The sequence below is a fragment of the Chiloscyllium plagiosum genome, unplaced genomic scaffold, assembly GCF_037043375.1.
Source record: "Chiloscyllium plagiosum isolate Xiang-an unplaced genomic scaffold, Cpla_swu_hap1 HiC_scaffold_29, whole genome shotgun sequence".
NCBI classification, from domain to species: Eukaryota; Metazoa; Chordata; class Chondrichthyes; order Orectolobiformes; family Hemiscylliidae; genus Chiloscyllium; species Chiloscyllium plagiosum.
This window is the reverse complement of record NW_028270167.1, coordinates 18,377,491-18,507,540: the sequence shown is the minus strand read 5'-3', so window position 1 is coordinate 18,507,540 and position 130,050 is coordinate 18,377,491. Positions and strand designations below refer to the sequence as shown.

Sequence of the window (130,050 nt, the reverse complement as noted above, 5' to 3'; positions counted from 1 at the left end):
ACCTCTCCTGTCTAATGCATTCCGTCTTCAGACACAGTGTTCAAAATATTGCAGTTAGTGTTCATGTGGTAGATTAGGTAGTGCTTTCAATTTTAAGTAGGAAGCAGTGTGTTCAAGTCTGACACAACAGATGTGAATGTATCAATGAGGCTAACTCTCAGTGCATTATGGGAGGGAGTGCTGTCTGACCTGAGATGCCATCTTTCAGATCAAACATTACAACAAGGCCCTGTCTGCTCTCTCAGATAGATGTAAAAAAATGGTCATTTATGTTTGTGGGAGATTTTTATTCTTCATACTTCTGTGGGATGTGAATATCGCAGGTAAGTTCAGCATTTCTTTCCCATCTCAGTGCCTTTCTAAACTGTTTCAGAGAGAGAGATTAAAGAAGCTCTTTCAGGGAGTACTTAAATGTCAAGCACATTGCTGTGTGTCCAGAGTCATATCTTCACAGGTTGGGTTGATAGCAGATTTCCTTTCCCAATAGACTAGTGAACCTGAGCGCTTTATTAACAATAATCAATGGTAGTTGATATGATCACCATCATTGAGTATGACATCATTTTGCAGATTTATTAATTGAATGTAAATTCCATGAGCTGCAGTAGCAGGATTTGAACCTGGGTCCAAGCCCACGTCTCTGGACTTCCTACGCTGAGCTGTCATTTCTCAGCTGTTACGTATGAATGAACTCTTCTGTTTCCTACATTGCAGCAATGACTATAATTCAACAGTCTTTCATTTGTTGTAAAGTTGTATGTTCATAAAATATACTTAGAGATCATGGTTTTAGAGCTCATTAAAGTCACAGTGAGTTGGTAAGTTGGATACAAAATTGGTTTGGCCATAGAAGACAGAGGGTAGTTGTGGGGGGGAGGGGTGGTTACTGACTGGAGATATGTGACCAGTGGTGTTCTGCAAGGAGCCAAGCTGGGAGATCTGTTGTTTGTAATATGTATAAATGCTTTGGATGAAAATATAGGTGATCTGATTAATAAGTTTGCAAATGACATGAAAATTGGTGGAGTTATGGATAGTGAGGAAGGTTGTCAAAAGATACAGCAGGATTAGAACAGTTGGAAAGTTGAGCAGAGAAATGACAGATGGATAAGTGTGAGGTGATATATTTTGAGAGGTCAAGTGCAAAAGGAAAGTTTACAGTAAATGGCAGGACCCCTCAGAGCACTGATGTACAGAGGGACCTTGGAGTGCAAGTACATAGCTCCCTGAAAGTGGCAACACAAGTGGATCAGGTGGTACAGAAGGTGAATGGCACACTTGCCTTCATTGGCCAGGATATTGAGTATAAAAGTTGGAAAGTCATGCTGCAGCTGTATAAGACTTCAGTCCGGCCACATTTGGAGTATAATGTCTCTTGTTGCCACACTATTGGAAGGATATGGAGGCATTGGAGAGCATACAAAATGGGTTTGTCATGATGTTACACAGATTTGAGTGGAGAAACCAAAAGGAAAGGTTGGACAAACTCTAGAGTTTTCTCTAGAGCATTGGAGGTTGAGGGGGGAACCTAATAGAAGTATATGACATTCTGAGAGACATGGATCGAATGGATAGTCAGAGTCTTTTCCCAGGGTGGGAATGTCAAATACTAGGGGGCATAGGTTTAAGGTGAGAGGGACAACATTTAAAGGAGCTGTGCAAGGCAATTTCTTTGCACAGAGTGTGGCAGGTGCCTTAAACATGCTGCCAGGGATTGGTACAAGCAGCAATATAGGGAGTAGTAAAATCGACGTTTCGGGCAAAATCCTGATGAAGGGCTTTTGCCCGAAACATCGATCTCACTGCCCCTCGGATGCTGCCTGAACTGCTGTGCTCTTCCAGCACCACTAATCCAGAATCTGGTTTCAGTCATTGTTTTTACCAAGCAGCGATATAGACCATGTGCAGGCAGATGGGAATAGTTCAGAATGGCATCATGGTCAGCATGGACTATGGTAGGCTGAAGGGCCTGTTCCTGTGCTGTATTGTTCTATGTTTGAAAAATGCTAAATAATTGTAAGTATGATCTTTTACAGCTCATTGCTCTCCTCTACTCATTGACCAATGAAGTGAATATGGGACAGTTTTGGTTTTACCATAGAAATATCATCAAATATATTCGGATGAGTGAGCCACAGGTCTGCTGTTTAACACAGAACTGGGCAGCATAACTGTTTCAACTGAGAATTATAGAATCAAAGAGCCATGGAGTTCAGAACAGACCCTTCTGTCCAAATCATGCGTACTGACCAGACATCCCAACCTGACCTAGTCGCATTTGCTAGCATTTGACCCATATCCATCTAAACCCTTCGTATTCGTGTGCCCAACTTTTAAATGTAATTGCACCAGCCTCCACCACCTCTTCTGGAAGCTTGTTCCAAACACGCACCACCCTCTGTGTGAAAAAGTTGCCACCAGGTCTTTTTAAAGTCTTTCCCTTCTCACCTTAGACCTATGGTCTCTAATTTTGGACTCCCCTATTCTCAGACATCTTGGCTATTCATCCTATCCATGCCACTCATGATCTTATAAACCTTACTAAGGGCACCTCTCAGTCTCCGAAGTTCCAGGGAAAAAAGCCCCAGCCTATTGAACCTCTCTGTGTAGCTCAAACCCTCCAGTCCTGGCAACTTCCTTGTAAATCTTTTCTGCACTCTCTCAAGTTTTACAACATCCTTCCTATAGAAGGGCGACTAGTATTCCAAAGGTGGCCTCACTAATGTCCTGTACAGCTGCAACATGACACCCCAACTCCTATACTCAATGTTCTGACCCATGAAGGGAAGTGTGCCAAACGTCTTCTTCACCACCCTATCTACCTGTGATTCCACTTTCAAAGAACTATGCACCCACACCCCCAGGTCTCTGTTTGGCATTACTCCTCAGGGTCTATTATTAATTGTATAAGTCCAGAGCTTCGGTTCACTCTCCATTGTTAATGGGTGCCTGACAATATACTGTTTGTAGTTCACTGTTATCATGGTTTGGAAAGGCTTCTCATTTTCTCTTCTGAATCAGGAGCTATCCTGCTCTATACAGAGCAATGGCTCTGAAAACATTGCAGAATGAAGCTGGTCCATTAACATCAAGATAAGAATGACTACTTCTCTGTAATTAATGGAATCAAACTGCTGAAATCATTTTTAAAGTCACACTTCTGTTTAAATTCTTTAGTGGGTTGTCAGTTGTGGATCCAAACATACTCTCTACTTTCCTTGCTAAAAGAGGCCTTTCTCACAATGTGTCAAATTTGGGAACATGGATGATGGAATAATTTCAATTCCCCTCACTCCTTGGAGCTTTTCATCTCAGTTGTGCTTACACGGGTTTACAGAAATCAGGCTGGAGGAGGCCAAACTTAGAAATGAATGCAGAAAAGTGAAGTCTCAGCCAACCATGAGCAGTTACTCGCATTGAACACATAATTTGCTTCAGGGGATGCTGATCTTGGCTCAGTACAATACCAAGTGGCTGAAAAACAGACCTGCCATCTACATCAGACCAGCTTTAACAGTACAAGTCTATTGCCAGGTGCCCTGTTGCTCTGAGATGTGAGCATTTCTATCCACAAGGGGGTGTTATTAGCAGCTTTTTTTGACCTTGTTCATAGGCCCACAGTAGTTATTTGAGATGAAACACACATTTCCCCTGGAGTGTCATTCTGACATGAAGAATGTCATACAGGGACATTTAATGGGAAAGACAAACATTGCTGTCTGGAAACCCTGATCCTTGACACAGTGTCAAATATAGTTGTAGCACACACAGCAGAGGGCATGATAGTTCTACCATGACTTTGTAATAGCTAGTATTTTGAATACTTACTGCAGTACTGTGGTGAGTATAATCCATTCATTACGAAGTTTAATGTAATTAGATATAATGTATATATTGCAGTCATCGCTGAGACCAGAGTGCTTTAACTTGACCTTGTCTTGCTCCCAGAATCTACGGATGGGAAGTTAATCTTTACAAAACAGTGAAATAGCTGTGATTTAGCATGAGGCACTTGTAATTAAATTAAAGCTACATATTTCTTATAAAAAAATGTTATTGCAATTTCAGTATGGAGTTCATTTTTGAAATCATGGAGGGTCCCACAAACACATCTTTAAAAAGTGCAACAGGATATGGCTAGACCAGCAAATTATTGCCCATCCCTAATTGCCCAGAGGGCAGTTAAAAGTTGACCACATTGCTTTGGGTCTAGAGTCACATGCAAGCCAAACAGGGTAAGGACAGCAGTTTCCTTCGCTAAAGAACATTCATGAACCATATGGGTTTTTCTTGAGAATCGGCAATGGATTCACAGTTTTTGGAGATGCTGGTGTTGGATTGGGGTGTACAAAGTTAAAAATCACACAACACCAGGTTATAGTCCAACAGGTTTAATTGGAAGCACTAGCTTTCGGAGCGTCCCTCCTTCATCAGATGGTTGTCCACCTGATGATGGAGTGGCGCTCCGAAAGCTAGTGCTTCCAATTAAATTTGTTGGACTATAACCTGGGTAATCCAAGATGGAGGATGGGAAAAATTTCTGGCTGCAACAGCTGCTCCTTTTTTTGAGGTATTTTAGGTGTTGGAGGTGATTTCCTCGAATTCCAGGAGCAGCAATTACTGTTTTATATGCTGTTGCATTGTTTTGGAACTTTGGAGAAAAAAAGTCAAAACAATAGTAGTTTTAAAAGGGAGAAGAACAGACAAAGGAAGCACATGGTGAGGTCAGTGCAGGAGAGAGAGAGAGAGAGAGAGAGAGAGAGAGAGAGAGAGAAAGAAACTGATACTGCCTTTGCTGTTTGAATTCATGAATCGCTGGACATCGGAGTGCGTCTGGGAAAATTAACAAACAGTGCAATTCACAACTGATCTTGGAGGAACTGTTGGGTGAAGTTCACAGCACAGAATCAGATAGGTGAGTTTTGTTTTAAGTGTGGCCTATAGAAAGTCTGCAGTAGTGAGTAGAGTGGGTTCTTTCTGGATTATATGTTTTTGGAGATATGTCTCTTGATTAAATTTAAAATATAAGCCATAACTATTAATTTAACCTGGGGCAGTGTTTGTCGAGGAATAAGACGGTGTTATTTTCTGGGTCTGTAGATTGTGAAGGAGCAAAAATGGCCTTTAGTAGAGTGATATGTACTTCTTGTCAGATGTGGGAGTTTAAAGAGACTTTAAGGGTTACTGCAGATTATGTCTGCAATGAATTCTGTTGGTTGTGAATCTTATCAGATTGAATGGATCGGTTGGAGAGACAGTTAGAAGCATTGAAGAATTTGCAACAGCAACAGTATGTGATGGATGGCAGTTGTAGGAAGGGGGGAAAGTCTCAGATACAGTCACATAGATGGGTTAACTCCAGGAAAGGTAAGAGAGGTAGGCAGCTAGTGCAGGAGTCTTTTGTGGATATGCCCATTTCAAACAGGTATGGTGTTTTGGAAAATGTTGGGGGTGATGGATTCTCAGGGAAATGTAGCATGAACAGCCAAGTTTCTGGTATTGAGACTTGCTCTAATGCAACGAGGGATACGTTAAGTTCCAAGAGATCAATTGTGTTAGGGGATTCCCCAGTCCGAGGTATAGACAGATGTTTCTGTGGCCAGCTATGAAAAATCAGAGTGGTGTGTTGCTTCACTGGTGCCAGGATCAAGGATGTCTCAGGATGCAGAATGTTCTCACGAGGGAGATAGTGAGGAAGGAGGTCACTCTGAGACTGGTACATTTGAGAATGGAAGCGAGTCAAACAGTCAGGGCAGGCAGGGACAAGGTAAGACTAATAAATTAAACAGCATTTATTTCAATGTAAGGGGCCTAACAGGGAAGGCAGACGAACTCAGGACATGGTTAGGAACATGGGACTGGGATATCATAGCAATTACAGAAACATGGCGCAGAGATGGGTAGGACTGGCAGCTTAATGTTCCAGGATACAAATGCTACAGGAAGAATAGAAAGGGAGGCAAGAGAGGAGGAGGGAGTGACATTTTTGATAAGGGATAGCATTACAGCTGTGCTGAGGGAGGATATTCCTGGAAATACATCCAGGGAAGTAATTTGGGTGGTACTGAGAAATAAGAAATGGATGATCACCTTATTGGGTTTGTATTATAGATCCCCCAATAGTCAGAGGGAAATTGAGAAACAAACTTGTAAGGAGATCTCAGTTATCTGTAAGAATAATAGGGTGGTTATGGTAGGGGATTTTAATTTTCCAAACATAGACTGGGACTGCCATAGCGTTAAGGGTTTAGATGGAGAGGAATTTGTTAAGTGTGTACAAGAAAACTTTCTGATTCAGTTTGTGGATGTACCTACTAGAGAAGTTGCAGAACTTGACCTACTCTTGGGAAATAAGGCAGGGCAGGTGACTGAGATGTCAGCGGGGGAGCACTTTGAGGCCAGCAACCATAATTCTATTAGATTTAAAGTAGTGATGGAAAAGGATAGACCAGATCTAAAAGTGGAAGTTCTAAATTGGAGAAATGCAAATTTTGAAGGTATTAGGCAATAACTTTCAAAAGCTGATTGGGGGCAGATGTTCACAGTTAAAGGGACAGCTGAAAAATGGGAAACCTTCAGAAATGAGATAACAAGAATCCAGAGAAAGTATATTCCTGTTAGGGTGAAAGGGAAGGCTGGCAGGTATAGGGAATGCTAAAGATGCTAGGAATGCTAGGAGATGACTAAAGAAATTGAGGGTTTGGTTAAGAAAAAGAAGGAAGCATATGTAAGGTATAGACAGGATAGATCGAGGGAATCCTTAGAAGAGTATAAAGGCAGTAGGAGCATACTTAAGAGCGAAATCAGGAGGGCAAAAAGGGGACATGAGATAGCTTTGGCAAATAGAATTAAGGAGAATCCAAAGGGTTTTTACAAATACATTAAGGACAAAAGGATAACTAGGGAGAGAATAGGGCCCCTCAAAGATCCTTTGTGTGGAGCCTCAGAAAATGGGGCAGATGCTAAATAAGTATTTTGCATCAGTATTTACTGTGGAAAAGGCTATGGAAGATATAGACTGTAGAGAAATAGATGGTGACATCTTGCAAAATGCCAGATTACAGAGGAGGAAGTGCTGGATGTCTTAAAACACATTAAGGTGGATAAAGCCCCAGGACCTGATCAGGTGTACCTGAGAACTCTGTAGGAAGCTAGAGAAGTGATTGCTAAGATATTTGTATCATTGATAGTCACAGGTGAGGTGCCAGAAGACTGGAGGTTGGCTAATGTGGTGCCACTCTTTAAGAAGGGTGGTAAGGACGAGTCAGGGAACTATAGACCAGTGAGCCTGACGTCAGTGGTGGACAAGTAGTTGGAGGGAATCCTGAGGGACAGGATGTTCATGTATTTGGAAAGGCAAGGACCGATTAGGGATAGTCAACATGGCTTTGTGTGTGAGAAATCATGTATCACAAACTAGATCGAGTATTTTGAAGATTGATGAGGGCAGAGCGGTAGATGTGATCTATATGGACTTCAGTAAGGCGTTCGACAAAGTTCCCCGTGGGAAACTGATTAGCAAGGTTAGATCTCACAGAATACAGGGAGAACTAACCACTTGGATACAGAATCGGCTCAAAGGTAGAAGACAGAGGGTGGTGGTGGAAGTTTGGACTGGAGACCTGTGACCACTGGAGTGCCACAAGGATCAGTGTTGGGTCCTCTACTGTTTGTCATTTCCATAAATGATTTGGATGTGAGCATAAGAGATACAGTTAGTAAGTTTGCAGATGACACCAAAATTGAAAGTGTAGTGGACAGCGAAGAGAGTTACCTCAAATTACAGTGGGATCTTGATCAGATGGGCCGATGGGGGGGGGGGGGGGGGGGCTGAGAAGTGGCAGATGGAGTTTAATTCAGATAAATGCGAGGTGCTGCATTTTGGGAAAGCAAATCTTAGCAGGACTTATACACTTAATGATAAGGTCCTAGGGAATGTTGCTGAACAAAGAGACCTTGGAGTGCAGGTTCATAGCTTCTTGGAAGTGGAGTTGCAGGTAGATAGGATAGTGAAGAAGACGTTTGGTATGCTTTCCTTTATTGGTCAGAGTATTGAGTACAGGAGTTGGGAGGTCATGTTGCGGCTGTACAGGATATTGGTTAGGCCACTGTTGGAATATTGTGTGCAATTCTGGTCTCCTTCCTATCAGAAAGATGTTGAAGGGGTTCAGAAAAGATTTAGAAGGATGTTGCCAGGGTTGGAGGATTTGAGCTATAGGGAGAGGCTGAACAGGCTGGGGTTGTTTTCCCTGGAGCGTTGGAGGCTGAGGGATGACCTTATAGAGGTTTACAAAATTATGAGGGGCATGGATAGGGTAAACAGAGAAAGTCTTTTCCCTGGGTTCAGGGAGTCCAGTACTAGAGGGCATAGGTTTAGGGTGAGAGGGGAAAGATATAAAAGAGATCTAAGGGGCAACATTTTCACACAGAGGGTGGTACGTGTATGGAATGAGCTGCCAGAGGAAGTGGTGGAGACTAGTACAATTGCAATATTTAAGATGCATTTGGATGGGTATATGAATAGAAAGGGTTTGGAGGGATATGGCTGGGTGCTGGTAGGTGGGACTAGATTGGGTTGGGATATCTGGTCGGCATGGACGGGTTGGACTGAAGGATCTATTTGCATGCTGTACATCTCTATGACTCAATGACTCTATGGTGTTGTGTGATTTTTGACTCTTTTATTATTTATTGGACTCTTCATTATTTGACTTCACATTTCACCATCTGCCATGGCAGGATTCAAGCCTGGCCCCTAGATTAATAATCGAGCAATAATATCACTACACCATCACCACTGTTAGCTGCAGTGATGTTCACAGTAGTCAGATGTTCTATCCAAGTCAAAACAAAATCAGCATCAGTGATGTGATTATTTTTAGCTTTACTTCACTCCATCCTGTTTCAATTATATATCTTATCAGTTGCACATAGAATAGGGCCTCTATAGTAAAAACAGCAACACCACAATGAATTAGGAGTGGAATAGGATAACACATTGTCCAAAATAAGGTGTCACGATGACAAAGTCACACTGGAACTGGAAGCACAATTAAGCTATTAATAAAAATCGGATAAACAAAATGGAATGATTTCTTCAAAAAAAAAGAACCTGGTTAATGAATGTTATGTGAATAAATGTATGGAAGCAAAGAATGTTCTCAGGAAAGAACGAATAAGTTCCTTCCTCACATGAAATTTTTGAAATACTAATTTTGTCTGGATTTTGTCCTGAGAATGATGTCAGGGTTAATAACTCTCAGTCTTTTTATTGAGCAAATTGGACTGCAACTCCTGGAATATGAACATATGCAGTTAAACGTAGAAACACCTCTCTGTTTTTTTTATTGATGATTCAAATCAAATCTATACTTCCTGATTTCCACTTGGCCTGCCTCAATGGGAACTCCTTAGTCAGGTTGGTTGAAAAGTCAAGGAATTTCTTGATCTGTTCATACAACCACAAAGGCCCTGTAGACAGAGTCAACCACATCAGACACCTGATGGCATGAAGCCTCCTCTCATGTGTCTGTGCAAACTCTACAGGCAACTGTTAATGTGGTGAATGACAGCAGCCATTCCTTTTCAGCTGAGTGCAAAACGCAGGCCGTAATGTAGGGAAATGTGGCAGCCATTTTGTACAACGGCACTGTGCAATACCAGTCATCCTACTTGTTTCTATATTGAATGGTGCCATGAGGGCTCATTGCAAGGCTGAATTTCTTGCCCAGTCCTTGAATAAACTAGGAAGGCACTGATAGACCGTCTCTACAATCATAGAGTCATCGTACAGAAACAGACCCTTTGGACCAACTCATCCATGCTGACCAGATGTCCAAAATAAATCCAGTCCCATTTGCCAGCACTTGGCCCATATCCTTCTAAACTCTTCCTATTCATATGCCCATCCAGATACATTTTAAATCTTGTAACTGTACCAGCATTGACCACTTCCTCTGGTAGCTCATTCCATACATGCACTACCCTCTGCGTGAAAAGGTTGCCCCTTAGGTCCCTTTTAACTCTTTTCCCTCTCACCCTAAACCTATGTCCTCACAATTTGGACTACCCATGCCAGGGGAAAGACCTTGTCTATTTATCCTATCCATGCCCCTCATGATTTTATAAATCTCCATAAGGTCACCCCTCAGCCTCTGACGCTCCAGGGAAAACAGCCCCAGCCTGTTCAGCCTCTCCCTGTAGCTCAAATCCTCCAACCCTGGCAACATCCTTGTAAATCTTTTCTGAACCCTTTCAAGTTTCACAACATCCTTCCTTGCCTAGTAACTCTGTCTCTCTATATCCCAATAAGAATTATGTAATGACTAATCCCCATGCATTAATCTCTTCTTTTCTCTATTCCATTCCCCCCCCCCCCCCCCCCCCCCCCACCACCATTGCCCTGTTTCTGTCACTCTGGTGACCCCCCACACTCTCCCAGTTGTCGCAGTGATACATGCCCCCCCCGGCCCCCGTTGGAAATAAACCTGTTGGACTGTAACCTGCTGTCATGTGACTTCTGATTAAATCAATCTGCAACATTCAGATGATGTTGTTTGATGGAAAACTATTTGCCGAGGTAGTGTAGTAATTCTCTGCTTTTCCTTAACATAGCCCAGAAAATGAGGAAGAGAAGGCTGGATTTAATGCTTTATCCATGAGTTGTGCTCCGAAGACTCCAATTTGTAGATCACCATTTTATTCCAAAACTACGACCACTGCTACATTAAAGACAAGGGCAACAAATAGATGGAAATACCACCAATTGCAAAAATCCCCTCCTAGCTACACACCATCCTGACTGAGATCAATATCACTGTTTCTTCACAATGTCTGGGTCAAAATCTTGGAATTTTCTCTCTTAGAGCATTGAGAGTTTGTATACGCCAAATGGACAGCACTGGTTCAAGAAGACAGCTTCCCATGGACAGCTAGGGATGGGAAATAAATAATGGACTCAGCCAGTGGTGCCCACATCGCATGAATGAATTTTTTAGAATGTTTTGCCTGAGGCACAGTTTGAAGGGCTTATGCCCGAAATGTCGATTCTCCTGCTCATCGGATGTTGCTCGACCTGCTGTGCTTTTCCAGCACCACACTCTCAGCGCGCATTTTGAGTGATTCCACTACCACCAAAGGACAAGTAAAAACTGTTTTGCAATCCTGTTTTTCCAGGGATGAAGCTGTAACGCAGAATGCCAGAGTAGATATCGGGGACCTTTGAACCTAAGCATCGTGACTTAGTCTAATATTAATATAAATATTCATATAAATATTTTGTTACCTCACCTTTTTTGCCTTGGTATGAGTTAGTACCTCTATAATTAGTGTACGACAAGACCAATATCAGGGAGTCATGACTTGGAGAGGCCAGTGTTGCAGGATTTGGCATTGCTAAAGGTTACAGGGCACAGAGAATACAGAGGGTTGGAGTTTAAATAATAAATGGGGTGGATTTGGCAAACAGAATTTTTAAGGTGAGGGGGAAAAATGGAAAAGGGACATAAGGGGCAACTTTTTCACGCAGAGGGTGGAATGAGCTGCCAGAGAAAGTTGTGGAGGCTGGTACAATTACAACATTTAAAAGACATCTGGATGGGTATAAGAATCAGAATGGTTTACAGGATCAAGTGTTGGCAAATGGGACTAGATTAGTTTAGGATATCTGCTGGGCATGGACGAGTTAGACCGAAAGGTCTGTTTCCATACTGTACATTTCTATGACTCTACAATTTCGCAGTTGTTGGGGGTGAGCGGCAATACCACTTACCAACAATAGGTGCCTTGAACGAAAGAGCAGAGCAAAGAACAACTTGTTGAATGGTCAGCCAGAGAGCTCCTCAGAACAGAGGCCAGCCATAAAATAAAATAACAAATGCTCTGCTTAAACACAGCCCTCTGCGGATAATGAGGATGGGAAATACGATAAGAAGCCAAACACCTTTCGGGCCCCTAAATTTGAGAAGCACAACATTTCGTAATAGCACAATACAGAGCTGGAGATGGAGGTCAGAGGTAAGTGGGCACTGTGATGGAGCAGCTGGGCTCGTTTGAAAGTTTTAGTCAATTGGCAAAACGAATTGTCATACAAAACAGGTCGTCGCAGCCTCTTTTGCTTAAAAGGTTGTAAATAACTTTTATTTGGGTCTCAATTGAGATTAATGGCAAACAGGGTCAATATTCAGAGATCTGAGCAATAAGTTTGTACTGATCTGGTTTCTGACCAACAGCTGTTCGCTCTCCATCTCTCTCTATCACCTGTGTCTGTCTCCATCTTCCATTATATAATCGGGACTGTTACATTTTGGGTGCTGTGGGAGTGACAGTGGGGGATATTCATTACAGGCAGAGTGTCGACATGACCCAGTTCAGGTCTGATGTAAAACCAGCGATGCTTCATGTTCCCGTCATCAATGAAGATGCTGCGTTAGTGAGTCAGCGGCAGACATCCAGCTCGCTTGCAATGCATTGTTTCAACCACAACACCAACTCGGCGCTGTTGTCCTGCAAATCTCTTTTTAAAAATTGCCATTTCAGTTGCAATGATATTTTATCAAAATAAAACAGCCAACCAAGAACCAAACCGCTACAATCGTTTGCCTCACAATATAAATACATCAGTCCTTTCACTCATTTTCAAAACTGCTTTAATCAATCATAGAAGCGGCAACCGTGTTTGATTTCACAGCATTCCAACTGATGGGTTACATTAACTGGTTATCAGTGTGTGTGTCTGTTCATTAACAGGGAGAAAAGATTGATCTAAACATCTGCATTTAGTTAGCAGTACAGGTCTGTCCGTTTGGAATAATCTTTGTTTACAACATACTTAAGATGTTTTCACTACAAGTTACAGAGCCTTCAGAGAGACCATGTCAATGTCATTGGAACAAGTGGAATCTGTATACATTCCGGACCTATTAAGATCCACAGATTGCTGAAGCACGCTGGGGAAGATCATTGCTCAAGTTTGCAATATTAGAAAGACGGGCGAACGCTGGATGGTTGTTGTGACATCTCTTCAGTGCCTCCCCTCACTGAACAGGCATGAGCTGCCGCACATTTCGGTGTCTCTCTGTTTCGGTTTCTGCTCCAAAGCCCGACTTTGAAAGCAATGTAACGATTTCACACGCGATCTAGCCTCCCCCTGCACAGTGGAAGACAGATGCCGGGTTCCGGACGGTTAGGAGTGTGAAGGGGGCTGTCAGGCTGAGGGCATACTGTTCCTGTCGAGTGCCCCACTCACTTCACCTCTCGCCGTTGGTGCCTGTACTCTCTCAATGCCAGCTCTGCCTGTGCTCACAGTGTGAATGTGGCATCACCGAATCCCGGTGATTTGAGTTTAGATAACAACTGGTTTCCATTCAGTGTGTGTGTGGGGTGGGGGGTACATAAAATACAAACAACCATTTTCGCTATAAGCAATGTTCACACTCTCTATGCCCGGCAATAAATGCGAGTGACTGGCCAGATGTGTAAACGGTGAGGGGGGTCTCTTTGATCTCGCTGAGAGACAGAGAGATTCCCAGGCCAGAGCAAAGACAGAGACTGTACGCCCAAAGACGCTCTGTCAGCGATTACACAGAGAGAGAGAGAGAGAGCAACTTGATTTTAAATGTGACTATGAAATCTTTCGGGTGGGGGAGATGGGTCAATCCCAGAAACGATGAAGGGGAGAATTTGGGGGTGGGGATGGGGGTGTGTGTGGATATGGATGTGGTAACAACCCTAAGGTGCATCAGGTTAAGAGGCTGAAACCTGGACTGGGACCAGAGTCAATCGCCCCCCTCTCGGCGTGTGTGCTAACTTTTCCCAAGGTCCGTGATAATCATTTGAATGGGGCGGAGGGGGGGGAGGGATTAAGGGGGGGGGGGGTGTTGGATGTAGGCAAACCGCCTCTAAGTGGTGGAAAGACTACATTATATACATACACACACACACACATATATATATAAGGGCCCACATCCAATAAGCATTTTCCAGGAGGTACCAGCCCTGATTTGCACACCGTTTACACACATGACAGAATGTATATAAGGCATTAGACTCAGTGCACACTTCACGCCGGTACCCGAGGTAATGGAGCGATCTTATTCCAGAGGTGAATCTGATGTTCGCGAGCATCGCGCATGCTGAGAACAATCTTATCTGGATTTATTTTCCAAGAGCAAGACTTTCCCGGCGTTTTACAGCAAGGATTCTGTGCTGGGACGCTCTCACCCCATCCCACCCTCCCTTGATTATTTTCGCGTTTTGAGAGGATTGTATTTTCTGAAGGGAAGATGTTAGCGGCAGCGAGAGCAGGCGTATTTCTGGCGTTGCTCCTCGCCCTGCCCGGCTCCTCTCTCTGCTTGGAGAGTCAGCTGGTCACTCCGGTCAGGATGGATAGCGCCTCCAGCTTCTTGCAGAGAGCCCGGCAGCAGGATGTCGGCGAGGGGAGCGCCGCTTTCCTAATCCGCGCCTTCGACCAGGAGTTCAACTTGAATTTGGTGGCCGACTCGAGCTTCCTGGCGCCGGGGTTCACGGTGCAGGCTCTGTCCGGCTCTCCCCGGGCTGCCTGGGGCGCGACGCTCAGCCACTGCTTTTACTCGGGCTCGGTCAACGGCGAGCCGGGCTCCTTCGCCGCTCTCAGCCTGTGCGATGGCATGCACGGCGCTTTCCGCTCGAACGGGACCGAGTACCTCATCCAGCCGGTGGGCAACGACAGCAGGAGCCCTCCCGGAGCACAGACCCACAGCACTCACCTTCTGCGCCGCAGGAGCGCTGCAGCTTCCTCGCTCAACGCCACCTCCAGATGTGGAGTGAGTGGGACCTTTGCAAACATGGAAGTGCTGGAGAAATTTAAAGGTGATCTGTCTGTATTGTGTGTTTGTGTGTGTGTGTGTGTCTTTTTGCATCCTCCCTTTCTCTCTCTCTGGAAAGTGACACTTCGATTTCCAGTAGATTTTCCCTCAGAAACATTCTGTCTCAAAATGTCCTGCCGTTGCAAATAGCAACATCCCCTGCAGGGTCTGCTCGCTGGTTTGTGTCTTTAATGTCAGTCGAGATGCTGCAGCAGACTGGGAACAGAGATCATCAAAGGTTGGGGGGGGGGGGGGGGGTGGGGGTGCAGGGAATCTCTGACAAGATGCTCTACGCCAAATCCATCTCTCCCTTAGCACCGTCACCTCTGCCTTAATATGGGTAAAATATTTACTATACTGAGTGCAGCAACACACCGAACTCCCTCCGCCCCCTTCACTGCACTCCCCGAGTATCTCAGAATGCGATCGCCGCCAATGGGTCTGTTTTTATTTTGCAAAAGGAGATGTTTGCACAGAATGCCCGCGGCTCCAACGGTTTCCAGAGCATTCTCTTTTGCGTTTCTAGAAAAGTGGGACTTCATCTCCCATTGCAGCAGCTGCGTGTGTTTTGTGTGTCCCTCCCCCAAGTGGTTCTCTGGTCAGCGGTGGTCTTTGCTGAGCTGAGGTTTCTGGGCTGCTGTCCATGATGGCTTTGACTGTATATAAAGTGTGTGTGTGTGTGTGGGGGGGGGGGGGGGGGGGATACACGTGATCCCGCCTGCCAATGTGTGATTCCCCTGCATTGCAGCTGGAAACATCTGGTATGCTGTTGCCACTCCCCGCAGTGCAGGAGGGAGCTGAGGGAGTTTTCAAACGCTCTGACTGATCAGGAATCTCACAGCCTCCCTTCTTCACTGCAAACATCTCTCCGGTGAATTACTGACAGACCAACAGCGGACTGGAAGCCCTCCTTTGCTTGCTAACACTATGCCCAGCAACGTTCCCATCGCAATCCGTTCAGAAACATGTTTAGTTTCAATTTAAAACTATCGGTTGTTAAATGTGTTTGTGGTGGGGGTAGGGGGAACTTGCCTCTAGTCCCGTCAGGATGCCAGCTGCAATTATGTCCCATCAAACATTGGGAAGATTAAAGCTATTGCCTCCAGGCTCCAGCACAGCCGTCAGATACTTGGCACTGACTCCATCGCCCTCCCTGGCCACTGTCATTCTACACACTGGGCCCCGATTCGGCAACCTCAGCAAATTCTCTCCTTCACAGCATTGCCGACTTACGCCTCGTTCCCATTGTTCGCCTCCAGTTTCCCTCAGCTTATTTTCACTGTTGAAGCCCTCAGCCACAGTTTTCGACAAACTATTCCTCTGGTCCCCAGATTCCATCCTCCGCTCAGCTGCTGCTCTGCCCTGACACACACACAATATTAGCGCCTGGTCCACCACCTTCATTTCAAACCATTTTTAAAATCGGGAATACATGGTTTTGTCTGTCCCTTTCTCTGTACCCGTTTCCCAAGATTTCTACATCCTTCCAACTCTGGCGTCTTGTCCTCTCCACCTTTAGCCATTGTTATCATAAGCTCTGAAATTTCCTTATTAAACATTATGTTTTTGCCTCACCACCTTTCCTCATGTAAAACCTATCAATTTGATTTGGTTTGATAATTCTTTCTCTGAGTCCTCATTGATCAGTTGTTAGCTTGTGAAGTGCCTTGGGACATGCTCCTATGTTGAAAGCACTACACAAATGTAATCTGTTCTTGTTGTTGCTCAGGTTGTGATTGTTCACTACCTTCCTGTCCCCAACACCCTCCCTGCAGCACACCATTCCTCTCTTCCCCAAACTATCCAAGCAGACCAGTACTTGAAGCTTTGTTGACTTAGTAACCATCTGTCTGACAAAGGAATAAAGCAGGAACCAGTCAGCCTTCTGCAAGGTTTATTCACAATGTCCAGCAGAGCACTTTCTCTCTCCCAGACCAGCCCTTCCCAGGTCAAAATCTGGCTCTTATTAAAACTTTTTTTTTGATAAACTCCATATCTATCATATCCCAAAATGGGACCTACTCAAACCTTCTTGCTCAAAGGTGGGGACACTATCACTGCATCAGAACACCTTTCATTAAAATATATTTTTTTCAAATCTGATCTGTTCTGAGACACCTCCAGGATAAGTGGGATTTGAATGTGGACCTTCAGGTCCAGAGGTAGGGACACACTAATGCACCACAAGATCCTTCTTTTATTTTAATGATGCCCTAATCAACCTATTCAGTCATATTATTAAACATCTCTGGTAAAGGTGGGACTTGAACCCAGAAATCCTGGTAGGGTTTTTTTTATAACCACAGGAACCCTCCCTTCTTACTCATATATAAACCTTATCCTTTCACCAATTCATATTAGCTGCACTTCATCACAACTAGAACATACACTCAATTGAAACAGTTTTTTTCAACATTTGCAACATTAGCAAGATTCATCATTATTTTACCTAATGGTTTGATGATATTTTATTATAGAAATTCTTCAAACTTCGTGTTGGTATAAAGTACTCCACCATTGGGCTACTCTCTTATTTGAGTGAGACAGCTGGTGATGGTTTAACATGTAGGTCACCACATCTCAGATGAAGAGGCAGGTTGAGAAGGAACATCTTTCTTGGTAATCTCAGCCAAGTAGGAACTGAACCTAAAGGACCATTTTGATGAAAGCCTTCCTTGTCACTTAACATTACATTGAATCTCTTTTCTCCAATTCAAGGTAACCAGACTAAAATTATAAAATTGTGTCTGCCCTCTAGTAGCCAAACTCAGAGGGCAGAATGAAGGATTTAATTAAGATTAATTAAAATCCTTCTGTAGTTTTGTGAGAATGACTGATATATATTGAGGCTTTTAGGAATGGATTCAAATAACCCTTCTCTAAATTACATATCACTCAATGCATCAAATATTAATCAGATTGGTTCATTTTTGCTGAGAACAATAATTTTGTCAAGGTTCTTTCGGAGAAATTTAGCTGGTGCTTAACTGAAATAGGATTAATTTTTTAAATGGTGCTAATGTTATTCTGTTTATGAACCATTTATGATTTAGCCATTTTTGATATTATCAACTGCACCAAATTAGCAACTTCTTGGATAACTTAATGTGGATATAGAGTCATAGAGGTCTACATCACAGAAAAAGCACCTTTGGTCGAGCAAGTCTATACCAGTCAAAAACAAACATGTAACTACACTAATCTCATTTTCCTGCATATAACCCATTGCCTTGTCTGCCTTGGTATCACAAGTAGATGTCCAAATACTACTCAAATATTATGAGGGTTTCTGCCTCTTTCAGGTAGTGAATTCAAGACTCCCACCACCCTCTGGGTGAAAAGGAAATGTCCTGACATCCCGTCCATACCTCCTGCTTCTTATCTTGAATCTATGTCCTGTAGTTGTTCATCTGTCCACCAAGGGGAATGGTCTCTTCCTGTCTACTCTATGTGTTGCCTATCATAATTTTATATATTTCAATCATGTTCTCGCTTAGTGTCCTCTGCTTCAAGGAAAACAACCCCAGTCTATCAAAACTCTCTTTATTATTAAAACGCTCCAGCACAGGCAACACTCTGGTAAATCTCCTCTGCACCCTCTCCAATGCAATCATATCTCAAATAAAATGTGGATTCCAGAGCTGCTCATGATTGTGTTGTGTATTGCAGTTGTTCAGCCACAAATTCCTGAACTTTGTTACATTGCCTTGACCTTGCCTGGATAAGCAGTTGAGATGCAACAGTTAACTTGAGTCTTGGTACGAGAGCAAATAAGACCCACTGATATCCCTGCTCCAGATTATTGTCCACTATCCTCAGCAGAAAGTAGGAATACCTGGGTGAGGAAGAGGTTGAATTGAGTGTAATGCCGATGGTTGCTTAAATGGACCGCCAGCAGTTGCTGTCTACTTCACTCATGAAGAATGGCTCAACTAGGGAAGAAAAGGCAGAGGACTGTCTGGCCAAGGGAACTTTGTCTTAGTATGAGAAGGTACCGAGAAGAAAAAAGGAAAGTGAAATTGTAATTTATATTGGAGTATAGGATGAAGAGTTACTTAAACAGATCTCAATTCTCTATCCAATGAAAAATGCACTGGAGTTATTACACTAGCAAGTAGAAGATTAAATTTGAAGGATAACTCTTGGCATTGAACTCAAGTGCATTGTTGCAGTTCCTTACTAAACAAAGAGGGCGCTATAACACATTCAGTGCTCACAGAGCTGAGCAGATCACTTAAATCCTTTTATTTAGTTGACAAATTAAAGTCTTCCATCTTTTGTTTCATTTCTCTAATTCTTTGCCGTCTCAGAGATAGCCCCAAGTATCAATCATTCCTTAAAACTAATTATACTTTTGATGAACACAATTGGCAATCTCACTCCAGATGGTCTGATACTGGACTCAGTTGCTTTGATTAAAGCTTTAACTGGTATTATGGATTTCAGTGTAATTATATACCCGGGCATTTAAACAGGGCAGGCTTGCATTCTGATTCCTGTCAACAATTATTCCAATATATTTATTGATCTTGACTTTTGGAGAATTATTTTTAACACATTCACCTGTCTTAATGATCTAACAACTTCGCCTTGGCATTGCTGGCAGCTGCATGCAATGGTCCTTTGGGGATTTGGTTGTGTTAAATGCAAATCAATCAAATCTAAAATAGTATTGTAATCATAGTTGCATACCAATATCATCAGCAAAATATTACATACAATAAATTTTATTCAAGTTTTATCATTTAGCATGAAGATTTTTTTTGTTTGTGAGGTGTACCTTTAAAATGAATGTCCAGTTAATGAAGATCACAAATTGTCTCTTTGTACTTGATATAACCAGTACCAGATTCTGGCTAACATTCCAATTTTCTCTTTTTAAGCATCCCATACCATGGATCCTACACCTAAAGTGGAACTTGTGGGTAAAAAGGCCAGTAGATCCAAGCGTTTTGCATCAATACCCCGTTTTGTGGAAACCTTAGTAGTGGCTGATGAGTCCATGGCCACATTCCATGGCGATGATCTTAAGCACTACGTCCTAATGTTAATGGCAGTGGCCGCCCGGTTATACAAACATCCCAGCATATTGAACCCTGTCAGCATTGTGGTAGTGAAGTTTATGGTCATCAATCATGAAGACAAGGGTCCAAAGATTTCCAGCAATGCAGCACTAACTCTGCGAAACTTTTGTGCGTGGCAGAAAAAATTTAACAAGGCAAACGATAAGAATCCTGAATACTATGACACTGCAGTCCTTTTCACAAAACAGGTATGTTTCTTTGTCCCCTTGTTTCTTGTGATTGATGACATGTCACTGAAATGTTGCTCTCTGTTATCATGATGTTTTTATCAGTGCATTCTTCTTGTCTGTGCAGATATTTCTTCATTGTGATATGGAATGATTCTACTGCCTAAGATATGGCTGTACTGTCAGTTCTACATTGACAGTGCAAGTATCACTTTCCTCTGCTCCATTCTTTTCATCCTGCTCCATGAAGAATTTGACAAGCTTAACCTTTGAACCATGTTACAAAATATACCAGACCTCGCTTGCAAAGCACTGCAAATCTGTTAATGTCTAATATGTACTGCAGTGTGGTTCTTTCTCTAATGGAAGAACATGCGTGAAGCTTCCACCATATATTTACGATCTTTTCAAAGAAAATGATTCACAGACAATCCAGCGCAATCCTTCTTGATCATATTTTCATTCACATTTTGTGGAGTAAAAGAGATATTGACTGACATTTCAATACTTTAGAGTTGCATAATCATATAAATTCAATGGTACATACACTGAAGGGAAATGTTAACTACGGGTCATTTTGCTAGAGGTTCAATTTTCCATTTATTACAATAGTCTTAACTGCATCTTTTATTGTTGTTCAGTATATGTACCAGATGCAAAACTCTTAGCAGCATGGGAATAAATGAGGTGTTTAATTGGCATATGCAGCCTCAAATATTTTTGTTTTATTAGATCAAAACTCAGCATGCCATAACAGCTTTCTTTCACGACCACTGGAGTACTGGCCCTGAAACTGATAGCAGTTCTTCTTCATTAGGATAGCTTGTGCATTTTATCCTGTCAATCATTAACTAGTAATGTCTCCTCATGCTCACAAAACCAGTTTCTTGATGGTTTGGTTATTAAGGGGACATGTTCAGATTAGACATTTAGTCAATTAAATATACACCAGGTTGATCTTAAATAGTAATGCTAAATCAGTATTTAATTTAATCAGATAATGATTAAAGACCATATTAAGGGCTGATGTGAAGTTGCCTAGCCAAGTGAAGTTGATTATTCTTTGTTCTTGGTGTTCAGACTCAATCAATATAAATAATATTAAAAGTTCCTTCTTTGCTCCTTTTCTTCCCTTTTTTTACATCTAATTCTGAGTACAATTCCTTGTACTCTATGAACATCTGCCTGCTGAAAAGGTGTGGTGGCACAGCAGTTGTGACCCTATCTCTGGGCCATAAGATCTGGATTCAAATCCTATGTCAGGATTTTATGGGCACAGAAGTGTGTCATAACAGGTTGAATTAAAAATAAATTCATGTGGCACTTCTCCATTATAGTCATTTTTAAATAACCCACACAAAGAGTGTCAGCAGATCATTCAGCTAGGACCGTAAGACGTTAGGAGCAGAAATTAGGCCATTCTGTCCATCGAGTCTGGTTCGCCATTCGATCATGGCTGATAGATTTTTCAACCCCATATGATAAACCGAACTCAGTTCTGTTTTTCATCAGTGCACATGTATAACAGTCTCATTGGGCAATAATAAAGAATGGGACACTACCTGGTTTCACTTTCCACTCCCAAGCACAAAGGTACCGCAATCAGCTGTAGCTTCTCTGGCAAAAAGTCTGGGCTTCTTGCTGCGATGAGAGTCACAGCTTTCACAAAGGTGCAAGATTTGTATGGCCATAGATGTTGCTTGTGCTTTTCTTGTCCTACTAGGGTTTGGTATGATGGATTAATTGATATATTCCAACCTTCTAACCTGCAAAGAAGTGAACAAGATACTTAAAAACTCCAGTCAAAAGAAGTGTAGGTTAGGTGATTGTACAAGAGAATTGGATTTGCTTTTAGAATGTATCTCTGCAAATTTCTTTTCACAGCAGATGTATGTGAAGGTTCTGTTTCCTTTCAGTTTCAGATGTATGTTCACATCTGTATTTCTACACTTTCTGATTACGTTTTAACTGGCAATAGTTTTATCTCAAAATATCAGGAAAAGTCAGGAAAATAGATAACTTGTTAACCTGTTTCCAGGATTTCTGTTATCTATCTTCAGGACTATGTTATCTCTGCTCTGTTTTGTTACTGTACACAATCATCACTTTCCTCCCTGGAATATATTCTTCATTACATGCTTTACTGGCTTTGTTCCAGGCTTGAAACAATCCACTTTGCAACTATAGGATATCTTTTTCTGATGCATTCCAAATCAGCATTCAAACTCTAAAGTGTAAAACAGCAGATGCTGAAAATATAAACTTTCTAAGAACACATAAAATAAAACAAAAGTTGCCATCTGTTTAGCTGATGTTCAGGCCTAGGTCTTGGTTATTTTAGAATCAATCCTCATAAATAGCCCTGTGATGTAATTTGCACATTATCTTGAAAGCGTTAATAATATGCACAAATCTTGATCATAATACATTGTATTCTGTAGTGTCTTCTTAGATATTTCTGCAATATACAAATGGAACCAATCCATTTAGCCACAATACTTGATTTGAAACCATCCAGCTTGTTTAGCCAAGATATACAGCTGTTTACAAACCCCAGCATAATGCAAATAGTAATTCTTTATGCTTAAATTGTATAAGAGGGGTTGAAGATTTAAGTGAAACTTGGAATAGGTTTTGCGATAACTTATTTTCTTGTGGTAAATTCTTGCCATAATCCCAGAGGACCATAACGTGCTGTTTCACTAGAGAAAGAGAGACATCTGATGATGAGTTTACATTGAATATCATCATGCTTCAGGCAAGGGACAAGATTGAGAAGGAACACCTTCATGATAGCCTCAGCTGGTATGGGAATTGAACTCATACTATTGGCATCACTCTGCTTTGCAAGTCAACCATCCAAGCAACGGAACTAATCAATCCTCTTATTCTGGAAGGATAAAGTTAGAGAATCATGCAACACAGAAGGGGATCATTTAGTTGATTGATACAATAATTGTTGTGGTTGGTTCTTCAGTCATCTAAGTCCTGTAACACTGGGAATGACCTGAAGCTGTGGGTATTGTCAATTTTTTTCCCTAAAGCTGAAAATTGTGGATGAGGAGGCATTTATGCATCTCTTGGTCACCCATTGTCCATTGAATGGGGTGGCTCGGTGGCTCAGTGTTAACATTGCTACCCCACAGCACCAGGGACGTGGATTCGATTCCAGCCTCCAGTCTGTCTGGGGTTTACACATTCTCTCTTTGTCCATGTGGGTTTCCTCTGGGTGCACTGGTTTTCTCTCACAGTCCAAAGATGCATGAGTTAAGTGGATTGGCCATGATAAATTGCCCATTGTGTTTAGGGATAGATTAGCCATGGGAAATGCAGGGTTACAGGGATACGGCGGGAGAGATAGATCTGGATGGGATACTCCTTGGAGGGTTGGTGTGGACTTGGTGGGACAAATGGCCTGCTTCCAAACTGTTGGGGTTCTATGAATGCAGTTTACTCATGTACCACTGAATGGGCAAAGAGCATCTGTGCCCATTCTGTGCGAGGTTCAAAACAAGAAATTAGACTGCCATAGAAGCTGATTACAATTTGAAGTAAAGATGGGTGTAATGTGAGCTATGCAGGCTTCCTTCATTTGAAGTTGGTGGTGAACAGTATGATCAGTGCTACTAAAAATAACTGCTGGCGAATAGTTCACAGAAAGGTTCCAAATTACTTTTCATCTTGCAGTTTCACTATCTCAGACAAAAGCAGGAGAAATACGACAGATCAAGCAGCATCTGTTTAAAGAAAGTCAATGCTTTGAGTGCTGTGCTCCTCTGGTTTCAAATTCACAGTTCTTTCTGTTTATTCCACTACATCAGGGTTTGACTTCTTTTCCCACTATTGGTCTGCTGTTGTGCTAAGCCTAATTGATCCAATTTCCTGTCCTCACTCAACTGAGTGGCCAATTATTACATTCATGTGAGGCTTGTAATCTCAGGATGGGTCATGTTGTGTGCAGCCAAGTGACAGTACCCTGCTCACCTCTTACCCACCATGGGCAGAACTGCAGCATTTTCCAAAGTCTGCATTTGTTGTGTGTTACACATTTGTTTATTGCACTTCAACCGGATGGGCACAAAGAAAACGACAAAGTGTGGGGGAGCATACTAATTGAAAGATAACCAAACTCACTGCTTTAGTTTACTCATACAGTAGAATAAATTTACAATTAATTCTAGCATTGTGGAATTTAGCTTATGATGGAAAATGGCAATCTCCCAGTTCACCTCATGTGTAACTAAACTAAATTGCACTTCTGTTACACACAAAGAGATCAACTCATTATGGTGAAACTCTGAACATTAATTTTCCAGTCTTGAATCAGTAGAACACGTGTCAAAGATCAATGGAAACTTAATTCACAAAGTGTTTAATTTCTGTTTCTGCAACAGCTAGAATGTGAATTTACATTGTGTGATATTGCCATGCTTAATATATTAAAGTCAAACTCTTCTTATTTAGAAAGTTAAAGTATTGGACAAAATAATGTATTAAGTGCTTTAATTAAAATGTAGAAACCTGGAAATTGTGATACATGACAACTCTTAACTTTCATTTCGACAGCCAGGGCTCTGTTTTAATGTTTAATGTTCATTAACAGTTTGATGCCCTGCAGGGTCAGTTGCTTTAGTGTTAAGAAGTTTCTAAAATGTGACTCGACCTTCAGCTATAACTTAACTAGTTAAGCAATTTTCTAGCTTCTCTGGCAAAGTGAAAATATTCTGAGAGACAATCACTCCTTTGAAATTGACTCCAATTTACATGAAAGCACTACTCAGATAGCAATTAACAAAAGTTCCTTCATTTACAGGGAAATTTTTGCAATTCATCTTTTGTTTAGGCAGGGGTAAATGTTGAAGAAGTGATTTTTGCCATATTGGCAGCATTGGCATAGTGATGTACTTATTTTTTGACTTATATATCAGGATGCGTGGTTATACCCTGTCTATATTACTGTACCATCATGCTGCGAGAGCCAGCTCTGTCTTTTTCAAAGCTCTGGAGGCAGCACTAAAGATAGAAAATTTAAATCTATGGTGTGGCTGAATACCAATGCTACCACTTGTGCCCCCCAAGGATGCATTCTTAGCGTCCTACTGTACTTCCTGTACACCCATGACTGTGTTGCCAAATTATGAATGAATGCCATCTGTAAGTTTGCTGATGACACCACAATAGTTGGACGAACATTTAACAATGAGTCAAAATACAGAAGGGAGACGGAGAGTTTGGTGACATGGTGTAATGGGAACAACCTCTCTCCCAATGCCAGCAAAACAAAAGAACTGATCATTGACTTCAGAAAGAAAGGAGGATAACACTCCCCTATCTACATCAGTGGAACTGAGGTTGAGAGGGTAGAGAGTGTCAAGTTTCTTGGAGTGACGATTACTGACAATTGTCCTGGACATCGCACGCAGATGCAATTGTCAAAAAGGCAACAACAACGCCTCTTCTTCCTCAGGCAGCTCAGGGAATTTGGCAACTCTGTAAGGACCCTCACCAACATCTACAGATACACCGTTGAAAGCATACTGAAAGCAAAATGTGCCAGATGGTGGGCTTGCTCTTCGAACTTAGGGTATAGAATCTCAAATAAAAGCAAAATGCTGCAGATGCTGAAAATCTGAAACAAAAAATGCAAAATGCTCGAGAAACTCAACAGGTCTGGCAGCATCTGTGGAGAGAGTTAACGTTTTGAGTCCAGCATGACTTTCCTTCATTGTTCATTTCTGACATCGAAATGTTAACTTTGTTTCTGCCTCCAGTGGTGCTGCCAGATCTGCTGAGTATCTCCAGAATTTTATGGTTTTTTTTTTGTTTTAGAATATCTTTTTTTATGGCTGAGTTAAAATTAGCAAATTGCTGCTGGCATCTTACTACTATTGATCTCCTGGCGCTGCCAGAATTTATTTTTCAGTAAATGCCAGGAACACCACAAAATGTTCAAATTAGTTGACTTTACATTTGGTGAGCTTGAAAGTAATGTACACAGGGTCTGAGAAGTTGTAGTACCTGTGGCATCACTGCATCCATTCATAATGTGGCACAATGTGACTTTCGTGTAGCAGCACTTGGCAACTCAGACATAAAGTTAGTGCAGTGTTGCATTTTGACTCATGAAAACCTATACCACACTTTATATTTTGTTTGTCAGTTGGTCTCACTTCCAAGTTGCAGTTTATCTTTCAAAATGAGAAAGATGTAATTGACCTGAGCAATTGAATTCAATCAGCAGTGTGTTTTGTTCATTTGAAGATATTCAGACCCATTGGGAGTGTTTGAGTGATCACAGTAGGTTTACACACATTCTGACCTCCAGAAGCCATAAGAGGACAGCGCGTCTGCTCTCTTTGACTCTGTTAATGTGCACACTTCAAAGTGAATGCAGATATCCTTGATCTCAATTTATTGCACGGGTCTTAGAGTTCTCCACCCTACTGAGGAGATGCTGTACAGAGGAAGCTTTTATCTGGAATGCAACAGTAGAAACTTAGTAAAGGAGCCAAAGTTTTAAGAATTGTGGACACATAGTCAATTTACAATTTACCCTAATGTTAAATGGTCTACAAGAATATCTCATTTACAGTAGTAGACATAGTTCTGGAAACCACTACTCATGATCAAAGCAAATTTCATTACTTAAATGCATATAATATCAGCACATAGTTTCCGAACCCAAGATAACCCTGAATGTAAACAAAGCACAACAAATACATCTTCTACATTTTCTGTGAGCCAAAGAAGACAGGTTTTGTTTTTGCTGACTGCTCTACAATAAAGCAACAAAAAACAACACCAAGTAATGGTCAGCATATTTTGTGAAATTGATGTCCCTTATTTTCACTCAAGTTTCTTCTCATAACATGGTCAGGTTGCCTGTGCTAATCTTTATCTTGGCTTTGGACCTTTGTCTTGTTACTGGACAGAAACTTCTCTACTTTAGCCTCTGTCTTGTGCTTCCTGTGGAGCCAGTGACCACTCCGGCTGGTGGGAATGCCATGTGGCATTATCTCTGTCAATGGCACTCCATTTCAGCATCATGTTTATTAATGGATTTCCTAAAATAATTATCATTAGACTATTCAACTGAGTACATATTTCTGTGGCATACATTCCAACTTGGACTAACTTGTTGACCTCCTTGTACTTGTTGACGTACATTGGCTCCTGGTTAAGTGTCACTTGAAAGTTAACATCTCATTCTCGTTTTCAAATCCCTTAATTACCTTGTTCTTCCTATCTGTCTAACCTCCACATGCTTTACCACTCCAGAAATCTCTGCTCATTTAACCAAGCATTTGCTCAACTGCCTTAACAGCCTCTTATGTACCTTGATGTTGTTTGATATTTACTTTTGTTAAGCACCTGGGGATATTTCTCAGTGTTAAAACAAAGCTAAAAATAATTTAAGTTATTGTTACAGTATTGCAAATTTTCTTTCTGTTGGGCTTTTAACATCAATTCCATGGGATATGACGAGAATACATTGGAGGTGCTAAAGAATATAAAATTAATTTTGTTGTAATCATGATTGCTACATCCTTTTAATGTGCACATTACATAAAAATGGCTGACACTTCAGTGTAATTATTACAATTACTATACATTCATCATTTGCCCTACTTATATTGAAGTATTCATGACGACTTGTGAAAATGAACTGGAAGTAACTTTGTGAGTTCTTTGATATAATAACAAAGTCACCATAGTCCTACCAGACCAGAGGACTATTCCCTCATTAAAGAGAGACAAATGGTGGTGATTTAACCTGAGGGTCACTATGCCTCAGGCAAGGGGAGAGTTTGAAAGCGAAAATCCTTCATGGTAACCTCAGCCAGTGCAGAATTTGAATCCACACTGTTAACATCATTCTGTGTTGCAAATTGACTCTCTGGCCAACTGAGCTAACTGACTCCCTTTACATGTTTGACACAAAATATATTCCAAAACAATTTTATGTATTCACAAAGTGTGACTGTTGACTCTGGAGCTGTTATACTGCACTCACTGCTTTGATACTGGCATGATGTGAAAAATAGTGAAAATGAACAGCATTGAGTTTGACCTTTCTCATTACTCCCTCAGCTTACTAAACTCTGACAAGCAATAGAATGTCTAACATTGGAAAAATATCAATTAAACATCACTTAATTTAGCATTAAAACAGGCTGCTTACAATCCTCTTAATGCTCATTGCTAAGCCAAGAATTGTTTGAGATCTGATACTGTGTCAGAATATGTACCAATTTTTTATAAGCTTGTAGCTCCATATTCGGAACCTCAAACATATTTTACCATGTGGGTTTAAGTTTTGTGAACAATTTTCATGTTACTTGATCAGGTCAGTCATCCAGTGGCAGTTATGGCTGACAATTTAGTGCAAATTGTATGGCTTTAATAGGCTGGCTTTAATTACATGAACATATCAAAATCGTCTATCCCTTGTTTAACATAAGTACATATGAAATAAGTGCAAGAATAGACTCCTCAAGCCTGCTCTACAATTCATTAAGGTCTGAGTTTAATTAGCTAACTAAGAGAAACAGTGAGTAATTCCACACTAATCATGATCTAACCAATTCTTTTCCTGCTGCACAAATTGATATTCCTTTTTCCATTTGGTTTCTTGTGTCTGATATCTGATGAATGTGAAACAAAACAAATGCCAACTTTGTGTCACTTCTTAACAATGTTTCAATTCTATATTAACATTATCAATAAGCCAATAACTAAATTTTAACATCTATTGCCCTTTTCTCCTGAGACTCTCCTGTAAGCCCTTGATATAGATTTTCCAGCCAGGGGAAACTGCCTGTCAGCATTGATTCTGTGAAACCTCCAAATTTTAAACATTTCAATTTTCGTTTAATCACATCTTTATTCACACCACAATCTCAATTTTTAAAGGTTCCTGTGTACTGATTTTGTTTTTGACAAAGCTTTGCCACGTAAACATATTAGGTTTTTTCAAATAGATTGGGCCAAAATACTTCTTTTGCTCTACAGATGCTGCCAGACCTTCTGAGTTTTTGCAGCCATTTCTGCTTTTGTTTCTGATTTCTAACATCCACAGTTCTTTTGTGTTTTCCTGTTTAGGGCCAAAATACTTGACATGAGTTGAATGAGTATAAATGTTCACAAATTCTTCAATCTAATATGACGTTTAAACTAAATATAATGATCAGAAGTGTGTTATAAACATATCAGTAGTCAAAAGTTGGAAGAAAGGAGTAGGACTGATTAGGGACTAAAAAGTGCAATTTACACATCGGGGCAAGAGATGTGGCTGAAGTGTTAAATGAATGCTTTACATCTGTTCTACTGATGAGATGGATGGAGGTTAGGCCATTGTGATGGAGGAGACAATTCAGTCACTGGACGTATTTACAATTGATAATGAGGGAGTATTGCAGAAGCTGTCAGACGTCCAAGCTGCGAAGGCAATGGGGGCAAATGAGGTGCATCCAAGGGCACTGAGAAATGGAGATTGGAACTTTCAGCAGCATTGATGATAATTAATCAATCTTCCCTTGGGGAGATTGAAAAATTATCATCAATGTTTTTCAATCTGTTTTCCAGAGGACTGTGGAATCACAAATATTATGCCCATGTTCAAAGAAGTTTGTAAACCTTGACCCAGCAATTGCTCAGTTTATCATGGGTGGTGGGGTGGCATCTAGAAGTATTTATTTAGGATTGAGTTAATAGTTATATTCAGAAGAATCAGCATGGATTTGTTAAGGGAAACTCATGTCCAACTAATTTTCTGAAGTCTTTTGAAGAGGTCAACAGGGTTGATGAGGACAAGACTATTGATGTGCTGTACTTGGATTTCCAAAAGGCATTAATACAGCACCAAACAACAGACTTATCAGGAAAGTGATAGGTCATAGTTTAAAAGGGACAGTAGCAATGTAGATATCCAATTATCTGAATATTAGGAGACAGAGAATAATGGATATTTTCCCAGGCTAGATGAAGATTTGCAATGGAGTTCCCCAGTATTAGGTAAGTATTAGGACCTTTGCTTTTCCTGATATATATATTGGTCTTTAGCCTGGTGAGTAGGGTAGAAATTCAAATTTTGAAGAAGACATAAAACTTGAACAAATTGCAAACTGTTTAGAAGACAGTATAGAATTACAAAAAGACATTGACAAGTTGGGGGAGTGGGCAGATGAAATTCAATGCGGAGAAATGTGAGGTCACTTCTGTTCAAAGAACACAGAGAGACAGTATAAAAGTAACATGTACAATCAGAAGCAGAGTGACCTAAGTATATATGTGTGTAAGTCATTGAAGATGGTAGGACACATGGAGAGAACTGTTAATTAATCATTGTATATTCTAGTCTTCATTTGTAGGTGGATAGGGTTTTGCTGAACATTTAAGGTATGGACCTTAGTTTGACGATTGTGTCCACACTGGGAGTCACCATTTGGAAAGGCTGTGATTGCATTGGAATGACTTCAGAAGAGGTTTACAAGAATGGTTCCAAGGATGAGAAGCTTCAGTTATAAGGGAACGTCTGGAGAAGTTGGGACTGGTTTTCTTGAAAAGATGAATCCTGAGATGAAATTTGATAGGGCATTTCACAATCATGATGGGTCTGGACAGAATAGATCCTGCTCCTAGTTCTTATTTTCTTTTCAAACAGAAAGTGATTCAGGTCTGAAGTGCACTGCTTATAAGTACGGTGGAGACATGCTCAATTAATGTTCAAGAGGGGATTGAAAGATTATTGAAGTAGAAACAATGTGCTGTGTTATGGGCAAAAGGCAGAAGTAAAAATGCTCAGGGAGCCAGTGCAGGCATGGTAGACCGAATGGCCTCATTCTGTTTCATTAAAAATTCTGTGATTCTATATTGATTAAATTAATTTTTGCTAATATATCGTTCATTTTTAGTAGTTTGGGAATATAATTTTTATTCCTGGAGGGAGTTTACATGTAACATCATTTAGGCACTCTTATTATCCAGAAATGTCTTTCAACTAATTTAAGAAATGTATGATGATTGTTATTTTTCTCAAGAATATCAACAAGGTTACCAGGCTTGGTAAAAATTTGATGCTAAGATGAAAATCGCATCTTCAGAGCTCCACAACAGCCAAGAGATCTATTTGCTCCCTGTGGTTTAGTTTCCATCGTAGCAATGTAAAGTAATATGATTTTGATAGTTAACAATACCTTAAAGAACAGCAACTGACTTCCCAGCTGAGATTAAAAGAAAACAACTTGAGATCTTGTCAGCTATCCACCCAAAGAGACATAAGAACTGAATGCAATGCTTCAAAAATAAACAGCTTGAACCCACCTAATTAGAGTTTGTGATTACAATCACAAGGTGATAGCAATCTTACTGCACAATTGCTATTCATCTCCAAAGTGTTCTGTCGCCTTTGCATAGATAGCAGAGACAGAAGTTTGTAACACCATATATGGGAATAAAACTATGAAATTAAAATATTCAGCTTAGCTTTCAAATAAGAAAGAAATATGCTTCTATGCCTGTTTTTATTTCTGTCTCTGTTTTCTCTCTCTGAGTTTCTATTTCCACCCCCCCACCCCGATCTTTCTCTTTCTCTCTATCACTGAATTTATCTACCCCTCTCCTTCTGACTATTTCCCTTTCCCTCTGAATTTCTCTTTGATTTCTTGCTGTAGTTCACTGATGTAGGAATGATTAAGAAAGGTGACATATATGGAGCACACCTTCAAAACTTTAGAGCCCTTCAACATGCTTTGGACAATGAAGTGCCTTTGGAGTTTGGAGACTGTTATGTCAGCAACCACCTACCAAGATGTTGCATCCAACACAGATGCAAAAAATAGCCAAACAGCATGATGATAATCAACTGAGGGACTTCCTGAAGTTCTCGTGCATGAGGGAACTTCAGCCAATTTTGTTTAATTCCATGGTACATCATGAGACAACTCAGTGCACTGAACACAGCAAATGCTACAGAGCTAGTCAACATCCTTGCCACAGTATTGAAGCATTACTGTAGATTTTGTGCTCCAGAACAAACTGAGCCTCCAGCTAAGATGATCCATGATGCTCATCTGAAGCTTATCTTTTCATATGATGGGTTAACCTATCACCAGAATGGTACTGAACCAGACAGAGCCAGGCAAGGCCAGATTCATTCCTGGATCTTGTTGAGTTAAACGGAGTGATTGGTGTTGAGCATTCTCCATCTGGAGAAAGCAACGTTCAGCACCCCCTTTTATTTTTTTATTTTCTAACAATAGAGTTATAGTTGGCTCTCATTGCCTGCTGAACAATATCCAGTATGAGTCAAACCCCGACTACTCTCTGAGTAAAGAAACTACCTCTGACATCTGTCCTATATCTATGATTCCTCAGTTTGAAGCTATGTCCCCTCATGCTATCCATCACCATCCTCAGTCAAAAGTTCTCACTGTCCACCCAATCTAACCCTCTGATTATCTTATGTGTCTCAATTAAATCACCTCTCAACATTCTTCTCTCTAATGAAAGCAGCATCAAGTCCCTCAATCTTCCCTCGTAACACCTTCCCTGCATACCAGGCAACATCCTAGTAAATCTTCACTGAATCCTTTCCAAAGTTTCCACATCCTTCCTATAATGTGGTGACCAGAACTGCATGCGATGTGCCAAGTGCAACTGCACCAGAGTTTTATACAGCTGCAGCATGACCCCATGGTTCAGAAACTTGATCCCTCTACTAATGAAAGCTAATTCACTGTATACCTTCTCAACAGCCCTATCAACCTGGGTGGCAACTTTGAGGGATCTAGTACATGGACACCAAGATCTCTCTGCTCATCTACACTACGAAGAATCTTACCATTTACCCAGTACTTTGCATCCCTGTTACTCCTTCCAAAGCGAATCACCTCACGTCTTTCTGCATTAAACTCCATTTGGCCACCTCTCAGCCCAGCTCTGCAGCTTGTCTATGCCCCTCTGCATCCTTTGGCACTATCCACAACTGTGTCAACCTTAGTGTCGTCTGCAGATTTACTAACCTATCCTTCTCCGCCTTCATCCAGGTCATTTATAAAAATGACAAACAGCAGTGGACCCAAAACAGATCCTTGCGGTACACTACTAGTCTCTGAACTCCAGGATGAACATTTCCCACCACCCTCTGTCTTTTTTCAGCTTGCCAATTTCTGAGCCAAACTGCTAAATTGCCCTCAATCCCATGCCTCCTTATTTTGTGCAGTAGCCTACCATAAGGAACCCTATCAAACGCCTTACTGAAGTCCATATACACCACATCAATCCACCTGTTTGGTCACCTTCTGTAGGAACTATTGAGGGTCTAGGAATGCAATTAATGTTTTGCAGTTACTAGCATGAAGGTGTAAAGATTCTTGTTAGCAAAATTCCATTGCAGCACAGTAAGAGGCTTTGTTTGACAATTTCATTTATTGGTTTAAGTTTCAGGTGAACTTGGTAAAACATTTGCAATATTTAATTTTAGCAGTATAACTTACTGATGATGGTTGACAAGATCTGAGTCTAGGGAAGAGATCTATATATAGGAAGCATCACATTTCCCTTCAAAGTACTTTAGACAGTTAATTTCTTTGCAGGTTAATATATTGCAGATCATAACAATGGGCATTTGGCTATGGAGGAAACCTGAGCTGCTTGGGTTGATTAGTTCAGGGTTCAGTTTCTTGTAAAATGGCAGAATTCTCCATTATATGAAATTTGAATGCATACCACTTAAAAAAGAAACTTGAACTGGAACCAAATTTCCTTGTTAGCATAAAATTGATTTAAAGGTGCTTCATTTTTAACTTCTGCAGTTTATTTCTTGGTGAATTCAATAGGTTTGGATAAGTAAATATGTAACTGACTTTAGTATCTTGTAACAAAGGCAATTTGATCATTTCCTCCAAAATTTGGCATTTGGAGCAGTCAACAATCATGGAAAACTGAAAGGGTCAATACAAATCTTTCGATTTAAGGTTTTATTCAGATCTTGGAAGACCTCCTCCATTAGTTAATTGTATGAAATTGCTACTGTGTCCTAAGCTGGTAGATCTATAACTTCACTGTGTATATTAAGGGCAACCTCCATCCTCCTACATCCCTTCCTTTGATAATGTGTAGTAGCACTTGAAGCAGCCTTATTGGACTTTGTACAATGGGTTTCTTAGTTATAGGCATATAGGCAAGTAACAGCAGCAGACAAAATGTGGCAGACTGATTAAAATTCTCTCCCTGTAATAGTCATGATCCCTTTATCTCTCAAGCGAATATCAACTTTTTAGATATAATTTTCCTACAATTCCACCAGTGGTTTTCAATGTATCTACCATGCCTTTGTCTCTCACTTATTTTTTCTTTGCACAATTGCAATGCATTTTATCTGAGTGGATCATGATATAGTCATAACTGGCTTTCCTTTTCTTTAATAGTATGTGATCAGTTTGGATCTGAGCTATTTGAGATCTTTTCTAATGTTTGCAAAGAATGACCCAGATTAGTCAGAAGCATCATAACAAACAATTCAAAAATGTGCACGCATCATACTACTGGAAAAACCTAATTTCTAGCCCTGGTTGCTATTTGGATTTTGCTGCCTATGAGCTATGTTTCTGTCCAACATTTTTTATGAACATATATGTCATAGGATCACGAAAAAGATCAGATTCAAGAGAGCTTTTGAATTTAGTTTATATGGACAGAACAACGTTATCTTAAATTCTTGTAAAGCTAAAATACAGGGAGAGTATTGATACCATCTTCCAGTCTTATCTTTCAGTTCATTTCCTTTTAACTCTTACTAGTCTCTGTGGGCACGTTATGTTCTGTGACAAATGGTTTCAGTATTGGATATGTCCAATTAATCACCTGCAGAGCTCTCTGATGTTAAAGGTCATTCTCAGGTCTGTTTCCCACCAGCTTGAATACTGGTAGGCTACTATCTGCTTTTTCCACATCTGCCTTTCAGCTACCTCATCAGCTTTCATCTAATCAATTATATCCTCAACACAGTGAAATCAAAACGTTGCATTTGGCCATGGCTCTGATCCCATCACTGGTGCATGATGTATTTCCTGATATCCAATTGCAGTCAGTATTTTCATTTTACTCTTTGTTCTTTGAGGTTTGCTTTTGATATCCCCAATAGAGAAAACCATGAGTATTTTAATACCTCTTTTCACAAATGCTTGCAGGATATAAACATTCCCCACCCCCCACCCCACCTCCACCAACCCTCCCATTTCATTACCAGAGATGTCACACAACATTTTACATTTTCAGAATTGCTGAAGCAGTTCTGCAGTAAAATGATAATGGATATGCTTTGAGATGGTGATGCATATCATGATGTAACAGTGACATCAATAACATAAGACCATAAAATGTAGGAGCAGAAGTAATCCATTCAGTCCACCAATTATGGCTGATTTGATAATCCTCAATTCCACTTTCCAGCATTATCCCCATAATTCTTGATTAGAAATTTGTCCATCTCAGCCTGTTAACAGCAGGCATGTTGCAATGAAAGCATGGAATACTTATATAAGATGTACATATAGAGAGCAGTATTATGTACAGTGGTGTAAATAAAAGAGTTTGCAGAAAACTACTGGAGTCAGATTGCAGTCACTCCATAGGTAAAGGAAACAATTACAGGTCACAAACTACCAGCAGAGACAGGGATACAGTCTGTTCTGATATAATGCAGTAGTTCCGTTCCCATACAATCCTGCATTATAAGAAAATTGCATCATAGCAGCACCATTAAAATCAATGAGATCAGAATCGCGTTATAGCCAATACAGGGAAGGAAAGTTTGTGTTCACAAATAATGGTCTAAATTCTTCAATTGCATTATAGCCAATTTGTGTTGAAGAAAGGCACATTATAGCAGGAGAAAGTGAGGTCTGCAGATGCTGGAGATCAGAGCTGAAAATGTGTTGCTGGAAAAGCGCAGCAGGTCAGGCAGCATCCAGGGAACAGGAGAATCGACGTTTCGGGCATAAGCCCTTCTTCATTATAGCAGGACCGACTACACCATCTCTCCAATGGGCAGAATGAAACCTCAGCCAGAAATCTCATAAGATCATGAACTAGGTACTATCTCTAATGTTACTTGTTGTGGTTCTGTTTGCCGAGCTGGAAGTTTTTGTTGCAAACGTTTCGTCCCCTGGCTAGGCGACATCATCAGTGCTTGGGAGCCTCCTGCGAAGCGCTTCTTTGATGTTTCCTCCGGTGTTTATAGTGGTCTGTCCCTGCTGCTTCCGGTTGTCATGTCTGGTTTGTGTACTTTAGGTAATCCATAGAATCTGGGGGTGTTGTTGCTTTCCGGTTTCATTCTTTGTAGGTCAGCTCTGGTTATCTGTCCGTTTTTTTGTAGATTCCTTAGTGTGTTATTTATCCTATTGATGAGCTGTGGGGTGGGGTCAAACTCCCTCTTTTGGTAGGTGTTGATATCTTCAAGTAGTTGTTGTGCTTTTTGGATGTAATCAGATTTATCTAGGATGACCGTCATTCTGCCTTTATCTGCTGGTAGTATGATTATGTTCTTATCGTTTCTTAGTGATTTCAGTGCTTCCCTCTCCTTGGTGTTGAGGTTATGTGTTTGCCTTTTCCTTGTTATCATAGGTACGACAGTTTGTCTCACTGTTTGTTGTGTCTCTTCTGTCAGTCCATTGTTCCTGAGTGTGCCTTCTAGTGCTGCTAGGAAGTCTGCTGTCTTGGCGTCCCTGTGGTTGTAGTTGAGCCCCTTGGCCAGTATTGTTCTTTCCATGTCTGTGAGCTGTCTGTGGGAGAGGTTTTTAACCCAGGTGTGTGTTGTAGTGTCCTCTTTGTTGTGTGTTAGTTTGGCCATTTTTTCTTTTAGTTACTTAGAGGACTTATAAAGGTAAGTCACTGAGTATGCTAGGAGACAAATCAGATGTAAAATGAATTATGTGAAAGTGAATCTTTAAGTTTTCTGCACAGACTTAAAAAAAACTATGCTGCCAATCTGAAATAAACCTGCAACAGGTCAGTCAATAACTAAAAAGGGAAAAGAGAGTGGGACTTTTCATCTTTATTACACTGCAAAAAACATATTCGCTATTCAATTTATAAATTAAATTAATCTTTTACTAAACTGATAAGTATAACTTTTGTAGAAGTGAGATACAACAGTAGGAATATCTGTGCTTGAGTGGAGAAAGACAAAAAAGGCCATATCTTTAACACAGCCTATTATCACACACTGATTAACTTCCCAGCCCTAGTCTCTCTCTCTCTCTCTCTCTCTCTGCATGACCATGCTATCATTAATGCTTTAAAACAGACATAAGTGATCAACAATGTACAAGCTATCATATCCATATGCCAGTAATCTATCTTCTGCAGATGATGACTCAGCTGTGAATGTGAATCTTTACCCTCTTAATTTACAGCTGTTTTAAATCAAAGTATTGAAAAGAATAACTGAAAGTATTGTTGTTGGTAAAAGAATCACCAGGGATGCAGACTGTTCAACTGGTAAATTTTGCTGCACTTTTGGCTTCTTCTAGCATTTCCATCTTCAATGTGTTGGAACTGTAGTTAGAAATCATTTGTCAGAACAGTTTACAGGAGTGTGTATGTTTACGGTATCAGGTTACTGTGACATTTTAGTTAAACACAATCTACTGAACATACTTTTCAAGATACACTCATGTCAAAACATAATCATTCTGAATATCACATGATGTCAGTTTGGAACATATTGTATAATTGATGGTGTTGATCTGGGCAAAATGTCTTCATGCGGTGTAATGGTTGGCATGTTTTAAAAAAGTGTAATCTCCTCAGAGAATGAAGTGGATGGGTGGGTTTGGGGAGGAAAAGTGCTGGAAGGGTATGCAGTGGGCTGCAGGATACTCTATTGCAGTGGAATATATTTTTCTTTTGATTAGACAGAGTGAGATATAATATAATGGGAAACATTTCTCCCATTGTTGCAAGTGGAGAAAAGGCTGAGTCAGGTTTACTGAGGATGAAATATATTTTGCATTCTTTCAGGATTTGACAGGGGACTTGACAAGTCGTCCAAACTTTCTTCATGCTTTAAAACTAGGATCCCTTGTCATTTACACTGGAATGTGGGAAGTATATAATTCCCTTCCAGTATGGAATCAGTTAGGGAAAGAAAAATGACTTTAAACTTAGATATCATAGAAGGAATGTAATAACATCACAACTATCACTTTAAAGTCTATTACACGACTAAAAGCTAAAACAAATCTTTTCAATTCTTCATCATGCAATCAATCTTATTTTTATATTCACCACATGTAAAAGCTATATCTCTATATGGTTATGTGCAGCTCAATGTGACCACTTGACAACTGGCTGTTACAAGACTGTTTCCAACCGCAGCCTAATTTTCATATTTAGCTGGCAAATGTATTTTGGTGACTTTATTTAAACAAAATTACTTAGAAATTATGTTTTGAAAACAAAACTCACTGTGTGCTGGCTGGTCTCCCATTTGTGACATTTCCAATAAAATATTGAAACGTAATCTTCTGGCAATAATAAATGCTGTGCTGAATGATTTATCCAGCTTGTCAGACATGAATGATGTGAACCCAGAAAGACTGTACCTTGAGTTAAAAATATTCTGTGGTTTCACAACCATGTAGACCCCTCACTTCTATATCTTTAAACTGACCATTGCTAGCAGTTTTGTGGAGCTTTATAAATAGATAGAATGACAATTTACTTTTAATGCTTAAGCTCTCCGTTTCTGGTTAACATTTATACAATGAACACATCAGCTGTTTTACGATGGGTGTGTATTTTATTTATTTGTAGGACTTATGCGGTGCGCAGACTTGTGACACGCTAGGAATGGCAGATGTTGGAACAATGTGTGACCCAAAGCGAAGCTGTTCTGTTATTGAAGATGATGGACTCCCATCAGCCTTTACCACTGCTCATGAGCTAGGTATAGATTACATTTAGCTATGGCAATATATACAATGCTTTCCTATATTTTCATCCCATTTTTGCTTTAATTTTCAGCATATTGTACAATGTAGTTCAATATCAATCATTACACTGATATTCCTCCCAGGTTACATATAAGTAAGCATATTGTGTAAATGTTGTGAAAATATTCTGATGCACTTTCTTGAACACAAGCAAAACATTGTCTTCAACCAATTCTTTTAATCAGGCAAAATAAATCGAAGCAGAAAATGGATTCAAGTTTAAGAAACAGAGTGCAGTGACTGGTGTGTACATGATATTTTTATCATCAAGGAATTAAACAAAGAGAGAATTGATAATCCAGAGACAGTGTTGTTTACTAGCTATTTGCCCTTGGACATTACAAGAAATTGTCATGAGACTTTTGCTAATTAGTCAGTGAACTGTCCAGATCCAGTGAATGCACTCAGTCACTGCCAGGCACAAGTTGGCATTACATGCTTAAGTTCCTGGAAAGATGCCAGACAGTATCTTTATTGCAGCTGTGCTGAACGACCGGAGGCTGTTACAAATTATAGCAAAATGACCATGTTGAGGGACCATGCTGAATGGTCTTAATTTAGAAGAAGCTGGCATCTGCACAAATCATTTGCCCAGATATATTGATAACTTTTGTGGGAGGAGTGTGAGAGCTGATTATCCACTCTTTTGGCTTTAAAAATTGATCATTGAAAATTATCGATAACACAGTTGGGAAGTACGTGGACCTTACATAGTTCATTGAAGAGCAGTCTTAGTTCCATTAAATGAGGTAAAATATCTGACAGTATTTTGCTATGTCTTTTGATAGAAAACTGGTTAAACGCATTAGATTATCCTAAATGATCTTGAGTAACTGACAGGATTCACGATTCTGCATTTAATTTAAAATTTCTTTGTCATTGCTTTTAGGCCATGTGTTTAATATGCCACATGACAACGTCAAGGCATGTGAAAATGTGTTTGGGAAGTTGAAGGACAATCACATGATGTCACCAACCCTCATACACATTGACCGCTCTAAACCATGGTCAGTGTGCAGTGCAGCCATCATCACAGATTTCTTGGATAGTGGGCATGGTAAGTGGGAATTTATTACTCCAAGACAAAGGCCGTGTGAATTTTTAAAACAATACTTGTATAAGTAATCCACTTTCTACTCTCAACAGAATTTCTTTAAGTACAGTAAAGTGAATTTATTAAGTTGTTTTTCGTGGGCTGAGCCATTGCACTTGCAATAATACCAAAGATGCCTTTCACAACTAAAACAATAGATTCACTAGAGAGAAGCAAAACCAAAAACTGAACACAGTGTATTTTTATCACACCACATGCTAACTGAGCAGAAATTTAATGTATGTGGTGAGCTGTTGAACTTGTAATGGGTTAGAAGCTGTGTTTAAAAAAAGTTCTGAAATAGATGACCCTTTGTTAACCCTTATTTTAAATGGATTACGACATCAGTGAGTAGAACCATGATTTTTATATTGAAAAATTTGCGTTAATCAATAAGTTTCGAATACCTGCTAGTGAAAAGTCTCTATTGCAAAAGGGAATTCCATGCTAGGGAAAAACAATGTTCTGTATGAAATGTTATATCCCTCTGCAGTAATCTTAATGGTTTCTTTTTGATGATAATTGATTCTATTAAAAGCAATAATGTAAGTATTGTCCATTTCAAATAAAATACCATTTGCTAATATTTTGTCTTTAGCTCTTTGGCTTGAAATTTCTCACACAAATACAATTACTTCATGCACTCACTACGACTAATATGCAGAACATTCACCAGCCAAATGTATTAATTAAATAAGATAGGGTTGAAGCAAATCAAATGGCACCATATCCATTCACTTTTGAGTTTTAGGTTAACAGATAATTTGGAAGGATCAAAGGTAATTTCTCTATCTTTGGCAATTATAAAAGACCCTGCAAAAAAAAACTAATTTGGGCATTCTTAACTAAAGGCACAAAACTGTTTACAATTTGATATTACATCGGCACTTTCAGTGTTCAATAAGCAAGTATGACATAAGTGACTGTCAATCAGTACCCACCTCAACAGGATATGATGTATAAGTTCCTTGCCTTGTTCATCAATTTGAAGCAGTGATCATAGATATCTGATTTGCATAGAGTCGAGTGACCATTACTTGTATATAGACTTATCTTCAAATACAGAACCCACATTTTACCATGCATCCTTTTTTGTGATTGGTCTGTTTGCGTCTAAAGAAAAACTCAGTATAGTGATTTTCAGAGACTTAAATGTAACAGACAAGTTCAGAATATTAACTTAAGAGTGGTATGAAATTGCTGAATCAATGAAATCAACACTGTAGTGTTTTAAAGATGTAAAGAAAGTAAATATTCAAAACTCAGTTTAACAAGACACCTTGCTTTCCATTAATTTATTCAATGAGTTGAGTAAATTTTTTGAATCAATTTAATATCGGTTGATGTGTAAATTTACTAATTCCTTGCCCAAATGCATGAGTGCTGTACTTATAGTATCCATAGTTTTTCTGGAGTAGCTTAGGCTTATTTCAAATGTTGATTGGATCGAATATTAATATTTTATTGAAAGATCTAAATGTTTGTTTTGATCTGTTTGTTTTAGGGAAAACGTATTTATCTATGATGTGTCTATTTTGCAGGTAGAAGAAATCCAACCATATTTGTAGGGAAAGAACAGAACATTGAATTACTGAATTCAGTAATAAATTAAGCATTTAGTTAGCATTTCTCCCACTACTTTGAATGTATAATGTTGGAATGGAATGCATATATTGAAACAGAAACTAAAATGTTCTGAGCAGATGTAGATATAATTTCATATAATTTTGGCATCTGACTGGAAAGTCAGAGAGGGAGTGTAATCTTATTTTGAGGTCTGATCTGACCAGCAGAATTAGGGCATTCAGCCCATTGAATCTGCTCTGCCATTCAATCATGGCTGATACGTTTCTGAACCCCATTCTTTTGCCTTCTCCCTATAATCTTTAATTCACTTACTAATCATGAACCTGTCTATCTTTTTCTTAAATACACTCAGTGACTTGGCCTTCACAGCCTTCTGTGACAATAAGATCCACAGATTCACCACCCTCTGGCTGAAGAAATTCCTCCTCTTCTGAATGAGATCCCCCCCATACTTCTAAACTCCACTGGGTATAGACTCAGAGTCCTCAGCTGCTCATATGCCAAGCCCTTCATGTCTGAGACCATTCTTATAAATCTCCTCTGGATCCCCTTCAAGGTGAGCATGCCCTTCACAGCTCACAATATTCCAAATGTGGTCTGACAAGAGCATTATATAGCCTGAACAATACATCCACAGTCTTGTGTTCTAGCCTTCTCGACGTGAATGCTAACATTACATTTACCTTTCTAACTGTCAACTGAACCTGCATGTTAACCTTAAGAGAATCCTGAACTGGGATTCCCAAGACCCTTTGTGCTTCAGCATTCTGAAGTCTTTCCCATTTAGAAAAAAGCCTAAGCCTCGGATATTCCTACCAAAGTATGCAACCTCACACTATCCTACATTGTATTCCATCTAGCTCTTCTTTGCCCACTCTCCTAAACTGTTCAAGGTCTCTGCAGCCTTCCTGCCTCCTCAACATCATTCCTTCTGTCCCTCCATCTATCTTTGTGTTATCTGCAAACTTAGCAACAATGCCATCAGTCCCTTTGTCCAGATCATTAATGTACAGTGTGAATATTGTGGTCCCAACTCTGACCCCTGTGAAACTCCACTAGTTACTGCTGCCATTGTGAAAAAGACACCTTTACTCCCACTCACTGCCTTCTTTCAGACACTATGATCGTTTACTATAAATTTTGTATCCTCTGATCCTGCCCCACTAACTACCTGACGAAGGAGCAGGGCTCCGAAAGCTTGCACTTCCAAATAAACCTATTTGACTATAACCTGGTGTTGTGCAACAAAGTTAACTTTGTCCACCCCAGTCCAATGCCTGCACTTCCACATTCTGTCAGTCAGCCAATCCGCTATCTTAATTGCTTTTAATTTTAAGAAATAGGCAGTAGGGTATTTTTGGAAGCACAGATGAAGAAATCCTTATAGTAGAAAATAAGGCAAACAAAGAAAGCTGGGTGATTAGGATTGCTCACCATTTCATGCTCATCAGGGCAAGGATGACTGAGGGAATGATAAGTGATAAACACAAACTGGTCAGACATCAGTGTGGTGAAAGCTACAAGTACACAGACACTTGACAGCAACTGATAATCTGCTGTGTGGAGTGACAGCAGTTAATTTTTTTCTTGTATTTAACTATTGCTCTGAGTCAACCTGTTCAGAAATGTTATTATACACCTCTGAATCAGGTGGGACTTGAACCCAGCTTTCTTGGTCTAGGGAGAGGGACGCTATCACTGTGTCACAAGAGTCCCTTGTAATAGCAGTTGCTATTGTGTGCCTGATAATAATCACATGACACAATATTGTTAATCCTGTTACTTCTCATGAGATATTTGCTGAGTTCATAGTTTTAGAACAGAATGAGCCAGGCAGAGTCCAGTGGCTCTGTTCAGGCTGCTTAACATGGGCAGCTGTCTAAATTCAAAATCAAAAAAGCCAGACAGTTTAAAAGTTTAATTGATTTGAGATCCCACATGGTGCAATTGCTCATTTGTAAGGGATTAGTGCAGTTGTGTGCTTTGGATCAGAAAACAGGATTTTTAATAAAATAATAGTCCAAGTAAACAAAAGATTAACTGAAATCAAACATTGAAAAGCTTTACTTTACTTAAAATTAAGGGGAAAATTATCTAACAGAAACTATTTTGAAAAAAAAGTTCTCTATTCTGAAGAAGCGAAAGTTTGCAATATAGTTGAAGCACTTTTGTGAGAATATTAAGCTTTCCCTGCATTGCCTTAACAATGGATAGCATTGTCTTGAACTCATTTGGAATATAATTTTATTTTGATTTGTATGCTAAATACTTATAAAAATTGAGCAAAAAGCATCAGCCAAATTATTGTGCACAATGGTAAGTGCACATAGGATTTGGAGTGAGTTTATAGATTTGTCAAAATTATGCAGGGATATAAGGAAAACACAAAGGAAACTAGAAAATACAAGCACTGCTAGTATAGTCCCACTCCACCATTCAATACAACTCTTGCTGATACTGGGCCTCAATTTGGAGTAGAAAGTGAGGTCTGCAGATGCTGGAGATCAGAGCTGAAAATGTGTTGCTGGAAAAGCGGAGCAGGTCAGGCAGCATCCAGGGAACAGGAGAATCGACGTTTCGGGCATAATTCCTGAAGAAGGGCTTATGCCCGAAACGTCGATTCTCCTGTTCCCTGGATGCTGCCTGACCTGCTGCGCTTTTCCAGCATCACATTTTCAGCTCAATTTGGAGTACTTTGAGCAGAAAAAGTTAAGGAAGAATTGAAGAGAGATGTTCAAAATTGTGAGGCGCTTTGATAGAGTAACTAAGCAGAAACTGTTCAGGTAGGTTGGTAAGCAGGGAACACAGATTTATGATAATTGGCAAGAGAACCAAAAGGAAGATGGGAAGGTTCCTTTGTAATGTAGTGAGTTATTGTGATCGGGAACATGCTGACTGGTGGTGGAGGCTGCTTCACCAGTAACTTGCAAAGTGAACTGGAATTGGTTACATTCAAGAAAAGAAAAAAGCAAATTGCAGGGCTCTGGGGTAAGAGCAGGAGAGTGGAACTAACAGTCTAGTTCTTTCAAAGACTTGGAACAGGCAGAGTGAGTCTTTCTGTGTGGTAGGATCATTTGATTTTATGTGCCTTGTCTGTACAAAATACCAGTATTTAGATCATTGATTTGGAGTTAACTTTGAATGTTAATTTAAACTTGAGAAATAGCACTGAGAATTTAAAAGCCAATGAACCATTATATTATTGTTCAGATTATAGACTTGAGGGAGATATAGATGACCACATGGGTTGACAAATGGGTTTGTTGGTAATTCTTTTTCACAAACAATTGCATGATTTGGACAAAGTTCAAGTTAATAACAATGTTGCAAGAGAAAAAAAAATCTGTGAAGTCTTTTGGCAGAGAGGGTGAAGATTGTAATAATCATACTGGACTGTTACAGGTTCACTGATTTGATGGTAGCCAGTTGACATGATAACTTATGGAACCATTCCATATTTGCAATTGAGATAATTGTTCCCATTCCCTTAAAGCAAACTGCAAGATATAATTTTGTATTGCACTGTGCACACCATGAAAATGTTGTAACTGATGTTGAATTAGTATTGAATGTTATTTACGCAAGCAATATATATAATTTTACTAATTGGCTGATGTACTGGGTCCAGATGTTTCTTAAGTAAATGCTACTTCTTTGACCATTCTAACCACATGTTAGAAAACAGATTTGGTTATCTGTTATGAAAAATATGTCACATTCCCAGCTAGTTGGGTTGGATCAGGAAAATAGGAGTGTAGTTTCATCTTTCATCTTGTGAATTTCCTCTTCCAGAAGAATTTGCTGGGGTGCATTAGAAGCATTGTTGAATACCATAGACAGCTAACTGGACCATTTAAGACCCAATTTAGGCATCATTTTTCAATGGTGCTGTCATTTTGATAGAGGCTTCATACTGCAGTGGCACAGCTGTTGACAAGAAAGGCCACAGTCCAGTCTGTCACTCACCCTGATATAGGCTTCTCCCCTTCTTCTGTGAATTCTATGCAGGCAACTGGGATGTTCTCATACTCACTTGACCCGCTTTGCTCACCTCAGATATATGCTGGATCCTTAATAGTATGGTGAACAGATAGCTGAGCAATGAGGAGGCAGAAGGTTGTGCTGCTAACATGGCATCACCAGAACATCCAACCCTTTGAGTCATTGTAATGAATGCTTTGTTTTAGTGAAGCTTCCTGAAGAGAAGACCAAATGTAGTTTTAATTTTAACAATATGTAGCCACGGAATATCAATGGTTAATCTCTTTCACCCACAGGCGATTGTCTGCTAGATGAGCCAATGAAGCCAATTACATTGCCGGATAGCTTACCAGGAGAAAGCTACAACTTGAACCGACAGTGTGAACTGGCATTTGGGGTTAACTCCAAACCGTGCCCTTACATGCAGCCTTGCATAAAACTCTGGTGCACTGGAAAAGCCCGTGGGCAGCTAGTGTGTCAGACAAGGCATTTCCCATGGGCAGATGGAACAAACTGTGGTGATGGAAAATTCTGTATGAAAGGTGTTTGTGTTGCAACCCATGATGTGACAAAATATAAGGTGAGCTCTCCAAATAATTCCCATTTTGAAAGAATGTTATAGCTGTGTAACATTTCAATTTCCATTTTTTTTTTCATTTCACACTAAATATTTGTATTCAGACATTCTGTGATATGTTCATGTTATACTTCCTCGGATCCTTTTTCAAATCATTGTTATAGTTATCTTACGTCTAAAATCCATCCAGGGTAAATTTTGAATGTCTGATCTACGAACAAGAAAATTAAATCACACAACTTTGGATATATTATGAAATTCAAATAATCTCGGTACTTGGGACAAAAATTGACTTTATTTCATTACAATGTTTCAATCCCCAGACAAAGAACATAATAAGTAACATGCAGGAAAATATGTCACAGCAAAATCCACAGGAGTTCACTGGCAAGCATAATCAACCGTGTTGTGTCATTGAGTTCAGATATTTGTTTCAATACCGTTTCAGTATTATCTGTCCTTGATACAGTTACATCTGGGTGCAAATTGTTATTCCATCACGCATAAATAGATTAAAATTACCATTTAAGTTAGTTACTTTCTACTTGTGTCCAATTACAATTGAAGATCTGGGGGCACGTGGAACCTTTGAATTTAATTAAGTACATCATCAGTCACAATTTTTAATAAAGTATAAAAGCGAATGATTTCCACAAGAACAAAACACTTAATCTTATAGCTTTTTGGCTGAGTGCAAATTGGGTCAGGTTTGGTGGAGTGATTCTTGCCTTCAGGCAGAAAAACCTTTCCACCTGTATATATTTCAAAAGCTGACGCATTAATTGGCATTTCAACACTTCCTGTTAAGTATTGATTTCGGTCCCACTCCAGAGCAATTTACCACCTACCGGGAATCCTTGAATTAACTGGCATCCCTGGTGCAGATACCATCTTTAAATGTCGTTGTGTGCCCAGGCAAGCACAGTCAGTCCAGAGCTGCCTTGTCCAGTTCCTAACTTTTGTCCTGTGCGTGGCAGGTGGGCGAATCAATACCTCACTTTGTGGGCATGGTCCTGCTGGATGGAGTGGTTTCCAGGTGGGACTTGCTTTATCCCCAAGGACCAGCAGTGGAGGCCAAGACCTCAGACCATGCCAGGATTTACTCCAGGGTTGGCATCCAGGTTAACACTTTCTCAGCCACCTGGAAAATCACATGACACTGTAGGAAGAAAGTTAGCACCCTTCTTCACCCTACAAGCATAAGTGCCACCATGTTCTTTCCGAACGCTCACCCTCCCTCTATCTCTGCTCCTGGACTCACCTCCCACCATGTTCTACCATTCTCACAAATGTATTCAACATCTTCCCCACTCACTTCCAACCACATCAAATTGCAATAATGCTAGCCCTGCATGCCCTTTGCAAGGCCTGCTCATTTGCTTGGGATGGTCCCCACCAGCACCAGCAGCGGTAGCTCTGTCACCCATTTTCATCTCCCTCCCTCTCATGCCTGGAGCAAATCAGCCCGCAATAGGACAGAAGGAGTCAAAATAGGTAATGTGCTGGCATTCAACTCCTCATCCCTGATCAGCAGAAGACTATCCTGAAGAAGGTCTGGACTGTTATTGAATGCTGCCCTTGACTGACACTGTGCCATGATTCCTTGAGTGAAAGCTATTCCCCATAACTGGATTCAGGCCTGCTTTCAACTGCTGTGCTCTTCCAGCACCACTAATCCAGACCCTGTTTTCAACCATGCAAACTTCCTGGCTTTTTCCCTGTGTGCAATGGCATGGCAGGGCAGAATTATGTGAGCCTCGTGCCTCTGGTTGAGGGGGCAATGTAGACAAACCCAAGGCAATACAGGAATCATGGTACAGTGAATGCTATGACACTGATTGAAGAGCCTGGAGATGTAGACTACCTGTAGATGTAGACTATCTGGTCAGGTCCACAACCCCCAACAAACCACCGTCCCCTGCCGCCGCAGGAATTGCAACACCTGCACCCACACCTCCTCCCTTACCACCATCCAAGGCCACAAAGGAGCCTTCCACATCCGTCAAAGTTTCACCTGCACATCCACCAATGTTATTTATTGTACCCGTTGCTCCAGATGCGGTCTCCTCTACATTGGAGAGACTGGATGCCCCCTCACAGAGCGCTTCTGGGAACATCTTTGGGACACTTGCACCAATCAATCCCACCACCCTGTGGCCCAACATTTCATCTCCCCCTCACATTTTGCTGAGGATATGCAGGTCCTGGCCCTCCTCCTCCACCACTCCCTCACCACCCGACGCCTGGAGGAAGAATGCCTCATCTTCCACCTCGGAACACTTCAACCCCAGGGCACCAGTTTCCTCATTTCCCCTCCCCCTACCTTACCTCAGTTCCAACCTTCCAGCTTCCAGTTCAGCACCGCCCCCATGACCTGTCTTACCTGCCAATCTCCCTTCCCACCTATCCGCTCCACCCTCCCCTCTGACCTATCACCTCCATCCCTGCCCCCATTCACCTATTGTACTCTTTGCTACCTTCTCTCCAGCCGCCCCACCCCGCATTTATCTCTCCACTCTGGAGGCTTCCTGCCTCTATCCCTAATGAAGGCTTTTGCCCGAAACGTCAATTTTCCTGCTCCTCGGATGCTGCCTGACCTGCTGTGCTTTTCCAGCACCACTCTGATCTAAACTCTGGTTTCCAGCATCTGCAGTCCTCACTTTTGCCTTGTAGGTGTAGCCTGGTCCAGTCCATGAGCTGGCCGCAAGACCCTGACTGCAAAGTGACTTTTCTGCAGCATTACAATGAGAGTTATCAGTACAGCCTGAAATTACATCATTGAAGTGCAGAAGTATCCTGTTAGTGGATTAGGTACACGCTTTGAGGATTCATACAGCCTGGTACCTGTTGGATGCCAGTATCCATGATGTGGGGTGCATGTGACCAGTGCCCATAGAATGTCCCCATCACATTGGTGCTTTTGGATCAAGTGGTGAGTTTTACTCACCAGGAACTTACTCTGGTTTCCATATCAAGTTTCCCAGATTGCTGGTTTGTAAGACAAATTTGGTCATATTGCAATGGTGGCAAGCTGGGTTGTTAAAAAGGTGTTTCACAAGCAATAATGAGCTTCAATTGGGAACTTGCTGGTGCTTAGTGAAAATCCTGCCCCTTCACTTGAGAGAACCATACAAGATGTGGCAAGATGGCCATGATTAGATTAGATTACATTACAGTGTGGAAACAGGCCCTTCGGCCCAACAAGTCCACACCGACCCGCCGAAGCGAAACCCACCCATACGCCTACATTTACCCCTTACCTAACACTACGGGCAATTTAGTATGGCCAATTCACCTGACCCTGCACATCTTTGGACTGTGGGAGGAAACCGGAGCAAACCCACGCAGACACGGGGAGAATGTGCAAACTCCACACAGTCAGTCGCCTGAGGCGGGAATTGAACCCGGGTCTCTAGCGCTGTGAGGCAGCAGTGCTAACCACTGTGCCACCGTGCCGCCCACAAAATGTATTTCAGTTTCTTTATTTGAAAAGCTTAGATAGCGGTTCAAAAGGGTTTATTCAACTCATTTCTAGGAATAAAGGAACACATTTTCAGCTCTGATCTCCAGCATCTGCAGACCTCACTTTCTCCTTAAATGTAGTCTAGGCATACAGTCTGCAAAACAATATACTCGTCAAAACAAACTTCTCGGAAATGATAGGGCATTTTGTTTCTTGATGACTAATTGAACAGTTTATTTGTTTGAATAAACTAGATGGCATATCTTTTTAAAGTTTGGTGAATGTTTAGTTGACAACACTTTGAAATAAATAATGAGAAGGTTAAGTAAGCTCCCACAGCAAATAAAACTTGAAAACATATACTACAAACTCACGGTTGCTGGTGTGATTCTGAAACTCGGGGGTCAAAGTCCCTAATGAATAAACATGTCCCACAATTAAACAATAATAGGCCATGGAAACCATGTTTCTAAATTAGTGTTCAATATGGAAGTATTGACTTTGACATGCTGCAGTTGGCTGGAGGGACTGGTCATTATTTCTTGGAATTGGGTTCCTATCAAAGAAAGGCAGAATGGTCAGCCCTGAGAATCTCATTTCAGTAATATTAGATGTCTATTAATCTAGAATATAAATGTATGAAAATAATCAGTAATTGATCACAGCATCATAAATCTTTTGGCATTCACATTTGGCATTAGGAAGACCAATCAACTCCACTTTAAAATGGATAAAGGAAAGCTTACTTACATCTGGGTTTCATTTAAAGTTAATAATTGTGTCATTCTGTATTATTTTGTAATATTGACATCAGTTTTACAATTTGTGGGACTAAAATGAAGGTCTTATTCCAGGTCGATGGCAGATGGGGAAAGTGGGGACCTTATGGAACGTGTTCACGCACGTGTGGAGGTGGTGTGCAGCTTGCCAAGAGGGAATGTAACAAACCAGTACCTGCCAATGGTGGAAGATATTGTGAGGGAATCCGTGTCAAGTACCGTTCCTGTAATTTGGAACCATGCCCCGACAACGGTAAGACATTTATTAAAGACATATTGCACTGCTATTTAATCTAGCTTTTAATAACTTGAGATTTTTCATTTAATGTTAGCAGATGATTGTTATTCAGTTGTATACATTCTATAATACTCGGGTTTTGGGAATATAGGACATTTTTGCTTGGTTTCCTGGTTTCCTTGTTCTTCCTTTAGATCAAAGCCAATTTCCCTACCCATTCTGAAATGACAATGACAATTTTTCAGGTGACAGGATGGTTTAATAGACTGGACAAAAATAAAATGTTCTTTCAACATTCAGGCTATGTCCATGTTGATAGCAGAAATTCTTCGATGACTGGAAAGTCCAAAAGGTTTCAACATTAATTTTCAGTTGATAGGAACTAATATTGTGAAGCTGTTCATAATTTAATATCATTTGGCAATCTCACTAGTGAGGCCCCAAGGATAGCAAGGCCTAGGGAAATTCATACTGATGAAATACATGGCACTGATTTGAAGTTTGAGTTAAGATGCATGGCGAGAGCCAAGTAGAAAGCTTTCATTTGTAAATGGCTTTTAAGAAGTGCTTGATACTGATACAGCTTTAAATGTGAAGCAGTTAATGCTTCAGTTGTGAAAGAAAATGAAAAGAATAATCTCTTCAAGATGCTTAAGAGTAAGGTCTGAGAAGCCTTGCAACATAGTCCTGATAGTCATATTCATGTTAAGTATAAATTAATGCACAGCTGAAAACCTATTTAAAGATTATAATTTATTAAAGAGGTTTGAGTAATGTAAATAATTTAGTTTTTTTTCCCCATTGCTCTCAGTAACTTATTATTAGTTTCACTAACTTTTACTTTATCATAGTTGATAGTTGTCTTGAGGCTGATGACTAATTTGCCACCAGAAATGTTTCTTTTTCGAAAGTTACTGATAAGCCAAGGCCAAATATTTAACAACAAAAGACAAAATCCTATCCTTCCATGGGATGCCTGCAGTATGTCTGCCAAGAAGACCCTCTAGGTAGGGAAGAAAAGCAAATTAATTCATACAAGTGGTAGTTCGATCTGAAAGAGTATTTAAATGAATTAATGTCTTACTCATCTGAATTGATATCAATGGACAATATCATAGTGCCCCCATTTACCTACTTTGAATATTAACAGTGCTTTTCAGGCACTTTTCTGAAAGGTGACAATGATGAAGAGTGAACAGAGTAAGCATGTTCTTAAAAGCTCTTTTTTAAAATTTCTGTAATTCATTTAGCCTAATGTCTGACAAAAAGAGCTTGACAATTATATTCTAAATCCTTCAGAGATGCTGACATTAGTTTTGTGCATTTGACTTGATGCTCAAATGATATGGAATGTGGCACATACCCCCAGTTCAGAAGAATTTGTTTGGATGAGTTGCCATAAATGTTTGTTAACATGGTAATTATGATTACAAAATTGTAAAGTTTATTCTCAGATCACCTTAAAGGTGTAAATTCTGGCTGGATGACTATATGGTGCAAGCCAATATGGCATCATTCCTGAAACACAGAATAGAATAAAGTCTTTGCATCAGGTTTGTGGAGTGTTAGGATCTCGAACTGTCTGACGTTTTGTATCCGACTTCCTCAAAAGGTTCCCTTTTTGGTTTAATTTTCCAGAAGACGGCATATGACTTTAGATATTTTGTGCAAGGGTCTTATACAGATGTCAGATAAAGATAGTTCATAGTAGATTTATTTTCCTTCAGTGGATGAAAAGAAAATAAGTCCTGGATGGTAGGTAGTTTGGGGAGCGATGTTTCCTTCTTTTGAATATATTAATTCACAGGCACAAAATGAATCATTTTCACTCATGGGAAATGAATCTATTTGTGGGTCTAATCTTGAAGGACCAGTACATTCTCAAATAAAAAGAAAATATTGGAGAATTTCTGCAGATCCAGCACCATTTGTGAAGAGAGAAACAGTTAATATTTTGGGGTCTAGTATGACTTCTTCAGTGTTTTACTGTTTTTGTATCAGATCCCCAGTATCTGTAGTATTTTGCTTCATTTTAGTAAATTCGCAACATTGTTGTGATAAATGCAATCATTTTATGTTCCATATTAATAACACAGTAATTGTGTTTGGGATATCTACGTCTTCTGTAAAAATAATATAACAAATTATTGAAGAGAATGCTTTTATTGTGTATATGTGTGCATATAACACTCAAACCATCTTTCTTATAAAACTGAAATTGACTACATGGAAATATCCATTGAAAACAATTGATTCAGCCCCAGTAATTTCCAGTTAGCCATACAACACTCGGTCTGTTCTGCTTATTAAAGTAGCAAACACGTATTTGCCAACTATATTTCCTACTAAAACACAGCAGCTTTGATTTATTTTAACTATGGTTGTTTGCTTTCAATTGCAACTTCTTATGACACTAGCTGGGAGTAGTTTCCTATCCTTACAAGGTAAAGAAGTTGGTTTCACAGATATGGAAAGTAATGACCATGTTCTAGTACAGACATAGCCACGTTGCAGCTATCATTCTGATATTAGTGCTGATAGCATGACTGCCATAATTCTTGATTGCATTTAATCAGAACACCATACGATTTGGGAGCAGAAGTAAGCCATTCAGCCCATCACGTCTGCTCCACCATTCATGGCTCATCTGACAATCCTCAACTTCACTTTCCTGCTTTTTCACCATAAGCCATGATTCCCTTCCTGACCAAAAATCTGTCTATTGATAAGAGGATCTAAAGTGTTCACTGTATTCCACCTGTGATCTACCAAGTGCCTTGATTAGGTTAAGTAAGACCTCCCTGTTTTTTATGTTGTATTTCTTTTGGATTAAAGACTAACATTCCATTTGCCTTCCCTGTTACCTTCTGAACTCATGTGCGAGCCCATTTTGTGATTTTTGCAGAAGGACTCCCAAATATCCCTGTGCTGTATCTTTCTGTAGTCTCAGTCCATTTAAAGGATAATCAGTTCCTCTGTTCGTTTTGCCAAACTGTATAATGTCACATTTTCCCACATTATATTGATCTGAGAAGTTTTGTCCACCTGCTTAACCTGTTCCTCTGTATTTTGCATCGTCCTCACTACCTGCCTTCTCATTTTTTTTTGGGTCATCCAAACTTAGCTAAAGTACATTCAATTTCCTCATCCAAGAAACAAATGCATTTTGTAAATAATTGTAGTTCTGGAACTAATCACTGTGACATTCCACTAGTTTCAGTTTGCTAATTGAAATATGTCCCTCTTATCTGACTTCTTTAGCTATCTCATGTTAAAAATATGACTCCCATACAGTAGATTCTTTATTAAGTCGCATAAAATGGGATACCTTACCAAATGCATTTTGGAAATCTAAATATTTTATAATCACAGCTTCCCCTTTATCTATCCTGCTAGTGACCTTAAAGAATCCTAATACATTTGTCAGACATGATTTTCCCTTAATACAGCCATGCTGACTTTGTTTGACTGTACAGTATGTTGTTTTGCTAAACATTGTGTTGTCACATCATTTATAATAGATACTAACATTTTCCCAATGATGATTTGAACAAAGAGACCTTGGAGTGCAGGTTCATAGCTCCTTGAAAGTAGAGTTGCAGGTAGATAAGATAATGAAGAAGGTGTTTGGTACGCTTTCCTTTATTGGTCAGAGTCTTGAGTACAGGAGTTGGGAGATCATGTTGCCGCTGTACAGGATATTGGTTAGGCTACTTTTGGAATATTGTATGCAATTCTGGTCTCCTTCCTACTGGAAGGATGTTGTGAAACTTAAAAGGGTTCAAAAATGATTTACAAGCATGTTGCCAGGGTTGGAGGATTTGAGCTATAGGGAGAGGTTGAATAGGCTGAGGCTGTTATCCCAGAATGTCGGAGACTGAAGGGTGACCTTGTGGAAGTTTATAAAATCATGAGGGGTATGGATAGAATAAATAGACAAAGTCTTTTCCCTGGGATGGAGGAGTCCAGAACTAGAGGACAGAGGTATAGGGTGAGAGGGGAAAGATATAAAAGAGACCTAAGGGACAATGTTTTCATGCAGAGGGTGGTACATGTATGGAATGAGCTGCCAGAGGAAGCGATGGAGGCTGCTACAATTGCAACATTTAAAAGGCATCTGGATGGGTATATGAATAGGAAGGTTGCTGGGTCGGGTGCTGGCAAGGGGGACTAGAGTAGGTTGGAATATCTGGTCATCATGGATGAGTTGGACCAAAGGGTTCCATGCTATGCATCTCTATGACTCTATGATTATGACAATTGATAGGTCAGTTTGCTTATAGTTCTTTCCTTTATCTCCCTCCTTTTCTGAATAAGGTTGCTATGTTGCCAATTTTCAAGGATGCTGGAGTCTCTGTGAGAGCACTTTGAACATAACGCTAGTGTGTACATGTGGACTAATAGCAACATTTGTTTTGCATGCCCCAGCCCTTGCTCTTCCATCATGACAAAACTTCATAATCTTTCTGAATATATAGATTTTCAGTTATAGGAAGATAAAATATGATTGCATTACAGTTGTGTTTATTGCTTTGTGACTGTTTATTTACGATTGTGTTTGTCATGTACTTGAATCACAGGAAAAAGTTTCAGAGAGGAGCAATGTGAATCATTCAATGGATATAATGTCAATACAAACAGACTTGCACCATCTGTTGTTTGGGTTCCTAAATATTCGGGGGTATCACCGAAAGACAAATGCAAACTTGTTTGCAGAGCAAATGGTACTGGATACTTCTACGTTCTTGCACCCAAGGTGAGCGCACGGAATATTTTATACTACATATTCAAATGCCAACTGTCTAATCTTTGACCTTTTGTTTACCACTGTCTTTCAGTAGCTACTGGTTTACTCAATCAAACCTTTCGTCTATCTTTAATGCTCTCGACTCCAAACAAAAACTATTGTTCTCTCTCACCATCCCTCTTGGTATCACCCACATCTCCCTTCCTATAGTACAGGGAGATGGATGTGAAAGAATATGGTTTAGCTATCCACCAGCAGATCTGGCTCAACTACACAAAGTACACCCAAATAAACTATCACCACGTGGATGAATCCAAAACAACAAGCACTTGTTCTAAGATAGCTGCGAACAAAAAATGAATCTAGAAGCACTTTAAGAGAATATTGGAACTGAATGCCATAAACAGTGCTTGAAATGAGATAACATTGATTGATTTAAAGTGAGGCCTGATTCATACATGAGGGAAAAGGGAATAATAGGAAATGGGGCAGGATCAGTATCTGTGCTTAGACTGGGAGGAGGATCATAAGGAGTACACATACAAGCCCTGGATTTGAATACTTTGTGTCAATTTTTTATATAATTCTATATAAGTGCCTCAACCAATTCTATCAGATCTATAAATTCCTCAATATAACCATCTCTGTGTTCATCCTGGAACAGGAATAGGCCCATTCTTCCATTTGATCCCTTATCAAAAATTTCATTTTTCCCACAGTTGAAGTAACCTTCAAAACACCACATCTCCCAGCTGTTCAATTTTCTGCTGGCTTCACCTACTTCCTTTAAATTCACTTCGATTTCAAGCCCCTGGCTTTAGCTGCAAATCGATGCGAATGCGTCTAATTCTACCCTGTGGACCAACTAACAGGAAGCTGTACTTTGGTCAAGAAAGTGAGCTTTTTTTTAATCCCTGTGGAAAGATGCCTAGCCTAACATTTTGTAGGGAGCTTACAAATACAACACATAAGGCTGGCAGGTGGAGATATTAGGAAAGAAGTCTTGGCATTTAATTAATAAACCTTTTCTTACCTAGCATGATGCCAAAGCTGCCATTGAAGTGGATCAGGTTTTAAAACCTGATCTTCATTTTAATTGATTTAGGAAGAACTTTTACTCTATGTCAAATTAGAGTACATAGTTAAAGTATGTACTCTAGTTTTACTCGATTTTCATTGCAAGTCTGGGACTGAATAGATCTATTTTTAAATATTCTCTTTGCAATCTTTGATATGATGGTATCAAATAATATTGATTGCAAAGCTCATTATCTTAAACCAAAAATCTCTTTATACAGTGCTCAGGCAAGTTGAGTCCAGCTTATGTTATTGTTTGCCTGTAACATCAATGTGTCATAAAATCAGGGTGATTATTTTTCAGTTATGTATATATTTATGAAGTGCTGTTTTATAGACTGGATGAGATGCCAGAAAAAATTATTTTCCATTGCTTACCAAAGTAGATTCACAGGATGTGAGCTTTATTGGCAAGAAGAGCAGTTACTGTATATCGATAATTGTCCTTAAATAGCTATTTTTGTCCTTTGTGAAATCCAGGTAAGAGTCAATTTGATTGATGTAGATATGGACTCACATACAGATCAAACTAGGTAAAGGCAGCACCTTTTCTTCCCTAAAGAACATCAGGGAAATAGATGGATTTTCATGACCACTTGGTAGTTTCATGATCACTAATACTGACAGTGGCATCACAGTAATGTTACCAGGCTGGTATTTCAGAGGCCCAGCTTAATGTTCTTGTGACATGAATTCTAACTTCACAATGGCAGCTGGAATGGACTACAAGACTGAATTAGCAATCATAGAATGGTCAGATTGTTGTGAAAACCCACCTGATTCACATATGGCTTTCAATGGAGAAAATCTATTGCCCTTTTCTTGTTTAACCAATGTGACTGCAGTCACTCAGCAATGTGATTGTCTGTTAGTTACTCACTGAAATAGCCTAGCTATTAAAAATATATATCTTTATTGAATTGAATTACAATTCCACATCAGTCAAGGTGGGATTTGAACTCATCTCTCTAGATCATTCATATAAGCCTCTGGATTACTTGTCTGGTAACATAATCTTTCTGGCATGAATTTACGCTGTAAGGTCAGAAAAGCATTACCATAAGTATCCCCAGCTCCACAAACTAAACTTTAAAATGTACCCAAGAAGGTGGATTTTAAATCAGGATTGTGTGGGGTGGGAGTTGGGGTTTGTGGGAGGATTTGGTGGGGTTATTGTCTGGTTTTATTTTTATTAGTTTTATTTAAAGAATCCATTGAATGCATTAAAACGTTCCTAGAACCATGGCCTGGAGGTTGCTTTGGCTCTCCAAAGAACTCCAATGGGTTTAGTCCTTCTTCCACCTTATATAAAGTGCACGAGCTATGTTTAGATATCCCATCAGTGAAAAGGAGAGCAACCTGAGACAGCTACACTCATAAAATGTAGTAGCTGCCTCAAGAAAAAAGAACATACAAGTTAGATCCTTTCCACATCCCTTTAACATTCCCCCATCTCCCCAAACCTCCCCACACCTCCCCTCCTCTGACCCAGGTTCCAGATCTGGAGCTTCAGAACGTGCACCTCCACTGTTATTTTTGTAAAATTGTGGAGATCCTCTCCACCTTTACAAGAGCTCCTGCCTATCTATGCTTCATGGTCCCTCTTTAACATAATGTCTATATTGTTAATGCATCATAAAACTACTTTCGTAGTTGTAGACAACAGTCAAAGGGGAAATTAATTCAAACATCGAGCAAAATAAGAATGAATACATGACCACTTGCCAAGCATAAAAAATTAGAAACCTGTTTGAGATGTTAGTGGACTTGTTACTGACAATGGCCTTCTCAACTTGCAGGTGGTCGATGGAACTCCATGTACACCAGATACATCAGCAGTATGTGTCCAAGGCAAGTGTATAAAAGCTGGGTGTGATGGAAGGCTTGGCTCCAAGAAGAAGTTTGATAAATGCGGAGTATGTGGAGGTGATCACAAAAGCTGCAAGAAAGTTTCTGGTCTTTTCACCAAACCCATGTATGTTGTTCTCTCTTCTCTACATTTTAACTTAATTTTTTTTTCACTGAAATATTATTACCATTAATTGGGATTTCACAGTGGCATAAAATATTAAATTTCAGAAGATCTATAATACACAAGGGATATACACATGAATAATACACAAAGAATTATGCAGTCTTAACTTTCATAGGATGCTCATTAATCCATTGGAAAATCTCCAGAAAGTTAAGTGTGGTTGAATATAAAATTGAAAAACAAAAATTAAATTCATGATATAATTTTAAGCTATTGTATGTGGAGAGTCAAACATTGGCTTAAAACATATGTGGCTATGATGTAAAATATTATAACACCAATGTGTAGCTCCATCTGAGTGGAGGCTAAGTGCTCAAGTGAGTCAAAGGAAAGTACAGAAGGCACTATCCCTCAGCAATCAATACACAATTTAGCAGCCATGTCAGTACATAATTTAAAGACCTTTGATTATCTTGTCTATTTGATCTAGCAAGAAGTATTAAGTGTCACAAGGAGTAAAGCTTATTGGAAAGGAAATAAAGTTTTAGAAATTTGCATCTTAAATCAAATCAATGTGCATCAATTTTGAAAAAAAGCTCCAATTGCTGAGATCTCGGCTGGAGTAATTTTTTCAAGATCTTTTATAATGAGACCAACTGTAAAGGTGGGCATTCATGGATTTCCAATTAATTGTGTCTTGCTGGGGATGAGGAGACTGAACCTCAACAGTATTGTCTCTGGAGGCTGTAGTATCACTGACAAAAACTCCTGGATTTCCACATTTAATTGCAAGTGTGCAGCCATGAAAGGTTGTTCATAGTTTCAAGGGAAAAATGAAGTTGAACTCGAATAACTTTGTCATCATTGTTATCACAAACTCCAGCTATTACATAAAGCAAACTTTGAGGGAAATTAGACTTAATAGTTTTGATTCTCTTTCTACTACTAGAAGTTCTATTTCCTCTCCCTGTTGTTGAGAACTCATTTGCTTCTTTTGGAGTACTTAATATTGAAGGGTGCCCTTGTTGGTAGTGGGTCAATTAAATAATACTGTCAGAAATAGGTAGAGCTTCCTTCCCCTCTTTCCATTTACCATCTATTGAACAAATCGCAAGCACAGCAATATATTTAACTTTGTGGCTTTCTGCTATTATTCAATAGTCATACTATTTGAAAATGACAATGAGAATTTAATCATTTGTTTAAAGATTTCACACTAAAATTTTAACAGTCCTTCCATCTATACAGATGGAAGTTGCCACCTTTTAGGAGTAGAGAAACGTTAAGAAATATTTTTGAAAGAGTGAAGAGAGGTATAAAGTGTAAGATATTTAGAAAATACCTTTGTGTAGATCATCGAGAGAGTAAGAGAGATGAAATGGAGGGGAAGGGTGCTTACTAAATATTTTAACTGAACTTACTTAGTATAAACTAAAAGTTGTTTCCATTCTGCAGACACGGATATAACTATATTGTGACGATACCAGTTGGAGCCACCAGCATCGATGTCAAGCAAAGAGGATACAGAGGCATGACTAATGATGACAACTATTTGGCAGTTAAAAATGAGCATGGCAAATATATACTGAATGGTCATTACATTGTTTCTGCAGTGGAGCGAGACATTGTAATAAAGGGAAGCTTGTTGAGGTATAGTGGAACAGCAACATCTGTTGAAAGCCTTCAAGCTTTTCGACCCATCCAGGAACCATTGGTCATTGAAGTACTATCAGTTGGAAAAATGACTCCTCCTCGTATTCGCTATTCCTTCTATCTACCAAAGGACAATAAAGAAGATAAATCTTCGCATAATTCCAACAAAAAAGACACAAAAGGAATCTTGCTGAACAATGACAGTTTGAGCAAATTAAATAAAATTGATACACGACAATCAGATTATAAACAAATAAGTTATAAATGGGTGGTGAGAACATGGTCTCAGTGTTCCGTTTCATGTGGAAATGGATTGCAACATAGATCTGTTGAGTGTGAAGACAATCATGGTAAAATAGCATTTGATTGTGATACCACCCAGAAACCTGAAGTCATACGGCAGTGTGGAGATCCTTGTCCAGTGTGGGAGATTGGCGGATGGTCACCATGCTCAAAGAGTTGTGGCAAAGGCTTCAAGAGGCGCATCATCAAATGTAAAGCTGAAACTGGGCATGCTTTGCCCAGAGAACACTGCAGTATAAGGAAGAAGCCACAAGAACTAGATTTTTGTATGATGAGACCCTGTTGAGAGTCATTAGTGGGCATTAATTCAGATAGAGTAGCCTTTAGAAATGGCCAGTGGCCATTGGTTTCCACCAACGTTTAGTGACAGTTATGACTGTTACATCTGAATCCAAATGGAATATTGAGAAAAAGAACGACTATACATTGGGAAAAATGGAGACCTGTGCTGCATAATTGTGAATGAAATTACCTGAAAGTTACATGTTGAAGTCTACCTCTGAAATTTGTAAGTTGATATTAAACTTTTTCGGTGGCTTCATTGACCATGTAAGGAGTGATGACTGCTTATTGAATACTTAAACAATGCAGTTTGTCACCAATTTGAAGCAGTCAAAAATTTTAATGGCTTGATGATCTTTTATTTACCATTGAGCACAAAATACTACAGGGACCAATGTAGGTACAGCTGCAATATAATGCAGGGATAAATGGCCTAATGTGATATATATTGATGATGCAATGAGAAAAGAGGGTGACCATCCTTCACTTCAGAGATGTGGAAGTTAGTTTATTTGTAAACGGGCAATCTTAAGTGCTACTTTATGAAATATATTAGATAGATAACCTGTTCGTTGTGAAACGTATTAGAATATTTTACCCAGTAATACTATCGTATGACTTGTGGAGTGACGTTTACTCAAGTTTAACTGGTGTCATCAGTTATGAAGTGTTACATTCCAACAAAACTGTATTTATGAAAGAAAAGTTAGAACATTAGGCTCGTGGTACAGTTCTGTATAAATGTAAACACTTTTGGATGTTTCCAAAACATGAGCGTTACAGTGTTGGTAGCTGAGCCTGTTTGTAAAATGATCTTTTCCAAATATCTCTTAGTAAACTACCATGTTTTATATGTAATAATTTATTCTGAGAGGAACAATATTCCATGGTGCATAGATCATTTTCTGTATGCTGGTAACATTATTTATTGTGTGTACTGGGTTCCAAATGCATCAATGCAAGACCAAACAGACAACTTAATTATTATTTTGTGGTAGGATTGTAAGTATGGTGCTATTTGTTTTGTTCACCTTTGCACATTTTATAACCTTGCCTGTAACCATTTGTGATAATTTTGGAAAACTTTCAGTTACAAAAAAAAAGAAACGTGGAACTGTTTCATCTTCCCCTTTACAACAATAAGAAAAACTGAATTATTAACTATTGTGAATGGGTTTCTAAAATGCAAGGCCACTTCATATCAATGGTTTGTTTTACTTCCCGCTTTGTATTGTGTCAGTGCTTCTTTTTAAAAAAAACAACCACATCATATATGCCAAACTCTGTAATCCTTTCACTTGCATTTTGGTTGGGAGGGATTGCAGTTACTGTTCTTCCATCTAAAAGATGGTTCATATGTTAGTGGGATTTATTTTACACTTTTGCATTTTTAAATTGCAGAAGGCATAAATACCGTTTGTTGGCTGTTATGTATACCATGTATACATTTGTTCAATTGTGCACAAATAAAATTGTAAATATCTATGAATTGGTAGTCCTGTTTGTTGAATGAAATTATGGCAAAGGCAGTAGTTCAAATGAAGTTGCACAAGGAGAATAATAGTCAGTTATGATATTGGCTGGTAGTTAAAGTGACTGAAGCTGATATCTTGTGGATGTCTTCACAAACCAATAGCAAAGACACTTGTTTCCAATATCTCTAATGGTAATAAATATCAGCAAAAAAAAAACCCTTCAGAACACATAAATCTGCTAATGAATAACACAATATTCATTGGAAAGATTAATAAGAGTGATTGAACAATTCAGATGACACTTACAAACAACATAACTTCACTCTCACTCTGTGATTAATGTCTTCCAAATTCTACCACAAATATAAATCCTACATTTTCTGTATATTCTGTGTGAATTCCAGTCAATGTTTCTTGAATGTTACATCAAAACAAAGGGTGATAGAAGCTTAGGACTCTCTTTTGCCAACAGCAAGTAATGTTAGATTAATTGTTAATTTTAAATCTGAGACATATAGGTATTCTGATCACTTAATCTGCACTATCAACACCCTTTTTCCCCCAGCACTCCGTCAGTCCCCCATCATTGCATAATTGCTACACCTTCTACACTTCATATTAGTTCTTGAGTCTTGAAACGTTAGCTTATTCTTTTTTCCATGGATGCTGCCTGACCTGCTGTGAACTCCAGCATCTGTACTAAGTTTCTCCTTCTGATAGATATTTGTTAATCAAAATCATTAAAAGATATGGAGCAAAGGTGGGTTTATGAAGTTGCATCACAAATCAACCATTGATTAGCAGAACTGGGTTTCGAGGCTATGTACTTAAAAGTTAAAATGAATGGACCCTATTACAAAATGAAAAGTGAACCAAAAAAAGAAAGACCTACATGTATCCAGTGCTTTCCATGACCAGCAGATGATATGATCCTTTCCTGCCAATGAAATACTTCTGTCATTACCGTTATAGGAAATATAGCAACTAATTTGCACAAAGCAAGCGTTCACAGATAGCAATGTGGTAATGACGAGATCATCTGTTTTTCTGATGTGAACAAGTGATAAATATTGGCCAAGACACTGCTAATTTCCTGCACCTCTTCAAAATAGTGCCACACAATTGTTCACATATACCCAAGCAGGCAGACAGGATCTCAGTTTAATATCTTATCAAAAAAGTAGCACTTTTGATAACTGCCTGCCCCCTCAGTGCTGCAATAGACGGTCAATTTTGATTTTTGTGCTCAGGCTCTGGAGATAGATTTGAACTCAGAACCTTGTTTCTTTAAGGCAAAAGTACTACCAACTAAGCCCTAGCCAACAAGCCAACTGTTCTGCCACAGTTAGTGTAAAACTCAGATCTAAGATAATTTTATGCTGGTTTCTAAGATTTGTGAGATTGCATGCACATGTAATACGAAAAGTTTTCTTTGTTACTTGGCCATTTGACTTAAATCCTTTTACAATATTTGCTGCATACAGTTTAATTATATATACATATAATATATTCAATTACCTAATTTTTTCGCATGTTCTTCCCTTTTCTAAAGGTGTTGACTATTATTGGCATATTGGTCCACTAGCTCTAGCAATCCTTTGGTACCTTATCATACTAACCCTTCCATGCTTGCTTATCTTTATGATGAACAAGTTTTTCATATGATTATGGCTTAGCATTCCCAATCTATTCAACTAAATGATCAGGTTTCACATAGTTCCTTTAAACCCGCACCAATTAAAGTGCTGGTATCTTGGAAGAATTTAGATATGGATAAAGGTGCTGCAGAATTAATATTATTGAAAACAAATAAAAAAGTACTTTGTATGCCACATTACTGATAATTACCAGTGTTCTCATAACATCTTATGATAATTTAATATAATTTCCAAAGAAAATATACAGCAAACCAAATCTTGAACAGATTGTAATTCTTGCTTCAGAATGGATCAGGGAAAGAGGGGGATAAAACATGCAGAAACTGTTTGGGAGTGATATCTTTCACTGGTCAATTTCTTCCATTGCATTGTTGTTTAATGCTATGTCTGGAATCAGATAAAACTTTTAAAAGGAATTCAAGATGAGACTGAAACTTATTTTAACTAAAGCACACACATTTTACTGAAATAAGACTAAAAAAAAATGACTTAGAGCTTGAACTTTATGCATTGGTTCTTGCCATCCCAGAAACAAATGGTAGCCTGTAAAATCCTCTTGTTGGCAAGTGTGAGGTTGCGAATATTTTAACACCCACTAATGGGAACTCATCATACCTGACACACAGAAACTCTAACAGCTATTCAGGTCAATTTGAAAGCCTGAAAACTGCTCTTTTTTGCTTTGGCTCAAGGTTAGCCATATACAGATCTGATGCAGCCTTGAAGGGATGATGGCCACTCGGATGGTAATTAATTTCCAGCAAAATGTCAAAAAACCAGCAGGTATCAGGGATGTGAGCAATTGAAGGGACCTCCATTTTTTGACGACTCCAAGCGAGGCTGTTAGCAGAAAACTTGTCATGAGGCAAGTCCAACATGTTTGGAGGAAAGAGGCAGTCCGTGCATTTCCAGCTGCCCTCAGAATGTTGAAAGGGATGGTCAAAACTCTGGAGCCAATTGACTTTTCTCCACTCAAGCAGCTTCACTTGCCTCTTTAACCTCAGAAGTGTCAGGGAACTCATACTTCAGAAAGGCAAATTATTTTCTCCAATATTAACATATTTTTTCCACATAAAGGATTCTGTTAGTCTGCAAAAAAAACAACAGTTTTTTTAAATGGAGAGGGCATTTTCGTTTCTCATATAACACCAAATACAAAATATAAGGAATGGGTCATAAAGGTGACATGCCTGAACATTGCCTTCTATTCCTTCACTGGAAAGAATTATACATAGCTAATGTCCTTTAAGAGTAACAGGCAGAGGGCCGTCATTTCAGAACATTCAAAGGAAGTAGAGATCTTACATAGAGTAGGCAGTGAGATGGGTCAGTCTGTAGCAGAGGCCCAATTGTAGTAACAAACCAAAACCGGATAATCCCGGAGAAACTCAGCAGGTCTGGCTGCCCTTGTAGAGAGAGACAGAGTTAGTGTTTTGATCCAGTGACATTTCTTCAGAACTGAAAATAGCTGGTAAAGAGTGGTATTTATAATGATGATGGGGTGGGAGAGCAGTGAATAGACTACATAAAGACAGAACCGAGAGAGAAAGACAAAAGGAATAGGCAAACAAAGATTGCTGATGATAAATCGAGAGAGAGAGAGAGAGAGAGAAAGATAAGTGCTGTAGGGTGACAATGAGACATGTAAATGATTGGAAATGGGTTTGCTCTGCTGCGGGCAACCCAAACAAAACAGTACCTAATGGTGTGTGGGGAGAATAACAAGCATAAAGGAGAGTGTTCACTTGATGAAATTGTTAACCTCAATGTTGAGTCTTGAAGATATCTAGGAGGAAGATGAGGTGTTGTTCCTCCAGCGTGTGTTCATGCTCCACACAATTGTAGGTAAGCTGGCAACGAACAATGAGGGCAGGGCAAGGCTCATTATTCTTAGTTTAATTTACATTCGATTAGTGTTAGTTCGTTGATGGGAAAATGCCACAGTGCACAGAAATAAATAAGCTCTTTCGTGTCAGAGCATAAGACGTGTCTTGGAGGAGAGGGTCAGTTATGCTGATGACTCCCTGGAAATTTCCAACATTGACATCATAATCACTATTCTAGACTCTTAGTTGGTCAACCACCAAAAGGACCTAATCAATAGGAACTGATCAACTAGTTGACTGGTTAAGTTCTCCAGTGGGAATAAGGACTGAGATAGAAGAGAGGGAGTGTTTGTTTCTATAAAGCTGGAAATGAAACATCAGCTGCAGGGCTCTAAAAAGACACCTTTCAGGAAGCTTAGACATCAGCAGAGCAAATGATTTGGGAATATTGTTCCCACATGATAGCTGTGGTGATTGCTTTCATGCATGTGGTTAAGATGATGAGTGAGCTGGGAAGGTCCATTTATGAACAGTTGTAGCACATCACATGAAGTTTCTCATGATCTGCAGAACATTCTGACCCAATTACAATGACAGTTAAGGACCGATACTGCCCAGTGCTTGATATGAACAAACACAGTTTGTGGGCCCTCAGAATTACTACCACACAGGATCCTGGCTTTTAGCTGCAGTCCCCAAGTTAGTTGTTATACCGGCCACTCTCCCATTTAAAGGCCAATAAAGGCTGAATATTGGATCAGTTGAATTCTGGATGGCATCAACAACATGACTCCTGACATTTGACTGCAGGTTTTACTGAATAGGTGCCCTAGGTTTGTGAGGTCTAGTTTACTAGTTGTAGCTATTGGTTTGCCTCTATATACCTTCTACACAGAACCAAATTCTACACAGGAAAATATTACCTGTGTACTCTTGCTCTTCTATCACAACAAGTTGAAAAGTAGAAATAAATCATATCTACAAGGAAGATAAAGGAAATTGTGTTGCTGTGTTTCCCATGGTCAAATGTTCATTTTTAAAACCGCTTTACTTAGGATCACATTTCAAGTTGAAGAATTATTAATACTGCATTTCTGATCTAAACTACTCTACATTTTTGTGCAACTTAAAAATGTTGAGGTACATTTTAAGGATACATTCTTCTTCCTTGTGGAGCCCAGTGTTACTTGAAATAGGCAAACAGCTTGCTGCAGAAAATATTCTAATGGCACAGAGCATTTATTCCAGTGACAGACTGAGGGAAATCAGGTCTGCAACTTACCCACAGCATCAAGGAAGCAATGCAGTAACTGAACAATTTTCTTTATTGCTGGATAGAGTGGCCGCCAGGTAAAACCGTTATTCATTGTCCCTTGTGTTAGCAGTTTGACACTGGACAATTGGAATAAGCAATACTTTTGCCCTAGCCAACTCCTGCTTTAATGTTCCTAGAAGTAAGATATGAAGATGGATTTTGTCAGTTCATATCCCTCATTGCAGTATACAAAGTGTAATGTGTAGATTAGAATGGCCAACAGGATTTTCCATTACCAATAACATATACACTAACTTTAATCTACAATATGTTTTATGGTGCTTCACCAAATTGCAAAGGAAAGTTGAGGAATGATTGAGACTTGGTGACTAAAGAATGGTGATTTAACAACATTCAAGGAGGAATGCAAGGTTCAGAGCTTCAGGAGATAATTCCAGGGAATGCAACTTGGATAGGAGAAAGAATGATCAAACAATTCTCCCTGCTATTACACAGGCAAACAACATTGGGACTGCCTCCTGTTCAGCAAGAAAGCAAATACAGAACTGCTGCAGCAAGGACACAGACAGTCCACCTCCACTGGAGTTTTCTGCCTTCATCTGCTTCCATCTTATTGCAAGATGATCTGCTAAATTAACCAAAAAGCTGCCCACAGCTAAATAAAATAAATAACTGGTTCATTGTTGAGCACTTTTATGTCCTTTGATGTGGAACAACATCATGACATAGCTGTCTAATTGCATTGCATTACTGGATTTTTCAAATTCAGAAGGATTGCTGCTAACAGCCACCTGGGTAGCAGACTCCTGCTTCATCTGTGAGGAGAAAGTGAGGTCTGCAGATGCTGGAGATCAGAGCTGAAAATGTGTTGCTGGAAAAGCGCAGCAGGTCAGGCAGCATCCAGGGAACAGGAGAATCGACGTTTCGGGCATAAGCCTGAAGATTCCTGAAGAAGGGCTTATGCCCGAAACGTCGATTCTCCTGTTCCTTGGATGCTGCCTGACCTGCTGCGCTTTTCCAGCAACACATTTTCAGCTCCTGCTCCATCTGACCTTGGTGACTCTGCATTTTGGTTATCTCAGTACTTCCTCTACTTTTGTAAAAGTTTATTGTTCAAAAAGGGTTAATCTGGAAACTATATTCAGTTAACCTTATCTGACGAAGTTATACAGTCTTGGGTGAAAACTTTGCGAGTCCAGTTCTAGATCCTGATGGAGGCAAATGTGTTATTCCTGACACCTGACAGTCTTGGTGTTTATAAAGTCAGGGAGTTTTACAGCATGGAAACAGATCCTTCAGTCCAACTCATCCATGCTGACGATATATCCTAACTTAATTTTATCCCATTTGCCATTATTTGGCCCATATCCCTCTAAACCCTTCCTTTTCTTGTACCCATCCAGACACCTTTTAAATGTTCTAATTTTATGCACTTCCAAAACTTCTTCTGGTAGCTCATTCCATACACACACTACCCTCTGCATTAAAAAACATAGCCCCTTAGGTCTATTTAAATCTTTCCCACCTAACTTTAAACCTATGCCCACTAGTTTTGGATTCACATAGCTATTCACCCTATTGGTGCCCCTCATGATTTTATAAACCTCTATAAAGTCATCCCTTAGCCTCTGATGCTCCAGGGAAAAAAACCCTAGCCTATTCAGCCTCTCTCTACAGCTGAAACTCTTCAATCTTAGCAACATCTTTTCTGAATCTTTTCAATTTTATCAACATCTTTTCTATAGCAAGGAGATCAGAATTGAATGCATTGTTCCAAAAGTGGCCGAACCAATGTCCTATACAGCCACAACATGACATCCCAACTCCTATGCTCAATACACTGACCAATAAAGGCAAGCATATGTCTAACTAGCCAATGGAACTGTTACTTATTGTTATCTTGAAACAAACGATAATTTGTTGTTAATACAACTGCTTCTCCTCGTTAAGACTCACTAGTTGTTCATCCTCTACCACTGTTAACTGAATGGACCCTTCAACTCAGTATAAAAATGAGGACTAGTGTCAAAATTCTACTCCAACTACAAGCTGTTGGTAAGTATAAAATCATAAAACCATAGGAGCAGAAATCAGGCCATTCAGCCCATCGAGTCTGCTCCGCTATTCAATCATGACTGATACGTTTTTCAACCCCATTCTCCTGCTTCCTCCCCGTATAACCCTTGATCTCCTTGATACTCAAGAACCTGTCTACCTCAGTCTTAAATATACTCAATGACCTAGCCTCCATAGCCTTCTGTGGCAATGAATTCCATAGATTCACCACTCTTTGGCTGGAGAAGTTACTCCTTATCTCCATTCTAAAAGGTCTTCCCTTTACTCTCAGACTGTGCCCTTGAATCCTAGTCCCTCCTACCAATGGAAAATCTTCCTAATATCTACTTTGCCAAGGCCATTCAGTATCCTGTATGTTTCAAATAGATCCCCTTCCTCATTCATCTAAACTCCATTGAGTATAATACCAGAGTCGTCAAACTTCCCTCGTATGTTAAGGTTTTCATTCCTGGGGCCATTCTTGTGAAACTCCTCTAAACATACTCCAGGGCCAGTACATCCTTCCTGAGATATGGGGCCCAAAACTGCACACAATACTCCAAATGTGGTCTCACAGGGCCTTATAGGGCTTCAGAAGTACATCTCTGCTTTTATATTCAAGTTCTTTCAAAACAAATGCCATCATTGCATTTGCCTTCCTATCTACTGACTCAACCTGCAAATTTACCATGAGAGAATCCTGGACTAGGACTCTCAAGTGTCTTTGCATTTCAGACTACTGAATTTTATCTCCATTTGGAAAAAAGTCCATGCGTCTATTCTTCTTGTCAAACAGCATGGCCTCACACTTTCCCACATTGTACGTCATCTGCCACTTCTTTGCCCACTCTCCTAACTTGTCCAAATGCTTCTGCAGCCTCCCCGCCTCCTTAATGTTACCTGTCCCTCTTCTGGGAATGTGCAACATTTACATGCTTGCTTTCTGCATGCTCTGCAATGTCCATGGTTTTGTTAGTGTTTGGAAACATTGGTAAGACTGCTAGCAGGTTGTTCAAGTTTGGTAGGGGTTACAGGCAGTTTTGACAAGTTGCCATCCAACACCTATTCCACCAGTTAAAGAAGAGAATGAAATATTAATTGATTCTCTAAAAGTCACTTTCATGTGGGTTAATGCATCCACTTCTTCTTGTTAACACTCATGAGTAGTTCATCCTCGACACACGTCACCCTCTGTGTGAAAATGTTGCCCTCAGATCTTTCACCTCTCACCTGAAATCTATGCCTTCTAGAATGGACTCCCCTACACTGGGGAAAAAAACTTGGCTACCCACCCTCATCACTATATAAACCTTTATTACCTTCAGCCTCTGATACTTCAGGAACAATAGCCCCAGCCTATTCAACCTCGCCCTATAGCTCAAACCCTCTAATCCCAGTAAAATCCATGTAAATCTTCTCTGAACCCCTTCAAGTTTAACACCATTTTCCTATAGCAGGGAGACCAGAATTGAATGCAGTATTCTAAAAGTGGCTTCAACAAGTCTTCTATAGCTGCAACATAATGTCCCAACTCCCATACTCAATGCATTGACCAATGTGCCAAACCTGCATTTGCTGCAGTGTATCATTTAGTTGGTTCACAATGTATGTAAATCTGATTGCCATATTATAAAAATGACATCCCTATTTGCCCAGAGGGCAGGAAAGAGTCAGCCACATTGCTGTAGGTCTGGAGTCACTTGTGGCTATGGGAAATTATTGAACCAGTTGGGTTTTTATGCAATTGACAATGGTTGCATGTCACCAATAGTCCAGCTTCTTCTTCTCACACTTTTAAAAATTCTACTCATTTAGGGAGTTTAAGAGAATGAGAAGTGATCTCATCAAAACATATAGAATTCATAAGGGCTTGAGAGTGTAAATGCTGTGAGGATGTTTCCTCTCAAAGGCATAGTCTTCCAGAAGGTATTGTTTCAGAACAAAGAAGTGTCAATTTGAGACTAAGATGAGGAGGCATTTATTTTTTAAGAGGCTGAGACAGATAGGATCTTGATCAGCAGCGAAAAAAGCAGGAAAATGGAAGTTGGAAATGTCAGATCAGCTATGGTCCTATTGAATGATGAGCAGGCTTAAGTAGGCTAACCTAATCCTGTTCTTATGGCCTTGCGATTCAAATATCACCATCTGTCATGGTGGGATTTGAACCCATGTGCCTAGTACCTTGGCTTGGGGTTCTAGATTGCTATCACTATGTCACCACATCTCTTTGAAAGCCTGCTTCTGAGCTGCATATTCTACAGAGCAGACAAACTGTGGATATCTGGAAGTTTAGGCACAGAAATAAATTTTGTTCAGATGTCCCACAGTTGCCCTTATAAGGAAAGCCACGATTTTTACCCTTATGTCTGAATTTTAAGTCACTTCTTTCCGTTGCACATACCAATAAGTACAAACTCCTTAGTGCAAAGATCCATGTCCATAGAAAATATACCTGGGAAAACATTTTGAAAATACAGGAAATATATAACAGGAATAATCTGTACCTGAAGGTCCAACAGGACTTAACTTCAATCATCATATTCTTTAGTAACTGGGATAGCTATTATTTAAAATCATTTCTGCTGCCAGCAAATTGGTCTTTGGTTTGAAATTTTAACTTTTAAATATACAGTTTGTCTTTTGTTTACTGGTGTTTCAACTTCTAAATCATATTTTCAGGCATTTTGTCTTTTGTTTACTGGTGTTTCAACTTCTAAATCATATTTTCAGGGATCGTCTGCCAAGCATTTTCATGATGCTTCTTTATATATTATGGATAATGATCAAAGAAGGAATATAATCCATCAGTGTCTGAGTTCAACACGTTCAAGTGTATTTATATAATCACATGCTGTTAAAAGATAGCTTATGGATATTTTAAGGGCAGTGTTTATTATTAAAGAAAATATATCAATCACTTATTTGATGTAAAAGAACATTCTGAATAATAAAGAGCATTTATTCTATGAAACAACACAAATAAGCTACTCAAGCTGTTCAAGGAAGTATTAAAAATGCTGAAGTGAGAGATTTGCTGTGGATAAAAGCCAGTCTCAGAATTAGACTTGAGCAAGCAAACAGACAGATAACCTTTAGAAATAAGACAACTATCCCCACATATTATAAACGATCACTAACCACTACTTTTCTTCTCAGAACTTCAATGTTTTATAGCACTGGCAGAACATATTCTCCTGTTAGTGTTCCACATTTATACTGGATCTTATTTAAACGCAGTAGCCAGACATCACATAAAGGTGGCTCAGACAATGACAACTATCACCAATATGTTGATTATTCTAATTTGATTTTAGGTTTGATCCAACCCTAAGAGAGCATCAAAAGAATGCTCAAGGCTTATGACCAGGTGAGAAGGGGAGGTTTTTCAGCCTCTTTGGTTGCTCACAATAAAGCTTTAAGTTCTTTTTAGGTCAAGTCTTTCCTTATATTCATTTTAAAATAGAGTAAACCGTTTGTATTATAAGCAGTAAGGAGCCTATCACAAGGTTTTCTTCAGTCAACTTATTATCTGCCAAAGCTAGGAAGAATAATAGACACAACATTAGGTATATGGCCTTTGTGCAGTCGCTTGGCCCTCACTCATACATATAAGTACACAGTTAAAAGGAATAGTGTTCACTAGGAAGTGAGGTAAATAATATGATGGTCTTTCAGGTTTAAATTTAAGACCATCATGGATGAGTTGGTTTCTTAATGCATTAAGTCGTAATAAATCTTGCAAATATTTTAAAGTTTTTGGTTCCTGAGGCCTTTTCTTTGGAACTATTTCTTTGGTAATTAAGTGCCAGATTTTCTGAGAGAGGGGGAGAATTGTAGAAAGCAGCTTCCCTTTACATATTTCTTTAATATTTCCAGGAAGCTCATTTTGTGAGTCTGTCTGTGACATCAGTGCTGTCAAAATGCTGTACTTCCCATTTGTTAATGTCTTCCTGACAGCGTGATGGATTTGGACAGGTGTCTAGAATGCAGGGTTCTGTCTCCCTTTTTGCTTACCCCTTCTCCCACCCCCCACCACCCCATAACCTCCCACCATCAATAAGGGTGATTTGCTTGTTCCCTAATCTTCACAATTGTATCTTTAAGCTGTTTGTATGTCTCAGTCCAACTTGCAGCAGTTTGAATCAGTTGGAAGTTTTAGACATCATTTAGCTTCAAGACAAAATGAAAAATTGGAAACACAATAAGAAAGTGTGACTTGCGTACAACGTGTCAGCAAAAAGTCTGGTCAACATCTTGACTAAAAGCTCTCAGAATTTCACTGAATTAGTAGACATAAAATTGAGTTTTTTCGTTAATACTTTCCTATGTCTCAAAAAGGTATGATCCAATTGCTACTTTCCATACTCATTCTCCCAGTTTCAAGACTCAAGGAATTAAGTCTTATAAATGTTGCACTGTTGTTCGCTGCTAAAATGAAATATGTAGTTTATTTTAGAAATCAAGAGTCTCAGAAGTAGAAATGGAAAGCAATTTCCAGTGATGTTCCATAGGATTCAGTGTCAGGCCCCTTGGTGTTTGCGTCAGAGTCATAAAGACCTCTAACAAAGAAAAAGGCCCTTCAGCACATTGAGAATGTGTTAGTCAAAAAACAACCACCTAACTATTCTAATCCCATTTTCCAACACTTGGCATATATTAAAGAACTACAGTTAAATGAGGTATGAATGGGAAATTTTCAAGTGACACAAAAATTGACTGGAGAGTTGATGGGGTAGAGGATGTCTGATGGCTGCAGGAAGATATAAATCACTTGGTTAAGTGGATCAAAAGGTGGTAAATGGAATTCAGTCTGGAGAAGTATGAGGCTATGTACTAGGAGAGAGCATACAAAGCAGCAGAGTACCCAATAAACAGGATCACATTGGCAGGATTACAGTAAGTGAGAGAGACCTTGGAATGCATGTTCAATAGCCCCTGAGGATAGTAGCTGTTAGATAACACGATAAGCTTAGCATACAGGTTGCTTTCTTTCATTGGAGAACCTATTGTGTTATGTAGGCAGGCATGAAATGTTGAAATCACAGAAGCTTCTGCTTAGACCACAGCTGGAGTTCTGTGTACAGTTCTACTCACTCCATTACTGGAAGGATATAGGCGCTTTAGAGAAAAGGTACAGAATAGATTGACAAGAATGTTGAATAAGGTAGGATTGTTTTCTTTCAAACAGAGGAGGCTGGGGAATGACTTTACAAAGTCATACAGAATAATGATGGGTCAGATAGAGTGGACAGGAAAGATCAGATTCTCCAGTAGGTGGGGGAGGAGAGGGGTACATAGATTTTAGGTAATTAGTGGAAGGATTTGAGAGGACATGAAGAAAAAAAAACCCATGTGGAAAGTGGTGGTGGCCTAGAATTTGCTGCCCAGTTTGGTGGTTGAAGTGGAAACCCTCAACTTAGGTAAAAGAAATCTAGATCTGCGGCTGAAATGTTATAGCCTCTAAGGCTTTGGACCGGGTCTTGAAAATGCAATTAGAACGGGCGGCTAATTTATTGAACCAATGTAGACATAATGGACTGAGTGACCCTTTTTGTACTGTCATTCAATATGATTATGGCTTTTCCTTTACCTAACTCTATTTTCCTAGCCTGTTCCCATTAAAGAATGGAGAAATTAAATTGAATGAAAGAAAGGGAGAGAAAGGAAAAGAGGAATGGAGACCTAGCTATATGCAGTCTGGCTGGTTTCTTTCATAGCAGTGTAAAGAGTATAGGTCTAATTATTGTATTCATTTGAGATGATCAGAAACTGATTTGCTGGAATATCTTGCAATTATAAAACTCAGGCAATTTGTGATGTAAACGTTAGCAATTGGTTTTGAAAAAACGTGCCTCAATTTAATGCCCTCATTTTGCATCACGTATTACTCTCCTTAATACTAATGTCAATTTCAGACATTAAGTTTAATTAATCTTTTCCCAACTGATGAGCAGGAAATGACAGAGGTAGGGACTAAAATCTTGAAATTCTAGCCACCATAACATTAACTATGTGGATTTTAGCCTGGATGAGTCCTCCACTTGTGTCTCAAGATGCAAAGGACAGGGCTTGAAATTAAGGTCAAGGTCGGGTATGTTGCATCTGGTCTCTTTTCTGGCAGTAGAACTAAAGAAGTAAAGTTGAACTTGGGAGAAGAGGCCAAGGTAATTCGAAACTTCACTCCTCTTTGAACTGTCTGTAGTTGAGGAGAAACAGGGATGTTCCCACCAAGGTTGTCAAGGAATTGTTGAGAAGAATTAACCTTGAGGCCAACCTGGTTAAGTAATAGCAGAGAATCTTCAACCCTTCACCTTTTGGATGTGAGGGAGTTGCTCAGACCTCACCACTCTAATGGTGAGGGAATCCCTAACACTCTGTAGCAGATGACCATGATTATCTTGGAATGGCTCCACCTAGTCCCATGGAATCCCAGCTCTAGCTTTTTGCAAATAACTCCCATTCCTTCTCTTTGGCTGGTATTGAATCTGGTCAAGTGTCAGGTGAGTCTAAGAATATTTGCCTTAAGTGAGACTTCAGCTCTTAAAATCTACAAGACCACATTTTAATTCCCTCCATGCAATACTCTTAATCAGGCTCCCCAAAGCTTCCTCGGCTCCTATATAAAAACAAGGCATTAGTTTCTATCTATAGCAGCTAAACTTATTTTTAATGTCGCTCCCACCCAAACAAAACAATAATGACATTTTGTAACATGCATCTAAACTTTTAGGAAATTCTCATTTCTGGTGATTTTATGCAAAACGATTTTTCTGCCAATTATGTTAGCAAGAAAATAAAGCCAAAGAAAACTTTAATTGGAACAGAAAAAAATGGATCACCTTATTTTATCAGGCATGCATCATTCAAGCAAAAGAAAAATGTTCTACCTCAGAGATTCTAGATAAAACCAAAGAGCAAATGTAAAGCTGTTGTGTTGCCAGTTTTCACATTGTTCAGCTATAGTGACCACATAGGGGATTGTACTGTTAAGACCTTTAATAAATCTGTTCACACAAAAATTCCCCTCATCACTGAGGTTGGAGGGTGCACCTATTCCTCTCCAGTCCTAATCGTTCACTGGCCACAACGAACATTAAATATAACAGAGTGGTGATTGTCGTATTAATCAATATGGTCTAATCATCAATCGCCTGATTAACTCAGTGAGTTCGCTTATTTAAAACAGTAAATCACATTGGATTGAATTTTCCAGGATTCAGATTGTCACTGCTCTCCTTCTTTACATTATGAATGAGCCCTGCATTTCTGACAAGAGATTCTGATTAGGTATCCTATAGGAATGTGATGAGAACTTTCATTCTGACAGCTCCCTCATAGTATAGGATAATCGGGGGAAGGCAATCCATTCCCCCTTTTTCACAGCAGACCATTGCTGTTTGCCATGATTTCAATGTTCAGCAACATGACAGCAATTTTGACAGCTCCAGTGAAAGGTAAGCATGCATGTAAATTAAGTGGTTAAGATATTTGATGAGTAGAGTGGCATTGCCCCTGTTAGGCAGGGTGTCAGGTTAATAAGATGCCAGGTGGGTTGTTAGAATAGGTGTCAGAGTGCCAGGTAGATAGAGTGCCAGGTAACTCTGGTGTAAGCAGGATAGGATACCAGAGCACAAGGTGGGAAAGGAACCAGGTAAGTAGCATCTCTTCCAAGAGCAAACAGGCCTTCTTTAGGGGCAGTCATCTATCTAACATTCATTGAGGAAGCAGTTGATGTTCTTACCTTTCAAAGGAGCTGAACTGGAATCTTTTTAAAAAATTGCAAAAATGCAGGTAAAGTAAAAGGGGGCTAAAATAAGATAAAGATGGCAATTGAGGTTCGTAAAACACCAAAGAAGCTGATGTAAAACTAATAGATCAAATTAGGCAACTCAAAGAAATATAATTAGAATGTTTCAGGTTTATGCCGTCAGGTTATATAGTGCTATAATGAACCACTTATAAACATAGAGTTCAACCTACCTGTTTACCTTCCCCAGCTCACCAGAAGCATTCGATTATTTGCCTTGAAAGGTTCTCCAAGTCCTTAAGCAATACAAACTTACTATGTGGCCATCAGTGCTTTATTTTCCGTGGTAGTTGAGCTGGAGCTGAAGATTGACTTTTATGATTGCTGGTCATTCTCTTCAAAAAAAATCTTGCTGTTTTAGTGTTCTGCATCTTGGCTTCCAACTGATTTCTTGCTATAGATCACTCTTTATTATCTGCTTTCTGTGTGGTCCCTCTGCTTGCTTCTTCTCCAAACCTGCTTTCCAGTTTAGTACATTTGCAGCAGCCACCAATTTGTATTTCTTGGCGGTCGGTTATTTGCCTTTCTGCTGAACAAGGTACAGCTCTCCTACTGTTTAACAGTCTGTTTTCCTTGCTGCTGTTCCAGTTGTTTAGCAACCTGAAAAGGCAATGCCGTCGTAGGACAGAGTGACCTCAGTGTAATTTGTATCCTGCTTGACATTGCCTCAAACACTCCAGGATGTTTTCATTCAAACCTCATATTTTCCATGGCTTCTTAAAGCATTTCGTTTCTGTATTGACATAATTATTACATCTCTCCACTGTGCTCCCACTCCCCATCCTCCCTCACTACCCACAATTCCTCATTCAAACTTCTAAATAAGGGAACAATGTCACAGAGAGAGGAAACTTTACCCTCCCATTGATTTTCCCACAGATTCTGTGGTGACAATAAGCACCACAGGGAAGGATTGCCCATCTGATTTCTAACTTTACCTGCTGGCTGATAAAATTCCCAGATAAATTCATCTGATCTATTATGCTGAGTACCTTCTCAGGCATCAGTGACATTGGAATTGGATATACTGGAATCAACATAACATCTCAAATAACATTCTAAATGATAATGATCAGTGGTGCCCTTTAAAATGAAATAGTGACCAGTATTTACAAATTAGTTGTTTGCTGATGTAATTTAGACTGGATGGAAGAATATTGTGGAGATTGTGCAGTTTTAAACATCCCATTATCTCAAATGTGGGAAATGTGTATTTTGGAAATGGGCCTATGATGGCAAAATAAATAAGCTGCACTTCTCCTGTTTCAAATATTAGTTTACTGAGAATGATTTAAATTTCCTGAGAACATAGATGGTGTCATAATAGTGGCAAAATATGGACTATAAATTGTCAACTTCCATCCTCATGACTAAATTAGTTTTTAAAAGGAAGAAAACACTGACTTAAAATGGCCACACTGGTCACCTGACCAGAATCAACCAAGCCTGTGAAACAATGTGAGATAAACAATCCAAGCCAAAATTAACATTTTATCAAAAGACACTGAAACTCAGACATGTAGAAACCATTGCCTCCTATTTTGGATGAGGAATTTCTGAATGTTTTATATTTTAGGATGAAAGTAAACTGCAGATTATTCAGCTTGGATAAAAAAATGACAAATAACTACAATAGACAGTGAACTGTACTTCAAGTGAACAACCTTTAGGCAGAGAAGAAAAGAACATGGACTTGTCACATCAAGGACTAAAAGACTTCTCCTGTTACTGTTCTCAGCATCTTGAAAATCAGCACTGCGAATAAACAATTTAGAGAAACATCAATTCATCAAGAACTCAAGGTATCCACAAATTTCACTCCTGCTGAGGACACAAGACTTCAAATAGTTTATCCATCATCTCAGGTTTAACTGTAACAACTCAAGGACTCTAAGACTTTTTAAAATGCATGTTATTTATCTTCCTATTTTGTAGACAATCTCCTTTTTCTATACATTATCCCTATGTTTCTGTGTGTTGGATGTCACATTTTATTATTTTCTCCTGTGGTTAGTATGAATGAAAGAATAAATAATTTTATTGTCACATATGTCTTGAACATACAGCGTAAAGTGTTTTGTTGCCACAATCCAGCGCCATTTTGAGCTATAAAAACAATTATTAAAAATTACTTTAAAAAATTTATTTTCTGTTCAAATTAGGTCTCAAGCTCAGCTCCAGGATTTCCACAAGATGTTCCAGTCCTCAACGAGTCGCACTCTGGGAACAGCAATAGCAACACCCCAGGAGATCCTGGCCTTGAACACCAGCCAAAGGTTTAGGGCCTGGGGCTAATATTACCAAGAGGCCCCACTCTGCACATCGCTGCCACCGCCAAGAGTTCAGGCCCCAGACATACCGCTGGTGAGATTCCAGGCATAGTCCTGCCAAGAATCCCCGCTCTGGGCACCATCACAGCTAAGAGTCCAGGCTCCAAGCAGAGCACTGCAAGAGGACAGACTCCGGGCACTGCCACCAGTCCCAGGAGTACCAATCAATTTCCCCGATGCTGCAGCCACCATAATCCCTGAAGTGATTGTAATGAGGTCAGCCAGGTGGACCTCTTAGAATATGATTTCCCTGATTGGGACAGTTAATCTGGTCCAATCAGGGAGTCCTGGCTGACCGATTAAAACAGGATTGTGCCGACTGCCTGCCCCTCTTCCGCGGTTATGTTAGAGCCCGGGTGTCCTTGGAGAAGGAGCACGCGGTGTCCACCAACACCCTGGAGTTGTTCAGGGAGAGGTGGGCGCCGCAGGGAGTGGAGTGCATCATTTCTCCCTCCAACTCTATTTTGATTTAGTCCCTACCCTCCCCTTCACTGTTTTGATCACACAGCACTGTCCCTTGCTGTGAAGGGCAGTGTTTGTCACTGGCCACCCGGGTGTTTTCCTATCTTCCTGGTGGTGGAAATTGAATAAAGATTGGTGCACTTTGTGTCTTTCACTGTGTTTCACACGTATATACACACACCATGGGTGCTGGGGATAAAATAAAAAAAAAAATAAAACAGGATTGTGCCGACTGCCTGCCCCTCTTCCGCGGTTATGTTAGAGCCCGGGTGTCCTTGGAGAAGGAGCACGCGGTGTCCACCAACACCCTGGAGTTGTTCAGGGAGAGGTGGGCACCGCAGGGAGTGGAGTGCATCATTTCTCCCTCCAATTCTATTTTGATTTAGTCCCTACCCTCCCCTTCACTGTTTTGATCACACAGCACTGTCCCTTGATGTGAAGGGCAGTGTTTGTCACTGGCCACCCGGGTGTTTTCCTATCTTCCTGGTGGTGGAAATTGAATAAAGATTGGTGCACTTTGTGTCTTTCACTGTGTCTCACACCTGCACACACACACCATGGGTGCTGGGGATAAAATAAGCACTACCGCACTTAGGTGGTACTGTAAAAAAAAAAAAAAAAAAACAGGATTGTGCCGACTGCCTGCCCCTCTTCCGCGGTTATGTTAGAGCCCGGGTGTCCTTGGAGAAGGAGCACGCGGTGTCCACCAACACCCTGGAGTTGTTCAGGGAGAGGTGGGCGCCGCAGGGAGTGGAGTGCATTATTTCTCCCTCCAACTCTATTTTGATTTAGTCCCTACCCTCCCCTTCACTGTTTTGATCACACAGCACTGCCCTTTGATGTGAAGGGCAGTGTTTGTCACTGGCCACTCGGGTGTTTTCCTATCTTCCTGGTGGTGGAAATTGAATAAAGATTGGTGCACTTTGTGTCTTTCACTGTGTCTCACACCTGCACACACACACCATGGGTGCTGGGGATAAAATAAGCACTACCGCACTTAGGTGGTAGTGTGGGGGTTAAAACAAAAAAAAAGAAGAAAAAAAAATATAATCTGGAAAAAAAAAAAGAGAACAGGAGTCTCCCTGGCCAAACTGGCCATAAACAGGTCCAGGCAGCGGGCCATGGAGGGGGTCGTTAAGGCCGACTGCCTGCCCCTCTTCCGCGGTTACGTTAGAGCCCGGGTGTCCTTGGAGAAGGAGCACGCGGTGTCCACCAACACCCTGGAAAAAAAAAATAAAAATAAAACAGGATTGTGCCGACTGCCTGCCCCTCTTCCGCGGTTATGTTAGAGCCCGGGTGTCCTTGGAGAAGGAGCACGCGGTGTCCACCAACACCCTGGAGTTGTTCAGGGAGAGGTGGGCGCCGCAGGGAGTGGAGTGCATTATTTCTCCCTCCAACTCTATTTTGATTTAGTCCCTACCCTCCCCTTCACTGTTTTGATCACACAGCACTGTCCCTTGCTGTGAAGGGCAGTGTTTGTCACTGGCCACCCGGGTGTTTTCCTATCTTCCTGGTGGTGGAAATTGAATAAAGATTGGTGCACTTTGTGTCTCTCACTGTGTCTCCCACCTGCACACACACACCATGGGTTCTGGGGATAAAATAAGCACTACCGCACTTAGGTGGTAGTGTGGGGGTTAAAAAGAAAAAAGAAATTTTTAAAAAAAAAGAAAAAAAAGAAAAAAAAATTAACAGAGGAGTTAGGGATGTAAAAAAGTAAAAAGAAAAAAAAAGAAAAAAGAGAAACAGGAGTGTTAGTTTTGTGCTCGCTTCGGCGGCACATATACTAAAATTGGAACGATACAGAGAAGATTAGCATGGCCCCTGCGTATTTTGATTTAGTCCCTACCCTCCCCTTCACTGTTTTGATCAAACAGCACTGCCCTTTGATGTGAAGGGCAGTGCTTGTCACTGGCCACCCGGGTGTTTGCCTATTGTGAGTGTATGTGTAAGGACTCTCCTTAAAAAAAAAGAAAAAAAAAAGAAAAAAATAAATAAAAAAATAAAACAGGATTGTGCCGACTGCCTGCCCCTCTTCCGCGGTTATGTTAGAGCCCGGGTGTCCTTGGAGAAGGAGCACGCGGTGTCCACCAACACCCTGGAGTTGTTCAGGGAGAGGTGGGCGCCGCAGGGAGTGGAGTGCATCATTTCTCCCTCCAACTCTATTTTGATTTAGTCCCTCCCCTCCCCTTCACTGTTTTGATCACACAGCACTGTCCCTTGATGTGAAGGGCAGTGTTTGTCACTGGCCACCCGGGTGTTTTCCTATCTTCCTGGTGGTGGAAATTGAATAAAGATTGGTGCACTTTGTGTCTTTCACTGTGTCTCACACCTGCACACACACCATGGGTGCTGGGAAAAAAAAGAAAAAAAAAGAAAAAAAAATAAATGGGGGAAAGCACTACCGCACTTAGGTGGTAGTGTGGGGGTTAAAGGAAAAAAAAATAAAAATAAAACAGGATTGTCAGACATCCTCACACTGTGAGAGCAGCTCTGAGGGAGCTGGATCAGTGTCAAGAATTTCCCATGTGTAAATAAAAGGTGAGTTGGTGACAGGATACAGGCCTCTGTGGAGTTACTTCAGTGGTGATGACAGTAAAGCATGAAGAAACCCACCTGCAATAGTTGTCTTTGAGTTGGTATAGGCACTGCTTTTATCATGCTGTTATTTGGGAAGCTTGACTTGTTCAACCCTGCTGTCAAAGACCTGGCTCAGTATGTGGAAAAAATGTTTTTTTTTCTGTGCAAACAACATTGGGGCAAATTAAGAGCAATGAGAAATTGCCCTGACAGATAGTTGACCCACAGCCTTTTTGGGTCTTAGGAGCCTAACTTTCCCTGAGGTACCAGCTACTAAAACCTTTCAAATGTTGAAGGATTTAGTTAAAGAATATTACGATCTCAAGACTCCTTTAATTCTTAGATGCTATTGATTTTACTCAGCAATTTCAGAATTAGGGGAATCCATATTGGGACTTATGACGAGGTTGAGATGACTGGTTTTGATTTGTGACTATGTAACTTTGGTTCAATCCTGAATGAGCTGCTGAGAGACTGTTTGGTATGTGGGATTAATGATGTAACCATGCAGATATGCCTACTAGCTGAAGTCTAACTGAACTTCAACCAGGCGCTACAAATGGGTGGCACAGTGGCTCAGTGGTTAGCACTGTGCTTCAGTGTCAGGGACCCAGATTCAATTCCTGCCTCAGGCGACTGTCTGTGTGGAGTTTGCACATTCCCCCTGTGTCTGCATGGGTTTCCTCCCACAATCCAAAGATGTGTAGGCCAGGTGAATTGTCAATAGTGTTAGGTGTATTAGTCAGGGGGTAAATGTAAAGCAGTGGGTCTGGGTGGATTGCTCTTCGGACGGTTGGTATGGACTTGCTGGGCTGAAGGGCCTGTTTCCATATTGTAGGGAATCTAATCTAAATTGGCTTTTGGGAAATGTGGCAAGTGGAGCTTATGAGTTGCAGGGTATTCTAATGGATGTGAGCACCCTCACTAGTCCAACTGAATTTGGGGAACACCACTTGTGGGAAAGCAATTGCATAGCTTCACTCAGGACATATCCTGAACAGAGAGACTCTAGGTCAGCTGACAGATTTTCAGGAAGGTCTTAGGGGCTATCAAAGAAGCAAAGGCCACCTTGCATGTTGACCAGGAAGCAAAATTCCATGATTCTGCAAGACCCGCCAAGTGCCATTTGTCTTATGCGCAAAAGTAAATGTCGAAATCAGAATGCTGGAAAGTGAAAGAATTTTCAAACCACTTCAGCTGACAATAAAACCCCAAAATAAAGTCAGCCTTGACCAAATGCTTCACATTTTCTTCAGGATCTGAGCTGACAAGACATTGTAGATGCCGCTAGTATGCTGACTCAAGACAACAAAAGGGTCCCACTAGACCTAAATTGAGCAAGAGAACTCATAGGTTGGTATCCAGGAGATTGCTCATTCTGGAAAGTCCATCTACCCATCTGGTTTGAAACAGTTAAATTGCTTAGCAACATCCAAATCAGAACCAATCAAAATAACCATCTGGTTCAATGGTCACCTGGTTCTGATAGAGGTTGATACCAGCACAGCCATTTCAGTGATTGCAGAACCAGTTTTTAACAAAATGCACTCTGGACTCCATCTCAAGTTTTCTCAAAACCACGGCTAGACTGAGAACTGATACCAGGAAACCTTTACAGATTAAGGATGCAACTTTGGTTCCAGTCTCTTATGAGAAGCAGTTGGTTCAGTTACCACTAATTTTAGTAAAAGGCGTGGGCCCAAGCTTGATGGGACGAAATTGGTTGAGAAAGATTCACCTGAACTGACCCAGCATGTTTTGATTAGAAAATGGCTGCCTTACTAAATACCTGACAGATTTTCAGGAAGATCTTGGGGCTATCAAAGGAGCAAAGGCCACCGTGCATGTTGACCAGGAAGCAATTCCATGATTCTGCAAGACCCGCCCAGTGCCATTTGCCTAAGGGGCGAAAGTAAAGTTAGAAATCAAAATGCTGGAAAACAAAGGAATCATCAAACCAGTTCAGTTTGTGGAATGGACAGTACCAGTCATACCAGTTGTGAAGCCTGATGGATCATCTTTGTTGGGATTTTAAACAAATGGAAAACTGTTTTTCACAGCTAAACAAATACTCAATCCCTCACATAGAGGATATATACACAAAGATGGTGGGGGGTGGTGTGCTGTCCTTCACAAAGCTGAACATGAGCAATGCGCATTTGCAATTGCGGTTAGATGAGGATTTCTAGAAATATGTTACAATTAATTCCAACTGGGTGAGGGTGTTGTTGGTTGTGTCTGCATTTATTGCCCACCTTTAATAGCACAGAGGACAGTTAGCAGTCAACCACATTACGTGGTCTGGAGTCACATGTAGGAGAAAGTGAGGCCTGCAGATGCTGGAGATCAGAGTTGAAACGTGTGGCACTGGAAAAGCACAGCAAGTCAGGCAGCATCCGATGATCAGGAAAATTAACATTTTAGACATAAGCCCTTCATCAGGAATGTCAACTGGAGTCACATGCAGGATGGCAATTTTCCTTCCGTAAGGAATATTTGTGAGTCAGATGAGCTTTTATGTCAGTTGACACATGGACACTAATAAATTAGCTTACTGTTCCAGATTTTCTTCAATTCAAATTTTACCACCTGCCATAATGGAATCAGAATCCATGGTCCCAGACTAGTAGCCTGTGATTGTAGGATTACTTGTCCAATGACATTACTATGAAGCCATCACCTCCTCTTTAAATCTGTCTTCCTTTTAAATTAAGAGCATTAAATGCAAAGCATATGGATTATATATAAATAATATGTGCCTGAACATGCGATGCTCATATGACTTTGAAGAATTGGTTTAATTTTGGCTCATAGGTTCAACTGAGAACTCTGGTATACCTAATGCTGTGCGTTGTCGACATAATTATAGACTATTAGAGAAAGGGTTCTTGAGATGCAGTGGTAATGTTCCTACCTCTGAACCAGGTATCCTAGGTTCCTGAATCCTCATTCCTGAAGAAGGGCTTATGCCCAAAACGTCGATGCTGCCTGACTTGTTGCGCTTTTCCAGCAACACATTTTTCAATCCTAGGTTCAAGTTCCACCTCCTCCATAGATGTGTAATAACATCTCGAAATGGGTTGAGTAGAAAATATCAAAACTACTTCAATCAATTTTGTGAAGCTCTTCATCTTAGCAAGGTTTAGTAAGCAGCCAATAACTAATTAGAAAATCCTATGTGCATTATAAACCAATGACCATAGGGCCTTGAAAAATTGGCTCAATTTTTGCCAGCTCCATTTATTGACTGTTGTAATATTTCAGAAGCTTTTGGCTTTTATACACAGACTTAAACCATAGTTTCCACTGTCAGAAAGTAAATAAGTGAAGGGTGTGAACGACTATATTCTCCTTTTTCTTAAAAAAGAATTGCTACTCCAAATCTTGCTTCCATGCCTAGGTGCAATTACAGCAAATCATGGTAAACTATTCACTTAGATTAGATTAGATTAGATTAGATTACAGTGTGGAAACAGGCCCTTCGGCCCAACAAGTCCACACCGACCCGCCGAAGCGAAACCCACCCCATACCCCTACATTTACCCCTTACCTAACACTACAGGCAATTTAACATGGCCAATTCACCTGACCCTGCACATCTTTGGACTGTGGGAGGAAACCGGAGCACCCGGAGGAAACCCACGCAGACACGGGGAGAACGTGCAAACTCCACACAGTCAGTCGCCTGAGGCGGGAATTGAACCCGGGTCTCTGGCGCTGTGAGGGTAGGATCAACTTTTTTCATTGTTAACATGTCTAATGGAGTATATCCCTTGCATAGGATTTAAATGGAGAAGATCAAATAAGAAAATGAAAAGGCATTGATTATGTAAAAAACATTATTTACAAGGCCATATAAGGCAAAGGAATGAGAAGTAATTCAAAAGAATCAGTTAAAATAGGAATTGATATAAAAACTATTGATGTCAAAGCAAAATCTTGACTTTAATAGAGAAATGATGCAGGAAGGGCAATGCTGATGTTAGTTTAGGAGAGGACTGGAAATTACATATACTCAATTTTCCATTTAATTTGCACAGACCACCATTTGGTTATAAAATATTTTACAGTTAAAGCATTGGTGCTATTGCCAATGTGAAATTGAGTAAAGCAATTACAAGTGTGATAAACCCATTACAGCCTAAAAATGAATGTTAGTAATATCAAAATATAACTGTTCAAAACATTGACATAACATCCCTCTGTTTACAGTTTTAACAACAATTAATTTAAAATGAATGTACCAATACAACCGATAAATGGGTTAACACCTTCAGTGAAGTTAGAAGCAAAGCTATGGGAAAATATTAAATTTCATCCAGGCACAAATCTTTCCCACCAATGTGCTTGCTCACTTATGTAACATTTAATTAGAATAAAACACAGCAGCTGCATTACAATAGTCTGCATGTAACAGATATAGCAATTACTGCAGAACAGACTTGCTGAGTAGCATGTCTGTCACAGGATGACATTCTGAAGTAGGTTGCTTCTAACTAATCCAGGCTGGTGCCTCTTTACTAGGTTTTATGAAGGAATCTAATGTCACTTGAAAATCTGCAACAGGATAGATTATTCCCAGATGCTTTGGGAGCACCACCATTTCACCACTGCTTCTGGTAATGTTTTAAGTGTGAAAAGAAATCCTAATTATTGGACATTTGGAGCCAAATAGTCTACAAGCAAGGGTTGCTAACTGACAAGAACTTAATAAAGCAAGATTGAGAAAAGTTGGGAGATTTGAATTTTTTGGAATTGAACCTCTACAACTTAAAAAAAATGATTAATTTCTTTTGAAATTCTCAATAGCCAAAAATAAACCTTTTCTTGGAGCCTCTCCAACTGTTTAAAACACAGGGTTTTATTTCTGCAATAGGCGGTTGCACACATTTTGTTGTTTTAGAAAAATGCAAATTTACAACTTTTGTATTGATTTCAGAGCTTTTTGAATTCCAGTCCTCATTTCTGACTGCAAGTTCAGAACGCAGCGCACACTCAGATTAATACAGACATCCAGAAGTTAGCTCGATCATTCATTGTTCTGCCAAAGCCGTTCTCCCTCAGAACTGGTAATGTGTAAAAATGAATTGATATGGCTCTAACATTGTTGTTTGAGGCACCATAGAAAGGTAAACTATCTTCAAGGAGGTAAAACATAGCTTTTAACAGTGACTGAGTAGTCACTATTGCTAAACTGATCTGGTTCAGCAAAACTGTAATGTTAATTTTTTTTCAATGTGACTAATTTCAAACGTCTCTAAACTGGATTTTTGATTTTTTGTTCATGATACTTCAGCTTCTAATTCGATGTCTAACGTCCGAAGATACAATTTGATTCTGTGTAAATATTTTTTTAAAGTGGAATTTCTAAACATTTTAATTTTCTGGTTGGCCGTCCAAGAGAATTCTTTAATATGATTTGTTTTTTAGACAACTTGCTACCATTACTGCAGCTCCACATTGGAAATTCCCATTGTTTTGTTGTTAATCAATTGCACGCCCAAATACAAAGTTCTCTTTCATGGAAATTGCTAGGTCTCTTAAGTGTAAATGATAAGTTCACATGGAAATTAGCTGAATTATTTTCTGTTAAAACAACGTTAGTTTCCACTTTGATCCAAATTGAGAAATAACGCTCAGTTTATATTTTAAGAACCTGATGATTTTAGGCATAAGTGACAACTGCTTCAAACATTCAATCAGTAGGCGTAAGAGTTCATACAGCATATTATCCACTAACTCAAAAATTACATAGATTCTGTCTGACAAAATTTTGTAGCATTTCTCTGGGGTGGGTGGGAAGGATATAAGACCATAAGACCAAGGAGTGGAAGTCAGACCATCAAGCTCATCAAGTCCGCCATTTAATCATGACTGATGGACATTTCAACTCCACTTACCCGCACTCTTCCTGTAGCCCTTAATTCCCTGTGAAATCAAACATTTGTCAATCTGTGCCTTGAAGACATTTAACGTCCTAGCCTCCACCGAGCTCCATGGCAAAGAATTCCACAGGCCCACCGCTCTCTGGCTGAAGCAATGTCTCCTCATTTCCATTCTAAATTGACTAATTCTAAGCCTTTGCCTACGGGTCCTTGTCTCTTCGCCTAATGGAAACAAACTCCCAGCATCTACCCTTTCTAAGCATTATTTTGTAAGTTTCTATTACATCTCCCCTCAACCTTCTCAACTCTAATGAATACAATCCCAGGATCCTCAGCCGTTCATTGTATGTTAGGCCTACCATTCCAGGGATCATCTGTGCGAATCTCTGCTGGAAATGCTCCAGTGCCAGTATGTCCTTCCTGAGGTGTGGGACCCAAAATTGGACACAGTATTCTAAATAGGGCTTAACTAGAGTTTTAGAAAGTCTCAGAAACACATCGCTGATTTTATATTCCAATCCTCTTGAGATAAATTACATTTGCTTTCTTAATCACGGACTCAACCTGCAAGTTAACCTTGAGAGAATCCTGGACAAGCACTCCCAGATCGCTTTGTACTTTGGCTTCATGGATTTTCTCACCATTTAGAAAATAGTCCATGCCTGCATTCTTTTTTCCAAAGTGCAAGACCTCACATTTGCTCAAATTGAATTTCATCAGCCATTTCCTGGACCACTCTCCTAAACTGTCTAAATCTTTCTGCAGCCTCCCCACCTCCTCAGTGCTGCCTGCCTATCCACCTAACTTTGTATCATCGGTGAACTTTGCCAGAATACCCCCAGTCCCTTCATCCAGATCATTAATCTATAAAGTGAACAGCTGCGGCTCCAATACTGAACCCTGCAGGACACCACTTGTCACCAGTTGCCATTCCGAAAAAGAAACTTTTATCCTAACTCTCTGCCTTCTGTCAGACAGTCAATCCTCAATCCATGCCAGTTGCTCACCTCGAACACCATGGGCCCTCACCTTACTCAGCAGCGTTCCATGAGGCACATTATCAAAGGCCTTTTGGAAGTCTAGATTGATAACATCCACTGGATTTCCCTGGTCTAACCTACCTGTTACCTCTTCAAGGAATTTTAACAAGTTTGTCAGGCATGACCTTCATTTACTAATTCCATGCTGACTTGCTTTAATCCGACCCTGCACTTCCAAGAATTTAGAAACCTCATCCTTAACGATGGATTCTAAAATTTTACCAAAAGCTAAAGTTAGGCTAATCGGCCGATAATTTTCCATCTTTTGTCTTGATCCTTTCCTGAACAAGGGGGTTACAACAGCGATTTTCCAATCATCTGGGATTTTCCCTGACTCAAATGACTTTTGAAAGATCACAACCAATGCCTCCACTATATCTTCAGCCACCTCCCTCAGAACTCTAGGATATAGCCCAATGGGGCCAGGAGATTTATCAATTTTTAGACCTTTTAGCTTTTCTAGCACTTTCTCTTTTGTAATGGCTACCATATTCAACTCTGCCCCCAACTCTCCTTAATTGTTGGGATATTACTCACATTTTCCACTGGGAAGATTGACTCAAAGTACTTTTTAAGTTCTTCAGCTATTGCCTTATCTCCCAGGCTTGCTGCATCAATTTGGAGAGGCCCTATGTCTACTTTTGCCTCTCATTTGTTTCTTAAGTATTGAAAGAAACTTTTACTATCATTTCTAATATTACTGGCTAGCTTACCTTCATATTTGATCCTCTCCTTCCTTATGTCTCTTTTTGTTGCCCTCTGTTTGTTTTTGTAGTTTTCATAATCTTCTGATTTCTTAGTGCTCTTGGCCACTTTATAGGCTCTTCCTTTTTATTGATACATTTCCTGACTTGGTCAGCCATGGCGGTCTAATTCCACACCCCCACCCTGGATAATCTTTCTTTTCTTTGGGATGAACCTCTGTACTGTGTTCTCAATTACACCCAGAAACTCCTGCCATTGTTGCTCTACTGTCTTCCCCGCTAGGCTCTGCTTCCAGTCAATTTTCGTCAGTTCCTCTCTCATGCCCCTATAATTACCTTTATTTAACTGTAATACCATTACATCGGATTTTGCCTTCTCTCTTTAAAACTGCAGGCTGAACTCTACCATATTATGTTCGCTGCCTCCTAAGTGTTCCCTTACTTTAAGATCTTTTGTAAAGTCTGGCTTATTACATAGCACTAAGTCCAGAATAGCCTGCTCCCTTGTGGGCTCTATCACAAGCTGTTCCAAAAAATCATCCTGTAAGCATTCCATGAATTCTCTTTCTTTGGATCCACTGGTAACATTATTCACCCAGTCCACCTGCATATTGAAGTCCCCCATTATCACAGTGACCTTGCCTTTCTGACATGCCCTATCTATTTCCCGGTATATCTTGCACCTCTGGTCCTGACCACTGCTGAGAGGTCTGTACATAACTCCCATTATGATTTTTTTTTACCTTTGTGGTTCCTCAACTCCACCCATACAGACTCCACATCTTCTGACTCTGTCATTCAGTGCCATAGATTTAAGTTCATTCTTAACTAGCAAGGGAACCCCATCTCCTCTGACAACCTCCCTATCTTTTTGATAAGTTGTAAATCCTTGGATGTTTAACTGCCAGTTCTGAACCTCCTGCAACTATGTCTCTGTGGTGCCGACCACATCATGATCATTCACGATGATTTGTGCTGTTAATTCATCTACTTTGTTACATATGCTATGAGCATTCAGGTAAAGCGCCTTAATGCTAATTTTCTTATCCTCATGATTTCCAACATCCCTAGTGATATGTCCTAAGTTATTCTTCCTTTTTGCTTCATTCCTAGCCTGCCTCGAACTTAAACCCTGCACACATGCTAACCTGCTGCTTATCTTCCTACTTGACTCCATACTCCCTGTCGCTTTCGCTTTCCCTTCCCCCAACTCAAGTTCAAAGTCCTAGTGACCATCCTATTTATCCTTTTCACCAGAACACTGGTTCCAGATCGGTTCAGGTGGAGACTGTCCCATCAGTACAGGTCACCCCAGTTCCAAATCGGATGCCAATGTCTCATGAAATGGAATCCCTCTTTCCCAAACCAATCTCTTAGCCATGTGTTTACTTCCCTAATTTTTTTTATCCCCGTGCCAATTAGCACATGGCTTGGGAAGTAATCCAGAGATTATGACCCCAGAGGACCTGTTCTTCAATTTCTTTCCTAGTGCTTGATAATCCCCAAACAGGTTCTCCTTCCTAGCCTTGCCTATGTTGTTAGCGTCAACGTGGATCACAACAACTGGGTCTTCTCCCTCCCGCTCTAATATCCTTTCAAGCCGATCGGAGATGTCCTGCACCCTCGCACCAAGCAGCCAACACACCATGCTGAGACTCGTAATTCAGCTCACAAAGGATACTATCTGTCTCCCTAATTATAGAATCCCCTATAACAACTACTTGTCTTTTTGCTCCCCCCTCTTGAATGGCCTTCTGCACCTTTCCCTCAACCATACAGGAAGCAAGGGTCTCATACCTGTTGGATAAGGTCAAGGGTTAAGTCTCCTTCCTCCTGAACTCAAGATCCCCCTACCTGCCTCTTTTGCAGTCATACCCTGTTGTTCCAGATCACTAATTGAATTTAAATTACTTAATCTACCAGGTGTGACTGTCTCCTGAAACAAAGCATCCCAGGTAACTCTCCCCCTCCTGGATGTGCTGCAGTGTTTGAAGCTCAGATTCCAGATCATCAATTCTGATCTGGAGTTCCTCCAGCAACCAACTTTCTGCAGATGTGGTCACTGCCCCATTTTCTTGTTTTATTTCTCCCCAATGGTGGGAAGTATCCTCCTAAGATTGAAAATGAGTAGCTTTGTGTAATCAAAGCAACAAAATCCACAGTTGACCACACCATAATAACAGATTTGTTCTTTGATAATTTGGCTGTATCACTGGACTGTCCTGAAAGATATTCTGGTAAGGATTGTTCCAAATTACTTGCCAAAGTTTTCACTCACTAAACTGTTGTTGTTGTGCCACCACAGTCTTGCCAGACCATAGGGGGCTGCTCTCATATTAGAGAGAAGCAGCTGGTGGTGACTTAACCTGAGGGCCACCAGTCCTCATGTGAGGGAAGAGGTTGAGAAGGAGAGTCCTTCATGCTAACCTTGATCGTAGAGTTTGCAATGGGTAACAGATCAGACACACCCTTATGGGAATCCACTATGGCTGCAAAAACAAGTTTTGGTCTATTCCTACCACCTGACTGATATTATCTAACTAAATGTCTTCAAACATTTGCAGAGCTTGCAGCCAAATGTTTGCATCCTTTACACAACATTTTGGCCAGAGCAATGATCTTGTAACCAGATTTTTTTTTATTTTGGAAACAAGTTGAAAACCAACATTAATGATGGTCAAGTTTGTCAGTTTATTCTGGTGCTGAAAGCCCCAGAAGATCAAGTCATGGGAAAATAACAATAACATATGATTGGTAATGCTTTAAAAAGTAGCTCTCTGACCTTTTTGTGTCACTTTAAATAGCACAATGTGAACAAAACTGTGGGAACAATCAGTGTTAACATGATTCACAGACATATCTCTAGCCCAACCCCTGAGTGATGTGAGATCTAAGTTAACTGCATGTACTGATAGTCCTTTTAGGTCTTCTGCAAATTCTTATTCAGGTAGAAAATCTGTTTGTCAAGAGTCTAGAGAGGGTTAACATTGTTAAATGTCTTGGGGAAACTTTTGCTTCAAAATAGCTACATAACTGTTTTTCAAAGACTTATTCTGATACTTAAAGGTGTAGCCTTTTATAATAACAAACCAGTTTAAAGCAGTGTTTTCCCTGGAGTAATGACAGCAATAATTAAAGAGACAGTGTATTTGTAGAAAGCTGACTTGCAAATATATTTTCTTTTCAGCAAATGAAAGACTGAATGAGTCTTTCATTAAAATCATTTACTAATGACTCATTAAACAAGTAACACAATGGACAGTATCTTCCCAACCCTTGAACAAGTTAGCCATTGGAAAATCATTGGGAAAGCAGGGTGAAATCAGCAACTATGACATTCTTGACTTTAAGTAAGAAGCCTAACTCTCCAACTACATTAGAACACTGAGACAAGAATTATGCTAGTAAAGAGTGAAAGGCCTCCTCGCATCCATTTGGAGGTATTTGCATTCTATTATTAGAAGGTTGAAAGGTGACTTAATAGGGACATATAAGATAATCAGAGGGTTAGATAGGGTGGACAGGGAGAGCCTTTTTCCAAGTATGGTGATGGCATGCATGAGGGGGCATAGTTTTAAATTGAGGGGTGATAGATATAGGACAGATGTCAGAGGTAGTTTCTTTGTTCAGAGAGTAGGAAGGGTCTGGAATGCTTTGCCTGCAACGGTAGTAGATTCGCCAACTTTAAGTACATTTAAGTCATCATTGGACAATCTATGGACGTACATGGAATAGTGTAGGTTAGATGGGCTTCAGATTGGTCTGCAACATCGAGGGCTGCAGTGCCTGTACTGCGCTGTTATGTTCTATGCTCTATGTTCTAAACTTGCTTAAATACTACACAGTTTCCCATTTTTCCACCTCTCCAGTAGGAAGTAAACTGCAACAATTATGGATTGCAAATCAATGGTTTCTTGGTGATTGCAGCTTACTATTTGCTCCTCTGGGTCTCCATGATTAATGATCAATATCTTGGGCACATCCCATAGGCAGTAACCGTCTGAACACCCAAAGTATGGTTGGACATGTACAAGCCCCATGACAACACCATGGCACCTTCTGATCCACTTAGAAGGCAACTTTGCACTTTGATGCTGCATTTCAGAGTGTACTAGCACTTATCATTATAATGCTACTGACAGAAGACAAATGACCAGACCTCAAAGCCTAATAGGGAGTTGATCACTGTCAAGCCAAGGGGGGCAGCATTCTGTCAGGGTTCCCACCTCTGTAGATCAAGGGCAGAGAGCAGTATCAATCCAGGAGATCGGTCATGGTCAGTTGACTGCTTGTGGCAGTCAGGATTCTGTATCATTACACTATGGTGAGGAGGCTACTGTAAGTCTTGGATATCAGCTCAAAGAAGATCAAGGTAGGAGGTGCAGTGGGAGTGGCGGCAAAGAGTGGGGTGTAGTAGTTGGGTTACCAAGGTTTACAACTTTGGTTGGGAAGTTGGGAAAGCCATTTCTCAGGATTTCAGGTGGTATGTTGGGATGCCGAAGAGACAATAAATACGAAGAGGAAGGCTCAATATATAAGCCAGGGACACTATAGTTACTGTGAGTGTGGGAGTCATTGACAGTCACAACCACCCTGGTAATCACAGGGATGCAGGACAACATGATGGTTGGCATGACTAAGCTGTTGGGCTGGGGCTTGGAGGGTGATGTTGGGACATGAAGTTAAAATTCAGAGAGATACGTGGAAGCTCAGAATTGATGGATTGGTTAGGGAGTGCCACGTAGAAAGGAATGTGAAGGTTCAGAGAGCCTTTAGTTACCACGCTGAGTCTGTGTCTCATTGTCAAGTGTGACTTGTATTGCCTTCCATTTGCATGCAAATTGTAAATGTTTATCGAAATGGAAAAGGGATGTAATCATATCTGGAGTGGACAGTGATTCCACTCCAGGTGTGTGCTCAGAAACAAGCTCTACTTGTGAGTGGAGAAAGAAGTGACAAAAAGCAAGTGCATTAATCAGGCACTTTAACAGAACGCGTTAAAGTCACTGTAATCATAATATCCCGCACGTGAAATGCAAGCATTGTCCACCTGAGTGAGATGAAAATCCTAATAGCAAGCAATTTTAACCATGTCACTGCAGGTCGAAATGTTCATCTCTGTGATGCAGAAATGATCGCAGATGACCTTTAAAAGTGGCTCCTATGAGTCATAGCTCACAGAAACAAACCAAGATCTCATAGACTGCAGAAGTGAATGGAACGGATTTCCTCTCTCCTTGAATTGTGCAGAACTGGACACTACACCTTAGGAAAGATGTATTGGCCTTGGAAGGAGTACAATGTAGTTTTACAAGAATGATACCTGTTTTTTCTAGTATTTAGAAAGTTAAGGGGTGATCTGATCAGTGTTTTCAAGGTGTAAGGATGAAAAGACAGTTTGTTGGGGATTCCAGTACTAGAGTGCATGGTATGAGAATTTGGGCCAGGTCATTCAGGAGAGCTGTTAGGAAGCACTTCAAACACGAAGGGTGGTAGATGTTCAGAGTTTTCTTCGGTAAATGGTAGTAGAAGCTTAATCAGATTTTAGTTTTAAATCTGAAATTGCTTAACACAAAATTAAAGTGTTAAGAAATATGGGCCAAAGGCAGGTAATTAGACCCAAGATCAGCCATGATGTCATTGAATGGTGAAACAAACTTGAGGGACTGAATGACCTACTCCTGTTCCAATGTTCCTATAATTGTATGTATTCAACACAATGTACTTATGTGATGTTGCCTTATTTGGTGATGTGGGGGAACAAGGAATCAACAAAACATCAGCATTTAAAATATTCTACTGTATACATAACATTGCACTGTATTCATTAGAATAATGTTCCTTCATCAAAGGTCCTTGTTGAGATATTCCATGACAGCTCTGATTGGAGTCCTGCATGTCCTACTCTATAGAGCATTGTGATAAACCATTAAGAGCTGAGTGCCTTAAAGGATGGTCATTGGGAGCCAAGGGCTACCCTCTGCAACCATTGTTGATGACTCCATTATGTAAACCCAAAACTCAGGCCAAGTACTCCAACGGCATGCAATAACATCTCTGAACATCTTGATTTAGAATTTTCTTTTTAGATGCCATATAGCTCATTCTTTGGCCTGGATCATGTTGGACCATAGATTGCAACTACTATCAAACTATTGTGCACTGCCCAACTCAAATACACCAATAACCACATTGGCACACTTTCAAGCAGTGATTACTGATCTCAGGTCAGTTGCATGAAATGCTGAAAGGATTCAGTTATCTAGCATCAATAGTGGAGAGAGAAGCAGAATTAATAAGTCAGAAATATCCTGGATTTTAAGTAGATTTTTGGAGTTCAGACAGGAGAAAATGTTGTAATGTGGAGGATCGGAAATATTAAATGAAAAAATTGATTTTTTGTGACAGAGCCAAAGGGAGTAATAATGGGGCAAGTGAAGGTAAAAATGATGTGTCCAAGTATGATGTGAAGATGCCAGTGTTGGACTGGGGTGGATAAAGTTAAAAATCACACAACACCAGGTTATAGTCCAACAGGTTTATTCAAAAGTACAAGATCCTCGAGGGCTGTTCCTGCATCTGGAAGCTAGTGGGGCAGGTACATAGCACACAGAATTTATAAGTAAAGTATCAAAGTGTCGTACAACTGATATGATGTATTACACAGACCTAGTTGGCTGTTAAGCCTTTGATCACTTAGAATAGGGATGCAGGTTTCAATTGATTAATATATAAATCCCAGAATTTCTTTCAAGTCACAGCCCTGAGATAACTAAAGGTTTTATCAGGGGAAGTATAGCAGAGAAATGAGCATCCAAATCCAAAACAAAACACAAGATGCAAAGAAAATGAAGCAAAATGAGGGGGGGGGGGGGGGGGGGGGGTCACGCTCTGAAATTATATTCAATGTTTGCTCAGAAAGCTGCACAGTGCCTATTTGTGAGATACAAACAAGGACTGCAGATGCTGGAAACCAGATTCTGGATTAGATTGGTGCTGGAAAAGTACAGCAGTTCAGGCAGCATCCGAGGAGCAGGAAAATCGGCTTTTGCCCGAAACATCGACTTTTCTGCTCCTCAGATGCTGCCTGAACTACTGTGCTTTTCCAGCACCACTCTAATCCTATTTGTGAGATGAGCTACTGTTGCTCATGTCTACATTGAGCTTCATTGAAACATTGCAATTGGCCAAACCATTTCTAGTCGAGAAGGTTTACAATAAGACGGGATTCTAAATGTTAAACAAAAAAACCGTAAGAACTGTGGATGCTCGAAATCAGAAACAAAAACAGGAATTGTTGGAAAAACTCAGCAGATCTGGTAGCATCTGTGGAGAGAAAGCAGGCTTAATGTTTTGAATCCAGTGACTCTTTCAGAACTGCTAAGATTCTGCAAATTGTAAATGTTAAGAATGAAATGTGTTTTGATCATTTAGAAACTCTTCGGATAGCATCTAAGAAAAGGCATGGAGTTCATGATGTGTGATTATTCTCACCCTCACTGAGCAAAATGTAGGTAGAATGCCAACTTTGTGCTGCTTGCTCATTAGAATGATTTCTGTGTGCTGTAATATCCAAGTGCTGTACACCATCTGAACTCAATTATTTTAGACTGAAATTCATATCTGGACCTTCCTGACCAGAGACATCCTGTACAATGCCAATTGTGCTATAGAGCCTGTTGGAAGTGTTTTCTAATAAATTTCTTTAAAACATGTTTTCGTAAATATGTGAAGGTCATTTTCTGCTCAGATCTTTTATGATGCTTTCGATGTTTATGGAAAGCTATTGAGTGCATTACTGCACTAAGATTCTTTGCAAAAAAAATCCTACTCTTGTGATTATAATGTGGTCAGGCAGATGGTTTTCATAGAGTATGAGTTTCCTGATTGGGGCTTTTCATCTGGTCCAACCAGAGAGGCCTGGCTAACAGATAAGAACAGGGCATAGAACATAAAGTACAGCCTAGTACATGTGCTTTGGCCCTTGATGTTGTGCCAGCCTTTTATCCTACTCTAAGATCAGACTAACCTACATACCCTTCATTGTACTATCTTCCATGTGCCTATCCAAGAGTTGCTTAAATGTCTCTAATGTATCTGACTCTACTATCACTGCTGGTAGTACATTCTACACACCCACCACCTGACATTCTGATACCTGGCTCTGAGGGAGTTGGATCAGTGTCAAGGACTCCCCATGTGTCAATAAAGGGTGAATTGTTGTTAGAATACCAGCCTCAGTGGAGTTATTTTAGTGACAATGAGAGAAAAATACAATGAGAGAGAAATTTTTTTGCAATAAAGTCCTTGAGTTGGGGTAAGCATTTCTGGCATCATGCCATCATTTGGGAAGCTTGACCTGTTTGATCCTGTCATAAAATATTGGGTCCAGTATATGAAGAGAATATGTTAGAACATAGAACACAGAACATAGAAGAATACAGCGCAGTACAGGCCCTTCGGCCCTCGATGTTGCGCCAATCCAAGCCCACCTAACCTACACTAGCCCACTATCCTCCATATGCCTATCCAATGCCCGCTTAAATGCCCATAATGAGGGAGAGTCCACCACTGCTACTGGCAGGGCATTCCATGAACTCACGACTCGCTGAGTAAAGAACCTACCCCTAACATCTGTCCTATACCTACCCCTCCTTAATTTAAAGCTATGCCCCCTTGTAATAGCTGACTCCATACGTGGAAAAAGATTCTCACTGTCGACCCTATCTAAACCCCTAATCATCTTGTACACCTCTATCAAGTCATCCCTAAACCTTCTTTTCTCCAATGAAAACAACCCCAAGTGCCTCAGCCTTTCCTCATACGATCTTTCTACCATCCCAGGCAACATCCTGGTAAACCTCCTCTGGACCCGTTCCAGTGCCTCCACATCCTTCCTATAGTATGGCGACCAAAACTGCACACAATACTCCAGATGTGGCCGCACCAGAGTCTTATACAACTGCAACATGACCTCAGTACTCCGGAACTCAATTCCTCTACCAATAAAAGCCAGTACGCCATATGCCTTCTTCACTGCACTATTTACCTGGGTGGCAACTTTCAAAGATCTGTGTACATGGACACCAAGATCCCTCTGCTCATCCACACTACCAAGTATCCGACCACTAGCCCAGTACCCCATCTTTTTGTTACTCTTACCAAAGTGAATCACCTCACACTTAGCTATATTGAACTCCATTTGCCACCTTTCTGCCCAGTTTTGCAGCTTATCTATATCCCGCTGTAACCTGCCACATCCTTCCTCACTGTCTACAACTCCCCCGACTTTCGTATCATCCGCAAACTTGCTCACCCAACCTTCTAACCCCTCCTCCAGGTCATTTATAAAAATGACAAACAGCAATGGTCCCAAAACAGATCCTTGCGGAACACTGCTAGTGACGGCACTCCAAGATGAACCTTTGCCATCAACTACTACCCTCTGTCTTCTTCCAGCCAGCCAACTCCTAATCCAAACCTCCAACTCACCCTCAATGCCATACCTCCGTATTTTTTGCAGTAGTCTACCATGGGGAACCTTATCAAATGCCTTACTAAAATCCATATACACCACATCTACCGCTTCCCGTCGTCTACCTCCTTAGTCTCAAAGAATTCAATAAGGTTTGTGAGGCACGACCTGCCCTTCACAAAACCATGCTGACTATCCTTGATCACATTATTCCTATCCAGATGTTCATAAATCCTATCCCTTACAATTCTCTCTAAGACTTTGCCCACAACAGAAGTGAGACTCACCGGCCTATAGATACTAGGGTTATCCCTACTCCCCTTCTTGAACAAGGGAACCACATTTGCTAGCCTCCAATCTTCTGGCACTACTCCTGTAGACAACGAGGACATAAAAATCAAGGTCAATGGCTCTGCAATCTCCTCCCTTGCTTCCCAGAGAATCCTAGGATAAATGCCATCAGGCCCAGGGGACTTATCTATTTTCACCCTTTCCAGAATTTCCAACACCTCTTCTCTACATACCGCAAAGCCATCCATTCTGCTTAATTGTGACTCAGGATTCACATCGACAACAATGTCCTGTTCCTGAGTGAATACTGACGAAAAGTATTCATTCAGTGTCTCCCCAATCTCTTCAGCTTCCACACGCAACTTCCCACTACTATCCTTGACTGGACCTATTCCTACCCTAGTCATTCTTTTCTTCCTGACATACCTATAGAAAGCCTTAGGGTTTTCCCTAATCCTACCAACTAAGGACCTTTCATTTCCCCTCCTTGCTGCTCTTAGCTCTCTCTTCAGGTCCTTCCTGGCTACCTTATAACTCTCAATCGCCCCAATTGAACCTTCACGCCTCATCTTTATATAGGCCACCTTCATCCATTTAACAAGGGATTCCAATTCCTTATTAAACCACGGCTCCCTCACACGACCCTTTCCTCCCTGCCTGACGGGTACATACTTATCAAGGACGCTCAATAGTTGCTCCTTGAACAAGCTCCACATATCAATTACGCCCTTGCCTTGAAGCTTACTTTTCCAAGCCACACATCCTAAGTCATGCCTCACCGCATCATAATTTCCCTGCCCCCAGCTATAACTCTTGCCCTGTAGTGCACACTTATCCCTCTCCATCACTAGAGTAAAAGTCACTGAATTGTGGTCACTGTCCCCAAAGTGCTCACCTATCTCTAATTCTAACACCTGGCCTGGTTCGTTACCCAGAACCAAATCCAGTATGGCCTCACCTCTTGTTGGCCTATCTACATATTGTGTCAGGAAACCCTCCTGCACACATTGGACAAACACTGACCCATCTAACGAACTTGAGCTATAGCTTTCCCAATCAATATCAGGAAAGTTAAAGTCCCCCATTACAACCACCCTATTACTTTCACTCTTCTCTTGAATCATCCTCGCAATCCTTTCTTCTGTGTTTCTAGGACTATTAGGAGGCCTGTAAAAAACTCCTAACAGGGTGAGCTCACCTTTCCTATTCCTAACCTCAGCCCAAACTACCTCAGATGGCGAGTCTTCATCCATCGTCCTTTCCACAGCTGTAATACTATCTTTGACAAGCAATGCCACACCTCCCCCTCTTTTACCCCCACCTCTGACCCTACTAAAACATTTAAACCCTGGAACCTGCAACAGCCAATCCTGTCCCTGTTCTACCCACGTCTCCATAATAGCCACAACATCGAAGTCCTGGGTACCAACCCACGCTGCAAGTTCACCTACTTTATTTCGTATACTTCTTGCATTGAAGTATACACACTTCAAGCCACTTTCCTGTTTACAGGCACCCTCCTTTGAAATTGATGCCATATTCCTAACCTCTCTACACTCCAGGTCCTGCACCCTAAAGCTACAGTCTGGGTTCCCATCCCCCTGCAGAGTTAGTTTAAACCCCCCCCAAGAGCACTCGCAAACCTCCCACCAAGGATACTGGTGCCCCTCAGGTTCAGGTGCAGACCATCCTGTTTATAGAGGTCCCACCTTCCCCAGAAAGAACCCCAGTTATCCAAATACCGGAATCCCTCCCTCCTGCACCATCCTTGTAGCCACGCATTTAACTGTTCTCTCTCCCTATTCCTTGACTCTCTATCATGTGGCACGGGTAACAAACCAGAGACAACAACTCTGTTCGTTCTAACTTTGAGCTTCCAACCTAGCTCCCTGAAAGCCTGCCTAACATCCTCAGCCCTCTTCCTACCTATGTCATTGGTGCCAATGTGGACCACGACTGCTCCCCCTCCCTCTTAAGGACCCGGAAAACACGATCAGAGACATCACGTACCCTTGCACCTGGGAGGCAACATACCAAACGTGAGTCTCTCTCGTTCCCACAAAACCGCCTATCTGTGCCCCGAACTATCGAGTCCCCAATTACTATTGCTCTGCTCTTCTTCACCCTTCCCTTCTGAGTAACGGGGACAGGCTCCATGCCAGAGGCCTGAGCCCCGTTACTTACCCCTGGTAAGTCGTCCCCCTGACAAGTATCCAAAACGGTATACTTGTTCTTGAGGGGAACGGCCGCAGGGGGTCCCTGCACTGGCTGCTTCCTCCCAGTCCCCTTCACTGTCACCCATCTATCTGCCATCTTTGGAGTTCTACTTCCCTAAAGCTCCGATCTATGACCCCCTCTGTCTCCCGAATGATCCTAAGTTCATCCAACTCCAGATGACCACACACATCATGTTGATACTCTCCATTCATTCCTCCTCTGTGCTGTTAATGTGTAGGGGGACATGAGTAACATTGCACTGAAAGTCAATAATGAGTTCCTTGGTTTTGCTGGCATTGAGAGCTAGGTTGTTCTCAGTGAACCATTTGTTAGGTCTTCCCCTCCCGTCTGTAGTCTGTTTTGTTGCCATCTGAAATTCGACCGACTATGGTGGTGTCATCAGCGAACTTAAAAATGGCATTAGTTTGGTGTTTGGTGACGCAGTCCATGGGTATACAATGAGTACAGTAGGGGGTTGAGTACGCACACCTGGGGGCTCCAGTGTTGAGTGTTAGTGAGGATGAAATATTGTCCCCAGTCTTTATTGATTGTGGCCTGTGGGTCAGGAAACTGAGGATGCAGTTGCAGAGAGTGGGGCTTAGTCTGAGATCACTAAGTTTAGTAATCTGTCTTGAGGGGATAATAGTGTTGAAGGCTGAACTGTAGTCAATGACTAGGATTCTTATGTAGCTGTTCTTGGTGTCAAGATGTTCTAGGGAAGAAGGACGGGCAAGTGATATGGCATCTGACTTGGATCTGTTGGTCCAATAGGCAAATTAGAGTGGGTCAAGAGTAGTGGGGAGGCTGGAGTTGATCAATGCCATGACCAGCCTTTCAAAGCACTTCATGACCACAGAATTTAGGGCCACTGGGCGGTAGTCATTGAGACATGCTGTATGAGCGTTCTTAGGCACAGGGATGATGTTGGCCCACTTGAAACAGGCAGGGAAAGTGGCCTGCTGCAGGGATAGGTTGAAGATGCCCGAGAAGATTTCTGCCGGTTGATGTGTGCATGCTCTGACTGCACGGCCTGGTACTCTTTCTGGTCCCATCACTTTCCTTGGATTCACATGAAGGAAAACTGATCTGACCTCTGATACAGGGACTATTGGGATAGTTCTTCGGACTTGTTGGAATAGGTGTTACCTGTCCGCCAAAATTCTGCTCAAAGCAAACGTAGAAGGCATTGAGACAATCTGGGAAGGATATGTCCTCATCCCGCTATCTTGCACTGTCGCGTTTTAGAACCTGTGATGTCATTCAGTCCTTGCCATAGTTGCCAGGTGTCTGTCTGGGTCTCTAATTGGTCCTTGGCCGTCTTAATAGCTCTGTGAAGGTCATACTTGGATTCCTTATATTTGACTGGGTCTCCTGATCTGAGGGCCTCATGCCTGGTTTTTAGCAGGTTCTGTATGTGCTGATTCATCCAGGGTTTCCTGTTGGGGAACACCCGGATTGACTTCCTCGGTATACAGTCCTCTACACACTTGCTGATAAAGTCTGTGACGGTGGTGGCGTACTCGTCCAAGGTATCTGCGGACTGTTTGAACATTGCCCAATCAGCTGATTCCAGACAGCACCAGAGTTGATCCTCTGCCTCTTCCAACCATCACTGGACCATCCACGAAGGGTCTCCTGCTTGAGCTTTTGCCCGTAAGCCGGGAGAAGAAACAAGACATTATGGTCAGAGATCCCAAAATGAGGGTGGGGGATGGAGTGGTATGCATCCTTCACAGTGGTATAGCGATGATCTAAAATGTTCGAGTCCCTGGTGGGGCAGGTAATGTTCTGGTGGTACTTCGGCAACACCTTCTTTAGATTGGCTTGATTGAAGTTGCCAGTCACAACAAACAGGGCCTCACGGTGTTCCATCTCCAGCGTATTAGTGGTGGAGTACAGCACATCCAGAGCTTCCTCAACCTTTGCTTGTGGCGATATGTACACAGCAGTTAGTATTGCAGTGGTAAATTCCCGTGGTAGATAGGAGCAGCATTTGATGGTGAGGAGTTTAAGGTTTCCTGTTTGTTTTTTTACCGGAGGGAGTGTGCTTAGGACCCAGTGGAGAAGGTAAGTTTCTGATTGTGTTCCGATTTGTCCAGTTAGTTTCTGTTTCAGTTGCCACCGATTTGTTGCTTCAGGTCCAGCCACATTTTTTGCAGAGGTTAGTTCTGACAGATTTCATGTCAGGCGGGAATCTTATAGGGTCAGGAGCGTTTTGTGTTGGTTCTCCTTCCTGGGGTAGTTCTCTCAGGTCCCTCCATTTCCTGGCAGGCCTCAAGCCTGGGGCTAGCATTGGCTGCCTCCGACTGGCTTGGCCTTCTCCAGGGTGGCCGGATGGTTATGGGCACCACCTGGTGTACTGCCTTCATCCAGTAAGCTGGCTGAGGATTGGAGGAGCTTCAAGCTTGTGAGTTTAGAAACAGAGTTATTAGTAATTTTTAAAAGTATTCTATTAAGTTTAAACATTGTAGAATGATTGTAGGAAATAAGAAACTCAGATCTGCACACAGGAGCTCGCAAGGAGTCAACCACACCTGGTGCCATCTTGCTCCTTTGAAGTTAGGCTTAAAGAAACAATCTAAAGTTTCACTAGATACCAAACTGTCTGGAACCCATGAGTCCTCCCTCTCCATCAAGAATTGAAGCTACCTCTGAATCTGAGATAGATGTGGCAGATGTCATCAATGCCTTTACCGCCTGAAGGAGAGAATGAATTTTTTTTCTAGATGCTCTAGGCTCAAGAGATGTTCTACTGTGCATGACATATTGCCCATATCAGAAGCAGAGTTGGAGGAACCTGACCTGCTTCTAAAACACCTCAGAAAGAGCTGCAAAATAAAACCAACCTAGGTCCTCGGAGTCAGAGGGAGAAGGATGTAGTGATTGTAAATGAGGACATCTAGGTGGGCATTGTCGAATGAGTTCCCTGATTGAGGCTGTTAATCTGGTCCAATCAGGGAGCCCTGGCTGACAAACAATAACAGGAGTGTCAGACATCCTGTTTGCTCTGAGGGCTGGCTCTGAGGGAGCTGGATCAATGTCAAGGACTCTCCACGTGTAAATAAAGGGTGACTTACTGATGGGATACTGGCATCTGTCGAGTTATTTCACCCATATGTTACATTGGTGATGAAACCTGTTCCATTTATGACAGCAATGTGAACAGAACTAGTTTCTCTAGTAGTGCAAAGTCTATGAAATGATTTATTGTGCTTCTATTTTAAGCAACAAATGTTGCTATTGGATTTTCCATTGGCATTACATAATACTTTCATTGTCAGGTGAGTAAACAAGCCTATTGGATGAGCAAACTAAACTTGATCCAACCTAAACTGATTCCAACTGTTTTAAAGTAAAAGAAGATAAACACCAAACTAATATGAGTCAAAACTAATCATACAGGTAAAATTACAGCTCAGCTAAAAGGTTTCTTGTACATATTTCCATCAATTACAACACTCCCAAACCACAATGATTGAAGTTAGGCTGTGGCCCAGGCCAATGAACCAGCCAAGTTTATGTGGGTTTGACTTTTCATCCCATTATTGTGACAGTGATTCCATTGCTTCAAAGGCCAAATTCTCTTCAGTGCACATCTGGACTCACTTCTTATTGAGGTTCGACTGGAGTGCTAGGCACAGTTGAGTGAGATAAAAGCTGATTACAAATTTGCGGACATAGCATTATGATCCAAAATTATATCCAACACCAGTCAAATCAAACACCTGAAATTAGAAAAATGATTTTCCGTGGTCAGAACCAAACAAGCTTGCAGAGCAGCATATTCCTGTTAAGAATGTCCTGCCTGAAAGTGTGATGGAATCATCTTCAAGAATGACTTTCAAAAGAGAACTCTATAAATACTCGAAGAGAGAAATTCTGCACAGCAAATGTGAAAAAGTAGGAAAGTGCAACTATTTGGATGGCTCTGTTAAAGACTTGACATGGTTATAACAGGCAAATTGTCTTCGGTGCTGTACAATTCCATAAGGAGAATATGTTGTTAACACTTTACCTTTTTCAGTACCTTGCCAGTGTATGGATTTGTAATTAAAAATTATTGTACAACTTGTACAAGCACTGAGATACAGAGAACAATCATCGATGTGGAGAGATAGAAAGCTCTCTCGTGCAAGTACGAGGATATCATCTGTTATATCTCAGGCTGTGTTGCAAGAAGTTAGTCAATATTTGTATAAGTTGATCTGTTTAGTTCTCTCACAATGCTCCTCTCCAAACCAAAATGGTTGACTTTGCAATCGCAGTAACGATTCTGCAATTCCTCTTTTGAGAATTGTTCAGTTGTGTAAACTCCTCATTAACATTTATTTCCCCAGCATTCTCTCACAGGTGACTAGATGGATGACTGCCTTCCTTCTCAAAGATAAATACAGGCAATTATCATTGATTTCTTTGTTAATTATTCTCTGGTTACTTTAAATTTCTTATCCCTCTTCAAATATTCCCACATTAATAGGCCATGGTTCCTTACCATTATTTACAGTGAACCTGGACAATGATGTTGCCCTCTTTGGTCATGAGCATACGATCAGGCACAAGTCCATCCTCACTTGTCAATTATTTCTTTCCTACACTTAATGCCAGTTGTAGTGTCCCTAGTGCCTTTTTGCTGGAGATCAGTAAGTTTAAAAAAAAAGTTTCAAATATATGATCTTGTTAATTTGTATAGTTCAATTAGTCTAAATGAGTGTGATGATCAAGTTGACCAGTTTGGAATGATTTTTTAACTATTTTGATTTTGATTGTCCCTGAAAATGGATGTTGAGTTTACACTGTGCTTTTTAACCACACCTGTTCAGTAGAATGCTGGTGTATTCATTTTGTGTCATCTACAAGCAGTCTGGGCTATCTGCATTATGTTCTTTGGCTGCACCTATCAGTTGGGGGCTCAATGTGGCTACTTCCAAATAGTACCAATAGCTAGCCTGCACATCTTTTACTATTACTATTATTACTAATATTACTATTGCAAGTAATAGGCAATAACACATATGGTGGAAATCTCAGATTCAGATGTTTACAGCACACTTGGCTCATTGTGTCTGCACCACACAACAAAGATCTAATATACATTTCCAGCTTTTAGCCCATAGCATTGGAGGCTGTGGCAATCTTGGCGGCCCGGCACGGCACAGCGGCACGGTGGTTAGCACTGCTGCTTCACAGCGCTAGAGACGTGGGTTCAATTCCCGCTTCAGGTGACTACCTGTGTGGAGTTTGCACATTCTCCCTGTGTCTGCGTGGGTTTCCTCCGGGTGTTCCGGTTTCCTCCCACAGTCCAAAGATGTGCAGGTTAGGTGAATTGGCCACGCTAAATTGCCCATAGTGTTAGGTGAAGGGATAAATGTAGGGGAATGGGTCTGGGTGGGTTGCGCTTCGGTGGGTCGGTGTGGACTTGTTGGGCCGAAGGGCCTGTTTCCACACTGTAAGTAATCTAATCTCGAAGTACTATTTAAAAATTAGACCAAAAGAAATAGCATCGGGTGTAGGCTGTTCAGTCCCATGACCCTGTTTTGCCATTCAATCGGATCATTTTTGATCTGATATTCCTCACATCCACCTTCTTGCCCTTACACTGTAACCCTCAATTTCCCTCCTGATCAAGAATCTATCTATCTCAGTCTTATATAAAATTCTGCCTCCACAATTCAGTGGCAATTCACTCCAAAGACTCCCAACCCTCTGAGGGAAGAAATTTCACACAAGCACCCCTTTTATTCTGAGACTATGCCCTCTGGTCCTCGACTCTGAGGGGTAACATCCTCTCAGCACTTACCCTGTCAAGCCCCTTAAAAATCCTATATGTTTCAATGAGATCACCTCTCATTTGTCAAAGCTCCAGTGAGTAGAGTCCCAATCTGTTCAATCTTTGTTCATAAGATAATCTCTCCATTCTGGGAATCATCCGAATGGACATTCGCTGAAATGCTTCCAATGAAAGTATTTCTTTCCTTCAGGGGATAAAAATTGCCCACAGTACTCCAGATGTAGTATCACCAGCATCTTGATCAATTGTTGTAAGACTCCTTTACTCTTATAGTCCAGCCCCCTTGAAATAAGGGCAACATTCCATGGGCCTTTCTGAATACCTGTTGCACCTTTGTGTTAGCTTTTAGTTTTGACAGTTTCCAACTGAATTACCCTTTCAGGCTGAGAGAAAAAAACAAACAGTTGTCCTCAATTTTGCTTTTAGCCTTCTATTTCTTACATTAAACTATGCCCCCCACTGTTGACCTTACTACAACTGGAAAAAGCACCTTCCAATCCATTCTATCTATGTCACTCATAACCTAATACATTTCTATCAGGTGCCCTCACAACCTTGGCTACTCCGTGGAAAACAATCACAGCCTCTCCAGTCCTGTCTCATAGCTCAGAATCTTTGGACCAGGTAGCATCTTGGTAAATCTCCACTGCCCACTCTCTAGTGCAATCACATTAACACAGAAAATAATATAACCTGTTTAGGATATAGGTTTGCTCGCTGAGCTGTAGGTTTGATAGCCAGATGTTTCATTACCTGGCTAGGTAACATCATCAGTGGCGACCTCCAAGTGAAGCGAAGCTGTTGTCTCCTGCTTTCTATTTATATGTTTGTCCTGGATGGGGTTCCTGGGGGTTTTTTTTAGATTAGATTAGATTACTTACAGTGTGGAAACAGGCCCTATGGCCCAACAAGTCCACACCGATCCGCCGAAGCGCACCCACCCAGACCCATTTCCCCTACATGTACCTAACACTACAGGCAATTTAGCGTGGCCAATTCACCTAACCTGCACATTTTTGGATTGTGGGAGGAAACCGGAGCACCCGGAGGAAACCCACGCAGACACGGGGAGAATGTGCAAACTCCACACACTCAGTCGCCTGAAGCGGGAATTGAACCCGGGTCTCTGGCGCTGTGAGGCAGCAGTGCTAACCACTGTGCCACCGTGTTGCCCACGATGGGTTTGTGGTGATGTCATTTCCTGTTCATTTCCTGAGGGATTGATAGATGGTATCTAGATCTATGTGTTTGTTTATGGCATTGTGGTTGGAGTGCCAGGCTTCTAGGAATTCTCTGGCATGTCTTTTGCTTAACCTGTCCCAGGATAGATATGTTGTCACAGTCAAAATGGTGTTTTTTTTCTTCCGTGTGTAGGGCTACGAGGGAGAGAGGGTTGTGTCTTTTTGTGGCTAGCTGGTGTTCGTGTATCCTGGTGGCTAACTTTCTTCCTGTTTGTCCTACGTAATGTTTGTGGCAGTCCTTGCATGGAATTTTGTAGATGACGTTGGTTTTGTCCATGGGTTGTACTGGGTCTTTTAAGTTTGTTAGTTTTTGTTTGAGAGTGTTGGTGGGATTGTGTGCTACTAGGATTCCAAGGGGTCTTAGTAGTCTGGCTGTCATTTCTGAAACTTCTTTGATGTATGGTAAGGTGGTTAGGGTTTCTGGCTGTGTTTGGTCTGCTTGTCGTGGTTTGTTCTTGAGGAATCTGCAGACTGCATTTTTTGCGTATCTGTTCTTCTTGAATACATTGTAGAGGTGGTTCTCCTCTGTTTTCCAAAGTTCGTCTGTGCTGCAGTGTGAGGTGGCTCGTTGGAATAGTGTTCTGATACAGCTTCGTTTTTGTGTGTTGGGATGGTTGCTGGTGTAGTTAAGTATTTGGTCAGTGTTTGTCAATTTTCTGTATACGCAGGTTTGTAGTTCTCTGTTGTCCTCTCTTTCGACTGTGACGTCCAGAAATGCGAGTTTGTTGTCGGTTTCTTCCACCTTGGTGAACTTTATGCCTGTGAGGGTGTTGTTGTTGATGATGTTAAAAATCTCTGTTATTTGTTTCACTCTCAGGATTCATAGCAGAAGTGGTAATGTAAAGACAAGAACAAACAGCCCTACCAACCATCAAACCAAAAATCTGGGTCCACTACGTAGATGACACCTTTGTCATCACAAAACGAAACAAGATAGAAGAGACTTTTAACATCATCAGCAACACCCTCACAGGCATAAAGTTCACCAAGGAGGAAGAAACCGACAACAAACTCGCATTCCTGGACGTCACAGTCGAAAGAAAGGACAACGGAGAACTACAAACCTGCGTATACAGAAAACCGACAAACACTGACCAAATACTTAACTACACCAGCAACCAGCCCAACACACACAAACAAAGCTGTATCAGAACACTATTCCAACGAGCCACCTCACACTGCAGCACAGACGAACTTTGGAAAACAGAGAAGAACCACCTCTACAATGTATTCAAGAAGAACGGATACGCAAAAAATACAGTCCGCAGATTCCTCAAGAACAAACCACGACAAGCAGACCAAACACAGCCAGAAACCCTAACCACCTTACCATACATCAAAGAAGTTTCAGAAATGACAGCCAGACTACTAAGACCCCTTGGAATCCTAGTAGCACACAAACCCACCAACACTCTCAAACAAAAACTAACAAACTTAAAAGACCCAGTACAACCCATGGACAAAACCTACGTTGTCTACAAAATTCCATGCAAGGACTGCCACAAACACTACGTAGAACAAACAGGAAGAAAGTTAGCCACCAGGATACACGAACACCAGCTAGCCATAAAAAGACACGGCCCTCTCTCCCTCGTAGCCCTACACACGGAGGTAAAAAAACACCATTTATCCTGGGACAGGCTAAGCAAAGACATGCCAGAGAATTCCTAGAGGCCTGGCACTCCAACCACAATGCCATAAACAAACACATAGATCTAGATACCATCTATTAACCCCTCGGAAAATGAACAGGAAATGACATCACCACAAACCCCAGGAACCCCATCCAAGAGGAAGATATAAATAGAAAGCAGGAGACAACAGTTTCGCTTCACTTGGAGGTCGCCACTGATGCTGTTACCTAGCCAGGTAATGAAACGTCTGGATATCAAACCTACACCCTAAACTTCAACCTGAGCTACAAACCTTCACAAACCTTGCAATCTAACCTGTAAAATTACGTGCAAGACTAAAATGGATTGAGCTGGATTTGGAATTTTGGAAATCTGTTTGGTGGTTATTGTTGGATTAAACAGATCAAAGATCAATATAACTAAGTCTGGGGGACTTCCTGACTTCAGTGCTCGAACAGTACTCCCTCTGAAGTTATTCATCTTTTATTTGTTTGTGGATTTGACATAATGTATAATACCAATATTTATTGTTCATCCCTAATTTTCCTTGAGAAAATAGCAATGAGCCATCTCCATCAATACAACCAGGTGGCTTGTTAGACTATTTTGGAGAGATGTTGGGAATCTATAACATTGTGGGCTTGGAGTCAGATATAAAACAAAACCACAAAAGGAAAGGCAGGTGTGGTTCCTAAAAGTGAATTAGATGGGATTTTATCACAATCCTGTACTTTCATAGTCACCATCACTGAGACCATCTGTTTTATTTCAGATTTTATTTAAGTAGTTCCATTTATTTTCCCAAGCTTCAATTGTGAGATTTGAACTCATTTCTGAACTCATTTCAGGTCATTAAAAGTACTCATAAACTTTTGGATTATTAGTACACTAACAGAACTACAATTGCTATCCCAAATGATGGCAAACACTTCACTATCAAGAATAGGACTATCATATAAAATAAATTCAAATAAAGAAGATTGCTTGAGGGAAAAGAAAATATTGGCTGTTGTAGGCAGACAGCACTTCATCTGCCTATTGAAAATACCAATGAAACTGTGACACAGTTGTTCAACAGGGTTACATTTTTATTTCCAACAGTTTATTTGTAAATCTGTTTTGTCCAATATTTTCACCCTGTCAGGAGCTGGCTGATCTTTAGTAATTCCACAAGAAGCATAATAGCAGTAAACTAATTTAAAAATCTGTTGTGGTTTATGAGCTTGTAAAGTAAATAAGTCATGCAGTGCTAACAAACTTGTGCATTAATAGTTCTAAAGCAGTTCAAATATAATTAGTTTTTGAATAGCTTCACTTACCCAACTCATTCTCACTTCTTGTCTCCAACCACAAGGCTCTACCGTGAAACCAGCAGTGTGTGCAAGTCAAGAAAGCCCTATATGTTCTTGTTTGTATTGTTAATTGAATGTGTCATCATCAGCAGTTGGAGAGCTTACGTGCTGGTGGCATATGGATGTCCTTGGCAAGGCAACATTTATTGCTCATTCTGAGGAGCCATTGAGATTATTGCACACTTTGGGGTTTTAGACCTTTTAGGACTGGTTGACCATCATTTGATAAATATAAAGATGAAGTCCTTTCACTCTTCAAAAAATGATTTAGTTGAAATGATTGAGGTTTAGTAGCATTAGTCTGCTTTACCGGATTGCCAGGCAGAGGAATTAAAGGTTATCCAGAGGTTAATTGGAAATGCAGAATTTGAAACATGAACAGGTAGGCCATGATTTTATTTAGTGGCAGAGAGGGTTGAGAGGCCATACTGCCCATGCCTGTGCCTAATTTGTATGTTCTTTCAGTGGCTTTAAACATAGGAAAACTTAGGACTACAGTAGAACAATATAAGTAACTTTAAAGCCAGGAATGGGAAAATGTTAAATGCTCAGCATTCACCTTCATCCATCACGTGACCCCGCAAAAAGCAGGTGTGGATATCAGGAGAGACACAATCAGTTTAAGCCACGAGTCACATTTTGACCTTTCACTGTCTCGACCCACATGTGAAAATTGACCACTTGGATTAAGAATGATGGCCATGCTTCAACAATAATTCTAAAAGTGAAAGGAGAAAATCAGTGAGGAAGATAACAAATCAGAGACAATGTGTTGAAAATTTTGAGATAGATATCAAGAAATTTTGTTTGTGCTATTTCCTTCACAATTCCTGCACTAAACCAAATTTATTTTGATTCTATGCTACAAATTTGATATTGGTCCTGCTGCTAAATTTGATTCATTTAAAAAGAATGTAGCTGAACAGTTGAAATAGGTATTTGATATCTTGACTAATGAGTGATCTAATGATTGTCGAAGGAGTTTACCAGAAATGAGGTGTCCTTGAGTGATTCCACTCGACTATCTGAATTTGGAGGAGGTTAGTGAAACACCATCACCTATATGTAATCATGTTTTATTTACTCTTAATGCTAGAATGAGAATTCTGGATCTAAAATAGGAATTCTTCTTCCAATCCTACAGGACTTCCAAAGGCTATTACTGACCAGTATTGCCCCGCTTCTGCTTTCAGTCTCAACCTTGAGACTGACCAGAAAGTTGCTACTGGTGAGATGAGCACTAAGTGCAATCTGTACAAAAATATGTGGCATAACAGGTACAGATAACTTGCCTGGAGTATTTGGATATGGCTCAATTTTTGCCTTATCTCTGGTTTGTCAGCATGAGTATAGTCTGCTGACAGAATGAGAGGTTTAGGTCTGCTTTAAGATATTATTAAGGCTTCATTTTCTAGTGGTTAATGGTTTGCAAATCAGGGTTAGCAAAATGTGATTAATGTTCCTGATAACGTTTTCAGTGAATGATCTTATGTAGAAGGTTCTTTAAAACTGTATCTGGGGCAAAAAGGTGATTACCCCTCCCCTGACCTAATGGCATTTTAGGAGCAGCTTTAGCACCTGAACTGTAATTAAAAAAAAAACAGGTCCACTACTACCATCAACGGCAACCAGGAAAGAGAAATAAATGTTGGCTTAGTCAGTGACACTCCTATCCTGAAGATGTTTTTTGTTTAAACAAGTTTTTGGAATCTTTATTGCTTCCTGAATTATAAATCTTTCACAAATGTTGTGTTTAATCACTAATCCTCCCTTAGTTGGCTTTTTAAATAATGATCTGTTGACACTGATTTGCATAGCAACCTTAGATTCTGTTGCTATTTCATCTACTCCTCTTCACTAAAATATTCAATCTTTGCAAAGATTTGGCTGAGTGACTAGGTGAAGGTTATGTATTTACTTCATTTATGAAAAGTAAAAAGAGTCACAGAAGCTGTGATGGACAAATCATTTGATGAATATTTTGAGAAGCTTGAACTTATTTCAAATAATTATGTTAGTTCTTGTTTTATAACATATGTTTGTCATAAGATCACCGAAAGCTTACCAGCCAGTTAGTATTCTCATGTAGATCAAAGGACATGAGAGAAAGCTGAGCAAACTGCTGGGAATGCCCAAGAAAGAAACTGCCCCATCAAATAGCAATCATTTACTTCATACAAATAAGTCTTAAAGAGACAAATTTTGAAACATATGAGTATAACTCTGCAAAAATTATCATGCATTATTGTGACTGTTGTCTGCTGAAATGGGACTTTTATTTTGTTAGAATTCTGAAAAGGAACAATAAAGCCCAGACCCTTTCCTTTTTTAAAAAAATTTCGTGCTGGCGTAGGTTGTATTACAGTATATAAAACATCAGAATAAATTACATTGTGTTTTACATTTTGGTGAAATCTGCCTCCTTGAAAAGACCACATGATCTGTGAATTGAATTCTGTTTGTAGTCAATTTCACACTCCAAAACATCCCATTAATTAGGTACAACAAGTTAACACCAAATGAATGAAGTGGTTAGGTGGTCAGAGATTCTCTTGTGGTGTTGTGGTAGCATCCCTACCCCTGGCCCAGGAGGCTGCGTTCAAGTCCCACCTACTGCAGAGGTGTATTATAATACCTCAGAACAGGTTCATGAGGAAAAAAGAAACAGGCGATTTGTTGGGCAAAGAACAGATATTGATATATATGGTAAAGTTATGCATTTTTGTATCTAAAACGTTAGTTTGGGCTCTGTAAGCCCTGTGAATGGTTGCTTTTTCTTAGCGATAAGAATGAAAACCGAGCACATTGCAGGGTAGATCAAAGGAGACAGTGATTTGAATCACCACAATCTTTAATGAGTTCTGTTCTCCATGAAAACTTGAGGGAAAAACTATTAGAGCTAAGAATAACCTTAGAGCTCTCAGCTGAAAATAAGCTGTTTCTGTTGGAAGTACTTTAAAGCTGTTGCCAGATTCAATATAATGACTTGGTGACTCTATACCCCTGACTGTTTATCATTCTCTAAGGATCTGTCGCCACACAGAAATCGCAGGCAAGGCTACTTCCCAGGTGTTAACCAGAAGGAGATTTGGATAAACATGCTTTGTATTGTCTGCTAAATTCTTTCCGAATGAAAATTAAAACAACCAATTGCCGTATTGTAGTATTAATTGCCTTCAATTCTACGCATGTGTCAGCTGACCAATGCAATAACATCTTATTCATTCCCACAGATTTTGAGCTGTTTAAAAGACCTAAGTTGCCTCTTGCTTCACAGTTACTCCGATGAAGACCGTCCAGTTATTTGTAATGGTCACCTTCTGAGTACAAAATAAGAAGTGTCAATAATATCTCTGAAATAAGAAATTATTTTCAAAAACTTAGTGCAGACAGCTTTTTCAAATATACTAAACTTTTAATATGAAACATAGCTGCATAGGCAAAGACCATCTCCAACAAATGCAATTCTAACCATCGCCCTTTGGCATTCAGTTGCTCTACCGTCACTGAATTTTTCGTTATCAACATTCTGAACGTTAGCATTGACCAAAAACTGCATTACAAGTGCATTTCCATTATCTACAAGTCAGGAGTGAGATGGACTATTCCCCACTTGTCTGGCTGCGTCCAAGTTCACCAACACTCAAGAAGCTTGATATCATCCAGGACAAAGCAGCCCATTTGATTGATACCCCATGTACCATTCAATCCCTTCACCACTAATACTAAGTGTTAGCAGCATGTGCCATCTACAAGACCAATTGCAACAAATCATCAAGGTTTTTTTGGCAACACCCTTGACTTCTACCATCCAAAAGGACAAGGGAATAGGAAATCCACTGCTTGCAAAATTCACCTCCAAGTCACACTTCATCTTGTCTTGTCTGTCACTATTCCTTTACTGTGACGAGGTCGAAATCCTGAAAACTTCTTTCTAAAATAGTGGTATAAGAAAGTAATTCAACATCACATTCTCCAGGCAACAAGGAATATTAAGTAAATTCTGGTTCGCCCAACAATGACCAGACACATGAAAGAATAAAGAAGAAATAAAACAAGAGTGTTCAGGAAAAGAGCCACCTTAATCAGATGGAGTACTTGCAGATAGAGCAGGATAAGAGATCAATAATTCAACACTGTTAAGACAAATCTAAACAGCTGTCAGCAAGTATCTCACTATAGGACGTATCAACCCCTGGAAAAGCTGTTAAATTAGTTAGGGACACAATACTGGGCCTTAAGCAATGAGATTGCTTTCCTAAAAAGTCAAGATTAAATGTATTGAGGAGCCTTCCTCATTTTACCCATGATTTGAGATGTCTGACAACTTCTCACCGATAGAAATAAAATAATAAATGATATGAGAAGGGTAAATCTAGGATTTGTTTTCCATGAAACTGCAAGATTAAAGATTTTAACTCAAAAAAGACAAAATTATGCATCGCTCACACAAAATGATTGAAGTGAGGAATTGATTCTGAAAATAATGGGTAATTCAACACTAAATCAATGATCTATGGAGTGCTTTATTCAGGGGAAAACCCTTTAACATGGGTTGAAAATATAGAAAGATTTAAAATGCAAACATGACATTATTTAAATAGAGAACAAAACTGCAGATGCTCGAGATCTGAAACAAAAGCAGAAATTGCTGGAGAAACTTAGCAAGTCTGACAGCATCTGTGGGAAGAAAGCAGAGTTCACATTTTAAGTCCAGTGACGCTTCTTCAGAAAGGTTTGGAAGATGCTGCCAAAGAAACCTTGGTGAGTTCTGATGAAGTGACCTGACTTGAAATGTTAACTCTGCTTTCTTCTCATGGATGCTGCCAGTCCTGCCGAGTTTCTCTAGTCATTTCTGTTTTCATTTGTGACATTATTCAATGTGACTTCAATCAATAGTCAAGATTGTCCTGTAAAGTCTTATTCTATTATTTTATTGATAATTACCAGCTACTGTCACTGTATTTTATATGTATTTCAGTGACCTGAGAGCAGATTTTGTGTCGTACTGCTCAACGTAGGGTAGCACTTAATGAAAATAACTGGAGTGTTACCTGCCAGTTAGAGCTCCTTTTATAGAGTCATAGAGTCATACAGCACAGAAACAGACCCTTCGGTCCAACCAATCCATGCCAACCATAATCCCACACTAAACTAGTCCCACCTACCTGCGTTTGGCCCATATCCCTCTAAACATTTCTTAATAATGAACTTTCCTTAATGTCTTTTAAACATTGGAATTGTACCTGCATCCACAATTTCCTCTGGAAGTTCATTCCACACATGAACCACTCTGTGTAAAAAAAAAATCCCCTCATGTCTTTCTTAAATCTTTCTCCTCTGACCTTAAATATTTGCCCACAAGTTTTGAAATCCCACACCCGAGGGAAAGGATACTTGCCTTTCATTTTATCAATACCCCTTATGATTTTATAAACCCTTATAAGGTCAACCCTCAACCTCCTACACTCCAATGAAAAAAGTGCCAGCTGAGCCAGCCTCTCATAATAACTCAAAATTCCATTCCTGGCAACATCCTGGTAAATCTCTTCTGAACCTTCTCCAGCTTAATAATATCCTTTCTATAAGAGGATGACCAGAACTGGATACAGAACTCAAGAAGCAGCTTCATCAACATCTTGCACTACCTCAACATGACGTCCTAACTCAATGGTCTGAGCCATGAAGGCAAGCATGCTAACCACCTTATCTATATGTGATGCAAAGATCAGCCATGTAATTGGGCAGTGACATGATCAAGGATCCCCAAGGTTGGAGACCCCTCCTGCTGAGAGCTGCAGCTCAATAAGAGGTCAAGACATTTTCATTGGCAGTGTCAATAGGAAGACTTTGCCTGCTCTGGTATTACATCTATCTGCACATTCTCCCTGTGTCTGCGTGGGTTTCCTCCGGGTACTCCGGTTTCCTCCCACAGTCCAAAGATGTGCAGGTCAGGTGAATTGGCCATGCTAAATTGCCCGTAGTCTTAGGTGAAGAGGTAAATGTAGGGGAATGGGTCTGGGTGGGTTGCGCTTCGGTGGGTCGGTGTGGACTTGTTGGGCCGAAGGGCCTGTTTCCACACTGTAATCTAATCTAATCTAATCTAATCTAATCTAATCTAATCTAATCTAATCTAATCTATCTGAGGTCCAGAATTACCATAGACCAAGTGAGTGATAGTGGGACAAAAATCATGGAGAGGAGATCATGGTAAGAGGGTGCTTGGCAGTAAGGACAAGGGAGTGACTGTCAGTGGGCATCTCCATTCCCATCCTTAGACCATTCCATCAAACATTAAATGTCTTTAAATGAGGGATCCCTGTGGGAAACTGCAAGGAACTGCGATACTGTTTTGTTTTTGGATTTCCCACATGGTATTTCCCTCACCTGTGCATGGATGAATACTCAAGTAAGTGGGCATTAGTTGCCTAAACTGGTAGCACAGCATGAAGGGTATCCATAAGCCTTCCTGCAATGATGAATATGCGCAGTGGCATATTCTAAGAACAGCCATTTAATGAATTAATCGTTCCTGGTAAACTCTGTCTGCCATATCACTCACTGTTGCAGCTTAATAGAAAGGAGAAAAGTATAGCTCCTAACATATATATGCCCCAGAGCAAGAAGTAGCCAGGATTGAACAGAGAAGTTGAGGAAAGTCCAAGTAGCAATGAACTGATGTCATCCTTGCATGCTAAAACCTGAGTGTATGACAGAGTGAAAACTGGAGACAGAAGGAATTCCACAGTTCACTAGTATTAGTGAACTTAGTTAACAGTACAAGATAAGGCAATGAGTCCTGATTGCAGTAATTTAAGGATGCATGAAGGAGGAAAAGCATAAGAGATTACAAAGTCAGGGAGTTATACATTGTCTGTTAAACAACAGCTATTTGTTTATTTGACTTTGTCACATTCTCACCTGCATGATCTGTTGAAATTTAAATAATTCTTTCATGGATCATTTGAGCAGCTTGTTTTGTTTAAAAAGATCCTCTTTGTCTCCATGAATGTTTTGAGAAATATTTTATGGCCCATTTCCTTTTCTAGGTTTTGTCTCAGAAATTAACACTGTCCCATATATTGGCTTTTAGATCTTGTAGGTAAGGGTAAGATGTAGTGGAACTTGACCAGTAATCAGAAGTAGACACTCTTCAGCCTCATACCCTGGCCCACAGTAATACCTAGATCTTGTGAGAAGTTTCCTCACTCTTCATCTTTTTAAGAGAATTTGTCTATCTTTTTTTCCAGGTTTATCCACATTTTCCAGCATCAATTATCTTCCAGTGGATAGTTGAATTTGCTTAAATGTTTCCATTCTTGGCATTGGCCAGTGGAAAACTTAGTATTTATGAATACATAGAGTCATAGAGATGTACAACATGGAAACAGACCCTTCAGTCCGACTCGTCCATGCCAACCAGATATCCCAACCCAATCTAGTCCCACCTGACCCATATCTCTCCAAACCCTTCCTATTCATATATCCATTGCAATTGTACTAGCCTCCACCACTTCCTCTAGCAGCTAATTCTATACTGGTACCAACCTCTGTGTTAAACAGTTGCCCCTTAGGTCTCTTTTATATCTTTCCCCTCTCACCTTAAACCTATGCCCTCTAGTTCTGGACTCCCCACCCCAGGGAAAAGACTTCGTCTATTTATCCTATCCATGCCCCTCATGATTTTATAAACCTCTATAAGATCATCCCTCAGCTTCCGACACTCCAGGGAAAATAGCCCTAGCCTATTCAACTTCTCCCTATAGCTCAAGTCCTCCAACCCTGGCAACAGCCTTGTAAATCTTTTCTGAACCCTTTAAAGTTTCACAACATCTTTCCGATAGGAAGGAGACTAGAATTGTACGCAACAGTGGCCTAACTAATGTCCTGTCAAGAAAGAACCCACTCTACTCACTACTGCAGACTTATTTTAAGGCCACGCTTAAAACATCCACTTATCTGTTTCTGTGCTGTGACCTTTCCCATAGGTTCCTTTAAGAACAGTTGTGAATTTCACTATTTTTTAATTTTCCCAGAGGCACTCCCTTTTAAAAATGCAGTAGTTTTGACTTTTTTTTTCTCCAAAGTTTCAAAACAATGCAACAGCATATAAAACAGTAATTGCTGCTCCTGGAATTTGAGGAAATCACCTCCAATGCCTAAAATGCCTAAAAAAAAAGAGCACTGTTACAGCCAGAAATTTTTCTCATCCTCCATGTTGGATTACCCAGAATCTACTATAGGGGTAGTCATTAATATCAATTAGCTCCTGGAAGAGCCAGGAAATTCTTAAAGCTGCTGCCTGCTCATTCTTTGGCTAGATTGACCCCATTGCCTAAGGGCCATTTTTTTTTCTTTATTCCTTCATGGAATGTGGGCCTTACTGGCAAAGGCAGCATTTGTTGACCATCCCTAATTGTCCTTAAGGTGGTGGTGATCTTCTTGAATCATCACAGTCTATGTGGTGTAGGCACATCACTGTTAGGAAGGGAATTGCATCAAGACATGATTGAAAAGTACTGTGAGCAGAGTCATAGAGATCCTCTGCACAGACAAGGCCTTTTGGCCTATTGAGTCTGAACCAGTAAAAAATCAAGCATCCAACTGTTCAAACCCATTTTTTTAACACCTGACCCCTGACTTTATATGGCCTGGCACTACAGATGTACATCTCAATACAACTTCAATGCGATGATAGTTTTTTGCCTCTACATGGGCTGGGTGGGAAAAGAGTTCTTTGTATTCTTTCTAGATCCCGTCCCTTACCTTAAGTTCATGTCCCCTGGTTATTGATCTCTTCATCAAGAAGAAATGTTTCCGCCTGTCTACTCTTTTTATGCTGTTGACAATTTTATACCACTTAATCATTACCCCTTGATCTCCTTTGCTCCCAGAAAAACAACTCAGTCTATCCAATGTTTCTTCATAACTGAAGCATCACTGAAAACTTAGAGGAAGAACAGACAGCGAGAGGTTACTAAACATTGTAGGACTTGCGGTCTGATGTGTATTTGTTTTAATACAAGGAGTATGACCGGTAAGGCTGATGAACTTAGAGCTCGTATTAATGTGTATAACTATGATGTTGTAGCTATTACAGAGACTTGATTGAGGGAGGGACAGCATTCACAGCTTAATATTCTGGATTTAGATGTTTCAGACAAGATAGAAAGGGATGTAAAAGAAGTTGGAGGGAGGAGTTGTGCTACTAACAAGGGAGAATATCACAGCTGTACGGAAGGACGAAACCTTGGATGGACATATGGGTAGAACTCAGCAATAAGAAGGGTGCAATTACTTTGATTGGGTTGTATTACAGGCCGCCAACAGCCAGCAGGTGATAGAGGAACAGATACGTGGACAAATTATGGAAACATGTAAAAAAAAATGGATAATTTTAACTCATATATCAGGCAGCACCCTGATATGTCTCCTCTGCACCCTCTCCAGTGCAATGATATCTCTCCTATAATGTGGACTCCAGAACTACATATAATTGTCCAGCTGTGGCCGAATCAACATTTTATACAGGTCCAGCATCACCATCCTGCTCTTAAAATCTATACCTCAGCTAATAAAGGCAAGTATCACTTGCCTTTTTAACCACTTCAACTATCTGTCTCATCACCTTCAAGTACTGGTAGTCATGCATATCAAGGCAAAATATCTCTTTGTTTTTTGGAAAGTCTCACTGTTTAATTTAATAAGGCACAGATTCTACTTGGTTCAATTGGATTGTCCTCATGGAGAACTGTTTACATTTATTTGTATTTCTGTTAATTGAGTGTGTAGCTCATAGATAATACAAATGATTGCAAGAATTACTGACTGTGGAAATCCATCCTCTTCTCATTTGTAGTTGTTTTTATTGTTTTTCAATGCCTCTACAATTCCCTCCTCCTGACCTGAAGCATCAACGCTTCCTGCACCCCCCTTTCCCCCCCACCACTTCTGTCCCCACAACCCCTCTGCACTCCTGCAAGGTATGGTTTGGTATCATGCCCGAGCTTGCATTCTTCATCTGTAGTCTTGACAGTGATACTATGTCATTTGATTTTGGGGTATATCACAGCCAAGGTCAAGTCCATCCTTGTATAACAATAATGCACCTGCACTCTTCAGCAGGAATTAGTGGATAGCAGGAGCAACATATAAAATGGTATTCCAAAACCCTATCTAGCTCAGAGACACTGAGACCCATATAGGACTGAGACAATGTAGTGCCCATAATTGCCCCAACTGTGATCAGTCAGGACAGTACAAACTGAGCAATGACCACCATGGACAGTTATTTTTCATCATTGTGAGCATTAGAATTGAAGTGCCTTTAAGCTTGTAAGATAGATTTCTAAATGGCAGCTAATCCAGCAAACAGTGAAAACCTGGTCATTTCATACAGTGACCTGATTTGGTGCCAAAAATCAAATTTAAAGGAATTATAGCCAGGAGAAGGTGACAATGTTTTTCAAAGAAAAGTGATGATTTTTGAATAAATTTAGAGTATTTTGGATGTAGGTTTGCTCGCTGAGCTTGAAGGTTCATTTCCAGACGTTTTGTTACCTTACTAGGTAACATTTTCAGTGGGTCTCATGCGAAGCAATGCTGAAAATTCCTGCTTTCTATTTATATGTTTGGGTTTCTTTGGGTTGGTGATGTTATTTCCTGTGGTGAAGTCACTTCCTGTTCCTTTTCTCGGGGGTGGTAGATGGAGTGTAACTCGATGTGTTTGTTGATAGAGTTCCGGTTGGATTGCCATGTTTCTGGGAATTCTCGTGTGAGTCTTTGTTTGCCTTGTCTTAGGATGGATGTGTTATCCCAGTCGATGTGGTGTCCTTCCTCATCCATATGTGAGGATATTAGTGAGACAGCGACATGACCTTCTCTCACTAGTATCCTCACATGCAGATGAGGAAGGACACCACTTTGACTGGGACAACATATCCATCCTAGGTCAAGGCAAACAAAGACTCACACGAGATTTCCCAGAAACATGGCAATCCAACCGGAACTCTATCAACAAACACATCGAGTTACACTCCATCTACCACCCCCGAGAAAAGGAACAGGAAGTGACTTCACCACAGGAAATAACATCACCAACCCAAAGAAACCCAAACATATAAATAGAAAGCAGGAATTTTCAGCATTGCTTCGCCTGAGACCCACTGAAAAATGTTACCTAGTAAGGTAACAAAACGTCTGGAAATGAACCTTCAAGCTCAGCGAGCAAACCTACATCCAAAACCTCAACCTGAGCTACAAATCTTCTCAAAACTTGCTAGTTAGAGCATTGTTAAATCATTTTGTCTGAATTATTATTTAATAGCATCCGTTCGCACTTTCAGCTATTGGAAAAGATTAATCAAATTTTCAATGATTTACTTCCTATAAATCAAATATCTCTGACCTACTTCTCTTTTCAAACTAGACTATGGCCTGTTGAATTGTTTGCTCTGATATAATTGTAAAACCATCATTAAATTCTACAGATACTATGTCAATTTTTGATCCTGTTTTCACAAGAAGTGATTGCTTTGGATTCAGTTCAAGTGATTAAATCTTTTGTCTGATCTCTGCTTTCTCACAACTCTGCTCTCCTTAGAAGTTAGGGTCCTCACTAGGTGTCCCCTATAATTCATTTATAGAAGAAATAAAATTGTTTGGGTAGAATGTGTCTTTATGCAATTGCGTTAAACAGATGATTGCTCATCTTACATTTCTTCCAATTGACTCCATCTTCAGTGAACTTGCTCTCATCCATTTTAGATTTTGACCATGTCCAGTAGTCCGTCATTGTACTTAGTCATTCCACATAAGAGCTATAACCCTATACCAAGGATATCTAATCCTAAATAGCAAACTATATATTGAAAAGATATTTTAATATATTTTCAATGAAACTACTGAATGTACTATACAACTTGTTATTAGACACTTTAGTAGCATTTTTGACTAGACTGTCCCAGGATTAATTCAAGTTAGTTGATCCATCACAAATCAAATTTTAAGGTATTACAACTGGCCAAGTTGAGGAAGGGAATCAGCCAGGCTGCTCCTCCCAGTCCTATCAAGTGTTTCCTGGTGGAAAATGCAAATGTGTGAACATCTGGTAAGAGCTGATCAGACTCAGCTGTGAAACTCTGCATGGTTCTCGATATCTTGCCAACATTCTCTGTCTGGCTCACATTTGACGGGCTTGTACTTGGCTGATGATATCCATGGAATTGTGCCTTGGCACAAGTTATTTCCTTCTAGAGATGGAGAAGATGAAAACACTGGAGGAAAGGAAATTACACTGCAATCTTAATTATTATCTTTGAGAATCTTCTAGGAAATAGTGACTTTTTAATTGTTAGCTAATTCCATCAGTGAAACTTGATTTTTTTTAAAGTAGTATCATTTATGTAATTCATAACTATACAAAATGTATACTAATAACTGAAAGGGAAGCCCATTTTACCAAGGACAAGTACTGCAAAAGCTTAAGTCTGATTCTTGGATGGAGGTTTTCTGAGTCTTGCCACCACATACCTAACTTCACAACTGTATTACAGATGAAGCTCCAGATGTTCTCATTGGCAAACTGTCTTTTATTTTTCCATCGCAAAAAAAAATTATTAGCTTCTAACTTGCAGATTGATAGCCAGATGGCATTTGTGCATGGAAGAAGGATGATAGATTTCCATAATGCTTTCTCAATGAAAATAGGGACCACTTGCTGAATGCAATTTCAACCTTAGGTTATGAATGATGAATTTATTGAGCTACAGTTTTAGATCATTGCTAACAATGAAATTGTTTTGAAGATACTACAAGTTAATCCAAGCAAAACTTTGTTTAGTCTTAATCATGAATTTTATGGATAATAATTTGGGGTCAGTATTCCATCATGATGATATTACTGACTAGTAAGCCAGAGGTCCCAATGAGTTCAAATCTGGCCACTGTAACCCAGGAATCTAAATTTGATTAATTTACTAAATCTGGAATTAAAAAGTGTTAGTAACCACAACCGTGAAACTACAGGATTGTCATAAAAAATTCTTTTCACTTGTTCTTTTGAGAAGGAAACTAATTTACTAGTGTACAACAAATCAGAACAAGTTGATTTTGGTGCTCTGCCATCCATTATAATGAAGTGCTTCAAAAGGTTAGTAATGGCACAAATCATCTCCAGCCTCCCGACAGCCCTGATCCAGTATAATGTGCCTACCATCATAACAGGCCTACAGAAGACACCTGGCCCTATATTTATTCCTGGAACATCTGGATAACAGACTATATCAGGCTCCTATTTATTAACTTCAGCTCCACCTTCAACCAAATCCATCCTTAAACTCTGAAACCTAGGCCTTTGTAACTGGATCCTCGACTTCCTGACTTGCAGGCCGCAATCAGTAAGGACAGTTGACAACCCTCTTTCACGACAGTCCTGAACACTGATGCCCCACAAGGTTGTGTACTCATTCCCTTACTGTACTCCTTAATCGCTCATGACTTTGGACAAATTCTGATCTAACTCTATTTAGAAGTTTTTTGATGGCATCACTGTTGTGGGTTGGATCATGAACAACAATGAAACTGGAAAGAGGGAGAGCTTTATGGGCAGCATGGTGGCTCAGTGGTAAGCACTGCTGCCTCACAGCACTAGGACCCGGGTTTGATTCCTGCCTCAGGCGACTGTGCGTGTGGATTTTGCACTTTCTCCCCGTGTCCGTGTGGGTTTCCTCCGGGTGCTCCTACAATTCAAAGATGTGCAGGTTAGGTGAATTGGCCATGCTAAATTGCCCATAGTGTTAGGAGCATTAGTCGGGGTAAATATTGGATAGGGGAATGGGTTTGGGTGGGTTACTCTTTGGAGAGTCGGTGTGGATTTGTTGGGCCAAAGGGCCTGTTTACACACTGTAGGGAATCTAATCTAAAAAATCTTAGTGGCGTGGTGTAACAACAACAATCTCTCCCTGAATGTCAACAAAATGAGAAAGCTGGTAATTGACTTCAGGAAGCAAGTGAAAGCCACACTCATGTCTGTATTAATAGTGCTGAAGTGGAGATGGTCGAGATTTCAAGTTCTGAGGAATAAATATCACCAACAATCTTTCCTGGTTCATTCACATCAATGATATGGTTAAGAAAGCACAACAACACCTCTACTTCCTCAGAAGGTCAAGGAAATTTGGTATGTCTACAATGGCCTTTATCAATTTTTATAGATGCACCACAGAAAGCAACCTATCCATTTCTATCACAGCTTGGTATGGCAACTGGTCTGCCCAAGACTGCAAGAAATTACTGAGACTTCTGAACACATCCCAGTTCATCATGCACCAACCATCCTTCCATTGACTTCATCTATACTTCCTACTGCCTTGGGAAAGCAGCCAATGAAATCAAAGACTCCTCCCATCCTGGTTATAATCTCTCTTTCACCCTCTTCCATTGGGTAGAGAATGCAAAAGTTTGAAAGCACTTACCAACAGATTCAAGAAGAGCTTCCTCCTCGCAGTTATCAGACTTTTGAATGGATCTCTCTTTTATAGAGTTGATCTTTCTCTGCACCTACTCTGTTGCTGTAACACTATATTATTACTTTATTGCTCTTAAATAAGGTATGATTTGCCTGGATGGCACGCAAAACAATACTTTTCATTGTATCTCAATATATGTGACAATAATAAATGAAATGAAATCAAAATCAAATTAGATTAAATCTTAACTGCCCTCTGCAATAGTTTAGGGTAAGGAATAAAGGGATCACTCATATAATTTTTTAATATATAGAAAGTACATTCAAGTTACAAAACAACAAGGAGATCTGTGATTTAATCTGTAGCCACTGTTAAGTCAAATATTCTCAACCAAGGCAAGGAGTTACACTTATTTAAAGATCAGGAAGTGAAAATCAATCAGTGTTGATCACTATTTAGTGACTCCAGCTGTAATGTGTCTGTACACAGTTAAGGAATCTGGATGAGTTGCAATTATTCTCCTTTTTGGATAGCACTCAGCACTCTGCTTCAGCTTTCATATGAAGTCAGGTGAGCTATACTATAGCAAGTAGGAGAAAGGAGGACCGCAAATGCTGGAGAGTCAGAGTCAAAAGGTGTGGCACTGGAAAAGCATAGCAGATCAGTCATGATGAAGGGCTTATGCCCAAAATGTGGACTCTCCTGCTCCTCAGGTGCTGCCTGACCAGCTGTGCTTTTCCAGTGCCACACTTTTCAACCAGAGCAAGTAGCTTTAGGAGAGTCTTTTAGAGAATCTTTTTGGAGTAATTAGAACTGTTCTTCAGAACCACACAGAGATGGTAACCTTATTTACAATCATAAGATCATGAGTATGTTCAGCCTATTTAATAATGTCTGTCCAATTGCTGAATTTAGTTGTCAGTAACAACTATTCATAATATGTATTTTGCTGCATGGAACCTTTCCAGCTGCTCTGGTTTAGTCTCAGACTGCCCCAATTTGTGAACCTTTATCGATGAACAGAATCAGGTGCCCTTCCCTGTGCCATTGGCAGGAGCATTTAATCAAGTATAGGGACGCTTTGGGCGGGAGGTTGCCACAATTGTGCCCCCACACCAACTTAGGACCTTTGTGAAAAGGCCCATGGACAGTCTTTCTTCCATGTCACCAATTTAATGTCCTTAAGTGAGCAACTCCTGTCCATTTAACACCCTTATCACACTGACGCAAGTACTAACCCACTGATGGGCTCACTATGAGTTGAGCATGACCCTGTTTGTGTTTGCCAGCAGGTTGCTGGGGCGAATCAGTCTCTTGTTCAAATGCACTTAGTGCCTGATCAATGAACCTTCATTGCACTGGGAGGGCCCTGAGACCCAGTCCCCTGACTTTGCTGTTGACCATCTATCCCCAATGAGGTGAAAACAATGACTGCAGATGCTGGAAACCAGCTATGCCTGTCTTTTTGTTGGCTACGTAGAGCAGTTGATCTTCCGTAATTACACCGGCACCACTCCCCACCTCTTCCTCTGCTACATTAATGACTGCATTGGCGCCACCTCGTGCTCCCGTGAGGAGGTTGAGCAATTCATCAACTTCACCAACACATTCCACCCTGACCTTAAATTTACCTGGACCATCTCTGACACCTCCCTCCCCTTCCTGGACCTCTCCATCTCCATTAATGACGACCGGCTTGACACTGACATTTTTTACAAACCCACCGAGTCCCACAGCTCCTGGATTACACCTCTTCCCACCCTACCTCTTGCAAAAATGCCATCCCGTATTCCCAATTCCTCCGCCTCCGCCGGATCTGCTCCCAGGAGGACCAGTTCCACCTCAGAACACACCAGATGACCTCCTTCCTTAGAGACCGCAATTTCCCTTCCCACGTGGTTAAAGATGCTCTCCAACGCATCTCGTCTACATCCCGCACCTCCGCCCTCAGACCCCACCCTACCAACCTTCGCATAAACCAAATCATCCGGCGACATTTCTGCCACCTCCAAACAGACCCCACCACCAGGGATATATTTCCCTCCCCACCCCTTTCCGCCTACCACAAAGACCGTTCCCTCTGTGACTACCTGGTCAGGTCCACGCCCCCCTACAACCCACACTCCCATCCTGGCACTTTCCCCTGCCACCGCAGGAACTGTAAAACCTGCGCCCACACCTCCTCCCTCACCTCTATCCAAGGCCCTAAAGGAGCCTTCCACATCCATCAAAGTTTTACTTGCACATCCACTAATATCATTTATTGTATCCGTTGCTCCCGATGCAGTCTCCTCTACATTGGGGAGACTGGGCGCCTCCTAGCAGAGCGCTTTAGGGAACATCTCTGGGACACCCGCATCAATCAACCACACCGCCCCGTGGCCCAACATTTCAACTCCCCCTCCCACTCTGCCGAGGACATGGAGGTCCTGGGCCTCCTTCACCGCTGCTCCCTCACCACCAGACGCCTGGAGGAAGAACGCCTCATCTTCCGCCTCGGAACACTTCAACCCCAGGGCATCAATGTGGACTTCAACAGCTTCCTCATTTCCCCTTCCCCACCTCACCCTAGTTCTAAACTTCCAGCTCAGCACTGTCCCCATGACTTGTCCGGACTTGTCCTACCTGCCTATCTCCTTTTCCACCTATCCACTCCACCCTCTCCTCCCTGACCTATCACCTTCATCCCCTCCCCCACTCACCCATTGTACTCTATGCTACTTTCTCCCCACCCCCACCCTCCTCTAGCTTATTTCTCCACGCTTCAGGCTCACTGCCTTTATACCTGATGAAGGACTTTTGCCCGAAACGTCGATTTCAAAGCTCCTTGGATGCTGCCTGAACTGCTGTGCTCTTCCAGCACCACTAATCCATCTATCCCCAATCTCCAACCTACAAACCACCTTGTTTTCATTACATATTGTGTTTCCCTCTTCAATCTGAGTACTTGGTCTAGCATAGCTAGCAGTGACAGCCTCTCTATTGGCACTGTTGAGCACTAAAGTGTTACCAGCATCTGGCTACCAGCTTTCAGTATGCCTGCTGTCTGCTTCCAGGGTCCTCGATCTTGAGGGAAGCCCCCCAGCTGGCGTCTCAAATGCCTGAGATGCAACAGGCTCTTTGAAAAGGAGGCCACATCATTGTCTTGCTGTCACATCCACAAAATGCGACCTAATATTTGGATATATGCTTAATACAACGGCTCAGTTGTCAGCACAGCACCAGGGACCCAGGATTGATTCCAGCAATGGGTGATTATCTTTGTGGAGTTTGCATGTTACCCCTATGTCAGTGTGGGTTTCCTCCAGGTGCTCTGGTTTCCTGCCACAGTCCAGACATGCAAGTTCGGTGGATTGGTAAATGTGCGTTTATAGGGATAAGGTGAGGGTCTGGCTATACTGGGATGCTCTTTGATGTTGAAGGGCTGAACAGCCCCTTTCTACACTGTAGGGACACTATAATTCGATTTCATAGACTATAAAACTGCCCAGAAGACTTTATTTGAGGCTGAAGCGATCTAATGTATTGAATGTACTCTCATTACCCTTTCCATCTGACATACAAGGGATTAGCCTTCTTGATCTCTTCTTCTCTATTTATAAATCCTGATGATTTCCTGGCACTGTGTACAAAATGTGG

At 40.5% G+C, this 130,050-nt stretch overlaps 1 protein-coding gene and 1 pseudogene across 1 annotated transcript; both read left to right on the top strand.

The window, feature by feature from the left end:
- The first annotated feature begins 13,492 nt into the window (after positions 1-13,492).
- Positions 13,493-62,336, top strand: LOC122540548 (A disintegrin and metalloproteinase with thrombospondin motifs 15-like). Its single transcript, XM_087976397.1, has 9 exons — positions 13,493-14,847; positions 19,727-20,115; positions 38,914-39,046; positions 39,982-40,149; positions 46,050-46,333; positions 50,648-50,825; positions 55,391-55,566; positions 58,434-58,609; positions 60,065-62,336. Exons 1-9 carry the CDS (start codon positions 14,283-14,285, stop codon positions 60,849-60,851), a joined length of 2,856 nt encoding a protein of 951 aa, XP_087832523.1. The 5' UTR covers positions 13,493-14,282; the 3' UTR covers positions 60,852-62,336.
- Positions 62,337-81,498: 19,162 nt separating this feature from the next.
- On the top strand, positions 81,499-81,567 carry LOC148142260 (U6 spliceosomal RNA; annotated as a pseudogene).
- Positions 81,568-130,050: the final 48,483 nt, after the last annotated feature.

Excerpts from the sequence above, each read along its gene's own strand:
- LOC122540548 (XM_087976397.1), top strand. The coding sequence starts at position 14,283 with ATGTTAGCGGCAGCGAGAGCAGGCGTATTTCTGGCGTTGCTCCTCGCC. Across the intron at positions 40,150-46,049 it reads TTTCTTGGATAGTGGGCATG|GCGATTGTCTGCTAGATGAG; the intron begins GTAAGTGGGAAT and ends TTTCACCCACAG. Across the intron at positions 58,610-60,064 it reads GGTCTTTTCACCAAACCCAT|ACACGGATATAACTATATTG; the intron begins GTATGTTGTTCT and ends TCCATTCTGCAG.